This window comes from Chinchilla lanigera, unplaced genomic scaffold, assembly GCF_000276665.1.
Source record: "Chinchilla lanigera isolate Chin_1 unplaced genomic scaffold, ChiLan1.0 scaffold00041, whole genome shotgun sequence".
Lineage (NCBI taxonomy): Eukaryota > Metazoa > Chordata > Mammalia > Rodentia > Chinchillidae > Chinchilla > Chinchilla lanigera.
In genome coordinates, this window is record NW_004955442.1 from 19,109,165 (window position 1) to 19,222,626 (window position 113,462).

The 113,462-nt window shown below is 48.3% G+C and overlaps 3 protein-coding genes across 11 annotated transcripts; 2 read left to right on the top strand and 1 right to left on the bottom strand.

The window, feature by feature from the left end:
* Positions 1-3,104: 3,104 nt before the first annotated feature.
* Positions 3,105-70,578, top strand: Med15 (mediator complex subunit 15). Of its 7 annotated transcripts, none has more exons than XM_013517813.1 (18): positions 3,105-3,270; positions 26,506-26,593; positions 39,989-40,040; positions 42,138-42,167; positions 43,634-43,846; positions 52,541-52,782; positions 54,120-54,461; positions 56,266-56,373; positions 66,062-66,189; positions 66,268-66,395; positions 66,557-66,691; positions 66,771-66,834; positions 67,706-67,772; positions 67,969-68,079; positions 68,172-68,329; positions 68,418-68,427; positions 68,908-69,006; positions 69,523-69,663. In XM_013517813.1, the coding sequence occupies exons 1-18, from the start codon at positions 3,203-3,205 to the stop codon at positions 69,559-69,561; spliced, it is 2,082 nt and encodes a 693-aa protein (XP_013373267.1). In that variant the 5' UTR covers positions 3,105-3,202; the 3' UTR covers positions 69,562-69,663. The 7 variants fall into 7 exon arrangements, with proteins under 7 accessions (XP_013373267.1, XP_013373269.1, XP_005391862.1 ...); XM_013517815.1 differs by lacking the exon at positions 67,969-68,079 and adding an exon at positions 60,822-60,926 and having other exon boundaries at positions 3,106-3,270; positions 68,418-68,584; positions 69,523-70,578; XM_005391805.2 differs by having other exon boundaries at positions 3,106-3,270; positions 68,418-68,584; positions 69,523-70,578.
* Positions 70,579-75,629: 5,051 nt separating this feature from the next.
* Smpd4 (sphingomyelin phosphodiesterase 4, neutral membrane (neutral sphingomyelinase-3)) lies at positions 75,630-101,835 on the bottom strand. Of its 3 annotated transcripts, none has more exons than XM_005391811.1 (20): positions 101,732-101,835; positions 99,149-99,232; positions 97,569-97,643; positions 96,417-96,559; positions 96,198-96,273; positions 95,548-95,656; positions 95,392-95,444; positions 95,088-95,239; positions 93,022-93,154; positions 89,222-89,293; positions 85,223-85,309; positions 81,623-81,768; positions 80,932-81,022; positions 80,329-80,429; positions 79,462-79,625; positions 78,775-78,980; positions 78,026-78,259; positions 77,614-77,745; positions 77,369-77,497; positions 75,630-77,149 (listed from the first exon to the last, which is right to left on the bottom strand). In XM_005391811.1, exons 2-20 carry the CDS (start codon positions 99,185-99,187, stop codon positions 76,820-76,822), a joined length of 2,472 nt encoding a protein of 823 aa, XP_005391868.1. In that variant the 5' UTR covers positions 99,188-99,232; positions 101,732-101,835; the 3' UTR covers positions 75,630-76,819. The 3 variants fall into 3 exon arrangements, with proteins under 3 accessions (XP_005391868.1, XP_005391869.1, XP_005391870.1); XM_005391812.2 differs by lacking the exon at positions 101,732-101,835 and adding an exon at positions 101,490-101,680; XM_005391813.1 differs by lacking the exon at positions 85,223-85,309.
* Positions 101,836-102,374: 539 nt separating this feature from the next.
* On the top strand, positions 102,375-112,807 carry Mzt2b (mitotic spindle organizing protein 2B). Its single transcript, XM_005391816.2, has 4 exons — positions 102,375-102,572; positions 102,774-102,922; positions 103,660-103,839; positions 112,236-112,807. Exons 1-4 carry the CDS (start codon positions 102,430-102,432, stop codon positions 112,391-112,393), a joined length of 630 nt encoding a protein of 209 aa, XP_005391873.1. The 5' UTR covers positions 102,375-102,429; the 3' UTR covers positions 112,394-112,807.
* The last annotated feature ends 655 nt before the right edge of the window (positions 112,808-113,462 follow it).

The following is a 113,462-nucleotide window of genomic DNA, read 5'->3' on the forward strand; positions in this document are numbered from 1 at the left end:
CTCACTTTGTAGCCCAGGCTGGTCTGGAACTCACAACGATTCTCCTGCCTCAGCCTCCCTAGTGCTAGGACTACAGATGTGTGCCTCCATGCCCAGCTGAGATTGCAAATAATTGTTTTGTTTTGTTTTGTTTTGTTTGAGATAAGGTCACTAGGTAATCCAAGGTGGCCTCAAACTTGCAATCCTGCCTTTCACCTCTCAGAGCGCCAGGGATTATAGGCATATGCCCACAGGCCCTAAAATATCTATTGTTTCTTTCAGGAACTTATTGACAAGTTATTTAGCTGAAAAATAGCTCCTCAATTAACCCTCAAGAGAGGTTACTGTTGTATTTTAGAACAGGAAAACATCATTAAATATACAATCATAGCAACAAATACTGACAGGACTCTGGGACTTTGTCTTTTTGTCTGTGAATCTTTGTATCTGTTGCTGTTTTCCTCAAACCAAAGTGCATAAAGGGGAAGCTTGTCCTGGGGACATTATTAACACTCTCTTTTGAGTCAGACAAGATGTCCACCCTATTTATTCAAAATCCCTGGTGAGTTTAATTTGCCAAAAGGTTTGACAGCGAGGACTGGCTGTGATCCCAGTGCTTCCCATATGTCAATGAATACAACCTGTAGGGACAAGGATCTAACAAAAGATATGTGAGAAAAGCCAGGCATGGTGGAACCTGACTGTAACCACAGCAATCAAAGCCAGCCTGAACTATACAGTGAGATCCTATATAAAAAAAACGGGGTGGGGGTGGGATTTGAAAAGCCTGCCATGGTGGTGCTTGCCCAGTACTTAGAAGACTGAAGCAGGTGGACTGCAAATTTGAAGATAGTCTGGGCTACATAGCGAGACTCTCTTTTTTTTTTTTTACATGGTATGACTCTGTCTCAAAAAGCCAAAAAAAAAAAAAAAAATAGCTTCCTTCTTTTTTTTTTTTTGGGTACTGGGAATCGAACTCAGGACCTTGCACTTGCCAGGCAGGCACTTATGCCACTGAGCTATATCCCCAACCCTACATAGCAAGACTCTTTTGCAGATAAACAAGCATGTGAAGCCCATATAGAGTATAACATAAACCAGCAGTTACCATCTTCTAATGTACCACAGAGAAATATTTATTACTTATTTATTACTTTTTTTATTGTTTTTTTGAGACATTGTCTTGCTGTGTAGTCCAAGCTGGCCTTAAGCGCACCATGGAGCCCAGGCTAGCCTTGAATGTGTGGCAATCCTCCTGCCTCAGCCTCCCAAGTGCTGGGATGACAGGTGTACCACCACCTAGGCTATTTTCTTTTTTTTGCAATACTGGTTATTGAACTAGGCTTGATCCTATTGATCCTGTTGCCTCAGCTTCCTGAGTCCAAGGGTTACAGGGATATACCACCAAGCATGGCATAAATGTTTTTTTCTTATTATTTTTGGTGATTGGGCTAGAACTCAGAGCTTTATGCATGCTAGGCAATCATTCTACCACTGAGCTATAACCCCAGAAAATGTGCAAGACTGGTAAAAGTTGCACCTCCTTATGATACATAAATAGACTAGAAACTTCTGGACACTTTTTTTTTTTTTTTGGTCTCTTTGAGACAGGGTCTTCCTATGCAGTTCAGGCTGGCCTTGAGCTCACTTTGTAGCCCAGGTTGCTCTCAAACTCGCAAGGATCCTCCTACCTCAGCCTCCTGAGTGCTGGGATTACAGGCAGGCACTACCATGCCTGGCTTTGGACAGTTTAAAAGGGTATATTATACAGTATGTGAATTATATAATAATGAAAATGTACAAGAGAAGTACAGATTCTGGTTGGCTTGGGCTGAGCGGGTTGTGGGGACTCAAGACTTTCACAGGTAAAACCTGGAAAGTTCTGGGCAAACCAGGACACATTGACTAGCCTGGGTAGAGTTTCTTTTAAAAGCTGTTTTGGGTGAATAACAGCAAAAATGTTTGAAGATATGGACAGTTTTCACATCAGTGCATGACCCTGTTAGCAAGAGGGCCTCCGTTTGGGGAACCTGGTCACTCCCTCCGTCATTTCCTACCTAGTGTTAAAGGACAAAGGGTGTATACAGAGTTCTTAAAAGTAGTGTCAGACTCTGGAACCCTCTGTCCTGAGTCCAGCTCACTCACCACCACCCAGCAAGTCTGTCTAATGCCGGGCATGGTGCTGTAATCCCAGCACTCAGGAGGCTAACGTAGGATGATCGACGCAAGTTTGAAGCCAGCCTAAACTACATAGTTTAAGGGCAGCTTGGACTACATAGCGAGACCCTGTTTAAAAAAAAAAATTTTTTTTTTTTTGATGTCCAGCCTTCCCGCGACTATCTGGGCTGTGTTCTCCACGAAGTTGACAAGGTGGAAAGACAACAGAAAGGTCCATAAAAATAATAAACGTCGGTCGGGCGCGGTGGTGCACGCGTGTATTCCCAGCTACTCCGGAGGCAGGCTGAGGCAGGAGGATCACAAGTTTGAGGCCAGTCCTGGCAAGTTAGCAAGACCACGCCTCAAAATTAAAGAGCTAGGGCTGTAGCTCACTGGTAAGAGTGCTCCTTGGTTTGACCACCCCCCCGCCAGCACAGAAAAAAAAAAATTAATATCCACAACCCTTCCAAAGTACAATCGTGGGTGGGATCTGAGAGCTCCAAGGCTAACGGAAGAAGCGGTGTTGACAGTCTACCTGGTCACTTACGTGATGCGACGCCGGCAGGCAAGCAGGGCACTTTACCTCGCACACAGGGTGTGCTCATTTAAAACCCCAAAACCGAAAAAACATCTTTTCTCTAGCATCCCTGTAGACAACCGGCCACTTGACCCAGTTCCCTCCGGGACTAAATGAGACTAGCATACAGAAGGGTCGCAGGAAATGCAGGACAGTAGCAACTCCTGTCGCAGCTCCTGGAGCTCCACGCAGTCATCACTCTGCCCAGCCTTGCACATCTGGGATCCAGTGCTCTGGTGAGGAGCGCGAAGCTCTAGGAAGAGCCGGAACCTGGAAGCGGAGCCCCGCAAGAGCCGGAGGAGACCCGCCGGCGCGCGACCCGGGAACTCTATTTCCCACAGGGCCCGGCGCTAGACTCTACTTCCCACAATTCCTTTCTACTTCCGGTGCGGCCAAGGAACCGTGGAAGGCTTCCGGGTTTGGGCCTGGTTGTAGTAGAGGCGGCGGTGGCCGAGTGGGACGGGGAGCAGCTGGAGCTGGACTACCGGCATGGACGTTTCGGGGCAGGAGACTGACTGGCGGAGCGCCGCTTTCAGACAGAAGCTGGTCAGTCAAATGTGAGTAGGGGCCGGAGCGGATAGCGGGATGACCAGACCTCCCGTGCTCGCGCGGCGGGCGAGGCCAGGGATGGACCTGGAGTAGGACCCCCGGCGGGGAAACCCGGCAGGGTCTTGAGGGCGCCCCTGGCCCGCGTGAGTTCTAGGGCGTGGCCCTACCCGGCTGTCCCCTTCGTTGTCGGCGGACAGGGACTGCTTGTTAGCTTTCTTAGGGCCGAACTCTGGAAACCAAGGAGCACTAGCCTATGAGTCATCGTCCTGAGCTTTCTCATCCGTCATTTGTGTGCCTTGGGTGCCGACTTTCCCCGGCTTTGGTTCGCACGGAATACGGAGAGGGAAGGAAGCCATCCATAGTGGTTTCCTCTGGATGCTTTGTGGCACGTCAGGGTGAGAGAAAGCAATTGGAAGAGGGTTGATGGAAGATGAATGTGGGAGGTGTTTGGGCTCTGAACCGAAGGGACGGAAGATCTAACGGAGTGTGAGCTTGTCTAAGGGGTAGCGGGAAGCGGCTGTCAGGAAGCGATCGTGGATTCTGGAGGAGGGAGGGAAGACCTTGGATTGACGCCCCTCCCAACGGAACTCCAGCTTGTCCACTGCTTGTTTCATTTAGTAGTTTTTACTGAGCTTACTGTCCTATTGTGTTCGTCACCAAATTGCCTGAGATAGCCCCTGCCCTGCGCGATGACACTATAGGTTAATGAACAAACTCAATACGGTATTGCCAGTACTCTCAGATGTTGTGGGTGCGGGGGTGTGGGGGGCTTCCTGCAAAGAGAGCTTGAGCAGGCCAGGAGCAGCCTTGAGGAGTAGGAGTGTGAAGGACCAAATAGGTGATCAGAAAGTGAGAGCACTTACTGCATGAAGGACCTTCGTTGTAGGCTGAGTTCTGACGTTAGGGAGTAAGGAAGTTCAGGGATTATAATGGAATGAAGGTGAGCAGGTGCTAGCACGTCTCTAGTGGGTGTTGTACTAAGGAATTGAGCCTGTATTTGGCATGTGGCCTGCTTTGAGTTTGTGAAATGCCAGTGTTAGGAAGATCTTCGAGGTCCCTGGAGATGAATCAAGGGCTTCGAGACCAGTTAGGCCATTTGGGGATTTTTGAGCTGTTGGGGCTTAGGGAACTGTCCCTTTTCATCCTTATGTTTCCACTGCTAGATCTCTGCTTTATCATGTTACTTCCATAAAATCGTCGTGGGATGGCTGGGCAAAAGATTATAAAGGCCTGCTTTAGACCATGGTAGAAACTGAAAGAGGAAGACAGATTCTAGAGAAAGGGGAGAGTGCAGACAGTTCTTGATGACTAACTGGATGGAGGGGGTGGGGTGAAGCAGTGTGGAAGGAAGGAAGCTGGGCTGAATGCTGGGAAATCACAATGGAAGGAATAGAACGGTAACATTAGTGGCTCTGCGCACTGCCATGGAATAGCATCTAGACGACTCTGGATATTGCAGAATCAGTGAGCAGTGTTTTGTTGATATACTTGAGTTATCTCTAGGTGAAATCTTGAAGGATAACTCACCTGAGGACTCTTGCTAGGAAAGCCTCTAGGGCAAGGATTCCTCTTTGGGAAAGCCTGGTAATGGAGAACCAGAAGAATGTGTTGTTATCACAAGGCAGTGGGGAAAGGTTGGAAAAGTGTCATAGGGCTGGAGGGAAGATTGAAGAGTTTTGAGTATTTGAGGCTGACCAGGTATTTCATAATTCACCTTCCTTGTGTTTCCAGGAGAACTGAGTTCTTTTTCTTTTGCATTATTTTACTGTTGCTGTCATAGCAAATTGCCGCACATATTGCACCTTAAAACAACACAGATTTAGCCAGAGTGGTGGTGCATACCTGTAATTCCAGCATTTGGAAGGCTGAGGCAGGAGGATTCATGTGAGTTCGAGGCCAGCCTGGGCTACAAAGTGAGTTCAAGACCAGCCTGAACTGCATAGCAAGACCTTGTCTCAAAAAAAAAAAGTTTTGTTGCTCACTCATTTCTGTAGATCTGAGTTTCAGGTAAGCTTAATTGAGTTTCCTGTTTCAAGTCTTACACAGCTAAAATCAAGAGTTTGACACGATGCATTTTTTGCCAGAGGCTCTGGGATGTAATCTGTTCCCCGACCCATTAAGGTTGCTGGCCAGATTCAGTTCCTTGCACTGTAGAAAACTAAGCTTCCCTGTTTCTTGAATATTTGCTAAGGGTAATTTGGTCGTTTTTTTTTGTTGTTGTTCCTAGAGGTTATTTCCTTCTCATACTTCCTATGTGCTTCCTTTTAGCACCATCCAGTTCTTTTACCACATCTCTGACTTCAGCCAGAGAAAATTCTCTGCTTTTTTCTGCCCAGGTTACAATAGTGCTCACTCTGGTAACCCAAGATTATCTTTTTAAAGTGTGTATCCTTAATTGCACTTGCAAAGTTCTTTTGTCACATAATGTAGCATATTTACAGATTCCAGATATTCACAGTTTCCGGATATTAGAGGCTGCATCTTTTGGGGAGGGCAATCTCCTACCCCAACTGGATGAGTAGTTTCAAAGGTTTCCTTCTTTTTTTCTTTTTTTTTTTTTTAAGACAGAGTCTCGCTTTGCAGTTTAGGCTGGCCTTGAGCTCACTTTGTAGCCCAGGCTGGTCTTGAACTCACAATGATCCTCCTGCCTCTGCCTCTGCCTCTGCCTCTGCCTCCCGAATTCTGGGATTACAAGGGTGCAGCACCACGGCTGGCCAAGGTTCCCTTCTTAATGTGATGTGGGTGTTTTCAGTTCTCAGGTTCATCTGTTTTCTCTCTAGGTTTCACTTTCCTAGTGCCTTGGTTTATTGTGTTTACAGGGTTAAAAGAGAGAATTTGTAATTCTAACTTGAGCTGGTGTTTATGCTGTTGTTGGCCATTTTGGGAAGTGCTTTGAACCAAAGTGTTTTATAGTTGATGAGGAAATAAAGAATAGAGCTGGGGATGTAGCTCAGTGGTAAAATGCTTGCTAACATGCGCAGAGCCCTCTGTTTGATCTCCAACAAATAAATAATTTTTTAAACCAGGTGTGGCGGCACACGCCTGTAATCGCAGCACTTGGGAGGCTGAGGCAGGAGGACTCTTGCAAGTTTGAGACCAGCCTGGGCTACAAAGTGAGCTCAAGGCCATCCTGAACTGCATAGTGAGACCCTGTCTCAAAAAGACATAGCAGAGAACTAGAAGGTTTAAATTGAAAGTGTCTGTCAATTTGCTGTCTCCATCTGCCTCTTGAGGATCTACTGAGTCTAGGACACAAGGCCACAGACCATGGGATAATCTGGCCTTCCGACTCCCAGTAAGAAAATCTAATTTTGGGTTGGGCTGGTTAGGAGAACCCTAACTAGACAGCCTGTGGGGAGAATCTTTTTGTACTTCTTAGTTTTCCTCCACTCCATTTACCTGTCTAGGTCTTTCCTGGGCTGCCCCTGCCACTCACTATCTTCCTAGCAGGTCCTTCCTTCCCCAGTAGCACAGGTGAGGGTGATGTGTAGTGTGTAGCCCCCCCAGGCTCGTGCCACTGCCCATCAGTGACTTCTCTTAGTATTAAAATAAAATTCCAAGCAGTCCCATTCTCTTGCCCTGGCCTGGTTTATCTTGCACTTCCCACTCTGTTCTAGCCTCTCTGATCCTTCTACTGCTTAAATATTTCAAGCTTTTTTTTTGCTGGTACTGGGACTCAAACTCACGACCTTGCGCTTTCCAGGCAGGTGCTGTGCCGCTGAGCTAAGTCCCCATCCCCTGGTTCACTTTTTCTTTCTTTTTTTTTTCCTTTTAGGTGCCAAGAATTCAACTATACTTAGTCTTGCTCATGCTAAGCATGCCACTGAGGTATACTCTCAGCCCCCTGACCTTGCCTTTCTTCTTTTCCCCTTCCCTCCCCTCTCCACCCCTTCTCTCCCTTTTTCTCCCCTCTATCCCTTCTTCTTCTGTCTCCTCCCCTCCCTTCTCCTTCCCTCCAACGACTAAACATTAAACCCAGGGCCTCAGGAATGCCAGGCAAGTAAGTGTTCCAGCAGCACTGGACTATATCCCCAGTCCTTTTTTATTTTTTACTTTGAGACAGGCTCTCACTAAATTGGCTTTGAACTTGCAATCCTCTTGCCTTAGCCTTACAAGTCCCTGGGATAACAAGCATATGCTACCACACCCAGCTTGTTCTCTTTTTTTATTTTTTATTTTTGTTTTTTGAGATAGGGTCTCAAAATGTAGTTCAGACTGTCCTTGAATTCACTATGTAGCCCAGGCTGGCCTCAAACTTGTATTCCTCCTGCCTCAGCCTCCCAAGTGCTGAGATTACAGGGATGCGCCAGCACACCTGGCTGTTCTCTTTTTAAAACAATGTATTATCAAGTATATGAGCAGCTCCTCTTTAGATATCTGCTTCTATATTAAATACTCAGGAACTTCCATGCCCCCCTGCCTAAAGGGGGGTCACTCCTTTAGATACAGCTTATTTATTTATTTAGCTAGTTAGTTAGTTATTTGTGGTACTGGGGATTAAACCCAGGGCCTTCATATTGTATTGGGTTAATATTACCCTTAGTTATTGTGGACTAATCAGGTCCACAATCTCCCAAATGAGTGGACTGCGAAGGCTAAAAAGAAGAGACAAATGAAATGATTTCAGGGCTCCAGGAGGATCAGCCGAGATTCTTTCAGGGGCTAAGACCAAGATCTTCTCTGGATGGCTGGCCCATATTTATTTAGTTATCAGAACAAGGGAGGGAGAGCCATGTTAACTCCTGGAAGGTCTCCACCCAGGAGTGAGATGCCTGAGGCTACAGTCTTTACCTATTGAGGTTGGAGCCAGGTGTCTTTAGCTGTGGCTTTGTCTTGTCCTTTGAGGCTCCACCCACCATTACAGGCCTCAGTAGGGACCAGTGACTCACAGAGGTTAACTTACTATGAGTTTGCCGCCCATCTCCAGACAAGGGACCTAGGTTTTGGACAAAGTCACAAGTAAACATGGGAAGCCATCTATTAGTTAATTTAAGTCCTGCTCAGGGCTACTTTGTAATGGTCTCCATCAATACTACATCCCTAGCCCTTTTTTTATTTTGAGACAAGGTCTTGATAAGTTGCTAAGTTACTCAGGCTGGGCTCCAACTTGTGATCCTTCTTCCTCAGCCTCCCAAAGTGCTGGGATTACAAGCATGCATCATCATATCCAGCTTCTTTGATAGGTGTTAATTCATCCCTTTTTAGTTTCTCCTGGAACCGTTTTAGTTTCTCCTGGAACCGCAGTAGAATGCAGGAGAAAATATTTCCTTGAGGGCTGTGTGAGCCACTCTCAGTGGTGTTCTTTGCTTGAGCCAAGGTATTTTGTGAAGCTCTGGAACTCCTGCTTTTAAGCTTGTTAGCTGAGTGACCTGCTGCACTGTTTGACTGTTCTGGAACATTTTACTTATGTGAAGTGGTAGGAGTCCAATCTGTTTTACAGGGAAGGTGAGAAGAACAGAGAGAGACCTCTGAGTCTGAAATCTGTAAAGACGTTTGGTGACTCAGTGACGAGATCCCTGATACCTCCTCCTCTGCCCTTGGAGGGGTAGAGTATTTTGGAGTCTTGGATCATGAGATTGATATCCCAGCCCTGGTTTTGGGCTTGACACTGAAAGAAACCTGTAGGGGAAGGGTTGCTGGGAAACTGTTGGTAGGTTCAGATCAACTCTTTGTTGAACATTCATTTTCCTGTGGGGACTTAGAAGGGCCCTTAGAGCCCCTTGAGCCTGCTTTTATGAGGCTTGAGCCTTTCTTTTGGGATTGTTGGGTTAATGCTAGCAAGTCTGAGCTTCAGGCTTCTATAGGCTCCTGGAAAACAAACGTATATCTGTAATGACTAGTGCTATACCTAACAGAGTAAGTTCACAAAAAATATGTAATCAGTGAATGAGTGGGAGGACATCATCAGTCATTCTTTCCCAGTTCTTTTTATTTTTTGCTAATATCCTGTTCTTGAGATTGTTATCCCTCTCACCTCTAGTATAGCAGCAGATCACACATGTAGGAGTGGAATAAATAAATATTTTTTGGACTGAACAGAATGGAGAGAGAAAGAAACACAGGCAGGAAAAGGCATTCCCCTATCTGGACTCTGGAGAAGTGCTAACATGGAGGGGGAGATCATGTGAGACATATGGGCCTGGATGGTGAAGACCCCTGGGAAGTGTGAACTCTAAACTGAGTGTGGCAGCAAATGCCTATAATTCTAGTGGTCTGGGAGGCTGAGGGTCAAAAATTAAAGGCCAGCCTGGACACTTAGTGACTTGCCAAGATTGTCTCAAAAAATAAAAAATAATAAAATTAAAAGAGGATGTAACTAGTGCTAAGGTCTGGGTTTGATCCCCAGTACTAAGCTGGGTTGGGTAGGGAAGAAAGAGATGTGGAGCTGTAGGTCTCACACTTAGTTATGGAGAATTTGTTCTGGACCATAAGCAGAAAGTCAAGTGCTCTTTAGCCAGAAACAAAACAACGCAAAGAACAAAGAAAACAAACAGCAGAACAACAACTTTAAAGAGTCCTGGGGCTATCATGGATGGGGAAGGAGTGCCTTTAAACTTTCAACTCCAGATCCTTTCTATGGGTCACGTCATGGTTCCTCCTAAGGCAAAAGGTGGTGAGTTTTAGCTAGGCTTGTTCTGTGGCTTTTCGCACTTAGTTCTCCTAAGAGAATGGCTCTTGCCATTCTGGCCCTTATTTTTCAGCAGAGGCAGCTGAGTCTCATTGTCAGCTTTGTAGCCTGGTGGTGACTGAGTGTGTGCATTGGCTTTCACAGGTATCTGTGTATATCTTATTGCTAGAATATCTGCTCCCTGAGGTGAGGGACTCTGTCCTTCTGTTCACCTCCATAGCTCCAGTGTCTTGATAGGGCTGTTCCTGACGGGCAACTAGGAATGATGGTTAAGCTTCTGAGGAGATGTGAGCCCTTGGTCTTCTGCTTAGGAGTCTAGGACTTTCTGAACAGCTGCAGCAGCAGCTGACGTGCAGTGACAGCTGTGCCAAACTCTATGGTAGGGTTGGCATATGTTGACACTCGTGCTTAAGTGTCTTTAGATACACTTGTTTTCCCTTGTAAAATGAGGAAATTGAGACCTAGTTACTCTACATGTTACAGATGAAGGCTGGCTGGATTACAGCATGACAAGAGAGGCAAATTACCTATTAATCTTGGAGAGAGGGGTTATATCTATTTTGGGGGAATTGGGGAGGAGCAGCTCAAAATTAATACTAGCCAAGTGCATTGGGAGACCATGTAGGGGATCCTGCTGCTGATAGGCCTCCTGTTTATAATTTCAGCAACTCCTTATGAGTCTTTAAGCCCCAGAGACGAGAGAAAGTGCTAGCAAAAACGCCACATTGATGTTTAGCACCTACCACAGGTCACAGCCAGCTCTCAGGTCCACCACCTCCTTTTTGTGTTGGGATTGAATCCAGGGCCTTCACACTAAGCTACGTCTTCAGCCCTTTCATTCATTCATTCATTCATTCATTCATTCATTTGAAGCAGGATCTTACTAAGTTGCCCAGGCTGGGCTAGAATTTGCAGTCCTCCTGCCTCAGTGTCCCGAGTAGCTGGGATTATAGGCATAAGTTGCTATGTTTAACTCCCCCAAGTTGTTTTGATGTTCAGTATATTTTAGGAGCTGCCCTTTTTTTTTTTTTATTTTAAAGATAAAAGGAGGGAAACATTAACAGACATACAACATTTTACAACATCACAAGCACAGTACAGACAATACAGAGTTACAAAGGAGCTGCCCATTGTATGGATTCAACTATGAGTCCCTATATCTCTGGTCTGCTGCTGTGTGCCTCATGCTCACCTCATCCTGCATCTTACTGGACTGCCTCTTGCTCCTTAAATGAGTCTAGCTCCTTGTCCAGGCTACCCTACATCTGGTTTCTTTCCCTGCCTGAAAGACCCAGCCTTCCCTGGGCTGAACTATACTTTACTGCAGAGGAGACTGGACCTCCCTGCCATCCCCCTGCTCTACCCACACTCTAGGTAAAAAGGTACCAGTTTGCCCTTGGATTGTTTGAAGGCTTGTTTCCCACTATTCTGAATTCCCCAGTGCAGAAATAGCATGGATGTTTTTTGAGTCATGTAGATTTCTGTCAGGCCATGAGTGCTGTAGCATGCAGAGTTCTTGAGTCCATCTAGTATAGGTTTTTTGAGCACCATGTAGGTCTGTTCAGGTGCTGTGGTGATGGGGCTAACCTGCTGGATAGTTCATCTTTAATGGAGCCAGCAGCAATACCACATGAAGACACAGGCAAACCAACCAAATCACCTGATGACACATGAATCAGGACCATTTTTCTGGAGGGCCCTTTGGTAATAGTCTTTATCTCAGTAACCTTAAAATGTACATTTCCTTAGGCATTTCCTCCAAGGACATCTGGGAATGTTGTTAAAAGCCTAATGGTTATGAGGATGCTCATTGCTACCTCATCAGAAGAGTAGGACATTTGAAGCAAATCAGCAGGGGAGCTTGGTTAGCGTATTTGTAGCTGCAGATGATAGATTCTGTGCTGCTGGTGATAATGATTTGGGAACCTTGCATAATGTATAACTATCAGCAAAATCTGTTACCAGGCAGGATGTGTGGTTCAGACTTAAGTTTTCTTAAATAGCCATCTGTAGCTGGTTATGAGTGATTTTAATTTTCTTTGTTATTTTTTTTTTTCCCCTTTGAGACAGGGTCTTGCTATATACTTTAGGCTGGCCTTGAACTCACTATGTAGCCTAGGCTGGCCTCAAACTTGCAGCCATCCTCTTGCTTCAGCCTCTCAAGTGCTGGGATTACAGGCATGCAACACCACACCTGACCATTCTTTATAATTTTTAACACATACATGTACGCGTGTATTTCTGTCAAGAATGAACATATGTTCCTTTTGTAACTGTAAATGTTTTGACAAGATGAACCCTGTCCATACCTAAGGTGGTGGCTGCTGACTACTTGAAGTGAAAAGTCACTGTGTGCAGGGTAGGTGTGCTCCCTCACCTAGGTGCTCTATAGAACCTTAAAATGATTCCACCCCTTCCACCCTTGCAAAGGAGCTGGAAGCCCTTTTCGTTTTAGTCTGAAACTGTTCTTCCAGCTGACCCGGCACTAGAGCCCTGTGCCACACTGTGCCTCTCTGGACACTGTTGTGGTCAGCACCTGTGACTATTTTTCTCTTCTCTGTCTCCATTCTGTCCTGATGAACCCTGACAGCTCAGCCCAATGGTAGTTTCTTCTTCTTCAGAGTTTATAGAGCCCCCATTGGGTGCATGCTAACATGAAATTCATAAGTTATCTCTTTTTTGCTATTTTTACATTTGTGCAGTGCTGGCTTCTCCGATAGCCTACTAAGGTTTGGGCCATCAGTGCTATTTAAACTGTACTGCTTGTCATTTTGATCCTTTTTTTTTTTTCATTGAGACACTGATTTTGAGACAAAGGGGAGTACAGGTTATTTCTAGGTGTTCTATTTAATAAATAAAAAAAAATAACAACAAAAGGAATGGATAGGAGCTCAGTCATCTCCAAACTACGCCCTCATGAAGAAGGTACACACTTAGACTTCCACAATGAATCTCTTCACTAGGTGTGGAACTGTTAATAAAGGTCCCATATTGGATAAATTAAATATTTTGAGGTGGAATAACTCTGTTACTCAGGGGAGTAAGTTTTTGGAAAAGACACGTGACCTTTTCTCTAAGCCACAAGTTGCCTTACTTTGATCTTTTTTTTTTTTTTTTTTTTTTTTTTGAGAATGTTTCAAATATAGGGATAATTGCAAGGATACTAAAAGCCTATCACCATGTCCTTCTCCAGGATTCACCAGCTCACTGTCACTTATGCCATCTTCTTGGTGTTCCAGGAATGGCAGCCAGTGCTGACTTGCTTGCTAGAGCCTCCCACTTGGGGCCTTTTCCCTGTTAGCCTGTGGTCTCACAGGTTTCTCTTAGCTCCCTGCTTGGGAATCTGTACAAGGGGTGGGGACTGATGGAGAGTAAGGTGTGACAGGGTTGCAGGTAGCTTTTGAGCTGAATTACTTGTGTCCAGTCTGGCAGAGGGGTAACAGGAGCAATTAGGGGCATCTGGGCCAAGCTCTAGGGACAAGAAAAACTTCCACCTCTGGGGCCATTGCTTTCCCAGCTTTTATTCCCTTGTTCTTCTTTTATTGGTGGGCTTTAGGGGCAGGTAGACAGCGCTTGGTGTTTAAGAAATGACATCTCTGCTCCCTTTCTATCCTGTTTATCTTTCCAGCTTCTGTTCAGTCCTCTTCACCAAAGGTGATCTTTGAGGAAAGTATCTGCCTGTTGTGTGGCATGGAACCCCTGTTGTGAAGTAGAAAGAATTCAGACTTGGCCCTCAGAAGCCCTGGTGGGTCACCAGAGGCCTTCACATGCTGTCAGTGTGCTTTGATTTAGGCCACGGAGTACTCTCTGCAAAGTGCTCTGCGGTAGGGATTCAAATGAGAGGCCATTCAAGTCCCAACCAAAAGATGCAGCAGAATCCCGGGACTCACAACCCGACCGCTCACCTTTATTTCATATTGTATTTATGTATTGAAGTGTAGTGTCCCTGCTACAGTAAATGACACAAAGACTCCAGTCTTCTGCAGGTGACTGTTCACACTTCAGTGTCTTGATGCACTGCCCAGATCTGCACATTGGACAGGCTCAGTCTGCAGCAGACTCCTCCCTGTGCTTCACCAGGGCAAACCCAGCCCCATTCATCTGACTTCCCCAGCCAGGAAGACCTTTAATCTGTTTTTGGACTTCTTGTGACTAGGATCACACCACAAGATCCTGTGTCTGGCTTCTTCTATTCACTATCATGTCTGTAATTTATCCTCATGGCCAGCAGTTACTCAGACTCATGATGTGCTTTTTCACTGCACAACTCCAGATTACTTCTGTCTTAAAGGACATTTGGATTAGTTCCAGTTGTTGGCTGCAGGAAGGCAGTGCCAGGAATGGCTGTAGTCATCTCTTCAGTGGGTGTAAGCATTTAACTTTCTGAGCTGTGTATGCAGAAGTGGAGTTGGGAGAGCGGGGTTAGGGATGTTAGCACATTTTCCCCAGTGGTACATCCCCACAGCAATGTGGGAGAGAGTTCCACTTGTTAACATGTAGACCAGCACCTGATATTGTCAAGGCATGTGCCTTTATAACAAGTACTTTTGTTGGTTTTGAACACACACTCAAATTTGAGACTCCCTGGGTTCAGTGACAAGATTGGAAAGGATGGTTTAAGAGAGAAAGCCTGTAAGCAAAGGGATGGTAGGATTTGGTGACTGCGTGTGCATGGGTGCACATGTTGGTGGTTATGCATGCATGCATGAGCTTGCAGGAGGGAGGAGGGAGAAACAGGTATGCACCCCAGTAGAGGAGGAGAGCTAACTCAGTACTGATTGTGAGAGACTGGTATAAGGTGATGATGTGGGGAGTGGGCATGGTGCCAGCCCTTCCAAGGAGAAATGTCTAGCAGCCAAGGGTAGGTGTAGGGAGCCTAGAAGAGCAGTTCTGTCAAGGAGCACAGGAATGGGCTGTCCTAGAGGCCAGGGTAAAGCCGGTTTGCCCAGTTGGATGGGGCAGAGCAGAGGACCCAAGAGGAGGGTTATGGTGGGCAGAGCAAGTGTGGAGGACTAGTGGGGTGAGGGGATGGACGCCATTCAGCCAGACCACCAGCCTCCATGAAGCTGCCCAGCAGTCACAGCCAGTTTGGCCCTGTCGCTCCCGTTTCAGGCAGTATGTTCAGGACTGGGTGTAGTACTTCATTCCATTCCAGATAACATTGTAGAGGACTGAAAAACAGGAAGGTGTTTTCCATAATCTCTCTGCCCAGACATGGCTGTTACTGACATGTTGATATATTTCCTCCAGTCCTTTGTGTGCTTATAACGTCATATGAATGTCATTTAAATGTGTAGATACATAAGCACATGTACTTTTTAACTAGTACTAGGCTGTATCAGTATAGTTTTGAGTTGTAGCTTTCTCACAGTTCAGGCTATGTTCTCTCCCTAGGTGGGCTGTGGCTGGTACCTGCGTAACCCACAATACCCAAGCTCATAAGGGGCTTGGACTGTGCATAGCCATCCCATAGCTTCCAATAAGCATTTGACTTACAACTTTCTTGGAAAAAGTTCCAACATGGATTTTTTTTCAAACGTTTCCAGAAGTGGGATAATAGAATAATGCTCTCCCAAGTCTTTTGAAAGGTAGCAACGTGACCAGTGTTGTTTCACCTGGTTTCCCCCTTCTCTCTTGGTTTATTTAAAATCACATCTCAGGCACCATATGTTTTCAGCTGTGAGTGCTTAATTAAAGATATCCAAAAGGCACTGCTGTCCAACACCAAAAAACCATGTGAGATAAGTATTTTCAGAGGGCCTTGGGTGGGTAGAGCCATCCTTGCCATGTGTTTGGCAAGTGGGATGTGCTAGAGCTGAGGGATCCCCAGGCTCATACCAGGACTGGGATCATGGGGTCTCTCCAGCTCTTCTAGTTCTTTTGAGGTCAAGTTAACAGATTGTAGTAAATGTCAGAAGCTAGTATGGTGTTCTGAAGCAGCTCAGGTAAGAATATGTGTTTTGAAGCAGCAGCCTTTTCAAATTATTACTATTATTATTATTTTTTTTATTTTTATTTTTTTTTTTGAGACAGGGTTTTGCTGAGTCACTAAGTTACCCAGGTTGGACTTAAATGTGCAATCCTTATGCCTCAGCCTCCCAGGATGCTGGGATTACACATGTGTGCCACCATGCCCAGCTCCAGGCCTGCCTTCAGGTTATTAGTTTTTTGCTTGTTTTATATCCTTGGTACTGGGAATGAAACCCAGGGTCTTTCCACTTAGCTACATTCCCAGTTCTTTTTTTTTGTTTTATTTTTGTTTTTGTTTTTGTTTTTTTTCCAGTACCGGGAATCAAACTCACGACCTTGCACTTGCCAGGCAGGCACTGTGTTGCTGAGCTAAATCCCCAGCTCCCCCAGTTCTTCTTTATTTTTTATTTTGATTCAGAGTCTGGCTAAGTAGCTTACACTGAGCTTGAATTTATGATCTTCCTGCCTCAGTCTCCCAGGGTGCTGGGATTACAAGCATGCATCACCACACCTGGCTCAGTTTAGTTTTTTGATTGATCTTGTTCATCGAAATTCTTGGGAGCAGAAGGAGAGCTCAGTTGAGCAACTAAGAGGAATGTAAAGAGAACTGTGTCACTCACATCTTGGGTATTGGTATGATTAGAAAATCTTTTTCTGCAAGAACAAAATACTCATTCCAACATGTAGGTGGAGAGCTAAATTACAAAATAGATATTTTTAACTTGGGAGGAGAGAACTCACTTTTATGTGTCTTTAAAAAAAATCAAGGAAGCTGGCCATAGTGGCACATGCCTATAATCTCAGCACTCTGGGAGGCTGAAGAAAGAGGATCTCAAATTCAAGATCAACCTGGGAGGCCAGGGATATAGCTCAGCAGTACAAGCACCTACCTGGCAAGCACAAGGTACCAAAAAAAAAGATCAGGGATGGCTGTGCATAGTTCATTCCTAGTACCAAAAAAAAAAAGATTAGCCTGGGTAATTCATTGAGTTAGTGAGACCCTGTCTCAAAATTTTGAAACAGCTGGGGGTGTAGCTCAATGTGAAGACCCTGGGTTCAATCCTTATTGCTGCTGGAAAAAAAAGTCAAGGAACTGGAACACAGATGTTTGCTAACAATGGAAAGGAAGAAGTTGCAGTCTGTTTGGGATATAGTTTGGCAAACATGCATCCAGCTACCTGTGAGGTCCCGAGGCCAGGTGTTTGCTTTGGTTACTGTTGGTGATGAAACAAATGGTGTTTCATTTCCTTCTTCTGAATGAAACCTGAGAACTAAATAAACTGGCTGCAGGCTCTGAAGAAGGTGGAGGGCAGCAAAGGGTGTAGCACTCTAAAGACCGAGTGAATGCTAGAAGACAGAATGAGAACCATGCTTAGTTAGTGGAGGACTGGGGTTTTTTCCTATCTAGGATATGAGGAGGCCTTGGTGCTGTGTCCAGAAGGCATCTCTCAGGTGTGTGGGGGCCATATTGGACTTGTCTACCCTGAGGTCCTTACCAGTCCTTTTTTGTTGTTTTCTTTTATGGTACTGGAGGTCGAACTCAGGGCCTTCACACTGAGCTATCTTCTCAGCCCTTTTTAAAGTTTGAGACAGAGTCTCCAACTGCTAAGATGCATAGGCTGAGCTCGAACTTGTAATCGGCCTCAGCCTCCCAGACTGCGGGGCTTACAGGTGTGTGCCACCATGCTTGGCCCTGCTGACTTATTTTGAGACTGTGGGGCCATCTGGAGAACTGTGGAAAGAATGGGTGGTGGGCTTTGGGGATACTTTTCAGGGTCAAAATTGCTGGTAGAGCAATTGTCATCTGCTTTCTACGTCTCTCATGTTAGCCAAGACAGAAAGGTTTAGAAAGGTAAATCAGACTTTCCTTAATAATAACTGTTGTTCATTGAGTATTTCTCTGTGGCATACTTTCTTTTTTCTTAAGATCAAAAAGCTGTTTTAGTTTACATTTGCTCTGGTCAAACATCCCAAAGTTTGGGTACTCCAGCTGCAAACCACAAGGTCTCCTATGTGTATGGCACATTGTTTGTCATTTCATTTTTAATTGCTTTAGGTTCTACCAGAGTAATAGATGCACATAAGTTGCAAAAGTCAAGGAATAATAAAAGACTTTACAAGAAACTACAAAGGTTCCCTACTTACTCAGTCCTCCCAAGAAAAGCAACCATCTTTGACTGTTTCTTCTACCATATGCCTGTGGTTCTCAGTAGTGTGCATATGCTCCTACCTTGACTTATCATCATCACTTTTATGAGTTATATAAATTATCTATTGACTTTCTGTATAGCCCTTGTACACAATGCCATTATTTCTGGTCTACCTCCCTCATATTCCCAATATTTTACTCTTTGAGTAAATCAGTAATGAATGTTTATATTTATGCCTGCACAAACAGTACTCCTATCTGAGCATAGTGCCATACTCTAAATGATTTTTTTCCCTTTCTTTGCTTCTTTTTTCTTTTTTTTCCAATACTGGGGATTGAATCTAGGACCTTCGCACTGCTTTGCATCTCCAGTACCCCCCGCCCTTTTTTTTGAGGCAGGGTCTCATTGTGTAGTTCACCTGGCCTTGAACTTGCTCACGTAGCCCAGGCTGGCCTTGAAATCACAGGGATCCTCCTGCCTCAGCCTCCCGACTTCTGGGATTATAGGCGTGTGCCACCATGCCGGGCTCCAGCCCCTTTTATTTTTTATTTTGGGGCAGATTCTTGCTAACTTGCTAAATTGCCCAGGCTAGGTGGGCTTGAACTTGGTATCCTTTTGCTGTACTCTTCCAGGGTGCTGGAATTACAGGTACGTGCCACCATGCCTGGCCACTTTTTTTGTTTGCTTTTCTGTTTGTTTTTCTAGGGGAAAAAATGCCTTTTAAAAAACTGTTTGGTTTTCTGTATACCTGTTGCTAATTCTTCCTATATCTTTCAGTTGCATCTCAGCATAGTTATCCCCAGACTCTGTACTACTGGAGTCTGTGTCAGTTGTATCTCTTTTCTAGGACCTCCCTTCTGCAACCCTGCAGACAATGGCCACAGAGGTGATGAGGACAATTCTTGGTGGGCTCATCTCTCAAGATGCATGGCTCCAGACTGTTGTCCTCCTGCATCAAGTCTCTTGTTTCCTATATCCTTTGTCTCATTTGACAAGCATCCTGGAAAACGGCTTCTGGAAATTAGCTTCTGGGGACTATGCTGATTTGGGCACAATGATACTCCTCAGTAGAGCATAATTCCTTTTTTTGTTGTTCTGTGGTAGTGTTTTTGTTTTTGTTTTTATGAGACAGGGCTTCACTATGTAGTTCAAGCTGGCCTTGAACTCATGGCAGTTCTCCTGCCTCAGCCTCCTAAAAGCTGGGATTACAGACATGTACCACCACTCCCAGCTTGCCGTTTTTTTTGAGGCAGACTTGAACTGCTGGAAACTTGTAGAAAATCATCTTGCCTTAGCTCCTTAGTGCTAGGATTATAGGCATTCACTATCATGCTTTACTAACGTGCTTTTATTTCTCAAAACTCTCCCCTCTTTTCTTCTTTGTCAATCTAACTTTTCATTCCTGTTAAATGGATACAGTGTGATGGCTTATCTCTGTGGAAAATAGTTTCTACACTTTGGTCTTCCTGCTGAGTTCCTGTTACTCTCTTCTGGGTTTTTATGTGCCATGTTAGGGTGTCCAGGAACTCCTGGTTGGCTGCTCACTCTAAGCAAATGGGCACTCGGGCCACATGGTCTCTGAGCAGATGGGGCTTGTCTTTTAGGACCTGCTTTACCAGAGACTCACTGGGCTGCAAATTTTCTTGAGTCCTTCCTCCAGTGCATGGTCTCCTAGGTCCTGGGCTGCAAGGGTCTCCACAGTTAGTGTGGATCAGGCCACAGATGACCGCTCAGCCTACCCACTCAACATGCCTTTTCAACTGGGTGGATTAATCCCCCTCTCAACTTCATGCCTTTCCAGAGAGCAAACCTCCAGTGTCTTGTAGTGTGAGGTTGGTTACATACAATGTAAAGTGGGGAGTGGATGCAGGGAAAGCAGAGAAGGAAACTCGTGTTTGCCAGAGCCTCCACCTCAAATCCAGGACTGGACTTGAGCAGCGGGAAGCATGAAATATAAGGGACACTTGCCCTTCTCTCTCTCACAGGTAGCTGGTAAATATGTGACAGATACCTTTTTGATATGACAAAATTGGTTTTATTTTATAGGGCCTACTTCTGGTTACATGCCTAGGAAAACCTTCATCAGCCTGATATTCTATAACTTCTTCTGCTGTCTTTTGGTGCTTCATGATTTGGGTTTTAGGCACACGGTAAAGTATACCACATGCAAGCTGTGGGCTCCTATCTCAAGTGGGCAAACAGACTCATTTGTACATGTAGGCAGCAATTTGCCAGGAAGCCACTTAGGAGGGGCTGGCAGAAATTCCTCCTGCCCTACAAGAGGGCACTTGACTGATGATTCGCAAAAGTAGAAGAAACCTACAGAGGGTTCTGTTGGGCAGAACATAAATGTCACACAAATGGACGGGAAGAAGCCCTTTGTCCCCAGAAGTCAAGTGACTAAGCCTGAATTTTTCTGTGTTGGATACCTGCAGGAGACTAGAGGAGTGGCATTCTTAGGAATTTGTGAATCCTTTGGGAAAGAAGGTGAGCCATGGAAGGGGCGTGACAGCCTGGGTGGGGGAGCAGTGGTGAAGTGAGTGGGGTCACAGAGGCCTTAGTGAGAGGTGAGGGGGCCCTTGGGTGGGAACTGGGGACTGGGGACAGGGTGTGGAAGGGTAAGGGAGCAGGGACAGGGGGAGGCCAGTTAGTTCTTATCTTCAGCATACGTGAGGGAATACCCTTCCCACTGGAGCTGTGCTGCTGGCATCAACCGTGACAATATTGTCAAGTGTCGTCAGAGTTAGTTTCCCAGTGGGACCACAGCTGTGCCCAAGGGAGCCACAGACACTCACTGATCCTCCATCTCTTGGGAAGAGGGGACACTAACATCACTGTGTGGTGGTGATATGTTCAGATGCTGTCTTTTTTTGTTGCTTTTTCAAGACAGTCTTGGTATATAGTCCAGCCTGACCTTGAACAACTTACTATGTAGCCCAGGCTAGACCCAAACTCACAGGCAAGCCTCAGCCTCCCAAATGCTGGGATTATAGGCATGTGCCACCATGCCCAGCTTGAATGCTGTTTTATTGCTCAGTCAGGCAGGTTATTCTCTGATTTATTTATTTTTTTGGTGCTGGAAATCAAACTCAGGACCTTGTGCTTGCCAGGCAGGTGCTGTGCCACTGAACTATATCCCGCCCTCTGATTTATTTCTTTAATGTATCATTAGTGCTTCCTGTGTATCTAGTGCCTTAGAATATTAATTGTTGTCATCCTCAGAGTACTCTGAAGTGGCACTGTCATGGCCCTCCCTTTTGAGGGAGGACACAGCAATTCTTAGAGGTGCTCTGAGGGGCAGACTGTGCCAACCAGCCTCAGAGCACCCACATTAGCACACTTAGACTTTGATGTCCCTATATACTTTCCCAAGGCACTCGGTTTGACTTTTTTTTCTATCCTGGACTAGAATTAGATTCCCACTGTGGTGTTTTTTTCTCAGTGATATTGAGCATTGAACCCAGGGTCTCTCATTGAGCCTCATCCCCAGGCCTTTTTTACGTTTTTGAGACAGGGTCTCATTGTATTTCTTAGACTGGCTTTGAATTTGTGGGCTTCCTGCCTCAGCCTCCTGAGTAGCTGGGATTATAGGTGGGTAACACCATGCCCACTCCTGATAAATTGAGTTTTCAAGTTTGGGGGTGAGGGGGACAAGGAACCACAGACCCAAGCTGTACACAAGCTGAGCCAGTGCTAGACTTGTCTTTACACCCTTACACCTTGTGTGTACCTGGCTACAGCCATTTAGAGCACTTCTTCTGCCAGTGCCATCTTGAGGGCAGGGAGTGCCTCCTCAAGACCCACAGCTGGCAAGTGGCCAGACTGGAATTGAAGCCCAGGCCCTTCTTTCTCTGTATATCCTGCCAGGCCCAGCTAGCCTAACCCTCCACATACTCCATCACATGCCTTTCCCTGGTGACCCTGACCTCTACTGCCTGGAAGTGCTTGTTTAAGGCTTTGCTCCCCTAGTGCCTGCCACACTGACTTAATGGTCCATGAACATGCATGGTAGTACCATTCCTTTGGGTTTGTTTGTTTGTTTGTTTGTTTTTGAGACAGGGTCTTGCTATGTAGTTTATGCTGGCCTTGAGCTTACTGTGTAGCCCAGGCTGGCCTCCAACTCACAGCCATCCTCCTGTCTCAGCCTCCTGAGGGCTAGGATTGTAGGTGTGTGCTGGCACATCTGGTGGCAGTACCATTCCTGTGTTAAAAATAGCATGTTATCTTGTCCAGCACTGATGACTGCCTGTTGCATGCAGAGGTGAATGATGTCATTTTACTTTTGGGGTGTTTTTTAGTACAGTGGGGCTGACAGACAGGAATTTATGATTCATATGGAAGGTCCACAAGTGGCTCCAAAGTTTCTGTAAAGTAGATAGCTGGAATGCTAGGTGGGATCTAGGTGGGATCAAGCCGGAAAGCCCCAGCAGAGGTGATGGACTTTCAAGTAGCATAAAAAAACAGCCAGGTCACTGTCCCTAAGGCCCTGGCATGGGAGTAGGTGGCATGGCCAGTGCTTAAGTGGGCTACTGGGCAGGCCTTGCTCATAAGGAACAAGGTATAAGACCAGGTAGGTAGGACCATAGCAGCTGCTTCCTTCACTCGTGAGCAATAATGTGACTTGGAGAGTAGATGGAACAGGGAACTGGAGACAAAGGCCCATGGGGAGGGATTGCTGCAAGAGTTTGAACTTTAGGGAGTTGGAGGAGGCTGTGGAGAAGTGAAGGGGATTTCCAGGTATCCTGTATGGGGCCTTGGTGCAGAAATGAGGATATCAGGAGGTTTTCATGGTGTGTCATCTTCTGGCTGCTAAGGCAGTGCCTTTAAGATACACTATATTCCAGGGGCAGGTCTGGACAGTGAGGGCATCCTTGGACCCCCTGATAGGGGGAGTTCCAGTCCTGTAATGATAGATAAGCTCCTAGAAGGCCCCAGTCTAAACCAGATACCAGTAAAATCCTGGCCAGGGGGAGCAGATACAGTTACGACAACCGAGAGGAAGCTAGCCCATGGCCCAAGGAAGAGCTTTTTGGGCCCTAGTCACACACGGGGTATGTGCTCTGAGCTGTTGTCCATCCCTGCATCCACGTTGTCAGAGGGCTGGCTGGTTACATCAGGCGGGAGCTCCAAGGCCTCTATTGGCTGGTGCTAATGCCACTATGGCAGCCTAAGTCCCTATTGTTCTGCAAGCATATGGCTAATACTGGGCAGAGCTGTGGCAGAACAGCTATTTAGGGTCCAGACTTGTAAGCTGACAACAGTTTTCTCCCTAACATCTTCTGACCAGCAGGTCCTGGTCTTCCCAACACTGACCTTCATCTTTTATTGTATGGGGTCTACTTTCTGTTTAGGGACATTTCCTTTTATATAGTTTATCTTCAGTGGTGCCAAAGTCCAGCTACCTCTGAGTTACATCCCCAGCTCTTTTAACGTTTTTTTGAGATTGGATCTTGCTCAGTTGCCTAGGATAGGATCAAACTTGTGATCCTTTTGCCTCTATCTCCCAGAGTGCTGGGATTATAGGTTTATGCCCCTGTGCCTGGCTCTGTCTTCTATTTTATGGGCGTGATCTGTAAACTAGAAACAGGAAGAAAAACAGTTTTAAAAATAGGTTTTCAGGACTGAAAGGAGAGCTCAGGGCATCTTGTTTTACTCATCAGCCATTAAACATGAAAAGGCTCGCTGGGCGGGCTCTCTGGAAGGGATGTGGGAGTGACAGGGCATGAGCTGCCCTGCAGAGAACCCTGATGTCTGGTTGGAGGAGCTCCTTCCTCCTCAGTTCTGCTTGTCCCCTCACAGCAGCCCCTCCTTCACAACTCTTGGCAGAACTGGCAGCCTGTTTCTCCCAGTTCAGTTTCCTGCTGTTGAGGGGCATGTTCTAGCTTGTCAGGATAGGCCTATTTCTGGCTTCCAGCCAGGTCAGTGTTCCTCAAGTTCTGAGTCACTGACAGCTGGTACCTCTACCATCTATGTCATCTGTGACGTTACACTGGCAGAACAGAGCAGGGCTTGTTTTCCAGCACATTCAGTGGTATCTGGTGCACTGTGCCTGTGGCTAAGCAAGCGCCTTTCTTTGGCCAGGTTGTGGTTGTCCTGCCTCCTTCAAGCTATCACAGCTGTGTCCTGAGGTTCATCTGTGGCACAAGCCAGGTATTTTTGCAGTAGTGGAGACACTATACTGTATGGAACCTTCCAGTCTGATAACTAGCAAAAGTGGCTGGAGGCACCACTGTGGGAGGACTATTCTTAGAGCCTGGCTTAGCCCTCAGAGGTTACTGCTGTCCAGCACAGAGCTCATCAGTGCAACCACATCCCCTCTCAGTCTCCTCCGCACTCCTCTCTTACGTTTGTACCTGGTGTCCTGGCGGCATTGCAGTATCATGGCCTCCCCACTCCCCATTTAGTCAGCCTCTGTGCCATGCTACTTGGGTACAAATATGGTGTCTGCTGCTCTGCCTTGAGACCTCCTGTTAGTACGTACCTCTGTGGCCCTCAGCTCCTATTAGGTCGCTGTGTGGCTGGTTAGCCTTACAGTCCCCTTCTCACTCTGTTCTTAGAAGGTGGAAAGGGGCTGGGGATTTAGCTCAGTGGCACAGCACCTGCCTGGCAAGCGTGAGGTCGTGAGTTCAATTCCCGGTACCGGAAAAAAAACAAACAAAAGCAGGTGGAAAGAGGAACAGCAGGGCTTAGGGGCACAGGTAAGCCAGCCTTCTAAAAACAGGTCTGCTCTGTCACTTCTGTTGAAAATGCTCACTGGCTCCTTAGAGCTTACCAGGTAACATCTCCATCTCCAGGGTGGAGTACCTACCCCATGCCAGCCTCAGCATGTGTACATTGGATCTTTGCTGGCCTCCCACCTGTAGTGTGCCTGTGCCTTTCTTGCTTACAAGTCTGATCCTGTACTGTCTGTGGGCTGGTTCTTAAGTTCCTGTCCCATGTCATTTCTCTTTCTTCTGTTGTGGCCCCAGGGACCTTTCCCCATGTCTATCAGCTCCACCCCTGAGTGCCATGCAAGCAGGAACCTGTTGCTGCCTCCTTGCCAAAGTTTAGGCTTCAGAAAGCAGAAGGTAGTTAGGCACTCCAGCCATGCTTATTGGATAAAGGATCTAGCAGTGTGATGGGTCTTCTTCCTTTTTCTTTCCTTTTTGCAGTACTGGGGATCAAACCCAGGGGCATTGTATCACTGTGTTAGCCCTTTTTTATTTAGTGTTTTGAGACAGGATTTCACTAAGTTACCTGGGTTGGACTCAAACTTGCAGTGCTGCCTCATCCTCCCGAGTAGCAGGGGTTATAAGCCTGCACCACTGCACCTGTCTCTTTCTTTTATTTTAATTTTTTTTTTTAAGACAGCCTCACTATATAGTTCAGGCTAGCCTTGAACTTTTTATGTAGCCCATGCTGGCCTTGAACTTTGGCCATGTACCTGGCCTTTCTCTGAGTTCTTTAGAGGTCATAGGTGTGATACTTACAGTCCTATGTGCATTTTCTTGTACCCTTGGCTTGGTTGGCTTGTGTTTGGAGTGGTAAGAGTGCTTTCAAGCATCATTTGGGTTGGGTTTGTTTATTCTGCTCAGAGCCCTGACAGGCTTATGTGTTCATCAACAAGCCCAGTGCTGGAAGGACAGGCAGGGAGGAGACCCACTCTACAGGGAAGGAGGCAGGCTGTTGAACAGACCAGAGAAGCTAGTCTTGATGTGTTCCATCTTTTCTACTAACTATATACCTGTTCTTTCTGTGTGTATACATGTGCATGGGGGAGGGAGTATATATTACTACTCTGGGAGAGCTCATCCTAGCCTGTGTGTGTGGCTCTTTATCCTTTGGAGCAGCAGTACAATATAAAGCCTTTAGTAGGATTTTCTCTCTTATTATACCTGTGTTGGCAAATGTGTTTTTAAGATGTTTTTCCCATTTGTGTGATCTGTCTCTTGCTGTTCCCGGCTAGATGTTGAAGTTGGCGCTGGTCTCTTTGGTCCCATTAGGAGAATATGAATTATCTCACATAGGGCCCCTCGCCTTAGAAGAGACTGGGAGATGAGTTTTGTGCCCCCTTCCATTTCATAGTGGAAGAATCTGGAACTGAGGTCCTATTGTGGTCAGTGACAGAATTGTGTAGAGAACTAGGTCATTCAAAGGGCAGGAATTGGAGGCTGGCTGGCCCCCCAGTTGTCTAATACAAATTTGGTTTTGTGCTGGTTATAACCATTCTGTAGGGATGGACTCACCTAACCTCCTCATGCCAGGGGCTTCCTCTTTGTTTCATGGTGACCACTTTTCCTATTCCTTTCATCTCATGGCCCTGTTTTGTTACTACCTTGCTCTGCTGAGTGCCTCTCCCTTGATGCCTTTCTAGGATGTCAGCTGGTCGGCATGCTGGGGACATCTTGGTCCCATTAGGAGAATGGGATAGCTGCTCTTCATGGCCTATTGACTAGGGCCCCTGAAGAGCAGACCCTTTTGGGTGTGTAAATGTCTCTTCTCCTTTTGTGTTTCAGCGAGGATGCCATGAGGAAAGCTGGAGTGGCCCACAGTAAATCTAGCAAGGATATGGAGAGCCATGTGTTCCTGAAGGCCAAGACCCGGGTAAGGCCCTTTTGGGTGGAGCCCTGGCAGAGAGGCTCAGGGAAGGGAGTATTGCAGATTCTAAGAACCTTTTGTGTGGGTTTTGGAAGTAGGGTGATGATTTGTTCATTAACATGCATGCGATTGGCTTTTACTGAAGTACTCTATATCCTCTTCTGTGTCCATAGGACACTGGGTGGCACTAGGATAAAAGCCTAGCCTTCAAGCCTGGATGCTGCTGGCACCTTCCATCATCTGTGGCTAGCCCCAAAGGGTCCTGCAGGGACTCACTCAAACCCTGCTGCTCCTGTGGAAGGAGGAGCAGTCTAAGAACTGGTTCATTCCTTGTCTTCAGCTTCAATGAGGGCCTGGCTAAAACCCACAAGGCTTTGAGGCATGGGCACGGAACGGTTCCTGTCCCCTTTTGTGAAGTGAGCCAGAGAGTGGTTAAGACTGAGGCTTGGAACATCATCACAGATAGAGAAGGATTTCTGCTGTGTGCATTCTTGTCCTGGGCCAGGTTCATTTCCTGCAGTAGAAATGAAGCAGGGTGGCAGGAAAGAAATGTAGCAGAAGTGGGAAAAAATGAACGTATTTGTTGGCACATTGATGGGTAGGCAAGAGCTCCAAGAGCATATGTATGTACTGAGGTGGGGCAGGGTGAGCTCTGCTTTGTGGATTTGTGTGCTTAAAACAGTCTGTTTTCCTTTTAAGAACCTTATCAAGATTAAATTCATATATTATACAATTCATCCATTTAAAGTATACAGTTAGTTGTCTAGAGTATTCAAAAGTTGTATGGATTATTACTGCAAAGTAATTTTAGAAAATTTTCCAAAAGAAACTTGGTACTCATTAGGACTCACACCCTTCTCCCCCTAGCCATCAGCAACCACTTATCCACTTCCTGTTGCCATGGATTTGCCCACTATGAACTTTCCATGTAAATGCGTATAGGATCAGGTATGTAGCTCAGTGGCAGAGTGCCTTGGCTGTGTGAGACCCTAGGTTCAATCTCTAGCACTGTGGGGGCAGGGCGCAGTAAAAAAGCAGTCATACAATGTATGTTTTGTTTTTTGTTTGTTTTTTTGCAACTAGCTTCTTTTACTTAGTATAATGTTTTCAGGGTTTTTATATGAACCATATTGTAGCATGTATCTGATTCCTTTTTATTGCTAAATAATGTTCCATTTGTGGATGGATATATCACATTCTGTATATCCATTTATTAGTTAATGGGCATTTGGGTTGTTATCAATTTTTGGCTACTGTAAATAATGCTGCTATAAATACTTGTGTATAAGGTTTTTTGTGAACTTATGCTCTCATTTCTCAACTCAACGTAGGAGTGGAGTTGCTAGAATATATGGTAACTCTACATTTAAGAAATTTTTTTTCAGTGCTAGGGATTGAACCCAGGCCTTTGCACTGTGCTACATCCCCAGACATTTAAAATAAATATATATATATATATATATATATATATATATATATATATATATAATATGTACTTATAAAGATCCAGGCAGGGAGGCGGGGTCTAAGTTGCCCAGGTGAGCACAAACTTGCTGTCCTCCTGCCTCACTCTGCCAGAATGCTGGGCTTTAGGAAGGTACCACCATCCCAGCTACATTTAACCTTTTCAAGATCTGCCAGCCTGTTTTCCAAAGTAAATGTACTACTTGAAATGCACCAATAGGTTGTAGGTTCAGTTTCTCCCCAGTACTTGCTATTGTCTTTTACGTTATAGCCATCTCATTGCCCCTTTGATTTACATTCACTTGGTGATCGATGCTGTTGAGAATGTTTTCATTTGCTAATTATTAATTATTTGTACGTTTTCTTTAGAGAAATGTCTATTTCTATCCTATGCTTTCCCCCAACTCCTTCTTAGGAGTGGGGATTGAATCAATTGAGCTGCATCTCCAGCCCTTTTCTAAAAAAAGTTTTTTTTTTTTTTTTTTTGGTCTTTTTGAGACAGGATCTCACTGTGCAGTTCAGGCTGGTCTTGAACTCACTTTGTAGACTAGGCTGGCCGGGAATTTGCCGTGATCCTCCTGCCTCAGCCTCCTGAGTGCTGGGATTACAGGCGTGCATCACCACGACTGGCTTTAAATTTTTAATTTTGAGACAGTCTTGCTAAATCTTTTAAACTTCCCAGGTTGTGCTCAAACTTGCAGTTCTGCTAACTCAGTCTCCCAGAATGCTGGGAATACAGGCACACCTGGCTCTTTGCCCATTTGTATTTTTTATTTATTTGTTTCTTTTTGAAACAGCATTTCACTATGCAGTTCAGGCCGGCCTCAGACTCACTTTGTAACCCAGGCTGGTTTTGAACTCAATGCAATCCTCCTGCCTCAGCCTCCTAAATGCTAGGATTATAGACTGCTGGGATTACAGGGGTGTGCCACCATGCCTGGCCTCTGCCCATTTTTAGATTGGGTTGTTGGTCTGTTTATTGTTGGGTTTGAATAGTTCTTTGTGTTTTGGGATATAAGTCTGTTGTTAGATACATAATTTTTTTTTTTCTTTTTAAGACAGGGTCTCGCTATGCAGTTTGGACTGGCCTTGAGCTCACTTTGTAGCCCAGGGTGGTCTCAATTTTGCAGTGGTTCTCCTGCCTTAGCCTCTTAAGTGCTGGGATTACAAGTATGTACCACCACACCTGGCTAGATACATAATTTGCAAATATTTTGGGGATAGGATATTTTTATTGGTTTTGTTGGTTTGTGTTTTCTTAGAAGAGAATTTTGATAAAGGCTTATTTGAACTATTTCACCTTTTAAAATACAGATTTTATTGCCTCAGTATTATTATCTATTAATTCATAACAAAGAAACTCCAAACTTAATGGCTTGCTATATAACAAGTTAGGTTTTTTTTTCTTTTTTTTTGTACCAGGAATTGAACTCAGGACCTTGGCTCTTGCCAGGCAGGTGCTTGTGCCACTGAGTTACATCCCTGGCCCCTAGTATTGTTCTTGATTCTGTGGATCAGAAGTTGGGTCATTTGGAATTGCCTGGCCGGGCTATTCTGCTGGACTCACTTCTGACTTTTCTTGTAACAGCTTTCAGGGAGCAGCTGAGCTGAGGTCAATAAAGGCTCCATCATGTGGCTCAAGTCAGTTTTCCCAGAGTGGCGGCCACATGGTACCTTTCTTTAATGGCATAGGTCAGATTTCACTGCAACACTATGGTGGCTTCAACAGGAGGAAGTAAAAGCTGCCAGTCCTCAGTCAGATTCTAAAACATCATTTGGATACAGGAAATCTTAAGACCAATGCAAATTCATGGTAGAGGAAGTCACCTCTGCCTGTTGATGTGAGCAGCTGTCTGTGTATACAGGGACCATCATGGAGACTAGTTACCCTCAGGGACCCTACCAGCAGTTGAAGAATAAACATTTTTTCACAAAGGAGGTACCTAAGAGCACAGCAGCCCCTCCCCATCACTGTTTGCTCTGTCTTGGTCTCTGAATTACTACATATTGAATTATGCTGCATCTTAGTGAATTCACTTTATTTCCTTTTTTTTTTTTTTTTTTTTTTACTTCATTTCCTTTGATTAAGCTGGTTCTAAATCTCTAATTTCTAAAGGAAGACCTGACTAATTGGAAGAGAAGTATTCATGAGAGCAGTGTTGGGAAATTCCTATGTCATTTTTACAGACAGACATCACTGGACACTGTCATTTGACGTCCACCTTTTTACTTAGTGCTTAAAGTCCACATGGAGGCAGATGCAAATTAAGTGCCGTTGAGGACCTTAACACCAGGTGGGCCTGTGAGAGGACTCTTAAGGTCAGGCTGGCAGTTCAGAACCAGGCATAATGGTACACACCTACAATCGCAGCTGCTTGGGAGGCTGAGGAGAAGGATCACAAGTTCAAGCCCAGCATGGGAACTTAGCGAGACCCTGTCTCAACATAAAAATTTTAAAAAAGGGCTGATGATACATATAGCTCAGTGGTAGAGTACTTGCCTAGCATGTAACAGGCCTGTGTTTACTCCCCAGCCCTACAAAAAAACAAAAGAAAAAATAGCAGCCCAGGCACACTTGTACCTGCCCCTATTGCCTGAGACTCTTAGAACAGCTGTGGAAGAATTTAAAAGGAAGGACCTTGGAACAGGGAAGGGATAGGAGGAGTGGTGGGTTTTTTGTGTGTGTATCAGGACTCTAGGAGGCAGTGGGAGGTTGTGCATTGTATCAGTCTGTGCTTACTAGAGAAATGGATTTAATGAAAGATATATATATTTAAGAATTTACAAAATTGGCTTACAGTAGTTGCCCACAGAGTCAGGTATGGAAGAGTGCAAAAAGTCTATCCATGCATTGGAGAGCTGAAGGAACCAGTTGAGGGCCTGGAGCCCACTGTAGTGTGCCATGAGAGTCTGTATCAGGAGGCCGAAGGGTCTGCACTAGAAGGCTGAAGGTTCTGCACTGGAAGCCAGGAGAATGATATCCAAGGTGAAGTTGAAGACCAGCTTCTCCAAAGAAACAGAAGCAAGCCTTCCTTCTTCGTTCTCATACTATTCAGGCAACAAGCCTAATCAGGGTGGGTCTAAGTAAATCCCCTCATCCACACCCAGAACCATGTTGATCCAATTTAGTTGGACACTTCTTGCTCAAATTGACACAGTTAAGTATCACAAGGAGGGAGATGACCTTCCCTTGGTAGCTAGGGGGTGGGCTTACAGGTCCAAAGGTGCCATACTTAAGAGGAGTGGGGTACTAATGAGCACCTCAAGCTCTCTGGTACATATAATTTTGTACTCATCTAGAGGAATCACAAAATTACCAGGACTAGACATGTTATGATTAAGTTTGAGAATATCCCCTAAAAGGCTCATGTACTCAGAAAGGGCTTTTGGAAGGTGATAGAATCACGGGGGACAGGGAGAGAGAGTTGATTTGCTGTTAGGTAGTAGGGTCTGGTTGGAAGAGCAGGTCACCTGGGGGTGTTATCTGGAAGGGTGTCTCCCAGCTTCTCACTTCTCTCTGCTTCCTGGCTTCCACAATGTGAGCAGCAGTCCTCCTCCTAAGTCAGTGATGGCGAACCTTTTAGAGCTTTCAGTGATACAAACAGCCCACTGCAGCATATGCTACAGGTTCACCACCACTGTCCTAGGTCCCTCTACCATGTCATTTCACATTTTCTGTGTTTCAGCCTGCCGAACAATGAGCCAAAATAAACTTTTCCTCCTTTAAGTTGTGTCCTGTATTTTGTCCCAGGAATGAGGAAAGTGACTAAGGGCACATGTCTCCAGTGTGGCTGTTAAGTCCCCTAGTTAAAGTCTTCCCCATCCTGAGATTGGCTGGCTTCAGATCTCAAGACCAGATTCCATTTGTGGACACCAAAGTGATGTCTTCTTAAAGGTCATGTCCTAAGTATTTCACAAGTGTGAACCCATTTGATCACCTCTTAGTCTTTCCAGAAGAAGAATACTCTCGGGCGCAGCATGCTAATTGCCTTACCCAGAATGTCACTGGGCTGGTTAGAGGAGAGCTGGGCCCTGAGCCCAGGAGTCTTTTAGAGCCAACACTGTTTGTCAGGTCCCTTACTGATTCCCAAGTACCAGAGCAAAAGATATCCAGACACTTACTTTAATTCCTGAAGACCTTAGTTCCTATCGTTGGAATTCTCTGTCTAAAAGAGGCTGAGTGAAACAAATAAATATGCATGGGGTGGTGTGCTATAGTGTTGAAGGGCAGCTCTAGACACTGCAGCCAGTCTTCTGCAAGTTCAGGAAGATTTGGCATCCTCTGGATGAGAAGGTAGCCAGGGGTCCTCGCACCTCTGGCAGCACCCTTAGGGGCTTTGTGGAGAGATACGTTTTAGAACTGAGATTATTCCTGAACATTCCTTACTTGGTCTTTAAAAAATTAACCTTAAACAAATTTGTCATCTCTAGGGGATGGGGTTCTCTAGGGGATCCTCTACGGTTCCAGGGTCCTCCAAGAATACTAAAATCTGTAGATACTCAAGTCTGTCATATAAAATGGTGTAGTATTTTTGGTTTTTTGTTTTGTTTTGTTTTGGTACCAGGAATTGAACTTAGGACCTTGCACTTGCCAGCAGGCGCTTGTGCCACTGAGCTATATCCCCAGCACTTTGTTTGTTTTTGAGACAGGGCCTGATGAGTGGATGAAACAGAATGTATCCATATACTGAGACATTACTTGGCCATATAAGAAAGAAGTACAGAATTGGTAATGCTATGTCATAGATGAACCTTGAAAACTTTCTGAGCATGGTGGCACACACTGGACTGCTCAGTATGGGAATTAAAGGCTATCCTGTCTTTTTTTTTTCTCCCCACCCACAAAGGGCCACATATTTCATTTCTTTTTTTTTTGTTTTTTTGTTTTTTTGTTTTTTCTGTGGTACTGGGAATTGAACTTACAAACTTGCGCTTGCCAGGCAGGCACTGTGCCACTGAGCTAAATCCCCAGCCCCTCACACATTTCATTTCTATCAAATGTCCAGAACAGGCAAATCAGTTTAGGCACTGTCTTAAAGTACTATAATCTTTGAGGCTTTGATTTCTGGATCCGCGGCTCTGCCCTTGTGGTTATTCCTTTTTTTCTTTTGGTACTGGCGGTTGAATCCAGGACCTTCACACTGAGCTACAGCCCCAGCCTTTTTTTATATTTTAAGACAGGGTGTTACTAAGTTGACCAAACTAGACTCAAATTTGTAATCCACCTGCCTCAGCCTCCCAGAGTGCTAGGATCACAGGCATTGTCACCATGCCCAGTACTTGCTCACTCTCTCTCCTCTCCCACTGTCTCTGTCTCTGCCTCTATTTCCATGTGTGTGCCTGCTTGCCTGTCTATGTCTCTGTCGATCTCTGTCTGTCTCTCAACAGGATCTTACTTTGTTTCCCAGGGTGCCCTCAAACTTGAAATTTTCCTGTCTCAGCCTGCCACGTAGCTGGGATTACAGGTATGCACACTACACCCAGCTCATCTTTCCTTGTTCTTGAAGGGTAGCACATATTTGCTTTTGAATAGTTGTATGAGCCTGTTTCCTACCTGTAGAATTTTGGGAGTCCAACACCCTTTTGATTTTTGTCCAGTCAGTGAACCTTTCAGTCCAAGTTGGCATTGTTTCTCAAAAACCTTTCGGTCTCCTCATTTAATGACAGGCTCTGTGCCATTAGATGAGGTTTCTCCATAATCCTGTATAAGTTCTATAAAGTGAATGAGAAGATTCATAAATCTCATGCCTGATCTCTTTGGCATTAGCAAAGTTTGTCTAGCCACACCATTGGCCTTCTCTCTAGAACACATTTTATTTTTATTTCTTTTTTCTTTTTTTTTTTTTCCTTTTTGAGACAAGGTCTCACTATGTAATTCAGGCTGGTCTTGATCCCACTTTGTAGCCCAGGCTGGTCTCGAACTTGCAATCATCCTCCTGCCTCAGCCTCCTGAGTGCTGGGATTACAGGTATGCACCACCATGCCCAGCCATTTCTTTTGTTTTTTGGGGACAGAGTCTCACTGTGTAATTCAGGCTAGCCTTGAACTCACTGTGCAGCCCAGGCTGGCCTTGAACTCACAGCAATCCTGTCTCAGTCTCCTGAGTGCTAGGATTACAGATCTGCACCACCATGTAGACAATTACAACACATTTTCTTAACAAGGGATCTCTCAGTTACAGTATTTTGTTTACTTGCTTGTTTATTTTTTCCAATCTGAGTAACCTGAGAATTTCCCAAATCAAGTCCAGGTTCTCTTTGTATATTTAGTTCCCTCAATTTATCTGTTCGGCTCACATTTTACTATAAGCAACAGGAAGAAACCAGGCTGAACCTTTAGTACTTTGCTTGAAGATTGACTCAGCCAAATTCATGAATTCATTACTTATAACACCTCCACACAATAGACAGATCCTTCACTTTCTCTGAGGCAGTATCTGGTTAGCAGAGTCTTTACATTCTGCTTCTCCCGACAGCCTGTCAGGACAATCTTGGCCTTTTCTGCTGTGCTTCTCAACCTCCTTCTAGCCTGTCTTCACTGACCAGTTCCAGAGCCACTGTCACATTTTTAAACTCAGGGCTGCCTCCTGGTAACAAAATCTGTGTTCATTTCTTGTATTTTCTATAACAAATTAATACAGACTTGGCTGTTTAAAAGAACAGAAGCTTAGTCTCTCCTAGTTCTCAAGGCAGAAGTCTGAAATCAGTATCACTGGGCCTAAATTGCTATCCTAACTGTGCTGTGCTCCTGTGGAAGGCTCTCAAAGAGAATCTCCCTGTGTCTTCCAGCTTGTGGTGGCTGGTGGTATTTTTGTAGAGGGTCCAGTCTCCATCACAGGGTGCAATCTCTTTCTGCTCCATCTTTACATCACTTTGCCTGTTTTTTGAAAAAGAATCTTGCTATGTAGTTCAGGCTGGCTTTGAATTCTCTATGTAGCCCTGGCTGGCTTTGAACTCACAGCAGTCCTGCTGCCTCAGCCTCCCAAGTGCTGGGATTACAGGCATGTGCCACTATGCCTGGCTACCTTGCCTTCTTGAAGGTGGAATTTCCTTCTGCTTCCCTCTCAAGGACACACAAGATGCAGTTATGGTCTGCCAGGATAATCCAAGATACTTCTTTTCTTAAGACCCCTAATTTCAACACATCTCCAAAGACACTTTTCCTAAGTTAGGTAACATTTACAGAGTCCATGAAATCAGACCTGATGTATTATTAGGATCTATTATTTAGCCTACTACAAATGGAAATTTGACTGGTGGTTGTTTAGGGCCAAGGATGCTGTGAAGGAAATAAAGTTTACTTTTGGAATGATGAAAATATTCTAAAATTGATTGTAATAATGTACAACTCTGAATATATTAAAAACTATTGTTATACTTTAAATGGGTGGATTTTATGAACAGTGAATTATGTCAATAAACCTATTACATATTTTTTTTTAATGGAATCAGTTCTTGTGGACCCTCTGCATAGGCCCTGAAACTCTTGGGCTAATATCTGACTCCCACCCACCTGCCCTGCAGTTGGGGACTGCGAATGAGATTGAAAGTGCACGGAGTACTGCAGTCTTGTTAGCAAGAGTGCATCCAAGGCCTTCTCTCGGTATTTCTGAGTGTCTTCTTCCCACAAGGCCAGTGTTGTGTGGTTGGGGGTTTGAAGAGTGGCAGCCTGACTGTTCCCGTTAAAGCTCCCCATTATTATCTGATGGTTCCAGTGTTTAATTATGGATTGCAAAATAGTAATTGTCCTTAATGGTGACTCTTCTCTCATATTTATAACATGGAATTTTTCTGTCAATAAGCTTTTTCTCACTGGGCATGGTGGTACATACCTGTAATCCCAGCACTCTGAGAAGCTGAGACAGGAGGATCACAAGTGCAGCCCCAGATTGGGCAGCTTTGTGAGACCCTGTCTGAAAAATAAAAACACTTAAGAAGCTGGGCATGGTGATATACTCCCATAATCCTAGCACAAGAGTGGCCCAGGCAGGAGGATCTCCATGAATCTGAAGCCAGCCTAGACTACATAGTGAGCTTAAGGCCAACCTGAACTAAATAATGAGACCCTGCCTCAAAACAAAACAAAACAAAACAAGACCTGAGGATGTAGCTCCATGATATAAGTGCCCCCAGGACAAAAAAGATGAAGCTGCAAGTCAGGCATGGATGCACATGCCTGTAATCCAAAGTGTGAGCCCATCCTGGGCAATTTAGCAAGACCTAATTCAAAATAAAAAAGGGCTGAGGATATAGCTCAGTGACTTGGCCCTAGATCCGGCCTTCACTACCAATAAACAACAACAAAGGCAGCATTTTCTGTGCAAGAATGTTCTTGTCAGTCTTCCCAGTGCAAGGACTGCCTCAGAGGCTAGGGATGGATCTTCTTCCAGTAACATTTTAAACTCAGGGCTGTGTATCTGGTGCGTTGCAGTCTGTTTCATTGTGTACAAGGTCCCATCCACATGCCCAGTGGCAGTTCCTGAGGCCTTCCTATCACTCTTGGAGCTCCTTACATGACCTCTTTTTTATTTTGTTTTTTACATGACCTCCTTTAGTCTTCTGTAGCTTGCTGGCATTTAGGCCCCCAGATGGCTTGTTAATCTAAGGTCCTTTTTTCAGGGTGAAATGGCATGCAGAGTATGCAGTTGCGGGCACTGCTCTGCTTATTGCTTTTGGACCTTTTTTGTGAACAGATCTGAGAAATAACATGTGTTTGAAATAATAACAAAAAAGCCCCATAATTTCACACTGATGTTTCCAGTTCAAATTAACCTTACAGGGTTTTCTTTCATTTTAAACATAAATCTATTCTGTTACTATGAATATCTTGGTTTCTAATATCATTAGTGTAACTGCTTGCTTTTTCTCAGATATTGTCAGAATGAACAGCTTAATATTACCACTAATGACAAAATGTGGTCTAAAAGTTTAAGATTCCTTTATAGTCCTTTTTGTCCTTAAAATGTAGACCTTGCATTGAGAACATACAGTTTTGGTTCTTGGTTTCCTCTTTTTTTTTCTGCCAAAGGCCTCTCAAAATACTTTTTCCTGTATGATTCTGCCATCAACTTGATACCCAACTCATTTGTTTTGGTTGATTTTGAATTTTTAGAAATTGTATCTTTTTCTCTTGATTCTGTTCTATATTCTCAGTTGTAAAAATTTTACATATTTTCAAAGTGAAGGTAGGTAACAGGTTTGGAAAAGGCTCATTTCCAACCCAGATCCTGACACTTGTTTATCTGTGATTTTGGTTGTCTTTCCAATGTCTTATGTGGCGAATTAAGTAATTCTGACTTCCCACGTCTTACTCAAAAAGCAATGAGTAGTGCGGTGTGTGACAGGTAGTATTTTATAAGAACTGTGCATGTTCCCTTCTGCTTTTTCCTTCTTGGTGCTTACTCCATGATATTTTGTTACGCCTCTGAAGACTTGTACTGTATACATAAGCAAATGTTGAAAGTTGTGAAGTTTTTCTGTGTATTTTGTTTGTGTGTGTGCGTGTGGCGCCAGAGTTGAGACCCAGTACCTCATAAATGCTAAGTACCTGCTGTACACTCCTAGCCCCCCTTCCTTTTTAAAAATACTTTTCTTCTGATCCATGGATCAAGACTGTCAGTAGTATTTGCCTTACTGAGTTGTTGGGAGAATTAAAGGTATTAACACATCTGAAGTTTTTATAGCCGTGCTTGGCACTTTGTAACTGCCCAAGTATTGGCTGCTCTTATAGGGTTTGTTGTTCATGGTCTAGTAAGACCCAGTCTTGGGTACAGCTTGGACATTGAAGTTTTTGATAGTGAGCAGGGGAGGTGGAGCAAAGATAAAGACAGTTTCATGCTCCTCAGCCCTTGTTCTGAAACTGACCTGGCAGAGTTGGGGTACTTCGGAATGGAAAGAAATGCCATTATCTTTTCTCTATCTGGTCAGAGCCTGAGAATCCTCCCACCTGGAAATGTCAGTACACCAGCATTTCCAGACAATGAGCAGCCAGAGAGTGAAAGGCAGCCCAGCCCAGAGGTCAGATCCAGGGTCTCGTGCAGAAAGGAGCTGTTGTAGCAAACCCAGGGTCAACTCCTGTATGATCCTGGACAACCTGCCTTGGGAGAATGTAGAAAATGCATTTTACCTCCAAGAAGGCTCCTTGGCCACCAGGGTGACTGCTTCCTGTGCTCATTCTCACATCAGGCAACCCATCCATTCCACGTGGTTTGCAGAGCCAGACTACCTCAACGCCCGCCCCTGCTGTAGGCCAGAAATGGCAGCGGATATCCAGCATGGTGATATCTATATAGTACCAGGCACTGGGCTGGTAGTAGGTCCTACCTATGTACTGCCTCTGTGTGGAAGCAGCTTGAGAACTTGTTCCTTGAGCTCTCTTTAGCATATCTTCTGTCAATGTAAACATAGCTTATTCCTTGTGAAACCTCCTTCTTCCTATTCTGTGTTTCATGGTAGTAGAGAAAACGTCAGAAAAATTTTTACAGTATCACAGACCTACAAGATAAGTCCAAGGTGCTAATGACAGGTTAGGTATGGACTTAGCTAGTTCCAGGTTCTCTTTCCCTCCCTTTTGACTGACTTGTTTCCATTCCTGAGCTTTCTGTGGTCCCCCTGCACCTGCACTGCTCCTGACTCACCACACTGCTGTCCTTTAGGGACCAGACCTTATGGGGCAGCTGACTGTGGAGGGCCCCTTTACCTTCAGAACACTGTCTTTCCAACCAAAAATTGATGGAGTCATTGGAAATTGGGAGTGTTGGCAGAATCTCTCAGTGACCCTTTGTTCCGGCAGTTCCTCCCTACCCCTCTCTCTTTCCCTGTCCCTTTGACGGATCTCCCAGCTTTTCTTTCCTGGTCTTTTCCCCTTTCTGTTACCTTGCTCTGATTCCCCAAAATGAAAAACATAGTAGGGTGGAGTGTGGAGATGGGCAATAGGTATTAAAGATGTAGACAGTGCTCTTTAATTTCCACCCTCATCCAGTCCACAGTTGTTTTCTGTCCCAAACCACTGCTTGTCTTGTCTGTCTGCTGAGGGAGGGACTCAGCACCCTGGTGACTTGGGAGGACAGTTGTGCAAGCAGGGCAGGACGGCTTCCTTGCTAGAAGGGATGGGCATTTCTATGGAGGGGAAAGATGCTTCTCTGAAGTAAGAGTTAACTCAGGCATCACTTCCTTGGACATAGAACAGATTTACTGTGGTGATTTACCTACCTAAGAGTGAGTATCTTTGGGTGCAGAAAGGATGGTTGTTGGAAGGCAGGCCCTACTAGGTCCTTCCAGAAACATGGCATCCTGGACAGATGGCCTGAGCAAGCAGTGGCCTTCACTTGTCTCCTTTCGCTGTTGCTTCCCTGTCTTTTGCTGGTGCAGGTAGCAGAGGAACATAGATTCCCTGCAGGCACAGCCAGATGCGCCCCATGCAGATTTGTGTGCACATCACACATCACACAACAGCAGAGGAAAGGCAGGAACAGGCTGGGTGTGAAAAGTGAAAGCACGTCCATACCGATACCAAAGGCAACAGTGGCAGGCCTGTGTCTGCTTTGAATAGGCTTTCTGACCTCAGGCCAGCTCTTCAGCCCACTGTGAGAAGAGAGACTTAAAATGGCTCCCTGCTCTCTCAGCTGAGGGCTCTTTACATTAGGGTGGAGCAGCTGCCTTTTGAAGGCTCTCTGTGCCCGTATTGTGTCTTTGTTTCTTTGTACCTTTTACTGGCTGCAGAGTAGGGCACTGACAGCTCTTCTCTGAGAGATGGATTCCAGAGGAGGCCAAGCCTGGCTGAGCAGCTGCAGCCATCTCAGTCAGCCCCAGAGGCCAACAGGCTTGCAGGAAGAACCTCCGCTGGGTGGCCAGGCAGGGCAAAGGGGTGGGAGGGGGAGTCACATGCCTGTGCTGCTTCTCCATTTGGGATTAAACTACTTCCTGTTTTTACTTTTAGGACGAATATCTTTCCCTTGTGGCCAGGCTCATTATCCATTTTCGAGACATTCGTAAGTAAGATTTCACATTTCTGGGTTGTTATGACTGTGAGAGACCAGCTCTTCTGGTGTTCAGTAGAGGCTGCCCAGGTGGGCTGCAGGGCCAGAGTTGGAACATCAGTGTCTGCTGCCTGCTTCTGGGAAGTTCCTCACTGCAGGATACTTGGTTCCAGGTTCCTTATCCCCCACCCCACCCACAAACCTCAGCCTTGAAAATGCAGATTCTGACATGATGGGAATGTTGGCCTCAAAGTGACCAAAACTGGGCTGCTATTCTCACTTGTCCACTTGATCTCTTTTTTTTTTATAGGACTTTTGTTTTTTAACCTCCAGGCAGTTCTTAAATAAGCAGTTTACCCTGGAACAAACACTTCCCAATTGGTTTTGTGGCCCCAAGAAGGCCTGACCTAATGTGTGTTTCTGTGAAACTGTGTTTCTGAGGTTGTCTTCCTGAGTCCCTACTCCTTGCTCCTATTTGTCCTGAGGTTCCCCTCATTTTACATTGTGTCCTCTCTGATTCAGAATGTCCACTGTGGTTCTGTCAGTGTGGCCAGGCAGTGGCCCCAGCTCTTCAAAAATGCATTGTTGGGGCTGGGGGTTTAGCTCAGCAGCAAAGCGCCTGCCTGGCAAGTGCAAGGTCGTGAGTTCAGTTCCCGGTACCGGAGAAAAACAAAAAAAAAAAAAAAAAAAAAAAGTGCATTGTTAAGAGAACTTCAGAAGTGAGACATCATGGTGCCTTTGTGTGTTTCATGGAAGCACGTGGCCCTGAGTGCTCCTGGATGGCTAATAGCCTGTGAAGGAGACTGGAGCTGGTGACCACTTTGGGGTCCTGCCAACAACCCTCTTGCCTACCCATTTGTGTAATCAGTGAAGATGGGCTTCTCCTGACACAAGCTTGTCACCATTCCCTTGTGGCTTAGTGACACTTGGAATATGGATTGTAGAGGCAGCTACAGCTGCAATGTCAATTGCTGAGGGCAAAAAGAGACATTAAGAGCCTGAGGTCAGTATAGTTTGCTTCTTCCCACACTAACTTTTTACTAGAATGGGCAGTAAGATGGATTCATGAGATCTCATTGCTTTGGGGTGTAGAAAGACCTGGGAAGTGTGGGAGAAGAGGATCCAGGAATCTGGGAATCAAGCATCCAAATGTCCTGGTACACACACACACACACACACACACACACATACACACATACACACGAGCACAGCTGCGCTCGTCAGGACAGTACACACACACACACACACATACACACACACACACACCCTGCTGCGCTCATCAGGACAGTACACACACACACACACACACCCCTGCTGTGCTCCTCAGGACAGCACACACACACACACACACACACACACACACACACCTGCTGCACTCGTCAGGACAGTACACACACACACACACACACACACACACACCCTGCTGTGCTCGTCAGACAGTACACACACACACACACACACCCCCCTGCTGTGCTCATCAGGACAGTTGCCTGCTGACACACATGATCCTGAGGGTCTCATGGGCTCACATGGAGGGGCTATCAGGAGTCGCTGAGCCACTGACTATTTAGCAGTTCTTTCCCATGTGCTGGGGCCAGCTAGACCTGGTCTCCAGCCAGCCTCAGACGTCTTCTGTTTCCCCACCTAGGAAACCAGAGTGGGATGAAATGGAAGTGTTGTCAAGTTCTCGGCTCCATAATGGGTTCCTATTGCTCTTTTGTTTGAGGCCCAGAACCCAAGCTGAAATCCTGGACCTGGAAAGAAGGAAAAGTAGAGTAAACCTGGAGGCCTAGAACCCCACCTCAGGGTGCCTCAGCCTTGGAACAGTTCCCTGAGGCTCCAGGTGGACTCTTGCGAGGGTATTTGTCCTGTGTCCCCAGGGACCCTGTGTGTTCTGTGCTGCCAGGAACAGACATCTCCTCCCCTGGTTGCCAGAAGTACCAGTGGTTCCTTGGAGTTGAGGCTCTGAGATCTTTTACCTTGTTTTTAGGCAGAGTTAGTTCAGTCTTAGCAAATGACCTTTAGTCAAATGCCTTACAAAACTGTCTTTCCTGTGGAAACATGTTTATATAAAACTCTGTTTACTTTTTTTTTTCTGTTTGTATACAGATAACAAGAAATCTCAAGCTTCTGTCAGTGGTAAGAGTTTTTTCTTTTAAAATAAAGTTTTTCCCAACCTCAGACTGGGGGCAGCAAGTGTGTGTGTCAGGATTAACTTGTTGCTGGAGGAGAATGTTCAGGAGGTCTCCGGCAGGGTGGAGGCTAACCAGCTGTGTCCCAATCTCTGTTCCACCCTTCATCTTTCTACAGACTGAAGTCAGATGATGCCTCTTCATCCTGTTTCACCAGCAAAAAAATTATGCAAACTCACAAAGCTGTTACTCATTATCTAAAAATTTTGAGCTCTCTGGGAGAGAACTGTTACTGTATATTCAGTATAATGAACTCTAATAGCATGTCTTAGAAGATGTAAATTCAGTTCCTTAAGTTATAAAATTTCTTTGCAAAGTCAGAAGTTTTTCCATTTTAATTTCAAGGTTTTATCACATCAGGGGACTTCTGCCAGTTGAGCCCTGGTCTCTGCTGCCGAGGATGGGGTTGAGCCAGATTCAAGCTGGCCTTGATCTCCAGCCTTTCAGGAAGGGTGTGAGCTGACACTACAGTCTGTGTGTCTGTGTGTCCTGCCCTACACAGGGAGTGGTAAATGATGGGTGCCCCTGCCTGTGTAGGCCCCACCTCAACCTGTACAGTGATTCTTGACCTATGAGGGCTGGGAAGGTCAAGTACATGTGGAGAATGCTCTGTGGCATTGGAGTGTGGGGTCCTTGACGCTACTCAGTTTTGTGGAAAGGTGACCCAGCCGGACCACACCTATTTCCACATTACTGTTCACCATGAGTGCACACTCTTGTGATGATGGCATCAGGCGAGGCGGTCTGTGGTTGTGACATTGCTCACTGAGTGGAGTGTGCTTTCCCGAGGAACTTAGCAAGCCTAGTTTGCCCCTCAGCACTCTGTGAAACTCTCTTGTACATCTCAGCCTCTGGTGTACTGCTTCTGGCTGCACAACTGTGTTGGGGCGGCATCCTGCAGAGACTTGGCAGCAGAGGAGGGGCATTGGTATATCAGCCTGCTTATGCCCTCCTGGGGGACGTCTCCCTGACTTCTTCATCTCTGCTCTGACCACAGTGCTTCCACCTGCTAGAGAGATGGGCCCCTTTGTTCTTTGTTTCTGAAAGTTCCTACTGTGTGCTCACCCAGCATGGGGTCTTGGCAGCCACGTCATGGCTGCCATTTGCCTTTGAGGCCTCAGCCCATCTTTAGACTAACTGCCAGTGCCAGAGGAATCATTTCTTGCCCAGCGCTAGGACCCTGACCCAGCCCAGAGTACGGGCGGAGTGTGCTCCTTGCTCTCATGTGGCTCGTGTTCTGGCAGCATTGATCAACATACATATCCTGGCTCTGGGACTCTGGCTGTCAACTTTCAGGACTTCCTGGGGGTAAAGCATATAAATGAGAGGATGTCTGTGTCCTGTGAGCCTCACCTGTGAACCTGTCCGGCCCTGGGTACTTTGCTGAGATGCTGCTTGTTTATGTTCCCACAGACCCTATGAACGCGCTGCAGAGCCTGACCGGTGGACCTGCCGCAGGAGCAGCTGGAATTGGCATGCCTCCTCGGGGCCCAGGACAAGCCCTAGGTGGGATGGGTGGCATTAGTGCCATGGGGCAGCCAATGCCCCTCACTGCGCAGCCACCCCCTGGGACCTCTGGAATGACACCTCATGGCATGACTGTAGTGTCCACGGCAACTCCACAGAGTGAGTACCACACTTCCAAGAGAATTTGCCACTTACTTTCCCCCACCCCTGCTTTCTGATTACAACATTGCATTTTATTCCTTTGCTTATGACAATATTAGAAGCATGGAGAAGCACCAAATACCCCTGTCCTTTTGTCTCTCTGAGCTTAGTATGGAAAGAAAAAGCTCCATGCTCTTTTTGAGCTACCAGAAACCTTAAATGAAACTGGGCCTTTTTGTTTTTTCAGTCCTGGGGTTTGGACCCAGGAAATTCATACTGAGCTATATACCCAGCCCTTTTTACTTTTTATTTTGAGACAGTCTCTCCCAAAGTTGTCCCACCTGGGCTCAAACTTGTTATCCTCCTGGCTCAGCCTCCCAGGGTACTGGGATCACAGATGTGCACCACCATGCCTGGCAAAACTAGGCCCTCCTCTGAGCTCTAGGTGGGGGTGGGAGAGACTTGTAGGAGGTTGAGGAGGGCCTAGGCCAGCATCCAAGGGCTGTGTTGTATTTTATCATGGAAAGAGAAACTGTGTTTTAGGCAGTTCTTGGCTTCAGAGCAGGGCAGTGTCAGCGCCCCATGACCCTGTGGTCTGTACCAATCAATGCCTGGGGCTCTGTTTTCTGGTGCTGCTCTTGCCCCTTGGTCTGTTCTGGCTTGTGGCTCATAGCCACATCTTCACGGGGCTCTCTTTCCTTGAAGGAGGTGCTTTGTTCTCTGTAGATCATACCATTGCTCTCTGCATGTGGCTCCCTTGCCCAGGAATGAGAGTGGGACTGTGTCAGGTGTTCTAGTTGGACCAGAGCTACTGTCAGAGAGAATTAATGAACCTCTTCCTCCTCTTTCCAAGACCCATCTTGAATCTGATTCCCACGAATATTTATTCAGTATTTGTAATGTGCTGTACCCACTAGAAAGTGCTTCAGTACTTTTCCCTCCCTTTATGTAACTTTATTTTTTATATAGTTTGATAGACAGGAAGTTGTAGAAAAGCACAGTGTTCCCATGTGCCTTTTACCCAGCTGCCCCCAGTGATACTGTCTTATTTAGTATGTTTTCAAAAGCAAAATAGTATTGGGACAATAATGCCAACTCAGGTCAAAACTTTATTTTTGTTTTTATTTCTTTTTTTTTGTATCAGGAATCAAACTCAGGACCTTGAGCTTGCCAGGCAAGTGCTGTACCACTAAGCTATATCTCTGGCCCTGTTTTGATTTTTGAGACAGGGTCTCAATATGTAGTCCAGGCTGGCCTTGAACTCATGTTGATCCTCCTGCCATAGCCTCCCAAGTGCTCAGATTACAGGCATGAGTCACCATGCCCATCTAGACTTTATTTAGACTGAATATATATTTTTTATATGTATTCTCGGATGTGTGCATACAGGTATGTGTAGCTCTATGAGATTTCCCATGTGGTATCAATCAACCATCACCATAAACATCATGCAGAACCATTCCACCATTCTCACTAACTCTGTTTTATGTCTTTGAATTGACATCCTCCTTGAGCCTTGATGGTCACTCATCTGCCCTTCCTTTCTACAGTGTCACTTCACGATTCTTGTAGAAATGAAATCATTTCTTGTAGAAATGACTTTTGAGACTGGCTCTTTTACTCCTCACATCCCCTTGAGATCCATCCAAGTTGAACAAGTAGTTCATGCCATTAATTGCTGAGTGTTCCCTGGGATGGATCTTCCACAGTTTGCTTTCCACTCACCCTTGAAGGACTTTTGGGCTGTTTCCAATTTTATGTTGCTGTGGACATCTGTATACAAGTTTGGTGTTTGGGTACATTTTTGTCATAGGTCCCTCACAATAACCTTATGAAGCCAGATGTGGTAGCATATGAGTATAATCCCAGCACTCAAAAGGCCGAGGCAGGAGGATTGCCGTGAGTTTAAGGCCAGCCTAGGCTACATAATGAGTTGAAGGAGAAGAAGAAGAAGGAGAAGAACCACCCTGTAAAGAGGGCAGACTCACTCACTGCCCTTGCTTTGGCAGTGAGGTAGCTGTGGCAAGAACTGCAGTCTTACCTGGACCAGGAGCTGGAATGGAAAACCAGTGCCTTCTTCACCCCTACACCCTGACTTGTGTCAGGTTTCCTGTAGGAGCATCACCTTGCCCTTTGCAGTGGCTGTAGGGGGTCCTGCTTCCTACCTACTCTTGCACTGGAACCTTCCTCCATCTCCAGCCACTCCCACCCTTCTCATATTTCTGTCCCTCTCCCTCCCCCTCTTTCTATCTTTCTCTCTTTTTTGGAAACAGGGTCTTGCTATGCAGTTGAGGCTGCAGGTATGTAGGCCAGACTTGCCTTGAACTCAGATCAATCCTCCTGCCTTAGTCTCCCGAGGCGTGCACCACCATACCCAGCTCTTGCTGACTTTTTGCCATCTAACTCTTGACACGTAATGTCCTTATCCTTATACAGTCTCCACTTGGTCCTTCATCCTAATCTCCCCTCTTCTCTCCCATCAACACACCTGAGGCACAGAGTAGATTTATGCAGGGAAGCACAGAAGTTCTGGCTTCTTTTCCACTGCAGTATATTTTTCTGTAGTGGTTGATTTTTTTTTTTTTTTTTAAATATTAAGAAATGTTTTTTAAATATATGGGCTTAGAATCTCACTTCATTTGCCTTGTGATCCCACACCTAAGACTTGGTTTTCAAATCATTATTTGTGAGAAGTTCAGTGGTGAATCACCAGTATTCTCCTGCTCCTCCTCAGTCTGACCTTGATCCACATCCTGTTTTCACTTCACAGAACCTGGTCTACTCGATGGCACTAGTTAAAAGGTGAAGTGGCTTCTGTTATTCTGCATCCTGCTGCTGTCTCTGTCAGAGAACTTCCCTCCCTGCCCTCGACCCCTTGCCTCCCTGGTCTAAAATAGTGTATTGTCTCGTGGGATTTTGAGATCCCTTAACGCCTTTTGCAGACATCATTGCATAATTCTGGCTGATTTGGAACTTCAGTAGGTACCCGCTTGAAGGCAAACTATGGGTCTGAGATTTTGTAAGGGACTCTCAAAAGGCAGGCCAGTGGACACTGATAGACTCCAGGTGACCTGAATTAGACAGAAAGTACTGATTGTGTACATGGCTGGGGGCTGTGACAGGTTTGGAAGCAAGACTTTTCACTCTGTATGTTTATATTCCTCAAAAATTTTATATATGTGCATGTAAAACTGGCTTTAAAAATAATTCCTACATCTGGCTATGTGACAGACTGGTGCTGAGGGTTCTTCGTCTTTGTAGATATCCTAGAGCAGTGAGAGTGAACCTTTTAGAGCTTTCAGTGATACAAAGAGCCCACTGCTGCACATGTGCCATAGGTTTGTCACCAGTGTCCTAGAGCCTGGTTAGGCTGCTCTGCTGGCCTGCAGAAAGCTGAGCCCTGGCCTGCTGTCAAATGGAAAAGGCAAGCCTGGGATTTTTCTGTTCTTCCAGGATTTATATGGGAACTGGAGGCACCCCCTGGCTCTTCTGCAAGCTGGTGTAGGTTAGAGGAAAACGTCTCCAGTTTCTGGTTGTGAGAATTACACAAATCAAGGTCAGGTGGTAAACACACAATCAAAATTCACCTGGCATGAAGGAAATGCGACATCATGAAAGAGAACAACCTAATAAGTAGATATAGAGACACTTAAGGACCACACATACTGGCACTGATAAATATGGGCCATAATGTGGCACATGTCTGTAATCCCAGCACTGAGGGGGATTGAGCCAGGAGGATTGTAAATTTGAGTCCGACCTGGGCAATTTAGCAAGACACTGTGTCAAAATAAACATTTCTTTTTTTTTTGGGGCAGGGATCAAACTCAGGATCTTGTGCTTGACAGGCAGGCACTTATGCCACTGACCTATATCCCCAGCCCCACTGCGTCAAAATAAAATGCAGCTGGGCATGGTGGTACACACCTGGAATCCCAGTGCTCTGGGAACCTGAGGCAGGAGGATCGCTGAGTTCAAGGCCAGCCAGAACTATACACAGCAAGAGCCTGCCTCAAAAGCATCCTCATCATCCTCATCATTAAATTAAAAGGTTTGGGGATATACCTCAATGGTAGGGTACCTCTGAGTTTGATCGCTAGTACCAAAAATACACACACTGTCTTTTTCTTTCTCTTTCTTGCTCCCTCCCTGTCTCCCTTTCTCTCCATCTACCTTTCGCTCTCACTCTGGCTCTGTCTCGCTCTCGCTCTGTCTCATTCTGTCTCTCTGTCTAGCTATAGCAGTGGTGGTGAACATATGGCTTGAGTACTGCAGCAGTCTGTATCATTGAAAATTCTAAAGGGTTTGCCATCACTGGGGTATAGACTCCATGTGTATAAAGAAATAAAGGGTAGGAGTCTTAACTGAAAAAAACCATATCAAGAGTGACCAATGAATTTGAAAAAGAGCTAATGGAGCTTACAGAAATGAAAAATACAGTAATTGAAGGGAAAATGTGTGGGTAAGTGAACAGCAGATTTGATAGAACTGAAAAAAGAGTTTGTAAACTAAAGCTACATGTAAAGAAATTACCTAGTGTAACACAGAGAAAAGGACCTGGAATGAAAGGGCAAGAAATGAAAAAGGAACAATCTGAAGGTCTAACCATCTAATTACAGCTCCAGAGTCCCAAATGGAGAGAAGAGGAGAAAACAGTCTGAGAAGAGGTAACAGCTACAAAAAGCCCAGCTGACCCCTAGCAAGTTAAGGGCTTCTGTATCTTAACCTGCTGCTGTGGAAGTGCAGACAGTAAAGGCCCGAGGGATATCTTAGAAACAGGTCTCAGTGGACTCAGCAGTGGAGTCAGAAAGATAATGAAATGTTAAAGCAGTGCAAAAGGAGCTGCCGACCACTGGGTGCCTGTAAATCTTATCCAAGGCCACAGGAAGCAGGTTTTCAGATACACAAGGAAAGAGACTGTTCTTTTATTTGCTCACCATTTCCTCTTCTCAAGCTATCCTTTTGAGATGCAATGAATACAATGGGAGAAGTAGGAGGTTGTACATATGTGTAACTCTAAACCAGTGATTGTCAGCCATAGGGACATTTGACAATGCCTGGAGACATTTTTGGATGTCACAACTGAGGATGCCACTGGCACATAGTGGGTAGAGGGCAGAAATGCTGCTAAACATGTCTTTTTTTTTTTTTTTTTTTTTTTTTTTTTTTTTTTTTTTTTTTTTTTTTGGTTTTTCTCCGGTACCGGGAACCGAACTCACGACCTTGCGTATGCCAGGCAGGCGCTTTTGCCGCTGAGCTAAATCCCCAGCCCCTTAAACATGTTACATAGGATAGTTTTCTACAATATAGAATTAAGTTTCTGGCCCAGAGAGTCAGTGGCAACAAGATTGAGAACTCTTGCCGTAAACGAAAGTTACCTCTAAAATGATGTTCAGAGCTGACTTCCACACAGACTTGCCATGTTCCATGCATAATTTTGACTGTTACTTGTGGTATAAAAGCTTATTTAATTCTGGGTCCAGTGTGTGGAATAGGTAGTACTGTTCTTTCGTTTCTAACAGATGAAGAAACTGAGGCAATGAGCAGTAACAGAGTTGAGATTTACATCCAAGTGTTCTACCTTGTGATCATGGCACAGAACTTGTTTATCCTGACTCTTAACGTAATTTCTACTATGAAAGGCTCAGATAAATAAGTGGTGAAGTAAGTGGAAGTCAGGATGGGAATATGTCATGAATTGCAGGTCCGTCACCCACATGTAAAAACCTACTTTAAGTTATAGTAGTAAATTCAGTTAGGCATGATGGCATATACCTGTTCAGATAAACAGTGCAGAAGCACTCAAAAGGCAGAGGCAGGACAATCTTCAGTTGAAGGCTAGCCTGAGGCCTACACAGCAAGACCCTGTCACAAAAAACCAAAATAATAAGTAAATTTGAGAAAAAGATTAAAATATAGGTAAGATTTAGACTGCAAATTGAATGTATGCAATAAAATTGAAAATCAATTGCTTAAGCAGTAGAAATTTGTAAATTTTAAAGCAATGGGAAAAATGGAATAAGAACAAGTCACAAAATCCAAACAACATATAAAATCCAGTCCTATCATCCAATGGAAATGGAATTTTAAAAAAGAGAAAGAGCATAGAAAATGATAAATGAATAGAAATAAATTGAAAAATATAAGTAATCATAGTAAGTGTGAATGAACTAAGCTTTTCTGCTAAAATATAGGAAGTGTGAGATTGAATGGAAATGGAAGGAAACAGTACAACTATATTATCCTTCAAGAACACTCCTATAACTGGGCATGGTAGCCCATGCTTGAGCACTTGGGAAGCTGAGGCAGGAGGATTGTGAGTTTAAGGCCAGCCTGAACTGCATAGCAAGACCCCATCTCAAAAAAAGGGAACACTTCCATAGCTGGGTGTAGTGGTGTGTGGCTATAATCCTAGCACTCTTGGCGACTGAATCAGGATGATCACAAGTTTGAGCCCAATACTGGGTTCATCCTCAGTACTAGGTGGATAAGAAGCTTGTAAGATGCAAAAAGATAAGAAAATTAAAAAGGAACAAACAAACATGTATTGGGCAGTTATCTCAATCACTTCCTTTTTTTTTTTTTTTTTTGAGACAGCGTCTCACTGTGCAGTTCAGGCTGGGCTTGAGCTCACTTTGTAGCCCAGGCTGGCCTCAATCTTGCAGTGATCCTTCTGGCTCAGCCTCCTAAGTGCTGGGATTACAGGCATGTGCCACCTCGCCTGGCTTCAATTACTTCATAAAGATGTATTGAGCAGTTATCTCAGTTTTCTGCATTATTGCTAATTAAGCAGACAAAAATTGATACATTCAGAGGCAATTTGAACAGTCTAATGAACTTAATCTAAGCACAGGATGGAACAAATATGTTTACAAAAATAAACTATAAAACAAATTTCCACAATTTCAAAGTATTTTTGTCATTCACATGCTTTCTGACTGTTAAACAGAAGTCTGTAGCCAAAAAATAAATTTAGGAGTTCTAGAATGTAATCATTATGTACTATAAACATGTATAATAAAAACAAAAATTGAAAAACAAAATATGCTGTACAAACAAAAAAAGTTTTAACACCTACCCAAGATGGCTAAAATAAATCATGACAGTATCTGGTGGTGGTGGTAGAGAAACTGAACTGCTCACATGCTGCAAGTGGGAGTGTAAAATTGCACAGCCTCTTTAAAGTGTGCACCTCAGCCATCATACTCTTGGGCATTTATCCCAGAGAAATGAAAACATTCTATAAAATGTATACATAAATATTCATGGCTGTATTTGGAGTAGCCCAAATCTGCAATCACCTCAGATGTTCTGCATTGTGTGCATGATCAAAGATACATACATCCCGTGGAATACTACTTAGCAATAGGGGAAGCCATTTCTGTTATTACACCCTGTGTGATCTTTAGAGAAATATGCAGAAGGGGAAAAAATGTCACAAAAGGATTCATCCTGTATGGTTCTTATTATTATATTAACTTTTCCCCGTAGGTATTCTATATAATTTTGAAGTGACAAAACTTTAGAAATGGAAGATACCATAGTGGTGGCCAGGGCTTGAGGGGTGGGTTTGTTGGCAGGAACTGAGGGATCCTTGTATATTAGAACTGTTCAGTGACTTGCTCTGATGGTAGTCTAGTCCACCTAGGTGGTAAAATTACTATCTGTAAGAACTTAGTAAACACACCCATACAAATGAGGGCATATTCTCATTGTGATATTGTAATGTGGTATTACCGTGAAAACTGGGCCAAGCATAGAAGAGTTCTCTCTCTGTTTTTTTTTGTTTTGTTTTGGTTTGGTTTGGTTTTATGAGATAAGGTCTCACTATATAGTTTAAGCTGGCCTTGAACTCACTGTGTAGCTCAGGCTGGCTTCAAACTCACAGCAATCCTCTTGCCTCAGCTTCCCAAGTTCTGGGATTACAGTCATATGCCACCATGTCTAACTTTTGATATATAATTTTCATTAGTATATAGTCTACCCATTCAGATGAAAGCATATAATTGGCCATGCGGAAGAAGTTTTCGGTATATTCACGGAGTTGTGGTACCATCACCATAATCAAGTTTAGAACATTTTCATCACTCCAAAAGAAACCTACCTCAACACAGAAAATCATACTATTTATATAAGAATTATTCACAATAGCCAAGAAGTAAAAACAACCCAGATGTCAATCAGCTGGGAAAATTACACAGTAGAATATTATTTGGCAATAAAAATAATACCAGTAAAGTTGGTAACATTCTAAAACTTGGGTAAACTTTGTCACTATTTTGTGAAATAAGCCAGTCACAAAACACATTCTTGGGCCCATTCATATGCACATCAGAATCAACAAATCCACAGGTAAAAAGAAAGTACATTAGCACTTGCTTTTTGTCCATAGTAAAGACTTAGTGGGCTCTTAGCTCTTTCATAATCCCTTTATTTTAACTGTATCTGGTCCTATTCTCTTTCGTCACCAGAGAGTAATTCAAATTAAGTTCAAAATTGATGCAAATGCTACTTCCTATCCGATCTGTCTCTGGTAAATGAGAATTTTCAGATTCCTGCAGCGCCCTGGGCAGCATGCCCTCCTTGAACACCCTTCCCAGTCTATATAGCACCTGCAGCACGGAGGCCTTGGCTTGCTACTGCTTCCTTTGCTGTGCAGCCCTGGGGCAGCTCCAGGGATGGCATTGACCTAAATCTGAGTCTCTTCTCCAGCCCAGTTGCAGCTCCAGCAGGTGGCACTGCAGCAGCAACAGCAGCAGCAGCAGCAGTTCCAGCAGCAGCAGGCGGCACTACAGCAGCAGCAGCAACAGCAGCAGCAGCAGCAATTCCAGGCACAGCAGAATGCCATGCAGCAGCAGTTCCAGGCTGTGGTGCAGCAACAGCAACAGCTGCAGCAGCAGCAGCAACAACAGCAACAGCACCTCATTAAATTGCATCATCAAAACCAACAACAGGTACCGGGTTCCCTGTTCCAGCACTGGGGATCCCTCCTGAAGTCCTTGAGCCTGGGATAGGCATCATCCTTGGTGCTGGATGTGAGCCCTGAGCTGGCCAAGGGTCCTTTCTTTAAAAATTAATTTTATTGGTATACTTTTGATATAATGACCACATTCCTCATAGGGAATTTGTACTTGTACATAATATATCTTGACTGTTCTTTTTTCCCACTTAACTCCCCTTCCTTCAACTCTGCTTCCTCTTCTCATTTACTAAAGTGTTGTTCTCATTTTTTCCCCTCCTAGTCTCTCGCCCCCATCCCTTGTTCCTCTTCCCATTTGAACATTTTCTTCCTACTTCCAAAGGGTTCGTGATTGGTGCTGCCTGCCCTCCTCTGTTGGGTTCCCACAAAGGAGGACTGGCAAGAAAGATAGGCCTTGACTTCATAGGCCTGTGGTGCTCGTTATAAGAGGCCTTCTCCGTTGTGCTGCCTGGTTCAGGCCTGGTGCATGCTGTGAGGCATTAACTAAAGCAAGAAGGGAGACAGACACTTAAAGACTCAAGGATGCTTGAACTGTACTGTAGGTGGTTGGTTGGTTGGTTGTTTTTAGGACATAAACACACCCCTTATTTTGTCTCTTAGTGTCTGAGCACAGTATCAAGTGACCTCTAGGTGGTGTTTGTATAGCAGTGGCAATGTCACATTGGAATCCCTTCCAGTCAGAAGCTGTTTTGTTCTCCTGTGGTTTGCAGTCAGAATCTAGACATACCAGCATCTGTCCTCTCAGCAGGTATTAGTTGAGAGAGAAAAGCACCAGGGGGCTTTTGCACCTGCTGGCCCCCTTTGGATCTTGGAGGTTCCTCTCCCAGAGATGATTGCATCTTAGCCGCACTTGTCTTCCTCATTGTGAAAAGTAGACATTGGCCATCCTCGTGGAAGCTTGTACTGCTGACCACCTAAGGCACAAAACAGCAACATTGGAGAAGCTGCAGAAATCTGCACTAGCCTGAGTTTTTAGCCTACCTTCTTTGGAATTGCATCTACTGTTATTCCTTCCTAAACCTAGATATTCCCTTCAGCCATTCCAGGTGTGAATCAGCCCTCAGTGGCAAGGGAACAAACATACTTGCTGTGTCCTTGGTATCTAGAAGAGACCTGGAGTTGGCCTCAGGGGTCCAGATCCCTTTTCCTTGGGACATGCATCCCTCCCCATGTGAGAGGTCGAGCCAGACAGGCCTCCATGAAGGTGATATTGATGCCTCTGGGCTTTCTGGGGCTGAGGCTGGCCCTGGAAGGAGCTGGCACTTGAGAGACTTCTGGGTGGTCACTGAGTGCTGCTTATCTTATCCCTAGATACAGCAGCAGCAACAGCAGCTGCAGAGGATGGCACAGTTGCAGCTGCAGCAACAACAGCAGCAGCAGCAACAGCAGCAGCAACAGGCTTTGCAGGCCCAGCCACCAATACAACAGCCACCCTTGCAGCAGCCACAGCCTCCCCCCTCCCAGGCCCTGCCCCAGCAGCTGCCACAGATGCATCACCCACAGCACCACCAGCCTCCGCCACAGGCACAGCAGCCCCCAGTGGCTCAGAACCAACCATCACAACTCCCGCCACAGTCACAGAGCCAGCCTTTGGTGTCACAGGCTCAAGCCCTTCCTGGACAGATGTTGTATGCCCAACCGCAGCTGAAATTCGTAAGTATCCAAAGCCTGCAAGTGAGGCATATATGTCTCTTCTCATGGTGTTGCATGTGGCTAGTGGCTCTGTCAACCAGGCTCTGTCCTTTTCTTTATACACTGGAACTTGGGCAATCCTCATGTTGGCCCATCCATCTGGCCTTGTAGCACAGGCCAGTGGGGACTGTGTCTGAGACTACTTTTGCATCCCACCTGGAGGTGTCTCATCTTCCAAGCTGTGTGGCTAATTTCAGCAGTGTCTGTGGGCGCTTGAAGGTGGTAGATGATCAGCGGGGAGGATATGCTCGATCAGTTGGGTGTCCATGGTATTTTACTTACTGTTTGCAATTATATCCTGAATCAAGACCTTTTTGTTTATTTGTTTTGTTTCCTGCAGTACTGGGAATCAAACCCAAGACCTTCACACTGCACTACACCCCCAACTCTTTTTTACCTATAGTTTATTTTGTATTTTTTGATAAGTTGCCTAGGCTGGTCTTGAACTTGTGGTCCTCCTGCCTCAGCCTTGCAGAGTGGTGAGGTTACAGGTATGCACTGCCTTGCCTGGCTAAGATAGTTTTTAGAATTTTTACTTTCTTTGGTGCTGGTGATGGAACATAGGAACTTAGCTAGTGCATGCTAAGCGTATGGTCATCAGTGAGCTACATCTTCAGGTTGAAAAGCCTTGTCATTTCCATATTTTTGAGAGGGGTGTTCATGTCAAATACTCTGTTATTTTCAGTCTCATTGTACATCTCTGCAAAGTAAGTCCAGTTCACAACATTTACAGAACAGAGAGTGTTGTCACCAAGATGGTGATGACTATGACAGTTCCCTTGGTTTTGGGGGTTGGTTTTCTGTTTGTTTTGGTTTGGGTTTTTTGATTTTGGTTTTCTGAGACAGGGCCTCACTTTATGGTTCAGGCTGACCCTTAACTCACTAAGTAGGCCAGGCTGGCCTCAAGTTCATGGTGATCATCCTGCGTTAGCCTCCTGAGTGCTGGGATTACAGGCATGCACCACCATGCCTGGCTCAAATTCCCTTGATTTTTGTGACCTTTTCTATTTGTGATTCGTTGAGTGGTGTGGGGTTAGGAACTGCACCTGAGTTGAGTATCTGAAGTAAAGAGGAGACCCCCCCCCCACTACAGCAGGTTAGGAGGCTTGAGGGTCATAAGGAACAGATATAGTCACTCACAGGTCACTTGGGAGCCTGCCCATTGGGATCTAAACCTTTGTGTGATGGGCTATGTATGCCTTGTTGAGATTGGGTCTGGTGGCCTAGAGACATTGAGGAAGGAGCCACCTGTCAGGGTCTGATTGGGGCCTGCCTTGTCCCTGTGAAGATTTCTTCACATTTGGTCTTACATTATCGCTTTTCTTTCCTGGGTCTTTTACCTAAGCTCACCTTTCTAGCTGAGCTGCCAGCTGGTCAGTCCTGGTTTCTGTCCTTCTGGACCACCAGCATGTTCAGCCAGAGGATGAGCAGGCTAGCTATGCAATTGGCTTTAGAGGCCATCATTCTGCTTGCAGTGATAGTAGGTGTGGTGTGTGTCTAGAGATCTCAGTGGGAGGGTTGTGCTGCTTCTCATCAGAATTAGAGGAACTAGCACTCTACGCTAACTCAGAACCTGGCTGGTGTAAGACGTTTCTTATGACCTTATGGTATCAGTAACAGCCACTAACAGTTACCTCATAGTCTGTGGAATCATTATAATCTCATCTTCCATCTCTAGAAAGGCTCAGATGACTTAGTTCCCACAGAAGTGACGTGCTCTCTGCCCCAGGTGATTCCAAATTGCATTCTTTTTTCATCCCTTCAGGTCCGAGCTCCGATGGTGGTCCAGCAGCCGCAGGTACAGCCTCAGGTACAGCAGCAGCCAGCGGTGCAGACAGCACAAGCTGCCCAGATGGTGGCTTCTGGAGTCCAGGTAAAGGCCTTGGGAGTTGAGGGCTTCTCAAGTCACTAGATGGTGCATGTCCATCCACCTATAGAGTTCTATAGCAAGTGTCTGGCTTGGTTTAGGGGCCAAGTTGGTAAAGCACAGGGAATCCTCTCTCCCTTACCCTCCTCAGAATAACCAGCTCTGTTCAGTCATGATTGGGACCCTACCAGCTGCACATGTAGTATAGTTCCCACTTTACCCCTAGGAAGGTGGATATGGTGGGCATGGGAGGCAACTTCCCTGCAAGTAGGAAGAAGATGGGAATAGCAATGGATGCCTAGACGCGGGCAGGCATGTGCCACTCAGGAGTACAGGAGTGGGTGTCCTGGGGCTGCCGCTATGGGGAGGCGCAACTCACATGTCACTGTCCAGTTAACTCATGCCTATTCTCTCTAGGAATGATGGGATGCAGGAGGCCTTGCTTAGCCTTTCCTAGTGTCTGGGGATTGGACACCCAGAGTCCCTGACTTGGCTGATACACCCACCTCACCTTCACACTAGTGACTGTGCATGGAGATGTCTAACTAGGGCCTTGATTCTTCTTCTGTCCATATGGTGGTAGAAACGCTCCTACTGCTGAATTGGGAGATTGGCTTTAGAAGTAGTCAGAATGTGCTAGCTCATATGGGGAGGCTATTGTAGTTCTAGCATCAGCTGGTGCTGTGACCACACTTTGCTGTCCTCAGAAGGCCATCATCTGTGTTCCTATACTGGCTGGCTTACTTGGAAACCAGCTGAGCTGAGTTTGGGTCCACAGCTCTGTAGACTAGTCAGACACTATTTCACACTGGGGAGGAGGCTCAGAAGTGGTTCTTCCTGTCCCCACTGCATTGTTCAAATGCCTGGGACACTGCCTGAGGAGAAGCATGAGGGGAACTTGAGATCTTGGGCTGTAGCTAATCTAACCTAGCAGCTCCCTTGCGACTGCACCGAGTGATCTGGGCCTGGTGTTCCTGTACCACCCACTACTAAGTGAAATACACCGTAGACTTTTGTGGTTGGGGAGGCTGACCATCCGTATGAGGTTGGAACCTACCTCTGCCACCACCATGTGTCTCAGGTCACCTGGGGGCTCCCTCCTCTTGGCTGCCTGTATAGAGGAAGGATGTGGTTTGTGTTGAGTCAGCAACGTGGCCGCACATTAGTGACTGCTCTGAAAGCATAAGGTACTTTGCAACCTCATTCCAGGACCTGCTTTATAGAAACCTCTGTACCTCTGTTCTGGCCCAGTGAAAAAGGGACGGGTTCCTTTTCCATCTTTCACTGTTTGGAAAGCAAATGGCTGCACACTGGGCCATATGTGTGGCTCATGTGGGCCCGTTCTGCCAACTTGCTCATAGGCTGCTAGCTCAAGGCAGCATATACCCTATCATCACACCAGTGTCTCGTCCGTTGCCACAAGCAGGATGCTGACTGCATGTGCCCAGTCTCCCACACTGAGCCTGTGTGTAGGGCATGGTTCTTCCTGCTGGTGTGGAAATGTGACCAGCCATGCGCAGTTACATCTGGAGTACACACCTTAATGTTTTTCTCACCCCAGTGTTGAGTGTCAGTGGCAAGTAGAGGGTAGGCTTGGATCTTCTGTTTAGGTGGAACCAGTGGAAAGATTGCAAGATCTGTGGTAGCTAAGAAAGGTGGAGCATAGTCATCCCTTCAGTTTATTTCCAAGTTTGTTTGGTTTATTGAGGACTGCGCCTTCAGTATTTTAAGATGTGTCATCCACCTGCTGTGCAGTATGTACAGGTCCAGAAGCAATGGGGCCAAGCAGCTATGGATAGAAACCTCCAAAATTGAGTCAAAGTAAACCTTACCTCTATACTGTGTTTACCTCACATATTTTGACCTGATCTGCAGGGTGGTCTTTTAGGCACATCATCTGCTTGACCTGCACCGCCTTGCGTTGCTGTGCGGTGGGATGCCTGAGTGCTGGTAGCAGAGGGAGCCACATGGGTTCTCGAAGCCCAGGAACAAGTGGTATGCATCAGTGTCCTGCTCTTCAGCCCAGATGCGACACACAAAGATTCATTTCCTCACCTTCTGTGGGTTTTCTCGCAGTCTTAGATCTTGCCACTGTGCATGGTAGTCTAGACTGGTTGATCTACCTCATTGCGTTGTCCTAGCAGCAGCCAGGTACTAGGGTGTAGCTGGGTGACTTGAGTATGACACACCCTCCTAAGGGGGACATTTTTTAATTCATACCACAGTGGATAACATTAACAAGTATGGTAGTTCTAGAAGTGAAGAGACATGTAAGAAAAACAGCCCCGAGAGGGAGAAATGGTCTGGTGTCCTTTCTGGTTTTCTTTCATTGTCCCTACTATCCATAGGGATTTGTTTTGTGTGAACTTAGGGCCTCATGGATGCTAGGCAAGAACTCTACCGCTGAGCTACACTCCCAGCCCTTTTTGCTTTATTTGTGAGACAAGATCTCACTAAGTTGCCCAGGCTGACCTCCTGCCTCAGCCTCCCAGGTAGCTTGGATTATAAGTATACACTTCTGCTCTGGGTTTCCATAGGGTTCTATGTGTACTGCCTTCCATGTTAGCATAAAAGTGAAATGGTCTCCTGTGTGTTGGTCATTTTTGTGTTGCTATAACAAAATATTTGAGGTATATAATATATACAGGTAGGGTTTATTGGGCCCAGTTCTGGACTAATAAACCATGGGTGCTTGGCCCTGTTGCTTTTGAACCCATGGGCAAGGGGGCAAGGCGGTACATGCTGGCAGGAGCCCATGAGGAGCAAAGAGAAGCAGGAAGAGACTGGCATTCCCATCTCCTTTAAGGGCATGCCCCCACTGACCCAAAATCTACTAAGGTCTGCCTCTTTTTTTTTTCTAGGCCTCACTTCATAAAGGTTTCTACCATTTTCTAATAGTCCCAAGCTGGGTGTTAAACTTTTAAAATTTTTTGTAGTACTGGCTATTGAACCCAGGACCTCATGCATACTAGCAAAGCACTTTATCATTGAGCTACATCCTTAACCCATTCATTTTCTTTTTTTTTTTTTTGTACCGGGAATCGAACTCAGGACCTTGCACTTGCCAGGCAGGCACTAATGCCACTGAGCTACATCCCCGGCCCCATTCATTTTCTTTTAGCCAGAAATTTCAGTGAAAACAGAAACTACCTGCTGGTAATTCATTATCAAGTGATAGCATTTTGAAACTTTCTAACACATAGCTACCCAGAGAAGAATTCAGGGAAACCCAACCCCAGCTTAGGCTGTAGCCCTGGCTCTTCCTGCTTTGGTCACTGTCCAGAAAGGCTCAGAGGGAAAAAAAGAGGGGTCATTCTCTGGGGCTGGCAAAGGCTCACTCAGAGAGCAGTTGTATGTCAGCTTTGTCACATGCATGTCCATAGTAGGTGTCTGTTTTTGATGACAGTTCTCTGTAATCTATAAAATAAAAGCTAAGTTTTCATATACTAGAAGACTAAAAGGTTGAAAGACAAAAGCATAGGAATTGTTTCAAAGTGGATACACATTCTGCCTTGATTTTATAGAGGAGAAAGAGAAACTTCTTGTATCTTAGTAAATCCTGCTGGGCGATATTGCCCCTCGTTATACAAGTAAAAAAGCCAAGGCAAACTCTGGAGGATGTCTATGCCCAGCTTGGGCTACATAGTGAGCTTGAGGCCATCTTGAACTATACAAGGAGACCCTGTCTTAAAAATCAGACAGAAAAGTCAGGTGAACACAGCACAGGCCATAGGAACACCAGTATTGTCATATGAGCTATACCCCCAGCAAGAAGTATAAATTGACAAAGAGGGAGATCATGACTAGTGCTAGAATTCCCACCTCAGTGATCATCTTTGGTGTTTAGGGACTGACTTGACTCATGTCCCTGTGGAAGTGACCTTCCTCATAAGGGAGGAGGCTCATCAGGTGGATCCACACTCCTCCTGCCCACCTTTTCCCCAGTTTTTAGTTACAAAAGAAACTAGTTCCTCCATAGATGCCAGACCTAGCAGCCCCGGGGAAGCCTGGAGTAGTTCAGAGTGATTTGGGGCTCTGAGAGTGGTACTTCTGAGAAGGAATACTGCTGTGAACCGGCTTACCTGAATGTGGCTTCTGTGTTAGTAACAGTCAACTTTTCTCATAGCAAGCCTTGGTGGCCTGTCCCCTTTCCCAGTCGGTCCCAAGAACCTGGTCTTCCAGAACCTCTGCCTCGCAATCTGGCTCTGACTCTGTGGGCTGTAGGATTTTTGTTCGCAGCTCAGAAGTGTGTCCAGGACAACCAGTGCAGGAGTACAGCCAGGAGCACGGAAAGACACTGTGAACTTGAACATGACACTGTGCCTGTCCTCCTCCCAGGCCACTCGGAGCTGCCTGAGGCTCCTCCTTGTAGGGGCTCCACATATCCATTCTACCTGCTGTGTACTGTGTTTCTTGTCACCATCACCGTGTCTGTTGTCCCCATGTCCTCAAAGGTGATTGCTGAAGCCTTGGCCCAAGGTGAGATTTATGTAACAGCCCAGTTCCTACCTGTCTCCACTGCCGTCCTTCATCCTTTGGTTGGACAGCCCAGGCCACAGGTATTTATGGACCTGAGAGCCTTCGTTAAGCACATCTGTTATATTCAGTGACTTCCTTCACAGCGACTTTCAGTGTGCTGTACCAGGTATCACTTTTTAATCTGTTTAAGGCCAAGCCCAGCTGGTATTTCTTGAGAAGTGAATAAATGCCTTACCCCCATATCCACCCCAGTTTAAAATAGTCATCTTGCTGTCATTTTCATGGTGAAATAAAACAAGCCAAGCAAATAGCTTTGCTTCCTAGCGATATGTGGCTGCTCACATTTAAATTAATTAAAATTAAGTAAAACTGAAAGTTTAATTCCTTGTTTGTACCAGTTACAGTTTTGAGCTCAGTAGCCCCTGGTGAAATTACTTGCTCCCAATTGGACAATACAGATCACCAAAGATGGCTATTGTGGATGAAAGTTGTGTTGGCCCAGGACAGCTCCCTAGAGTTTACCAGGCAGCGTATAAAATTTACTACACAGATAGATCTTCCTAGGTAAATGTGAACTTCTATGTACATTACTTGTTTTTGTTTTTTTTTGTTTGTTTATTTATTTGTTTTTGAGACAGGGTCTCACTATGTAGCCCAGGCTGGCCTCGAACTCATAGCAGTCCTCCTACCTCAGCCTCCTGAGTGCCGGGATTAAGATGTGCACCACCACAACGAGCTACATTACATTTTTTAGGGAAGTGAACTGCTGGTTTCAAACCCGTTATGTGGAATATAGAATTATCCCACAGCATATTCATTTCACAAACAGTTGCTACATGAGTTCTGTGTGCCAAGCATTGCTGTCAGAGTCTGAGACAGAACGGTGCTAAGGTCTCCCATCATACAAACTTTCCGTTTTGGTAGGTTTGTTGTGAAAACCTTACATCTGCCAAAAGACCTTCAAAATTCCCCTCAGGGAATCCTAGCATCAGTCCCTGCCTTTCCCTGGGAGCCCATGAGCAGCTATGGTTCTCATCCTCACTGGAGCAGTCACATCACTGGCTTGGCTCCTGTTGGGTTCACAGTGAGGTGGCCTTGTGGGGGCAAATGACTTTAGCCACAACATGTAGGACTGATTTTTATGAAAACAAAGTCTCCAGCACTTTGAGGGTGTTATACAGGCCCGGCTTCAGAGTGGGTTCTCTGTGTGCAGAATCTTGTTGGTTCTCACTGATGGAGCTCCTCATTCAGGCTTCTAGCCCCTCTTATACACTGAGAAGGGCCACAGGCAGCTGGCCTGCTGAGGATCTAGATGTGCAGATGAAATTCTCACACTTTGGCCTCCCTTTCTTTTTTTTTTTTTTGGTTTTTCTCTGGTACCGGGAACCCAACTCACGACCTTGCGCTTGCCAGGCGGGCGCTTTGCCACTGAGCTAAATCCCCAGCCCCTTGGCCTCCCTTTCCCAGCCTCCTCACAGGCCCAGCATTGGTGGGCCTCCCACGCGGCCTGCTGCATACCCAGCTCTGAGTGACTTCTGAACAGAGGAGCCCTGCCCATGTCCAGGACCTTGGAGTCACCCTGGGCTGTGCACACCCTAGACATTCATCGGGCTCTAAAAACAATGCAGCTGCATTTGTGACAGTGACTTTGTAATTGAGACCCTTCCCAGAAAAGAGAACTTATCCCAAGAATGTCCTTAAAATCTGTTCAAGGGCTGGAGGTGTGGTCCTAGATTCCCAAACTAAAGACAAAATACAAGTTTAGCCGGAGCTGCTCCATTGCTTGTCTGGCCAGTGATCCTGGCTGGAGCCTGCACCCTACTTGAGGTTTCCAGTGCCTCAGCATGGAAACCTCAGCATATCCGGTAGCTGCTGTCTTCCTCCAGCTACCTGCTCTCATTCCTCAGCAGGACACAATTCAGCATCCATTCTGTCTATTTAGGTTTGGTGGTTTGTTTGTTTGTTTTCTTTTTGTGATAACAAATGGGCCCAAGAATATCATGCAGAAATTCAAGTATTCTTTTTTTTTTTTTTCTTTTTGAGACAGGGTCTCACTATGTAGTTCAAGTTGGCCTTGAGCTCACTTTGTAGCCCAGGCTGGTCCTGAACTCACAACGATCCTTCTGCAGCCTCCCGAGTGCTGGGATTACAGGCACGCACCACCACGCCCAACTGTCAGGTATTCTTTGGCCTCACCCCACATGCTTCTTTCCCCTCAGTACTGAGGGTTGATCCCAGGACCTTTGCAGTGAGCTACATCCCCACCCCTCAGCCCCTGACCCCCTTTTTTGAGACAGAGTCTTATAAATTGCCCAAGCTGGGCTCAGACTTGTGATCCTCCTGCCTTAGCCTCCCAGAGTGCTGAGATTGTAGACATGCACCACCACACCTGGCTTCTTGAGACTCCTATCTGTCCTGTTGTCCCATGAGTGCATCTTTGTAGTGTGATGGGGGTACATTATGGGCCCCAACAAGTATGACCAAGTAGGATTCTATGCTAGGCATGTAGCGGACACAGTGCCCAGCATAGGGGTGCAGTGGGGGCGACGTGGCATTTCTGTTGTAGTACTCCTTGGTGGGTGTAAGCAGATGGGATCTGTTCCCCTGCACTCCGGGAAGTAACTCCCAGGGGCCTGCTGAGTGCTGTCCAAAATTGAGGGACAATTCTGAGGTGTTGGACAGTGTGGGTAGTTCGGAGAGGGCTAGAGCTCATAGTGCCAGTCTGTCCTGAGGTTTGTTTATGGGACACAGCTCCCTGGACCAACATTTCTGTTCTGCTGCTCTTGAACTGTGGTCCCTTTATCCCTTCTACTTATACACCCACTCGCCCGCAATCTGCATCCATCCACGTTCTGGCTGGGCTGCTCTCTATAGCCCCATACCCTCCCCATGACTCTTGTGTCCAGTCCCTTTCCCAAGAAAGTACACTGTGCCATCATTCCTGAGACACTGGATTTGACTGTACCTGGGCTTCCTGGGTGACACACTAGCTCTGTGACCTTGAGCTGATCACCTCCCTTGAGCTCCCATGTTCCCACCTATGATGTGCAGGTGTGTGAGGCATGTGGAGGGCACTCAGGCTCTTCCCTGGGAGACGCATCATTCTCTTCTGGCTTTGCTAGCAGCTGTGACATATCCACACCTGTGCCGCTTGCAGTATGACAGTACATGGAATGCTTTTGCTGTTTCCCTCCATGCAGGGAGCTCATTCCTGACAAGATGCACTGCTATCTCCCACCCTGCTTCCTAAAGATTGGGTTTGTCCCCACCCTGTTGACCACCTCTGTAGGCCAGTTTGGAGATGGGTTTTTGAGGCTGCTCCTGTACAAGCATATCTAAGGTGACTTGGCCCTCAGGACTGACATCTGAAGTGCTCCCCAGGACCCTTATTTCCTGCTTTCTGAAGTGAAAGGGTGCCTCTGGTTTGTCTTACTGTCTGCTCACTGCCTCCCATCCCCTGGGGTCTGCCAGCTACCCTGGCCTGGGACAGCTGAATTGCTAAGAGGGACCCCCTGCGGGTACAGCAGTGGAAGTGCTGATGAGATTCAGGGGGCAGATGGTTGCCTGGGAAGGTCTGGAGGAGCCTCATATATGAACAGTGTGCTATGCTGGACCCTGGAGGGAGCTTAGGAGGAAGCATCCAGGCCACGTCGAGGCCTCCTTAGGGTGTGAGGAGAAGCATGACACTGAGGTCCAGGCTCCTCTGACACAGGGGAGAGGCCCTTGTGTTCCCTGAGAACGTGACCCTGGGCTGGGCCTGGGTGTTCTGTCTCCTCTGGAGGTTTACGCAGGTGGCTGCCCTCCACACTTCCTGGTGCCTGGAGACAGCCCCTGAGAACCCTGCCCTGCTCTCTCCCAGAGCAGAGGGTGTCAGCAGGGTGTGCCTGTGCCCTGCGGTCTGGTTGCTGAGGTGGAAACGAGCTGTGAGGCGGCCTTCCCACTGCGATATCCCCTGCCCAGCTGTGACTCCCTGCTGTCCCCCAGAGCAGCACTAGCTTTTAGGTCATGGACAAGGGATGACTGGTTTCTAAAAGGGACAGCTTCCATCAGGGACTGGGTGCAGCTGGAAAGTGGCAGCAGGCGGAGGCTCAGGATAGGAAAGGAGGGGTGGTGGGCACTTGAGAGGCAGGGCTGGGAGGGAACCAATGCAGAGCCAGTCTTGCCCTCTGGACTGAGGTGGGGTAAGCTGGGCCTGGGGATCCAGGGTCTTTGCTTTCTGCTCCTTGGCACCATCTGTGGTTCTCCATGTGGAACTTCTGGACCTGGGATTTCATTAGCACCTGGGCTGATTCTAGAACATGTATATGGGACATGCTAGTCACCCTAGACCCCCAGGACTCAGTGGCATGTCAGACCTGCAGGGGAAATGTGCTGTGTTTGTTCAGCTTGGCACTTTGCAGGCGTAGCCACACCTGTCCTGGTCTGACCTTGTGACATCAGTGAAGAGCTCCACTTGACTCCAGGCAAGGGTGTCACAGAGTTGTGGGAACAGTCCATTCCCTCTGTTACTGTCCCACTGGGCCAGCAGCTTTGGTTCAGGACCTCTGACCCAGCCATGTGGAAATCATCACAGTGTGGGTAGCACCCTGTACCTCAGTCCCTCTGCTGCCCTAGTGCGCACAGTGCCCTGGGCAGTACTGTGTGGCACAGTCAGTGAGAGCAGATAAACCAGCGTGCAGGAGGCAGGTGCCATTTCACTCTTCAAACTTGGTCCAGGCCATAGGTCCTAAAAGGGTCAAGCAGCTATGGTGGGTAGGTCCCTGGGCCCTGCCCTGCTGTCCCATAGGGTGGGCAGGAATCATTGGCTGGTAGGATCTGGACTTGTTCCCAATTTGAGAAGCTGAGAACCCAGAGTGTTTTTTACCCATTACTCCCAGGACCATAGCAGGAGAGCGGTGGGAGGGAGGTGTGGAGCCGTGACTGCCTAGGTACTGCGTGCGAGTGGCCCACAGAGCCATGTGGGAATGTGTGGCTGTGAGTTGGAACTCCAGTGTCCAGAGTGCTATGGAAGAGGCTCCAGGTGGGCCTGCAGCATAGTACGGATACATTCTCTGTATCCCAGGCGGGTGGGGTAATTGCCTGGGTGCATATCTGGAAAAAGACAAGGGAGTGGGTGAGGCTGTAAGGGACGACAGGCCTGTGGATATGGTGGTAGGTGGCATGGAGGCACATGGGAATGTGTGACGGTTAGTTGGCTGATCCTCTCCACTTCCAGGTCAGCCAGAGTGGCCTCACTATGCTGTCTTCACCATCACCTGGCCAGCAGGTGCAGACTCCACAGTCTATGCCCCCTCCCCCGCAGCCATCCCCACAGCCCAGCTCACAGCCCAACTCAAATGTCAGGTAAGGCTAGTCAGGAATAGTCCTCTAATCTGGTCCTCAAACTCTTGCTCAGACCTGCTTCCTCTCATTTGGCTACAGCTCCGGTCCTGCCCCATCCCCCAGCAGCTTCCTGCCTAGCCCCTCACCTCAGCCTTCCCAGAGCCCAGTGACAGCACGCACCCCACAGAACTTCAGCGTCCCCTCTCCTGGACCATTAAATACCCCTGGTAAGTGGGACCTGGGACTAGGGTGCCATGAGGCACCAGAAATCGCCTTCATGAGGCCTGAACTCATATAAAGGTACATATGCTCTGGGGCCTCTCGGAGCTTGAATGCCCTACCTAAAGCTTTGCAGAGATGAGCCAGCCTCACCCACTGTGTCCCACAGTGAACCCCAGCTCTGTCATGAGCCCGGCAGGCTCCAGCCAAGCTGAGGAGCAGCAGTACCTGGATAAGCTGAAGCAGCTATCTAAGTACATCGAGCCCCTGCGCCGCATGATCAACAAGATTGACAAGAATGAAGGTGTGGCAAGGGCCGGGGTGAGGGCAGGGGCCCTGTAGGTACCTAGGGCCTGGGTCTTAGTGTTGCCTCTCTGTCCCAGACAGGAAAAAGGACCTGAGTAAGATGAAGAGTCTTCTGGACATTCTGACTGATCCCTCAAAGCGGTGAGCTTTGCCTCAAGCCAGACAGTGCTGCACTGCAGTTCATAAAAGGTCCCCAGGGCTTGCTGACTGTAGGGATTTAGCAAAGGGCCCTGCCAGAGGTCCCAGAGGCTCCGTGTAGGTGTATGCTGGGACATGGAGTCCTGACTTGACTCCCCATTGCCCAGCCTTTGCCTGCTCCGGGCTGCCGCTGTGATCCTCACACTTCCACCCTGTGGCTTTCACAGCTTGGCTCAGTGAGCCACTAGCTAGGTCTCAGTTTGTAGTGAGCTCATCAGCCATGACAGGCCTGAGTCTGAGCTTCGTCTCTGCCTACCTTGCCAGTAACCTTGGCCAGGAGACTGTGCCTTGGTCACTGCATCTGTAGCAGGGCTGTGCGTGTTCCTCAGGAAATCGAAATGGTGGTGCCCAAGAAAAGTGTGTGGAAGGCAGTGGCCCACCAGCCACAGGCTGCCGTGAGCAAACAGGAACGTGTGCAGCTCCGCAGAACTGCACGTGAACGGGCCTTTCTCTTATGTCTCTCCCATCTTGCTGTTTCAGCTCACAGTACTCCTCCCCTTCCAGAAAGGTCTTGTCCTGCTTGTGTGGGTTGGATACAGGCACTGCTGCATGGGGCCTGTTGAACCTGGGTAGCCCTCCAGACCCTGCGGTTGGCCCTTCATTGGTGTTGTGGTGCCAAAGGCTGGCCCAAATGAGACCAAAGCTTTCTCAGCCTGACCTGGGAGCAGCTGACCAACTGGCTGGGCTTCCTGTGGAGGTTTCCAGTGGCCGAGGCCCAGGAGGCCAGGCAGGCAGTGGTTGGGATCAGCGGCTGAGTCACCAGCTTGCCCAGCTCCCAGCATAGAGGGACAACCCACATCCCCCCTCCCCTCAGATGTCCCCTGAAAACCCTGCAGAAGTGTGAGATCGCCCTGGAGAAACTCAAGAATGACATGGCGGTGGTGAGTGGAGCTGCAGGCACCTCTGGGGAGGCCAGGGCCCACCCCACTACACCCTGACACTTGGCTGAAAGGAGCCTTCATGCTCAGGGCAAGCAGGGCCTGGCCCGAGGGGCTCTGCCCAGGAGGCTTCTTTCAGCCTGGTGATTTGGAGAGTGGGGATGTAGGAGAAGTCACCCTCTGTCCTTGGTCCCTGTAGATGCCTCTGGCAGCCCAAAACCAAGCCCTGCCCTGGGAAGGATACCTGGGCGGGAATAAGGCTGCAGGGGTTAGAGCTGTGTCCAGTCTCAGTCAAGGTGGAGGCCATGCTGTGAGTAAGGGGTCAGCCTTGGGCTTTGGAAGACCTCCTCAGAGTAAGTGAAGCCTTGAGCCCAAGCTGTGACCCACTTGTCCTGTCTCCAGCCCACACCCCCACCACCAGTGCTATCGACCAAGCAGCAGGACCTATGCCAGCCCCTCCTGGATGCTGTCCTGGCCAACATCCGCTCGCCTGTCTTCAATCATTCCCTGTACCGCACATTTGTGCCGGCCATGACAGCCATCCACGGCCCTCCTATCACGTACGTACAGCCAGGGATGAGTCTCAAGGCGGGCGGCAGGCCAGAAGCTATATGTCCCTAGTGTGGTCACCACAGCTTCCTCCTCCAGGGCCCCAGTGGTGAGTACCCGGAAGCGCCGGTTTGAGGAGGATGAACGGCAAAGCATCCCCAATGTGCTGCAAGGGGAGGTGGCCAGATTAGACCCCAAATTCCTGGTGAACTTAGACCCTTCTCACTGCAGTAATAATGGCACCGTCCACCTGATATGCAAGCTGGGTGAGTGGCCAAGTAGGGTGGAGGTGGGGGTCTAAGGCTCTGCTGACCCTGCATTCACACAGCCCTCCCCACTGTCTGTCCCCACTTCTCAGCAGCATGGGCATGCTCCCAAGCCCTGAGCCCACACCTCAGCTCCCTCTCCCCTACAAGAAGAGGCTGCTGGCTCTGTGTTGGGAGCCCTCCAGGCTTTGTAGCAAGCCTTAGCAGAGCCTTTCAGGGTGTGAAGAGCCCTATTCCAGAGCAGGGCTGTGGGGCAAGCAGGTTGACATGTATATCAGGTCAGTGCTTGGGGCAGGTCCTAGGTGCAGCCTCATGTCTTACAGATGACAAGGACCTCCCAAGTGTGCCACCCCTGGAGCTCAGCGTGCCTGCTGACTACCCTGCCCAGAGCCCGCTGTGGATTGACCGGCAGTGGCAGTACGGTGGGTGAACTGAGAGATGATGGCTGGGGCTGGGGCAGGCTGGGGTCCACACTGAGCAGCCTCCATGTGTCTCCTCCCTCCCCAGCACCGTCAAGAGCAGGGTGCTCAGCGTTTACCTAGAGAAGGAAGAGTGCATACCCCTTGTTACGCCCTTCTCCTGTCTGTCCTGCAGCTGCATGGTAGCTATGTTCAGTGGGGGAGGGATGAGCAAACCCACAGCTCAGGGACACCTGGCTGCTCCCAGTGGCCATTGTGGAGCTCGCAAGGGTCACCCAGGGTCACCAGCAGGAGCCTGGTCTCATGCAACTCTAGCTTATGATGAGGCTCTAGAAAACCAGTCCACATTCCAGTTCTTCACTTAGGGCATGACGCGGAGAGGGGAGCCCTGCTGTGTAGTGAGTGCAGGCTAACGCAGGGACTGTCCCTTCGCACAGAGGTGCACGTGTGGGCCGGGTTCAGATGCGGCTGGCTGCCTCACTGAGGGCCTCCTGCTCACAGCCCGCTGCTCTGTTGCAGATGCCAACCCCTTTCTGCAGTCTGTACACCGGTGCATGACCTCCAGGCTGCTGCAGCTCCCCGACAAGCACTCGGTCACAGCCCTGCTCAACACCTGGGCACAGAGCATCCACCAGGCCTGCCTCTCGGCCGCCTAGCCAGGAACAACAGGGACAAACAATAGCCTCGTCCATTCTGTGGATCCACGCCTCATATTGGACCTTTCTAGGTGTTGGGTTCCTTAGAGAGCCTGGGGTTAGGTAGCTTTCCTGCTTTTCTCTTCTGCCTTGGGGTCTCCCCATACTTGTACAGTTCTGGGCCAGCTGGCTGTGAAGCTGACTACGCGGGGAAGGCACAGGGAGGGGCCTTCCTAGAGAAGATTCTCCGTTCAGCACCCTCCAGGGAATCAGACCCACAGGCCACGTTCCCTGTGGCTCCCTGCTCAGGCTCCAGGCTCCCTGTCCACTCTTCAGCAGCATGAGGGAGAACTCAGGGTCTCATCCAAGAATCTTGTGAATTAGCATACATTCTACTCGTTTCCATAGGAGGACGTGGAAGAGGACATAGGAAATCCTGACAACACAACTCTCTGATGAGTGTTGGGTTCAGGCCATGCTGCTTGCGGCATGTGAAACAGCCCAGAGGTGCTCTGGGACTTGCGTCCCAGGCTCCATTTCAGAGGGAAGGCCAGCCTCTGGGCAGCAAGGAGTCCCTGGTCACAGGTGGGAATCAGGCTGTGTGCTGTGAGGGACCAGGGGCGGGAGGGTCAAACGAGCCTGTCCCGGGTACACCTGTGTCCCTTTTGGCCAATGGTGCCAAGTTCCCACTGTGAGGGATGAAGACTGACCAGCTGGATACTGTCTTGGGACCAGGCATCCCTGGAACACCCTGTTCTGTGCATCACCCTAGAGAGTGTGGACACCCTGTGGGATGCAGCTACCCGGCATCTCTGTGCTGCGTGCCGCACCGAGCAGCAGCCAGCAGTCCTCTGGTGACAAGAACTTCCCTTTTTATATGTGCACTACCCTGTCCTATGTGGTTCATATAATAAATTTATTATTCCTGTGTTTGTCAGGAGTTCCTCCCGGCCTCCCTTCTCTACGTGTCTGGGGCCCACTGTCTTGTCAAGGCTGCTGCTGGTTTTGGGGACAGTGTCCACTGGCCCCAGACCTTAGCTACTCTCTGTATAGCATTCTGTTCCTCAGCCTGTGTCATACTCAGCTTCATGGCCAAATTCCCACTGAAGTAATGCTCAGGAAGTGGGGCAGTGGGGCCCGGAGCACCGTGCTGCTGGGTGGTGGTAGGCCCCAAACTGCCTTGAGGTGATGCACACAGCTGTTGAGTAAAGGGTAGCAGGGCCAGAACTCTCTGGAGAGAACGGTTCTCCCTTGGCCGTGGCCCTCCCAGGATGAAGGTAGCTCAGCCGGACTATTCATTAGCACCATTGGGTACCCCTAGCAGTGTCCAGCATGGGCAGAGCCTGGAAGGCAGCCAGGTCCCTTCAAGACCAGCAGGGAGCAGGGCGAGGAACAAATGGCTGGCAGGAGGCACCTGATAGCCAGTGGAGGAGGAGAGTTGGGACTTGGAGAAACAAGCTTTATTTGCAGCCTTCAGCAATTAGGATAATACTTCCCTCATAATGTGCTTTTGTGTAAATGTTGCCCAGCAAAATAGAAAGTAGTTTCTCAGTTCTGAGATGAAGTGCTTCATCTGTAATGGATTTCATCTCTGTTGGAATCAGCATGGCATCACAATAGTAGGGTTCAGGTGAAATGCGTGAAGCCCAGCCCAGCTGCAGCACACTGGTGCCAGTGCTGGCTCTGCCTCTCAGACCCAGTCCTCCTCCTCCCTGTGGGTGCCATGCCTAGGGACCTACCACTTCTTAGGCCCTTGTTGGAGACCTTGGGGAACCACATAGCATCCCAGTCTCCAGGGAAGGAAGCCCTACCAGGCTGGGAAAGGGATGCAGGATGCATTCTCTTGCCTCCTGGGGGTCAGCCCCGGGCCTCTGGTACCCTTCCTGAGGGATCTGAGGAACTGCAGCTGACAGGTGGGAGGAGAGGCGTGGTGGATAGTGGGAGGTTTGCAGAACTGGGCTGCATTCCACCCAAAGCCTCACCGGCAGGCTGCTGGTGTTCCGAAGCTTTTGTAGTCCTCACCACCTCACACTGCTGCACCATGGTGGGCTTGCACAGGTGTGGGCAGGCTTGCCCACTGGGCCACCCCTACTGTCTTTCCCCCAGCATGGTGGCCCCTGAATTAGAGATCTTGTCCTCATCTCTGAGAAGTCATCACGGCAGCCCAGAGGGGACATGCAGGAATGGTCTCCCCCACCCCTGCCCTTTCCTTCAGGCAGTGTCCATGCCAGTATGGACTCGTGGGGAAGAGGGCTGTCTGCTCTGCTTCCGTGAGGCTCAGCTCCCCGCTCCTGTTCACTGGGGTGCTTTGGGCACCAGGTGGGGGCGGGGGTTCCTGGGGCCAGCTATGGCCTCAAGGTGCACTGGGTTCCAGCCCCTCACCTATTCAGGGCTTCTCACTCCGGCTTGGTCTTGGGTGACCCCAGCACTACAGAGAAGCAGGACCCTGGCGTGCTGGTTGTATTCTCCAGAATGTGTGCTCCCAGCGTTCCCCAAAGTCAGGAAGAAAGGTCACCAGAGCTTGGTCCTGTGGCCAGGAGAAGCAGCTGCACCGAGTGGCTCCTCTGCGAAGTCCAACATCTAGTAGATGTCAGCTTTCAACTCTCGCTTCTTAGAGCCAGGTTGGGGTCTGGCCTTGCTTTGAAATTTGACTACAGGTCAGACCTAAGAGGGCCAGTCATTGCAGCCCTTAAAAGCCACTGCCCACATGCTGTGGGATCGGCCACCTGCACCCAAGAATCCCCTGCCTGTTTCCTCCTGTTGAAAGGGGAGATGAGAACAGCCTGCTGCAGGCTCCAGACCAACTACATGTGGCTGCTGGCTTCGTTTTTGGGTAGAATGAGAGGCCCAAGACCCAGTCGGCACAGGTTTATTCTCTGGCGCAGGCCCAGTGGCCATTGGCAGGGGAAAGGCTGCTCCTGGTGAGGATGCCCAACCTCCTGGGAGAGGCAGACTGGGAGCAGAGGCTCTGTGCTGGACTCAACAGAACACATCACAAGGCCTGTGGGCAGGGCCATCCCACCTGCATCCTGCCTTCTCAGGCTCAGCACAGGCTAATGACCACAAGCAGTCTGGAGGGGCTGCTGTGGATGGTGGCAACTTCCTGTTGGGTCCTGAGGGATCTCCGTGTTTCTTGCGCAGTTTCTGATTCATTACTAGCTTGGAGATCCATAAGCCAGCACATGCTTTCCTCGTCATTTTCAAAGCCACACCCCTCAGAGAGGCTGCTTGGGCTGCGCTGCCCCAGTCCTGGCTGATGCCCGTTGCTGATGGGGCCTGCCCATGGGCCCCTCTAGCTTTCTCCACAGGGCCTTTGTCTTGGGTGCCCTGGGTCAGAAATGCCTCTGGCTGTTCCCTGTCCTCTGCTACCACATCCCTGATGCCTGCAGGGTTCCCAGTCTGCCCAGCCAGGCTTAGGCTCCGGGGAATAGAGGTGATGACCCACCCTTCCAAGGACCCGGTGGCCATAGATAAGTGAACATGGACAATGTGATGATCACACAGTGCATTTACCCTCCACTCCCAGGCTGGCCAGGTCACACACCATACCACAATGACTGGGGTGAGCCTCAAGAGGGCATGGGGAAGGCCAGGCATGGTGGCACACGCCTGTAATCTCAGCACTCAGCTAAGGCAGGAGGGTCCCTGAGAGTTTGAGGCCAGCCTGGGCCACAAAATGAGTTCAAACCAGCCTAAACTGCATAGCGAAACCCAGTCTCAAAAAGAGAGAGTGGGGCTGGGGATATAGGTCAGTGGCACAGCACATGCCTGGCAAGCGCAAGGTCGTGAGTTCGATTCCCACTACTGGAAAAAAACCAAAAACAAAAAGACGAGAGAGCATGGGGAAGGGGGTCCTGACATGGCGGATGCCCAGTGACCAAATCTTTGGCACTTCAGCCAAACGTTACAGAAACCTGGGAGGGGGAAACTGAGGCACTGGCCCAGCAGGTCGGGGACAGACAGGATCTAGCTGAAGTGTGAGCTGCGAGTGAGGAACGGTCACATCACAGAGGGCTGCAAGTTTTGCACCAAGTTAGGCCCCATTGGGAAGACACTGGCTAAGGATGCTGCGGGCACAGGGGCCAGGCCGTGTCCACTTCTGCTCTGGTGTGTTTAGTGGGTGACAGTTCATTGAGTTATACACTTGCTCTTCGTGGGGTGTGAAAACCTTTCTTACCAATAAGGTGGCCTGACCATGTTCAGGGAGGAGGAGGCTGGTGAGATGAGCCCTCTAAAATGTGCTGCCGCCCACGACGCTGCCCCGTGTCCTCTTTGGATTTAATGCTGTATTTCTGGTTGTAGCCCCGCCAAGAGTTGGGGTCACGAGAAGGGGTGGGGCTGTCTCTGCTGGGACCCAGCGCCCAGCCCGCAGCCCAGATTCATCCTTGTTCTCGCGCGATGGCTTCTCCGGGACCTGGCCTGCTTCTGTGCCCAACCGAGCTGCGCAGGCTGTAGCGCCACCTGCTGGACGCCAGCGGCGCTGGGGCGATGTCCAGCGGCGCCTTCGGTCACTGAGCTGTGTGGCTGCTTCCCGGCATCCCGCTCCACTCCTGTCGTTCACTGCCGCCTCGCCTCCGCAAACTCGCTACCTGCGAGGGCTAAACCTGCCTAGTGCCGCGGTCGCCCTGGGAAAAAGGGTGCGGCGGGAGATTCAGGCGGGGCAGGGGCGGGAGACTGAGGCGGGGCCTGGGGTCATGGCCTACTAGGAGAGTGCGGATATAACGTGGGAACCATCTGCTTTTACAGTATGTCTTTATGTCACGTTTTTAATACTTCATTTTCTGAAAGAGATAGTTACTCAAAAATCAACTTTCAGGCAGGTTCAGTGGCAACAGGCCTGTATTTCCAGCTACCTGGGAGGGTGAGGCAGGAGGATCATCATTGGAGCCCAACCCTACGCAATTTAGCAAGAACTTGTGTCAAAAATTTTAAAAAAGAGCTAGGGAGGGCTGTAGCTCTGTAAAAAGATGCTAAGGTGGTTTTTTTTGTGTTTTTTTTTTTTTTGTCTTTTTGAGACAGAGTCTCACTATTCTGGCCTTGAACTCACTTTGTAGTCCAGGCTGGTCTCGAACCTGCAACGATCCTCCTGCCTCAGCCTCCCAAGTGCTGGGATTACAGGCATGAGCCACCATGCCCGGCAAAGATGCTAGGTTCATTCCCCACTATTGGGGCGTAAGAGGTGGGGTGAAGACATAGTAAGGAAAGTTCCTTTCAGTAGTGAGGGTTGAACTCAGGGCGTCATGGATACTAGGCAAGTGCTGTATCACTGAGCTACACACTCAGCCCTTTTAAAAACCAAGACAGGGTCGTCTTATGTTGCCCAAGCTAGACTTGAATTTATTATCCTCCTGCCTCAACCTCTCAAATAGGTGGGATGTCCCAACTGCCTGACTGGGCAGGTAGTTCTTGGAAGAGCTGCGTTTGCCCTGTGGGCTCTCTAGTCAGCCAGACCTCCACCAGGAAGCCCCAGGCTTAATGCCTCAATAAGGCAGAGGATGGAGTCTGGGGGGGTCCTGCACCTGAAAATTAAAGGGACTAAGGAGGAATACTTACTAGCCTGGAACTACAGGATGAGCAGCCCAAAGCTATGAATGCCCCTCAAGTTCTTGACTGGCTCTACAGGCACAGGCATCGGCAGGACCCAGAGGAAGACACCCCGAGCCGAGCTGGGAGGTACCTGTCTCCCTAAGGGTCTGCTGCTCTCCTCGGGGTCCAACACAAGCTTCAGGCAGCTGCAGATGTGCCAGGCACAGGGAGACCTACAGAGGGTGGAAGGAGCTGTCCCACTGACCTCCACCCTGGCCCACCATTTATCTGGGTTGGGCCAGGCACTGAAAGCTTTTGGGCCCCAAAGGGCGAGTGAACAGGCTCATGGCCCCTCGGGAGAGGGGTTGGAGGTCAGGACACCCAGCAGGTGTCTCAGCTTCCTGAGTGCTCAGGGACCCTGTGCAGGCGAACCTGCTGGACAGAGGCTGAGCCCAGATACCGACACAGAATCAACCATCGGTTTATTCAGATCCATGGTTAAGTTAGTTTTCAGTTTCATTTTTGATCATGGGCTCCAAAATGTATCCTGAGATTACATCAAAACACAAGGCTCAACATTTACAATTTGAAAACATGTTTTTTTCCTTTGGTACCGGGAATCAAACTCAGTACTTTGTGCTTGCCGGGCAGGCGCTGTGCTGCTGAGCTAAATCCCCGGTCCCTATTCTTTTAAAAAAAAAATCCCCCACACGCCAAAAACAAAGGCTTGGTTTAAAATCACCACCAAGACACTGCTGTGGTGGTACATCGTCTGCTGGACAAAGGTGAGACTGTGATTTATTTTTGACAATGAATGTGTAGCTGTCATACACCAGATTATCAAAAAGCTTATTAAAAAGTGTTACTGTCTCCGAGTACTTGGTTTATGGAGAAGCGAACACTGCTTTTGCCCACTTTGGTTGCAGACAGAAGACAGCAGGACTCTGCTACAGCCTGCTGACAACCAGCGCTTGCTCATGGTACAGGACTGCAGAGGCTTGGGGGCCAGAGGTAAAGTAGGGTGCTGTGCTCCGAGAGGGTCTCCATGGAATTCTAAAGTGGCACCTTCGGCCCAGCTTTGGACTTGCCGGGAGAACATAAAAGAGAACCAGTCTTCCTTTGCCAAACGTGATAGCAAACCTTGGCTTTAAAGTGAATCAGGAGAGCCATTATCTAGTTTTTCAGGAATTTCTTTTAGAAACTGATTCTTGCCTGGGGGGAGGCTAAGCTGCTACTGGGGAATCTCATGGGGGCAGATGTCACAACTTACTCTGCCCACTTCAAGGACAACCACAGGGGAGAGTCCAGGCCTGGAGCTGCTGCGGACACAGCAGCCTGAGCTTCACATGGCAAAATCTTCCAATGTTACAGAGGCCTCCAAGACTAGCTCAGTTGCTTATAGGGTCTTGGGCTGGCACAGTGAGTGGCTGCGGCCAGCTCTGGTTGGCACAGTGTGGCTCAAGAGCCCTCCGACCCTGCCCCTTCCCTGTCTCCCTTCTCATTTCAGTTTCTTCTGGAAGATTCCATGGTCACAGGAAAATAGTATGCAGAAATCCAAAGATGACCGCACTCTGGCTTAGAAGCAGCCTGCCAGGGCCTCTCGGGCCTGGTGCAGCAAATGCCAGCAGGCTGCTCTGGAGACAACGGCCACCCTGTCAAGGCTGGTGAAGCTTTCCCCGTTCCGTCAGCAGTGTCATGGCCATGGCATAGAGGAGGTAGCCCAGGACAAGAAGCAGAGCGCAGGGCAGGGGTCTGATGCTCAACAGAGAGCCCATGACGAAGGCCAGGAAGAACGAGAGCAGTGTCCGGTAGCTGCCCAGGAAGCGCAGGCTGAGCCGGGGTCCCCGGGCCTGGCTGGCTGCCTGCCTCCGCCCCACAGGGCTCAGCAGGTGCCTGTTGGCCAGTGTAGGCTCGATGAGGTGGTAGCGACAGAAGCTGCCAAGGAAGTCATCCCGAGAACACAGAGCAACCATCTGGTCTGCAAACTGAAGCACAAAAACTCAGACGGGACGGTGACAGCAAGTGCGAGAGGCCTCCAGGCAGGCAACATGCTCTCAGGCCATCCCAGGATTCAGGCAAGCCTCGCAGGCTCACTCTCCATCTGGACTCTGTCCACACTCACAGGAAAGAGGGTGGCGGGTGGGTTTGCTGCATCTCCTGGAACCATCCCACAAGTGGCCAGGCCCGCCCTACTGCCCACTCACCCTGCAATTGATGGCAGATGACAGCCGGAAAAGCGCTCGGACCAGAGTGGCGTTCTCGTAGCTCCGAATGGGCTGCAGCTCTAAATCCCCCTGATATTCAATTTCAAACCTCCGCAGCCCATTGATGATCTAGAAAGCCAGACCATGAGGACAACTCAGAGATACACCTTTGCCAACAGCCCAGAAGAGCCTTTCCTGTGTACTAGGACAAGATGCAAAGTCACAGGATGGTAGAGGCCTCTTACCTGGTAGCGGCCCAGGGCTGTGAGGATGAGCCCGTCCTCCCCCACGATGCAGTCTGGGAGCTGCTTCTTCCCATTTTCATCCTGAGTGGTCCCCAGGGCGAGTGTGAGCTGGGCCAGCTGGGCTTCACTAAGCTGTCAGAGAGAAACGTTTCTGCTTTCAATTCCTAGGTGAAAGATAAAGGTCTTTATCCCTTCAGCCTCTGACAATGAATGGTAATGAGGAGACCCAGACATGACGCCTTAGGTGCAGACCCATCTATGAGATGGTCCCCAGGGGGAGGAAGGGGGCCCCTGGGACAGAAGCCATGCTGGAGACTCGTACAGGCCCTGGGACTGGCCATGGGCTGGCTAAGGAGCTAATCTCTCACGGAGGGGACTGCACTGGCCATGGGACAGGCCCCAGGCCTCATACTCGGAATATCTGGCGCAGGTACTCCAGGGCCTTCTCCAGGTACTCGTCTGTCTTGCGGATACTGTCCTGGCCCATCTCGTCCAGGTCGTTGCCTGAGTAGCTGCTGTTTGGGTCTGTGGGGGAGAAGCCCAGCCATGACAGGAAGGACTGGCCAGAGGGCGTCTCCACACACTGGTCAGAGATGGACCTGGCTGTCTGCTTGGCTTGTGTGATGAGCTGAGCCAGGCGTAACACCTGTGAGGGAGACACAGTGACAAATGGCTTGGGTGGGGGGCAACCCCAGCACCTGGCCACACACAGGACAAGGCTGTGCTGTTATCAGACAGGGTGACCTGAGGGCGGGAGGTTACACGCAGACGGGTGAGGACCAGGAGGGGCAACTTAAGACTTATGGATGAACTTCTTGTTTTTGTTCTGTGTTCTGAGACAAGGTCCCACTGTGTAGCCCAGGCTGGCCTGGAACTGGTGCTCCTCCTTTTTTAGCCTCCTAAATGCTGGGATTTCAGGCATGCACCCCTACACCTAGCATATGGATGATCTCTTAAATGTGAAAAATTTCCAAACTCTGCCATTATTATCAGAAAACAAAACTAAACTAAACTAGTCTTTACTGGAAAAAGAGGGAGACACAGCAGTGTCTCCTCAACACACAACCTCCCTCCTCTTTTCTGGAACTCAGGCGCCTTCCAGCTCTGTCGGTTCCCACTTCTGCAGGGACCACAGGGCAGCCGGTGTCCCCAATCACTCACCAGGGTCCGGACCTCAGGCCCGAACATCGGGGTGTACTTGCAGTCCTGGCCCTCCAGGCTGTAGACATGGCTTTTCACCTTAAATGAGGCATCAGTAACAGCTGGTGGCCATGGTGACAAGAAGCTGCCAGTGACAGTAGGAGTTGTGAAGAGCCGGTGCTGGCGATGGGGGATGACGAGTTCTGGCTCCAGGAACAGCTGCTCACCTGGAAGGCAGTACTCGAGTCTGGCACCCACATCACGGGCCAGGCCAGAGTGCGGGTGCTCCTGGAAGGGCTCCGAAACGCTTCCCGTGGGCAGGGCCAGCAGCCCAAGGGCCAGCTCCTGATGCTCAGGGAGCTCCAGCCCACACCAAAAGGAAGCCAACAGTGACAACAGCATGCTGGGGACCATGACCATCTCCTGATCCACCCCATAAGACTCACTAGAGAAGCAATAGTTTTGAAAGAGCTGTACAGAGTTGGTGGTTCCACTCCCCTCCTGTCAGGCACACAGGGACCCCACATGGAGTCTGCAGCCAAAAGGAAGGCGGGGTGCAGCCAGGCTCAAAGACTCCCCGCAAACCAACCTTGTGCAGAGTCACCTGCAAGCCCATGAGGCACACAGCCTTCCCTGGGTCTTTATGTGCTGCTTCCTGCCAAAGACAGCCCTGGCTCCAATCCAGCTGGCCCAGGACTGATGACTTACCTTTTTGGATCATTTCAGCCAGGTTGGGCTGGGCAAATACTTTGGCCACTCGGAACACCATGAGCGCGTTTTTGGGGCTGACCAGGTCTGTGCGGAGCGCACGGTTCAGGAAGCCCACGAAGAGCTTGGTGTACACCAGCAGGTTCTCCTGGACGAAGGGTGCCCTGGGGACCGGGGTGCAGGTCAAGACCACCCACTAGTGGCTGGTGCCACACTGGTCCTAACCCCTAAAGCTCCTGGCTTCCTGGGGCTTCTGGACTCCCTGGACAAGACTTTATGAAGGTGTCAGGAGTGTCAACTCTAGAGGCCAGGGAGGAGAGCAGTGCAGAGGAGGCAGGACCCAGGCCCTCTGAAGACCATGATCTTCGAGGGTGGGGTGCTCTCCAAGAGATTTAAGGCCATCCTGCAAGGCTGGCCTGAAGCCTGATGGGCAGAGGGAAGAAACGGCGGAGGGGCGAGGAGAAGGCTTTGGTTCGGGAGAGGAGCATTCTGACGCGCTGGCAGAGGCCTGGGGTTAGAGGAGCAAGCTGGAGGTGACCAGGGTGCTGCTGCTGTGGTGGCAAAGAAGGAAGGCAGGTGGCTTACGGGCAGCCTGGAACACTGATCTGAGCCCGAAGAAGAAAGGCAAGGAAATAGGCAGAGGATCACCAAGGGGCCTTGGAAAATCCCTTCTGGAACAAAGCTCAGTACAGGATCGGCTGGCCTGTGTACCCACTGTCCAGGGCCTGGGAAAAGGACTCAGATGGCCACCAGAGTCAGAGTCAGAGTCAGGCCACCCAAGCACAGGCCCCCGGCTGTCCGCCCACTGCAGCAGCACACACTCATGGGAGCAGACGGAAGTGAGGGGCGGAAGGGCCAGGGCCTCACCATTTCTCTAACACACATCGGGACTGGGAGTCGTTGCTCTGCGCCTGCTTCTCAGATGCGTACCTCCATGGCTGCAGGTAGCTCAACCACATTTCCAGGACCTAGTAAGGGACACGTGTGTCCTGAAAGCCTGCTGGCTGTGGGGCCAGGGCCCTAGGCTTTCAGTCACATTCTTGGGTGGCCTAGCCTGGCCCCCGAAGGCCAGCTGAGGTAGAGAGGAACATAGCCTCAGCTGTGGACCACAGAAGGGTCCGGGGTCCCATCACGTTCTGGCCTCTGACTGATGCCAGTGGGATCAGCTCCTCCCACAACCCCCAAGAGGGCACAGCAGGAACTTGCGTAGCACAGTGTCATTTACCTCCCGTGGCAGCCCTTCACGGACCAGGCTCATGAGCGCGCCACGTGCAGTGGGGAGATGCCAGAAGACACCCTTCAAGGGCTGACAGACAGGGTGTGGCCAGGCTTTTCTGTTCCTTAGGGTCAGCTTTGGCAACTCTAACCAGCAGAACAATGGCCTTTCAAGACTTCCTTCCCTCCCCTCAAGGTAGCAGTCACTTCCCTCACCCAGAACAGAGGGCAAAAGGGAAGAGGGCCAGAACTTACCGCTCTGAAGGATGCATCCAAAGGCCAGTGGCCAAAGCAGTGCTGCAGGAAGAGGTAGAGCTTCTGCTGGACGAATCTCGGGACAGCGACCCTGCAGGGGTGTGGGTATAACAGGCTGCCACCAAGGAGCGCTGGGGACTCCCTTGGAGTTAAGATCTGTTTTTAGTCCCATTTTTCAGAGGAGGAAACCAAGGTTCAGAGAAGTCAGGGAGCATCCTAAGGACACACGGTCACAGGTCGCTGGGCCAGTATGATTCTTTCATACACCTCTCAGCTCTACACCAGTCACCTGGTCTGCTGGCCCGTGTCCTGAAGGTGGAATGCGGGGAGTAGCGGGGTACGGTGCCACCAGCACAACCTCCCTCTTCAGCCCTGACACTGGGAAGGAAGGGACAAGCCAGAGTTGCAAGACAGGGTCTCTCTCTGGCCATTGAAAAGGGCAGATGTGGAGAGGAAGCTTTAGGAACAGAGCAGTGGGGCAGCCCCTGCAGCTCTGGAGCTGCATGGGGTGAGACAGGCCCCTGTGAGGTCAGGCCTCCGCCACCTGCCTGGCTCAGCTGAGGCCTCCATGCTCTCAGCAGGAAGGGTTGCCTTGTCCCACTCCATGTCCTGGGTAAAAGTCACGGTGGGCAATGTGGTGGGAAGGAAGAGGAGCCCGGAAGCTGCAGAAGCCCTGCCAGCCCGCACCCACCGTTTAAACTCCTCCAAGGGGCTGGTGGCGTGGGAGTGGGCGGAGGGCGAGACCTGCTCAGGCTTTAGGCTGTTGGCAAAGGCATGCAGGTGCTTCAGCAACAAGCGGACTACTAACACGTGCTCCTCAGAGGGTGTGAACGACTCCTAAGGAGGGTAAAGAGGCTGTCAGGACCCAGGAAGTCTGACTGCATCCTGCCCCTTGGCTGGCCACTCTGCCACCCCGCAGGAGGCACGGGCCAGGAGTAGGGCCACCCCCCGGGATCCCACTGTGCCTAGCATTCAGCAGGTAAGTCTCATGTCACTTGCGGCAGTGAAGCGCATGGCCCAGCTCATGGCCAGCCTGCTGCCTGCCCTAGGGAGAGCCAGCTGAAAGACTCACTGCAAAGTGCTCTCCAATGCACCAAAAACCCCACTGCTGCAACGTACAGCCGTGAGCCCCAACACAGTCCTGCCTGTGCTGGCCTCAGGGGTCCCTACACCTGACCAGCCAGAGGACCAGGGACAGGGGCAACCCACTGGAGCTCTGGACCCGGGGTCGCCCGCCTGCTTCCTGGGTGTGTGCAGAAAGCTCTCAAGGCTCACCTGGTAGGGGTGGGAGCTTCTCCTTTCTCCCCAGTTCGCTCTCTGGCCACAACCCTGACTGCTCTCCTGCTTCCTCTCCTACTCACAGCCAGACAGGGGCCCCAGAAGAGTCCTCTCCTGCCAGTGGACCTGTGGTCGGCCAAAATCCTTCGGAGAAGTGCAACTTAACTTCTCACAATACAGAGGACCTCTGGGGCCAAAGCCTGTGAGTGAGGAAAGCTTTTCTGCCTGCAGCAGGGCTCCCCCAGCTATTCAGCATTCAAATGAAGGCGGGCTCAGTGGCGCCCTGGACTGGACTGGGGCGGGGTAACATCTGAAGGCGGAACCCCACACCCATCCTCAGCCCTCTGGGTTTCAAACAACTTGCAATGCTGTTCCGGCATGGGCCCCAGCCCTGAGGCATTGTCCACTCAGGCCTCTGTCATGAAAATGCCCCCACATATCCAGGTCACACCCTCGCTGGCTTAATCTCAAGATGGAACTATGGGGGGAGGCTACGTTCTTCTGCTTATTTTCAATTTTAGTCTCTGCAGCGAAATTTGTATTGTTTTCAAGAAAAAAGTATAAAATATAATGATATACTCTGTCTTCTGTAAAACTCATGCTGAAGTTTAATCTTCATTACAAGATACAAGCACCAAGCAAGACCTTTCACAAGCACCTAGGGCTATGCCTTCACAAATGGACCGATCCAATCATGCAACTAATGAATTAATGGGTCATCTGGAGAGTGGGTCAGCTCTGAAAGCCAGTTTGGCCAGGTCTCCCTCATGCTCCCTTCCTTCTGCCATGTGATGATGCCCTGTGCCACTTCAGGACTCTGAGCTGTAAGACAATCACCAGACGGAGCCCTAGATCAGTGATGGCGAACCTTTTAGAACTCTCATGATACAAACAGCCTGCTGCAGCAATGGGTGCCATTGGTTTACCAACACTGCAGACCTTGGGCCAGAGCTGCAAGCCAAAATAAACCTCTTTTCTTTGTACCTTACCAGCCTGTGGTACTGTGTTACTAGCAACAGAAATGAACTAAGGCACAATAGTAGCATTAATACTAACTAAAAGACCAGAGGAACATCAATGCCAGCTTCTAACACACACACACACACACACCACACACCACACACACAAACTCTGGAGCCTTCTCCTTCTCTATAGCCTCACTCCTGGCCAGTGACCTTGACCCTGGCCTGGGATCCTGGGCTATGATGTCATCCTTTTAGGTCAGGAAAAGCAACAGCACCCTCATAGGAACTGGCAGCCCAACTTCCCCTGCTAGGCACTTAGCATACCCCATCTTTCTTTTTAGAACTCTCATGATACAAACAGCCTGCTGCAGCAATGGGTGCCATTGGTTTACCACCACTGCAGACCTTGGGCCAGAGCTGCAAGCCAAAATAAACCTCTTTTCTTTGTACCTTACCAGCCTGTGGTACTGTAGCCCTTCTTAGGGGCCAGATGCTGGTCTCCTACTTCTGGCAACCACACGGCACCATGTCAGGCTACCTTTATGCTATGTTTGCTAAGCCAAACTTCTCTCCCCACTGTCTCTTCCTAAGCCAAACGCCCACGCAGAAGCTGGGGCCACAGTTGCACTTGGCCTCCTCTATCCAGGGCCTCGAGTATGCTAGGCAAAGACTGCCACTGAGCCACACCCCCCCCGCCCCCCCATCCCTACCACCGGCTCACTTCTTAAAGAGATGTCCCACAGGTGGTGGCACAGCACTTGCCTACTATGTACAAGGCCCTGGATTCAATCTCCAGCACTGACAAAAAAAAAATTTTAAGGAGATGTCCCCAAAGCCCTCAGCATTTTCCGCTGGGCCCAGCCTCTCAAGGACTCTTAGTTCTCCTGCTATTGAGCCTGAATGGCGGCTGAATCTAGGCTCAGCCAAGCTTGCTGAGCACCTGGTCCTCCCAGGGGGCTTGTCCTCCCTCCTCAGCACAGCAGCTTCTTCTGAGCAGGACTCCACTGTGAGCTGAATTTCCCATCCCATCCCACACCATGAGTTCCTCTCTTGGCTCAAATTCAAACATAACTGTTGTGTGTTCCTTTTGCAGCCAGGATAAAATGGACAGAGCTGTGAGCTCAGCCCCATATTCCCACCTTTCCTCACAAATCTGCTAACTCCACTGTCCCTGAAACACTCAAGTCTCTCTTAAAAAAAAAAAAAAACAAAAAAACACAAAGCAAGCCTGAACTCATTTTCACTGACTTCAAATCCATCCACACACTTGTTGCTACTACCTACGCAGACAACAGTCTCCACAACGTCACCGCCTGCTCTCACTTGCCTCCAAGAGTCTACAAGTGGCTGGAGTTCAACACAAGGTCAGGCCTGGCTGGGCTGACAGCCTCGTCAGCTGTAGGGTTGAGCTCTAAGTTCTCCTTACCCACACTGCTGTACATGCAGACTTAGGGTACCTGCAGCCTCCAGGCGGGCTGGTGGCTCTGAATAGGGCAGAACCCACACAACCCAGACGTCCCTAGGCCTCTGCATCTTTGCCAGTTTCCGGGCACCATGGCCTTGCCACTGCAAAGCTCCAATACCTGTGAATGGAGACTCCTCCCCTGGCTGGACCTTGACCAAGCAGATTCCGTAAACCCGACAGCCAGCCAGGGCTATATGCCTCACTCCATCTATGGCTACACATGCCAAAAATCAGGCTAGTTGTAAAGTTGGGATTTAGGCCAGGCTGAAGGCTGACCCCTGCCTTCCCTGAACCTATAGACTACACTCTGGTCAGAACTATTTTTTTTTTTTTTTTGTCTTTTTTGAGCCAGTCTTGCTATGCAGTTTAGGCTGGGCTTGAGCTCACTTTGTAGCCCAGGCTGGTCTTGAACTCCTGCCTCAGCCTCCCAAGTGCTGGGACTACAGGTGTGCACCACCATGCCCAACAGAGCTAGTCTCTTAATCCCCTGCAGCGGGCCTCAGCCAGACCCTCACTCTGCCATTGCGCTGACAGGCACGCTGTGCTCCCACTGTGGGCGGGGGAGGGGAGGAAACTCCAGTACTTGATAGGCGTGGAGGGCCTGGAGGCTGGGTTGGGCAGGGCTGTGGAGGGCGCTGGAGACACTGAGTCGGTAGTGCAGAACCTCCAGCTGAGACAACACACAGAGAGAAGCCAAGAAGAGGCAGGAGGGCAGAGGACAAGACAAGGTGGGGAAGGGGAGACATGGGACAGGACGGGGGCAGGGGAAGTGGGAGAAAAGGAAACAATGAGAAGGAACCCAGAGGAGGAAGGAGAAAAAAACAAAAAACAAAAACAAAAACAAAAGCACGTCAGTGACAATCCAAACAATCACAGCCCCAGCAGCCTGGGGCCAGCAAAGCTCCACCCCGCTTGGTGGCCCAAACCTGGGACTCAAACCACAGGCAAATCTGCTGTCAGGCCCATGTTGGGCGCCCTCCTCAGCCTCGTAGGCTGAGACCCAAGTGGATCCTTCAGATCATGGGGGAAGCCCATTCATGTTGCCGGGGCTGACAGCCTCTTCAGCTCTGAGGTTGACCCAATTCTGTCATCCCACCACCTCCTAGACCACACCATGTGGTGCCTGCCCCCTACCGCCCAGGACTCTAACTGGAATATGCTGCAGGTCATCAAGGCACAGAAGGGCTCAAGGCTCAGGGAAGAAATTTGGGGGGAGCCAGTTTCAGGGTTCTCTGCCCCCAACAGAAAGTATACAGTCGGCCCTCTGCATCGATGGGTTCCACATCCACGGGTCTGATCAACCAGACCAAAACATGGCAGTGGTGGTGAGAAGTGCACCTGTACGGAACATGTACAGGCTATCTTTCTCTTTTTCCTATTTGTTTATTTATTCTTTCATTCATCAGTACTGGGGATTGAACCCAGGGGCTCTAATGTGCTAGGCAAGTGCTCTACCATGAGCAATAGCTCTAGCCCCAATTTTTCTTGCAATTGTTTCCTTAATAATATTACTGTATAACTATTTACGATATTTATAGTAGATCAGGTATTGTAAATGATCTAGAAATGATTTAGTGTACATGGGAGGACATGCACAGGTTATACACAAATCCCGCGTCATTTTATATAAAGGGTAAGATCTGTGGATTTTGGAATCCATGAGGGTCCTGGAACAAGTACCCCCAAGTACTGAGGGACAACTGTAACTTACTGGAGTTTCCTTGGTTGTCTTGAGAAGAAATTTACCAACTTGGGAGGTACTACATATGATATGATCAATTCTTATTTGTCCAAATCATAATCAATGTCCCTTCCATAAGTGGTTCTCTCTCAGAACTGGGGACAAGATGGGTTGCCAAAGTCTGGATCCCGTGGGCAGCACAGACTGAGCCCACCAGGGTCACCCTCTGCCCCACACACCCCATACTCTCCCACACTCTGAAAACAGCCGAAGTTGTACTCATCAGTTATAACTACGGGAAGACAGCCTTTCCTACCTCACTAGGCCTCTGCCTTAAAAATACCCAGGGCTCCCAAGGGAAAGAGCCCCCGCATACCCACAGTCAGCAGGACTGAGGCTGGGACAGGCCCGGACAGCCGGGGTAACAGCAGAGCTGGCAATGCCCACCCCAGGACTCTCTACCCTACCTCCCTGCAGCACTGCCGCTGCCTTCCAGCCAAGCACAGCCCAGAGGCCCCCAGCACACTTCTTCCCCAGGCAGCACGCCCCCAGGGCTCCACACAGGTGAGATGCACTTGCCAGGCGCTGAAGTGACTCACAAGGAGGCAGGAGCATAGCAGGATGGCAAAGTCCTCTCCCAGCCTTCCTCTCAGCCAGACCCCAGGCTCAGGGAGGAACCAAAAAGCAAGGTCTCAGCGCAGTCCCTGTGCCTTCCAGGGCTATATGCCTCACTCCACCTATGGCTACACATCCCAAAAATCAGGCTAGTTGTAAAGGTGGGGATTTAGAGAACACAGGGCTGGCACCATGGCCACTTCCAGGGCTGTAGCCATCACTGCCTCCAGCTAGTAGGTAGTGAACACATGCCCTGGACCCACAGTGGGACTTCAGGTGCTGCATTTCCATCATTTGGAAAGCAAGGCTAGGCAGGGACTGGCAAGGATCTGTGTGAGGTGGGCATAGCGCAGGCCCCAATAAACAGCAAAAGGCCGATAAACAGTAAAAGGCCCCCTAAACAGAGGGGAAAACTGCAGCTGTTTTCCTCAGTGCCCATCCACTCAGGTTTCTTGGATTGTGTTTTGTTCTCTGCCTCACTAGGAGGAAGCAAAGGGCAGAGCCTCTTGGATGCCCAGTCCCCTCAAAGCCAGTCATTCTGGTAGGTCTCATTCCCCTAAGGTCTGACAAAGAGGAAGCAAATGGGACAAAGGCTAAGCCGCCTCTACTAGATCCTGTGAAGACACAGGTGACCACCCAGAAAGGTCTTTCTGGTTGGCCCTTGAAAGTGGTGTGAGTGCCATTCACTCAGAAGACACCGTGACAGACAAAATAGTGCAGCACAGCGGCCCCCGCCTCCGCACAGCCAAGACACATGCACGGGGCTGAGCACCTAGGAAAGAAGCTGGGCCTGAGAACAAACCCAGGGGAAAGCAGCCCAGCCCCCAGGCCACCGCTCATCAGCCAGAAACATGCAGTGAGTCTGCACAGGAAGCAGGCAGGGCATGGCAGGCTCTCGGTGGCTCAGCCAGGATGGACAGTGTCGTGGGCCTTTCCCCATTTCCCTCCTCCTAGATGATGCCGAGGATGAAGTTCTGGAGCACCCTGTGCTTAACAGTGCGAGCCAAATCCCATCCTCCACACCGGCAGCACTGGGGTCTTACAACTGGCTGCAGAGACTGCAGTAGGAGGAGGAGCAGAACAGTAGTCTCTCCTCAGAACTGGAGTTCAGTTACAGGACCCCTCTCAACTTTTACTTTTTAATTTTTTCCCCACTACTGGGTGAACCAAGGGCCTTTGCACTAAGTTGAATCCTCAGCCCTTTTTATGTATATATATATTTTAAATTTTGAGACAGCTTTGCTGAATTGCTTAGCCTGGACTCCCATTTGTGATCCCCCATCTCAGTCTCTCAAGAGTGTTGGAATTACAGGCACGCACCACCACAGATGGCTCCTTTCTTATGCTGAGACAGAGTCTTGCTAAAATGCTAAGCTGTCCAGGCTGGGCTCAAATTTTCAATCCTTCCACCTCAACCTCCCAGACTGCTGGGATTACAAGCATGTGCCACCATGCCAGCTACCTCTAGACTCTCCATTCTTGAGGAAGCCCTCCAGAATTTTGCCTGGCACTGACAAAGTCAAAGCGATGCACAGAAGCCACAGACAGCAGACCGAGTTGGTGACAGTGCCTTGGGCACTGGACCAGGCATGTGTGTTTCAAGTTGACTCTTAAGTGTCCATGGGCAACTCAATAACTGGACAGAACCATTTCACCCTGAGGAACTTAGTGCCTGGCCCTGGGACAGCAATGCCAGGAGGTGCCAGGAACTCTGCCATGTCCATGCTTTTGCAAACAAGTGCCTTGCCCAGGAAAAGAGGCAGGGGAAAGGCCAAGGAAGAGGAAGGGAAGGAAAAGGAGGAAGGAGAGAAGGAGGAAAAAGACCAGGGTACATGCAGAAGAGTAGAAGGTCCCACCCAACACAAAAGTGGTTGCTTCTGATGCTCTTGAGGAGGTAAGGACAGGACGGGCAGGCACAGGATATCAAGTTCACCACAGTGGCAGGTGTCCACTCAGGGTCACGAAGATATTGCTGATGGTGACGGAGAAACTGGGAAGTGTCTCCCAGAGGCCTCTGCAGTTTCCCCTACCTCCACAGCAAGAGCACCAGAATCTCTGCTGTTGCCCTGCCACAAGGGAACCCTGAAAGCTCCACAGGGAAGACCCAGAAAGGATACACCTCCAGGCCCTAAGGGCCCACCCTTTGTAGTATAAGACCCTCATACTGCAGAACAGTACCCACCTGGCATTAGGTGTCTGAATGAGGGGTGGATGTAACTTAAGACTGAGAACAAGAAATGGCAAATTGACCAGAGCCAGTAACAGGAAACACAACTGGAAACATACCTTGGCATGAGGGGACTGCATTTTCTGGTACATCTCCAAAGAATAATGGTGAAGCCACATTTCAACAAAAACCTACAAAAGAGCATTAGCTGATCAAAATGTTTAACAATAGTGTCAAGACCAGTCCATGGGGAAAGGAGTGTCTCCAATAAGTAGTACAGGGAAAGTAGCGTATCAATATACAAAAGAATGAAGTTGGAGCTGGGCATGATGGTGCATGCCTGTAATCCCAGTACTTGGGAGGCTGTGGCAGGAGGATCTTTGCGAGTTTGAGACCAGCCTGGGCTACAAAGTGAGCTCAAGGCCAGCCTGAACTGCATAGTGAGACCCTGTCTCAAAAAGACAAAATAAAAAGATGATCAAGAATGAAACCGGAACCTTATCTTGCACCATATAAAAAAGTTAACTCAGTTGGGTGTGGCAGCACACCCCTGTAATCTCAGCACTTTGACTGAAACAAGAGTATCACCAAGAGTCTGAGGCCAGCCTGGCTGAGGTGAGTTCAAGGCTAACCTGGACTATATAGCAAGACCCGGTCAAAAATACGAAACAAAACGAAACAAAACAACTAACTCAAGGTGGACCAGCAACCTGAATGTAAGCTAAAATCATGAAACTCAGAAGAAAACAAAGAGGAAAGCTTCACTACATCAACAATTCAAACAATTTCTCTGACATGACACCAAAGCACAGGCAATGAAATGACAATGGGATTTCATCAAAAGACTTGCTTTTTTTTTTTTTTTGGTGGCAGTACTGGGGATTGAATCCAAGGGCTTCACACTGAGCTACATCCCTAGCCCATTTTAAAATTTTTATTTTGACACATGGTCTCCCTAACTTGCTCAGTTGCCTGGGCTGGGCTTGAACCTGCGATCCTCTTGCTTCAGCCTCCTACACTGCCAGGATTCCAGGCAAGCACTACCATGATCAGCTAAAAGTCACTATTGATAGAGTAAGAATATAACCCACAGAATGGGAAAAAATACTTCCAAACCATGTACCTGAAAAGGAATTTATTCAGACTATGTAGAGAATATCTAAAACAACAAAAAAATTAAACAATCTGATTTTAAAATATGCAAAGGAACTGGGCATGGTGACACACACTTGTAATCCCAGCTCTTGGGAGGCTAAAGCAGGAGGATCACAGTGAGTTCCAGGCCAGCATGGGCTATAGTAACTTTCAGACCAGGCCACAGTGAGTTTAAGACAAGCCTGAATTACAAAGCAAGACCCTGTCTCATTCTCTAAAGATACACAAATGGCCAATTAAGCACATGAAAAGAGGCTGAACATCACTAACCACTAGGGAAATACAAACCAAAACAAGGAGACACCACTTCACAGGTCTTGGAGTAGCTATTATCAAAAAAGCAGAAAATGCTGGGGGAGGGTAGCACATTGGTGTAGCGCCTGCCTGGCAATCCGGAGTGCCTTCCCATGAGAACACAGGGCTGGCACCATGGCCACTTCCAGGGCTGTAGCCCCAGTACCACCCCCCCCAAAAAAAAGCAGAAAATAACAAGGCATATTATGGATATGAAGAAACTAGAACCCTGTGTCCTCCTGATGAGAATAAAATGTTGAAATTGTCAAAAGCTGTTCGGGGGCCAGGGATATAGCTCAGTGGCACAACACCTGCCTGGCAAGCGCAAGGTCCTGAGTTTGATTCCCGGTATCAAACAAAAACAAAAACTGTACGGTGGTACTTCAAAAAAAATTAAACACAGAGCCAAGCACTGTGGGTCCCAGCCACGGTTGAAGCAAGAGGGTCACTGCAAGGTCAAGGCCAACCTGGGCTACACAGTGAGTTCAAGGCCAGCCTGAACTACAAAATGAAACCTGTCACAAAACAAAATATCAAGCCAGCCTCGGCAACTTAGAGACCATGTCTCAAAATAAAAAATGAGCTGGGGATGTAGCAAAAGCCCTGGGTTCAATCCCCAGTACTGCAAGAGGAAAAGAAACTAAATATGGCAGGCTGTGGCAGGAGGACAGCAAATTCAAATCCAACCTGGGCAAATTAGTGGGGACGCTGTCTCAAAATACAGATAAAAGAACTGGGGATAGAATTCAGTTGTAGAACGCTTGCCTACCATGTACAAGACAAAACAAAAACAGAATCACCATGTGATCCAGCAATTCCATTCCTGGGTATATACTCAAAAGTTCTCAAAGCTGATACTGGAGATATTTATATACTCCTGGCCATAGCAGCCTTATTCCCAAGAGCTAAAAAGTAGAAGCAAGCCGGGTGTGGTGGCTCACACCTGTAATCCTAGCACTCGGGAGGCTGAGGCAGGAGGATCGCTGTGAGCTTGAGGCCAACCTGGGCTACAAAGTGAGTTCAAGGCCAGCCTGAACTGCATAGCGAGACCCCGTCTCAAAAAGACCAAAAAAGAAAAAAAGACCAAAAAAGAAAAGAAAAAAAAAAAAAAGACAAAAGCTGTGTAATCTAGATAAATACTCTAGACATGAAGTACCTAGAGTGGTCAAATTCTTAAGAAACAGAAGACAGAATAGTGGTTTCAGGGGCCTGAGAAGAGGGGGACATGGAGTTACTTAAGGGGTACAGTTTCAATTTCTAAAGATAACAGAGCATTTTGGTGGTTAGCATAGCAGTGTGAACGTAGTTAACACTACTGGACAGTTCACTCAGAAATGGTTAAAATGGTAAAACTTACATTATATGTACTTTACAATAATTAACGTTTTTTTATTTAAAAAAGCTCCTTCAGTGTTCTGGTCCAGGAAACAGAACCCTTCAACTCTGTCCTGTTAGTGTGCGTCTCAGTCATCTGCCCACCTCATGGCTGGCACAGCCCACAGCCCACATCAGCTTGGGCCATCTGTACCACCATAGCTTCCTCTTATCATCGATGATGTTTCCTACCATTTCAACCCCTTGGTGCTATTGCAAAAATGGGCTGGGACTATAGCTCAGCAGCACAACACCTATCTGGCAAGTGCGAGGTCATGAGTTCAATTCCTGGTACCAAACAAACAAACCACAAAAAACCTGGAAGCTTCTAAAAGCAGTGCACCACTCACACTAGTTACATTCATGTAAGTTAGGAGACCAAATCATATCCTCTCTATGTTTCAGGCTGTCAAAAATAATGCTGTGGGCACACACACGGGCACACAGTGGCACGCACCTATAATCTCAGCACTTGGGAGGCCGAGGGAGGATTGCTGCAAGTTTGGGGTCAGCCTAGACTGCACAATGAGCTCAAGGCCAGTGTGAACTACAAAGTGAGACCCTACCTCAAAAAAACACAAAACAACCACAACAAAAAGAGAGCAATGCCGTGGCTACCAAGTCAGCCTCCGAACCTACACCAAAACCAATTTGCTGTAGTGCACAGAGGGGCAGGACTGCTAAGGAAGTGGGCCAGCCAAGATCCTTACTGGTAGAGCACTGCTTAGTGAGCCTGATGCCCTGGGTTCAGTGGGGCGTGTGTGCACGCACAGATTTCTTGTCTATTTTCTGTATGTCATACACTCTCAGAGTGATGGGATTTGAGAACTATCCTCATGCTTCAGGACTCCACTCCACATGCTGGAAGATGGCTGAACATTTTGGGGTTATTTTGTTTCTTCTTTTAAATATTTATATATTTATTAGTTTTAATTTTTATTAGCACATGTTTGCAGGACATAACTATCACATTCACTGTGGGAAGTTGGTACATGTACATCACACATTTTAATTCTTTTTACTTCCCTTTCTCCACTTCCTTGCCCCTGAGCAGTTAGTTTTGAAATGGAGGCAGAGACCACCCTCACTGGCTCACCTGGAGAAGAGTTTCTGACCTCCAGATCTCCTGGGAGGTAGGGTCTGCATTCACAGATGTCTGATGAGAGATATGTCGCTTCAGGAGGCTGGTGTGGTGGAGGCCATAGGAGGCAAAGGGCATGGCCGGAGTCCTGATGGTAACATAAAAAGAGGTCTCAGTTACGGACTTCTGCTTGCCAAGTCAGGGACAATCCTGCTACCAGTATGATGATGTGGGTAACCAATCACAACATGTTGAATCCTACAATGTGGGCTGGACCAGCATCTGCACCTATCAGACCTCCAGGTGCAGACTGATATACTTGAATAAATAAACAGGGAACAGTGGTCCTTAACATTTAACAAGTGCAGAAGAGAAAGTTAAAAAACAACATTGGGCAATTGCTCTATGAAGAACTGATTTGGCCAAGAATTAACAGAGGATGCTAACATGAGTGGTAATTACATACTCTCAACATATCTTCCCACTAAATCATCAGTATTAATTTAGGCACAAAGTATAAATTTAACTTTATAGCAGAAAAACCTGGCTGATCTTCTTGGCCCAGGGACCAAGCTTTTGTCATCAGTAAAGGGGCACGGGGATAACACAGGTCTCCTGACTGTACGTTTGAGAAGGACCTGGTGTCACCACTGCATTGTTCCTGCCCAGAGTCCAAGCTGGGCCTAGTCATGAGCAGACAAATAACAGAGAGCCCACATAAAAGAACATCTACAGCCAACCCGTGCACTTAATGGGTCAAAGCTGGGAAAGACAGAAAGATTGAGGGCACCCGAGAGACCACTGCACACAGTGAGTGAGCTGGACCCCTGCCAGACAACAGATGTGAGTAGGACAGCTGGCAGTGAGCCTTACAAATGGCCTGAGGATTAGGTGGTGGCCTGGTAGCAGTACTTGTTTCCTGGTGTGGACATAAACACCAAGGTCGTGGAGGAGAATGTGCCGGCTTCAAGGAAATGCACTCTGGAATACAGAGCGGTCCTGGGTTGGCACATCTGTAACTTGCTCAAACAGCCCCCTCTAGGGGGATGTAAAATACTGTACAGTGGAAGAGAGGATAAGAAACACAGCAAAGTGTCAACATGTCAGAAGTCTGGGTGAAAGGACTATGAGAGTTCTTTATGTTATGCATAGTATCTTTCCAAGAAAGATACTCTGAAGTATCTTTCCAGAACTCTGAAGTTATTTCAAAATAAAAAGTTAAAACAAATGAAAAAAACAGAAAACCAAGCCTAGAAAACTGCTTGGTAGCTACATTCTGCCTTGTAGAGGGCGTAAATAAACCCTGTCTCCAAGTCTTCCTTCCCAGGTGCAATATCACCACCATGCCAGGGTCACCAGCCACCGTTACCACCTAGCAGCTTCTCCTCCTTCCTAGACCCGCAATGCACTCTGAGAGCACTGGATCACACATAAGTGTGGGTGAAGGCACGGCCCCATATGCACATGCCAGCAGGTGTGGGCTGGACCAGCATCTGCATCCTCAGGAAAGGAGTAGTCCAGGGAAGAGTGGGAAGGGGCAGAAAAGCCAGGGCAGGAGGGGTTCCAGGGAGGAGTTGGCCAAGAGACCCCAGCCAAAAGGCCCACCAAGCCTTCACGGAACCAGCTAGAGACTCCCAATTCACCCTCAGACTGAGGTGCCAGTGTGAGGCTGAGCCTGTGTGGCCTAGTACAAAGGCTTGCCTCCTTAGCTACCCCCCAAGCCCACACAGGCTAATCCTTCTACCCCTGCTGTGAAGGATGGGGTGGAGCATCCTGCTCACTACCTCAGTGGGTCGTAGACGCCACCAGCAGTGAGGACTGCTGTAAGTAGAGCACAAGTCTGTTGTGCATGTTGTCAATAAAGCCAGAGACCTGACAGCCTCAGTGATAGCCAGATACCACCAGACACTAAAACACAAGATGATCTGGTTGCGCTGGGACAGCTGGTGTTAGGAAATGAGGCATAAGAAAAACTGGGGAGTCTTGGAAAAGGGGTGATACCACTGTCCCTACGGGTGATGCCTATGACCAGGCAACTCCCTTATAGAAGAGCCAGGTCTTAATGACCAAGACAGCCTTACCTGGGAGCTGGTGACGGGCTGGTTCCACCAGGACTGGAGGAAAGTGGAGGGGGCACGCTGCCTTCAGTGGGCAGGAACCATGACAGGTACCTGTCCACCAGGGTGAAATAGGCACAGTCTGAAGTACGGACACGGAGGGACACGGGGAGTGGCTGGAAAACCAAACTCATCATTAGTGTGGGCTCTGGGGAGCACCCTGGCTTCCTCAGGAATGAGTAACCACAGGGACGCTCCAGGCCAAGCCCCAACCCGCCACAGCAGGATGTGGTAAAGGAAGCTTCACTCAGAGGCATCCTTTCCGTACCTTCTGAGTGATGAGGCTCAAGGCAAAGAAGAATATGTAATACTCAAACGGATCTGTTGGCAGGGTCAAGGAGTAAACACAGGATTCATGGGCCACCTCCAGTGACATGTGCTGACCGCTCACAGCCTCCCCACCTTGCAGGCTACCAAAGGATACTGAGGGCCAAGTGCAGGCCAAGGCCCCCGCTGGGGGGAAACTGAACCTTGTTGTGGTACAGAGGGCTGTCAGGGAGGATGCGCTCCTGGATGGATGCCTTCACAGGGCCCTGTGGAGACAAGAATGTAGGCTTCTGGGCAGGCGCCAGCACGGTGCCTTCTAGGCAGTGCAACTCTTTGGGAAGGCTGCTGAGGAAGAGGTGAGCATGTAGAACCTGCCTGCGGAAACAGTGCCCTTCCTCTGGCACTTGGGATAATAGGCTTTGCTTAGAATTTTTCTTGTCATCCTCACAAAAATCCAAACAGGAAGGAGAGCAGTGGAATGTGCTTTTGGGCCCCATCTCCTTTGTCTCTCATATGTACCGGGCAAGTCACTCCTCAATTTGCCCCTGAAAGACTGGAGATTCAGAAGAGCAAAGGAGCCAGTCACATCACCTGCCTGCCACCCAAGTCAGCTGCACACCATAGTGCCTTCTCTATCAGCAGAGTCTGTAATGACCTCTGAAAAGCTGCTACTGCAAGTTCTACTTTGGGATGCCTTCTGGGTCCTGCCTGCTGCCTAGGGTCACCAACCCTCTCAGCCCCTGCCTGCTTACTACCTTAGCCACTTTTTAGCCTCAACCACCACTCTTACCACCACAGTTTACTTACAGGTAAGTAGGAGACAGGAAAGTCAAACTTATAGTCTTCAGCTTGAAGTTTATAAACCAACTTCATCATTGGGCCACTGTACATAAAATTAAACAAAAACAGCACAAATGAACTGCAAACTATCTCACTCTGATTTCTTCTTAATTTAGTAAGTAGAATGATTTAAAAACAAGATCACAAGGAAGTATCTAGCCCTTCATAGGCACCAAACCTACCTACCCAGGATCTAGAAATTCCATTACAATGCCGTATTCCACAGGGTTCACACGGCCCTGCAGGCATCGGAGGTTCCAGCCAACGAGGACACCATCCAAACTGCCGAAGATGCTCTCTACCAGCAATGGGAAGATGCTGTGCAGCTCCTGAAACAGTGCAGGGAGGCTGGGGGCAGACTTGTCAAGGACCAGTGCCCACTCCCATCCCAGCTGCTATTCTGCATTATGCACTGCCCACCTCTCTCTGAAAAGGTCACTCCCAGGTAGAGACCCACAGGACCACCTGTGTCCCATAGGAATGCTGGTGTAGTGGTGAAAAGCACTTCTGAGTTCTTCCACTGGGGATACTGGACAAACCAAGCAGCACCACTTTATATGTGGGCTGGTTAAATAAGCCAGCCTGAGGCTGAGGCAGGAGGATCTCTGTGAGTTAGAGACCAGCCTGTGCTACAAAGTGAGTGCAAGGCCAGCCTGAACTGCATAGCAAGACCATGTCTCAAAAAAGACAAAAAAAAAAAAAAAAAAAGACAGCCTATGATTAAAAATGTAGTTAAAAAATTTGCTGGGTGTGATGACATATGCCTATAATCCCAACACTTGGAGGGTGAGGCAAGGAGGACTACCATGAGTTTAAGGATAACCTCAGCTACACAGCAAGACCTTGTCTCTAAAACAAAACAAAACAAAACAAAACAAAACAAACAAAATAAAAAATAGAGGGGCGGGGGATTTAGCTCAGTGGCACAGTGCCTGCCTGACAAGCGCAAGGTCATGAGTTTGATTCCTGGTACCAGAAAAAAAAAAAAAAAAGAGTGCAAAAAAAAAACCCAACAAACTTTTGATCTAAAGAGAGCTATTAAAAAGGTCAAGATTGTTCATTCTCAGTGAAGTCTCTGAAACAAAATTTCAACTTACTGTCACTTGGTATAAACCTATTATATAGGCTGATTTCCTGGGCTTGACAAGTGTAGTTGTAAATTAAATACATATTTTAAAAATATTTACCTGAGGGTTTTTCTACCTTGGCACTGTTGACATCTCAGGCTAGACACTTTTTGTGATGCAGGGGATTATCTGTGCATTAATCCCTGGCCTCTATCCTTTAGAAGTATATACAGTAAATGTGCATATGGCATGCCCCAAAGAGATGTCATACCTTTGCTGGAAAATCTTCAATGACTTTTACCAAGTCTTGGCACCTCTGTGCAAAGGGCTTATTTATAGAGTCGGCCTAGGAGACAAAGTGAAAAAAAAATCACAAACATGTATGCTCTACACCTTCTGCAGGCATTCTGGGTTGAATCAAAATGGTTATTCAAGCAACAGATATGAGTCAGACACACAATCACTAATCTCGTTCCCCAGCACCACATGCATCAGGTTCTACATGTGTTAGTGGCCCCAAGGATGCTACTAAAAGGGAAAAGCTATAGTTCTACCCTCTCTAGACTAGTCCTTCTCAGGCTTGCTTCTAAGCACTGTCCTCAGGCAATCAGAGAACTGTGCAATATCAGAATGAAACAGACTTCCACCAACCCATAAGCAGGGATTCAGCGCTAGGGTCAGCCTCACAACCAGCAGAGAACTCCTGCTGTATAAGTTATCTCTTGTAGTCTACGAGTACTGAGTCTGTACACATGAATCAGAACTTCCCACCTCACCAACTGTGACTACACTATCATGATCATTAATGAGAATGCCCAACAAATCAAAGATTACAGCAGAAGCATTCTTTTCTCTTAATCAGTGGAGAGGAGGGGAGGAAAAGGAAGGATAGGGGAAAGGAAGGGGGAAAGGGAAAGGACGGGGAGTGGGGAGAGGGAAAGGAGGGCGAGGAGAGGAGAGCCTTTAAAAAAATAAGGTAGCCTGAAATTATACATGGCCTCATCCAAGTCAACAGTAATCATGAAGGCAGCAGAAAAACCAGCAAACATTTAGGACAAGAACTGAGAAAATCTACCTGAAGTCATGTGTTGTGGAAAAAGTACCCTGACTACATAGAGAAGAGAATTCTGTGTAAACAGGTTAAGATCAGGTGGAGAGGCCCCAGTGTTAACAAGAGGGCTTTCCCAAGGATGTCTAACACCTTGTCCACCTCCAAATACAAGTAGATATTACAGAGCCTGAGTCAGAGATGGAGACCTCAGCTCTTCAAGCGATGGGTCAAATCTGTTGGCTCTAGTGATGTATACAAAGTAAAATTGTCATTCCTAATGTTGACAAAAAGCAATCCCAGAGAACTAAAATTAGAAATCTTTATCATCGCTACCTCCTCCATACCTCATTTTTCAGCATCATGTGTACTACTTAAAATACAATCCCAGCTGCCCCCAGCACAGCAGTCCCCCTCCATTTTTCACTGATAATAGTTATCAGAACACTTCATATGTGCATAAGGACTTGTGGATCGTCAACATTCTGACAGATGTCTTTCTCACATACTTCTCCCCACTACTCTGGGAAGAATGAAAATGGCATCTGAATTAACTCATTCTGTAGATGAGAAAACTAGAGCTCAGAGGTTGAATAAACCCAAAGTCCTACACTAATAGGAAGGCCAATTCATGCTTAATCATTGTAACTCTGAGTCTTGTGCTATCTCTACTGCATGCTAATAGAGACAAAGCACTAAAAAACAACCACTAGAAAGTTCTCTGAATCAGTGGAAAGAACTGTTAAGTCCCTCAGCTATACAACTATTGTCACACTGACACTTCAAAGGCAACTGATATTTACCAGTACAGAGCTGGGCTGTTGTAGGTGAGGGAACGCCATAGTAGCCTTTCTTGGAGAGTCAAAAATGGTCGTGTTAGGAAATCACTGTGGAAAAACAAGGATGAACTATCAGTATCTGCCACACAACAAAATATTATGGAGTTTCACAATACCCAGGAGAATCATAACTCAATACACTGCACTGTCAATTCCATGCTTTATAGAAATGTCGTTCTCACACAGTCCATGGGCCAGCTTTGGAGCTGGTGCCTTTGATAACTCTTATACAGCTCTTACTACATGCCAGGACTGGTTTTGAGGGCTTTCTACACATTTCCTCATTTGATCCTCTGTGATATGCAGAATTCGAAAGATAGCCTCCTCCATTCCTATCCCTTGGTTATTCAATCAAACAATACTTTATATATGCAACTCAAGTCCCAAGTCAGTGGACTTTAAGATTAAGAACAATCTCCAGCTGATAGTGCTATATCTCCAAGGAACTGGATTGTGTCAGCAACCTCAATAAACTTAGAAGCAGATTCTTCCCTAGAGTGGGCAAATAGGAGCAAAGCCACCAACACATTGATTTTTGACTTATAATACCCTAAGCAGAGAATCAAGCTTGAGTCTGCCTGGACTTCTGACTATACATCTGGGAGATAACAAATGGGTGCTGTTTTTTGTTTGTTTTGGAGGACTGAATCCAGGGCCTTCATACTGAATTACATCCCCAGTCCTCTTTATTTTGAGACATTTCTCACTAAGTCATGAAGTTGCCCAGGTCAGGCATGAACTTTCAGTTCTCCTGCCACCCTAACTGTGTGCGTTATGGTTTGTGTCTAGATGTTCTCCTAAGCCTCATGCAGTCATGGGGCGGGCTTCTAGAGATTTTGATTGACTCATGGTCCAAAGCTGGGATTATGGGGAGCCTGCATACAATATAAGGGACGGAAAGAGGCTAGCTCTTGCTGATCCTCCCTTTTTGCTCTTGCTGCTTTTGTTGTTTTCTGCAGCCATGAACTGTTGCCCTCTGCCATGTGCCACTCTGCCTTGGAGCCAGCCAAGTATGGACTGAAATGTCCACAAACTGTGAGCTAAAAAAACCTTTCCTTCTTTAACTTTGGGTGTCAAGTATTGTGTCCCAGCAAGGACAGAAATGTAACCAAGACAGTGGGGTATTTTAAGGCGCTAAGCTTGTTAAACAAAAATAGAAAATACATCATCCTACCCTTATGAGGTCAGTACAGATGAGGAAACAGAGAGAATGGGGCTAGCTCACTTGCCCTACCCAGCCAGTAAATAGCGAACCAAAATTGAAATAAGTAAGTCTCCTCACAAACCTCTCACAAACAGGTGGGTAAAGCACATTACCTACGCTCTATGCAATGAAAGCAGAAAAGCCAAGGGAACCTTTGAACAGGTCGTTAGAAAATTTCCAGATTGGTACATCTCTGCCCAACCTGTGCAGAAACTAGAAACAGCCAGAGTTGGGCGGAACAGAGAGGAAGCCTGCAGAGTTCTGTCAATGGGATAGTGAGGGCTTTCCTGGCACAGCTTTACCGAGCACACAAGCGAAGACAGTGAGGTGGCAAGCGGCAGTGTACATGGAGGGAGAGACGCTGGCCATAAGGAAGCCCTGAAGGCAGTTGGGAGGAGACGCAAGTCTTCGCCATTTCAAAGAGGAACACCTCCCCAATTTTTAAAATTCTTAACTTTAGCTGTCGACTTCAGTGTTAAGGAACACTTCAAATGCCTCAGTACTGACCTACTTGGTCAAGGGAACACCACACAAATCCCAAATTACCAAAGCAGCATAAAACGTCACACTGTTTGATAAGGGCAATGCTTAGAGATGAAGTGAAAGCATCTCTTGCTCAGATGAAGCTTCAACGCCAGCAGCTGCAAGAATGAGGTCTAGGCCAGTCAAACTCAGGTCTTTCCCTGAAGAGGGCTGTGACTCCAAACACACGGTTTTTGACCCTGTCGCGGTCACGCTCCCCTCATCACACCCCTCTGCATGCTGTGTACGGACAGTTCGCTTCACCCCACCCCAACATCCACTTTAGGAGCTGCTTCGGACCCGATTTTGGGATTTCTTCTGATAGTGCCGGTCCTATGCCAACGTCAATCAGGCCAAGCGTATCGCCCGACTGCCAAGACCTTGTGGCGGCTGAAAAGCAGCAGCATCTCCTATGGAGTAAAGCGTTGAGACTCCCCTATTAAAGAGCAGGGACTGAGGCTGAGCGATGTCCAGCCACACAGGAGGAAAGGCACGAGTCGGTACCGCTCATCGAGCCTAAGGTTCACCTTTAACCCAAGGTTCTCGTTCCCTCTACTCGTTGGGCAAATGTTAACCGACCTCATCCCGAGACGAGGCGTGCGGGCTGCGGGAGAAGGTGCCACAGGTCAGACCCCGGGACGGTGGTAATAAGGTCTTAGACGGAGCCCTCTCCTTTCCCCACCTCGCCGGCCCAGACCAGTGGAGTGGCCGGTGCCCGGGCCGAAACCCTGGGCTCGCGGGGAAAGGAAGGCGGCCTCGGCGGGGGCACGAGGAAGCCGCAGGAGCGCGGAACCGTCCCGCGCGTGGCTTCAGCCACTCACCTGTGGAACTTTTAGCACCGCAACCCTAGGACTGGAAGACGCCATTCAGCCGCAGGGCGTCAAACTGTCGTCATCAAACTGCGCGCGACGCCACACCCCTCCCCCGACCCGGCGGGAAAATTGCCTCTATCGCTTCCATCGGCTACCTCAAAAAGCGCGTGCGCAAAGCGAAAGCCCGCCCCATTGGAGGGGCGCTGTTGAAAGCGCATGCGCAGAGGTGGCTCTGAACCCCTGTGGCCTGAATTTAACGCATTTTATTATTTTTTAAACACATTTCAGCCACAGCAGGGAATGCTCCTGGCTTGAACAGAGGCCGTTTATTAGGCCCGCCAGCCGCACTTCCCTAGTGGGGAACCTGTACGGTACTCTACTTTGATTGTCCTTCCTTTATTAAGTGCCCACTATATGCCAGTCTCTTTCCTATGTGCAGCTACCTAAGGAAGCATGACAGTCTACTGTAGTAGGGAAGGTCGATCGGCAAGAAGCGGACCTCTGTGCTCTCCTACGTCATTCCCCATGCCTGACACACTGCCTAACCCCTAGTAAGCACTCTGAAAGTCTATCTGTAAAGATCGAATGACCAGGTAGGCTTCTCGGTTGGCCCTGCAGGGAGAGGGACGGCCAGGAGAGGGCGCTGCGGGGGCGCACGGCGGCGGGGAGGGCGGGGCCAGGCGCACGCTTGCCAGCTGTTGGCCGCGATGGCGGCGGCTGGCGGCGGGCTGGAGGCGGCTACGCTGCAGAAGCTTGCCCTGCGGCGGAAGAAGGTGCTGAGCGCCGAGGAGATGGAGCTGTACGAGCTGGCACAGGCAGCGGGCGTCGCCATCGACCCCGACGTGTTCAAGTGAGCGAGTGCGGGTGGGGGCCTCGCGCTCTTCTGTGCTCCAGGCCCCCTCTCGCCCGGACCCGCTGGTCTGGGAGGCCCGCCTTCCCCGCACGCGCCTTGTCAGGGTTTTTCGGATGGCCCCGCGGGTCCGTCCCTGCTGGGGCAGGCCCTGCCCCACCGCGGGGCGGGCTCACTGAGCACGGCGTTTGTTCTCACCAGGATCCTGGTGGACCTGCTGAATCTGAACGTGGCGCCCCTCGCCGTTTTCCAGATGCTCAAGTCTATGTGCGCCGGGCAGAAGTTGGCGAGCGATCCCCAGGACCCTGCAGCTGTGTCTCTGCCCTCGTCCAGCGTACCCGAGACTCGAGGTCAGAGCTGGGCCCCGTGCTCCCAGCCGCATGTGGCGAGGGTGGCTGGGCACAGCGTCAGCTTGGCCCTGAATGGCCAGGCTTAATCCTGTCATCCCAGGATTTACAGGGTCAGGTTCCAAGCATTCTTGGGAGTGCACTTGCAGTTGCAGATCGAGGGGTCTCAACAGGGAGCTGGGGTGGTCCAAGCAGGATAGGGTTCTACTGCCCCAGTTTCCTCTACCTTTTCACTCATACCTTCATTCCACAGAAATAAAGGGGGCTTTGGTACCTGACCTCCTGGCATTTTTGGCCTCCGGGGAAGTGTTTAGAGAATAGTGCAGGCACCCCTTTCCTGTGTCAACCTGTGCCCAGGTTCTGGCCAGCTGGGCCTCCCTTGGAGAATTGCAGATGTTGGTGAGGAGAGTGTCATGGTAGAGCCTCTGGTGGCTGCTCCAACTCCTCATCCCTGTGTGTTGCTTCTGCCCAGGGTGGCTATCTGGAACCTTCTGAAATGTAGCAGAACCTCCCAGGCAAATGGAAATAAGACCTGGGCCGGGTCCCTTGCCTGGAAACACACACCCACACAGGCATCCTGAAGAGGGGCAGAGGGCATGCCAGGGCCCCTGTGAGGAGATGTGCCAGGGTCCTGGGAACCCTCATGTCCTGGTCAGAAAGACCCTGGGCAATGACGTCTAGGCCTCCTCACTGACCCAGCCTCTGTCTGCTGTCTTTGTGTCTCTTTCTCTGACCTCCAGAGGCCTCCTTTCTCTCTGCCAGGAACAGTACCCCCCCTGCAAGGTCCTCCTTTTCCTCAGCCCTGCGGCCTGCGGCCTCTCCAGTTCTGCTCCACAGCCCAGCTGCCATGCTCTCGCCTCTCTCTCCGGGGCCCCCTGCTTCCCTCCGGTTCTCTTGCTGCCTGTTCTCTCCTTTCACAGGTTGCGTTTATTGTCTTATCTCTGGGGGTTTTGGTGTGCTCTCTTGTGTCTGTGGAAACTGCCAATTGCCCCACAAGACCAGACCAGCTTTGCGCTGCAGGAGCAGGACCATGTGGGCCATCTCGTCCACACACTTTAGAACCAGGTCACACTTTCTGGCTTTGTTCATTAAAGACAGTATTTCTACAACATGCAGGCAGGCTAATGTCAAGGAGGGGACCCACACCTCTGCGTTTGGGAGGCTAACTAGTGGGTAAACCCTCAGGAGGACAGCAAGCTGAGGGCTGGGGAACAGACAGCAGGGGGTGCTGTTGGGAACATAGCCTCAGTTGTGAGAAGCGCTTCAGCCTCTTAGGTGTGCTTGCCTACCTGGGTGGTGGGCCTAGAGGATAGAATGGTTGCCATGCCTCCCCCCAGCCTCCGTGGTGGCACATGAGAATGATGTGTGCTTGTTCCACAAGTCACACTTGCAAATTGAGTCCCCTTTCCTGCTTCACTCCCAGGTTGTGGCACCTTCCATGTGTCACGAGGTGTGGTGAGGCTGGGGGCTCAGGACTGCGGGAGCTCAGGTGCCCCCTCTTCCAAGCCCTTCCTCTACTGCCCACCTCAGGGCAGTGTCCTGGAGGGGAGGGTGGACTAGATGAACTGAGAGTGGGCACATGGGAAGAGGTGTGGCCTGCCCAGTCACGGGAGGCTTCTGCATCACCAGAGCAGTAAGGGTTAAGCAGGGTAGGAACAAGAGGGGCCAGGGCAGGGCCCCTGCATCCCTGCCAGACGGTGTAGGTAGAGGGGGTGCTGAGTGAGGCCAGGCAGAGGTGCAGGGCAGTGGTGTGTATTGTGGCCAGGCCACTAGCAGGTGGGGGATGGAGAAAGTGGGGAGTCAGGAGGTACATGGAAGCAGAGGGCTTAGGAGGGACATAGAATGAACGAATGGAGGCTCCAAGGGAACTGAGGAAGACTCAAGCGTGAGCACTAGAATGGTCCCACAGAGTTGTTGGCTGTCAGAGGCTCAGTTCTACAAAAGTGTATCCCAGGCCCTGGTCCTGGGAGGACACCTAGGCTGTGGGGCGATGTCCAGGGTCGGGGAGCAGGGCAGAGGCAGGCCTATACACTGTCTTAGGGAGCTTCAGTTGAGAAGCTCCTGGATAAGGTACAGAAAGATCTCTGAGGCCTGTCTGTTACAGCATTCATCCACACAGGCCATCCCATAAATGACAAGAGCCAGGGTGGAGAAAATAACGGGAATAGTCAAAGTGATGGTGTTGTGGGAATGTGATAGGTGTTCAGGACCCCTGGAGTTGCTGACCATGGGTTTCCCACAGGACTCAAGTGTGAGGTTGCTCTAGGCCATCGGCCTGAGCCTTGTTCAAGCTTGAGACTGTAAGTTACAGCAAGCACAAAAAGTGGGCCATCTAGGTGACCTGAAGGGACTTATGCCCAGCAGAGAAAAAAAAACCTCAGAAGCACAGTGAGAGTCTATAGTCATTCACTGAGGAAAAATTAAGTTCTTTTGAGTATTCTTTGATTAGGTTAAAGGAAGTACATTTTGAAGATGTCCTCCAGACATGTAAGATGAAGTTAGGTGTATACAAAGTAGGAGTGTCATGCAGCTATGCTGTCCAATAAGGGAGCCATGAGCTATGTATGGCCAGTATAGTTGAGGGACACTGAATGTGTAAATACACACTAGACATTGAAAAACTGAAACAAAAATGAATGCAATAGCTTAGGAATATATGTTGGTTACATACTGAATTGATAAAATCATCATCCTTCAGTATGTGAGGGTTTGGTTCTAGGACACACTCACACCCCCCACCATGAGTAGCAAAATCCACAAGTGTCAAATTCCTTATATGAAATGATATGGTATTTGCTTAGAACTTGTGCACATCCTCCCATATACATTTTAAGATGTAAATTATCTAATCCCAGCATTTGGGAGGCTGAGGCAGGGGGATCGCTGTGAGTTTGAGGCCAGCCTTGGCTACAAAGTGAGCTCAAGGCCAGCCTGAACTGCATAAGGAGACCCTGTCTCAAAAAGATAATAATAATAATAATAATAATAGGTAAATTACCTAACATAACTTTAAAGTTACTTTTAGGTTTGGTTTGGTTTGGTTTTGTTTGCTGGTACCGGGAATCGAACTCACGACTTTGTGCTTGCCCGGCAGGCACTGTGCCACAGAGCTAAATCCCCAGCCCCAGGTTATTTTTCTTTAGAGTACTGAGGATAAAACCTAGAACTTATACATGCTACCACTAAGCCACACTCCCAGCCTGTGTTGATTTTTCTTAGAGATAGGATCTCATTTATGTTGCCCAGGCTGGTCCTAAATTCCTGAACTCGTGATGCTCCTACCTCAGCCTCCTGAGTAGTTTGGACAACAGGTGTGAGCCAGTGCACATAGTTTTCCTGTGTAATTTCTACAATACTTACAGTTTTTACTCTAATGTAAGTGCTGTGATTTGGTAAGTAGTTGTCCTGTCGTTTAAGGAACATTGACCAGAGAAGCAGTCTGCATGTTCTGTACAGGTGCATTTTTTTTCAAGTGTTTTTTGATCCATGGTTGGTGAACCTGTAGATGTCAAACCCACAGACACGGAAGGCTGACAATATATGGGGTATCTTGGGTTAATCAGAATATGTGATTGAAGTAATTTCCTATTTCTTTTTAGTGTGACTACTAGAAAATTGTAAATTATATATGTGGTTTGGATCCTATTCCTGTTGGAAGTGCTGCTGCAGCACTTCCATGATGGCACTTTCTTCACAGGCCAAGGAAGGGTTGTGTGTGTGTATTTTGTGTGTAAGAGCACACACGTATGCATGCGTGTACAGGGAAGGGGTTGCTGTGCACATCCACATGAAAGAACACCTTTCAGGAAGTGTAGGCTGAGTTAAGTACTCAGGAGGGTATCCATCCTGCATTTTTGTCTTTGCCGCTAGGCCTGTGTGTGTCCTTCAAGTATTAATTAGCCACTGTCACTGTGTGGCCAGAGGGCAGCAGTACTAGCTGGTGGCAGCACAGATCCTCTGGGGCTGCCCTGGCTGCCCACCCTTCCTGGTCACCAGACCCTGCCCCCAGCCTTGGGGGGGTGGCTGTGTGCTTTGCTTGAGGAGCTGATTGGTCCCGTCCAGGGCAATTTGCATGCGTGGGAAGGTTTAGGGTGGTTTGCCGTGCTCCTGCCATCCAATGTGCTGCAGACCTGATGCCACCTCACCCTGCCTGCAGCGGACCCCCTGGAGAAGAATCTGTCAGGTTTTCCTACAGGCTCCATAATTCTCAAGCTCTCCTTGTCCCCTTCTGTTTTTATCCTCCTGACACTAATGTTTGCTGGCCCATGTCCCTAGGAGATGGTGAGTCCACCATAAAAGAAGAAAGTCCACACTCCAGGACCAATAGAAGGGATGAGAGAAGCAGGGCACACTGGGGATTTATTTTTTTTGTTTTTGTTTAGACAGGATCTTGTTATGTAACCCAGGCTAACCTTGGAACTCCTAGGCCCAAAGGATCCTCCTGCCTTAGTCTCTTGAGTAGCTAGGACTATGTGTGTATGCCACACATAGGTATACTAGGGTTCTTTATAAATCCTCACTCCCCACCAGCTCTGCCTCACCAGCCAGCCAAGTGTACAGGGCATGGTGAGTTGAGGCTCACAAAGGTCACTCCAAAGGTAAATAACCGGTGGTTCCTGCCTCACACACTCCCTGGCTTTTGGACTCCCCAAATCATGACAGGTGGCTGATAGGCTAGTACATTTTAGGGCTTTGCTGCTTCATGTGTTCACAAAATGCTGAGGGGTCACCAGGTGGTTTCAGGGTAAAGAGCACTCGTTTTTTGAAGAGACCTAAGCCAGGATGTTTCGCATATTCATTGATGTGTGTGTGTCTTTGGCATGTAAGAGGGCGTTCTTGGGACTGGGCCTGGGAGCATCAGTTGCCATGGCCCTCCTACCCCATCTGACCCTTAAGCCCTGCTACAAGGGAGCTGGGCTTGACAAAGCTAGGCTTGCCATATTGAGATGCAGCTTGAGCCTCCCCATCAAGTCGCTGCAGACCGTTCTCCTTGGGCCTGCAGCCACACTCTTGACCTCCTTCTCGATGCATAACATGAGCAAGCCTGAAGTGACAGTGTCCCAGCTGACAGTGGAAGCATGTGATTCCTGAAAGGTTCCAAGAATGATATAGAGGCTGTGGGTATAGCTCAGTGGCACACCACCTGCCTGGCAAGCGCAAGGTTCTGAGTTTGATTCCCAGTACAAAAAAAACCCAAACAAACAAAAAACCCAACCAAGAATGATACAGAACTGGATAAACAGGCTTGTTTTGTTATTAGATTCTTCAAGTGCTGAGGATGATAGCCAGGGCCTCACACTTGCAAGACAAGTGAGCTGCCACAGAGCTACATCCCCAGCCTTAGATTGTTTTCTTAATGTCGTCTATGGCTCAGAGTTACATTGTTGATTTACGTTGGGTTTAGGAGCCCTGTCAAGTTTTTGTTCTGTTTTTGCAGTACTGGGGATTGAACCCCGGTCCTTCACTCTGAGCTACATCCTCAGCCCTTTTTTTAGTTTTTTGAGACGGGGTCTCACTAAGTTGCTAGGCTGGGCTAGAACATGTTATCCTTGTGCCTCAGCTTCCTGGAGTGCTAGAATTATAGGCATGTACTGGCAGCCTTGTCAGATTTAAAGATGAAAGCACGTCATCTCAGTTTCCACAGGGGTCTAGCCAGTGTCCTGAGCAGAAGAAAGGAAACCCGGGTGTGTGGCAGGCTGAAGCAAAGCTGGCTTTAGTCAAGCCCACTTGTAAGATCTGCCCTGCCACTTGCAGAGCAGGGGCTGTGAGCCAGGCAGGACTCACACCTGAGCCATCAAGAAATGCCCCTCCCCGTGAGCAGGTGGGCACAAGGACTGGGTCACTGCTGTGGGCAGCAGGTATGCTCACATACCTGGCCCAGACTTCAGAGGGACTGCGGCCTCTAGGACACCAGCATGTTGAGGGAGATGCTGCAGAATGGTAGGACATGTCCACCTGTCAGAGATGGGAGCCATACCCACTAGTCATTGTTGGGGACCAGGATCATGGCTGTTTGTACCAAAGGAAATGTGTGTCCACTCCTTTCTGCTTTGTGGTATTCATGAATCACTGGTAGTCTGAGTGGGCCCAGTATCACCCCACCACATGCTCCTGTCCACCCTGCTCTTCAGCTATGGCAGACCATTACTATGTCTTTTTATTTTTTTCTGTTTTGAGGCAGGGTCTCACTTTGTAGTCCAGGCTGGCCTTGAACTCACTATGTAGCCAAGACTGGCCTCTTAATTCTGGTGATCCTCCTGCCTTAACCTCACAAGTGCTGGGATTCCAGGCATGCACCACCACGCCCAGCCATTACTGTCTTTTCTAAATCTATCATATACAACACTTGAATGTGAAGCCCAGGTAGGTGAGGCAAGGGATTTTTCCTCCTTTCCTGGGGATTGAGCCCAGGGTCTTTGGGCTGAGCTGTAATCTCCAGCTTGTTTTTGATACACAGTCTCATTAAGTTGCCCCAACAGGCCTTGACTTGTGATCTCCTGCCTCAGCCTCCCCAGATGGTGGGATTGTGGATGTGCATCACCACACCTGGTAAGGCAGCACAGAATTGAAGGTGGGGGTGAACTACTAGCATTCTGAACATGGCACCATGTTAATCCTCCCCACCCCACCTAGCAGCAAAGAGCCCAGAAATTATTCTCCCATAAATCCTCTTGAAGGCCATCCTGTCCCTGCAAGAATCTGGGAAATGGTGAGCCTAGAATGTAAGCTGTAAGAACCCCCAGAGGAGCCACGGTTGCCAGTGACTCAGGTACAGGAGCCTCGACTCACTTGCTGGATGTGACAGACGGTGAAATGGAAATGATCTCTGTCAGGCTGTAGGACATAGTTTTGTATCTTTGCTTCAAGAACATAAAATTCCTTTTGCAGGCTGTCTGATTAAAATTGATGAAGAGGCCAGGGAAGAACTGGTGTCAAAGGGCCAAAGCCAAAGCTGGAGTTGCCCCCAAAGCAGCAGCAGGCGAGTTCCTGTAAGGGATGGCCCCACACCATCCTGGGGAGAGGCCAGCTGGGATTCCTAAGTATTTTTAGAGAACTTACAGAGGAGGGCTGTAGTATGTCCTGGAGACAGACTGAAGCGGTTACCTAGGCCTGTCCATGGGAGGGAGGGGGTCAGCATATATTTATATGAAGTGCAAGGGACCTGGCTTTGACCAGGGCTAGTTTCCAAGTGGTTAGCAACGTATTTGAGCTTTTGATATTTCAGGCACCAACCTAAATAAGTTGATCAGTGTCTCAGAATGCTTAAGGTCTGCAGGAGAAAACATGCAGCTGGCTAGGCCACAGAAAAGTCAAGGCATTATTTCTTAGGACAAAGAAAAAACAGGGTAGGGACTTGGAGAACCCTGTACCATTGGTCAGGGAGGGGACACATGCTCTGGTAAGAGCTTTCAGGGCAGACTAAGCCAGGCTTGACAGGAGACCAGCTGTCCATGTGGGAGGAACTGAACCCATGGGCAAGCCTGCTCCTGGACGTGTGTTGTTGCTGTAGGGTCCTCTGTCTTACAGATGCTGTCACCACCCTTGGCTTTGCCCAAGTGTGGCTGCAGATCCTTCTGGCTATCTTCATAAGAAAGATAAGAGTAAGCAAAAAAAAAAAAAAAGTTACATGTACAGGTACAAATTCTGATCACTATGTATATCTAAAATGTACCAATAAAATCAGGATTGAAAAATAAATAAACTGTCCACTGGCAAGAAAGACACTTTTGCAGCTACAACATGAACTAGTTTTAAAAATGTCATGTTTATTGAGCACTTACTATGGATCCTACACTGTACTGAAGATTTTATATGTAGATAATCTTTAATCCAACAATCTAAACGTAAAACGTTATTGTTATCTGGATAATGCAGCAAAGAAGACAGACAGAGATATGCTTGTCCAGTGTCTAGACTTGTAGCCATGTATAAAGCCGCTCTCAAAAGTAAATCAGTAAGTGCCTGCCTGGCAAAGATGAGGCTCTGAGTTCGATTCCTGGTACCAAAAAAATAAATCAGTAAGCCCTGATTTATCCCATTTGCTGAGTTCCACAGTATAAATATTCCTACTGTGGCTAATCAGTGTCTGATTTTGGAGTTAGAAGGGCTGTGCAGAGGTGGCGCTCAGGTGGGGGTATGAGCCAAGTGTAGCATCCTGTGCTCTGAATCACCCAACCACACCATCCAGCTTGCAGTCCTTTCTACTGTTCTCCTGTTTAAAGAGGACAGATGTTCCTCTTCCTGAAGGGATGTCATCCTACAGCAGCTAAAAAGTAGGAGAGAAGGCAGGAGTCCAGAGATAGAAAAGGGGTTGAGGAATACAAGTCACAGAAAGCATGCTTATTCTCTGCCGGGTCCCAAATATTAACCAGTCAGGAGATGAAAGGAAGGAACAACTCAGATATTTAAAGTGACTTAAGTTCATTCTCAGAGATGGGAAAATTATAACTCAGAACCACCCACTTCCCAATGATTCTAGGCCTCATGTTGCTGTTTCCATTGCTGTCTGCATTCCTGGTCCACCCTTCCAACCCCCACCTTCCAACTTTATCCTTCCTTTTGGTGCCTAGAATGAACACCTTAAGTTAATGCAAATTGGAAGCTTATAGGGGTTGTTTGGAATCAACTTTTTTTCCAGTGCTGGGGACTGACCCCAGGACCTTGTACATGCTAAGCAAGGGGAAAAAAAAAAAAAGTATAGATCAATGACTATATGAACCAGTGGGTTTAATCAGGGTGACTGTCTGGTAGACAGTTTCTGCTGGAACCCAATTGTGGAATTAGTAGCTAAACCCAAGAGCACAAGGCTTGAGCATTGTGTTCGAAGGGTGCTCTAGGAAACAAGGGGAAAATCTATTCAGAAAGAGCTGTCAAAATCATAACCCTGGCTGTAGTCCTTAATGAGTGCTCTACTTTCTGGCAGAGTCTAATGGAGGCAGTGGTGACAGCTGGGTCAGTGTTAACATGCAGTGGGGGAGAGACAGTGAGTTCCTTCTGCCATCTGCTGGGGGACAGGCAGATTCCATGTGCTGTTCAGGGCAGCAGACCCACTAGGGAACCATAGTGTTTGTCCTTTCAGAGCATTCCAGCTCTGGCTCTGAGACACCTAGAAAGCGTCCTGCACACTTTCAAGGGCTTTCTCTGAAATACACTAATTTAGGCAGTTCAGGACCCCTAGGCTGATACGGGGTTGTTGGCTGTAACAGCTTACACACTAACACATGTAAATGTTGTTTAAGGGACCAAATATTGTAGGCATGTTGCAGTAAGAGAGCTTGCCCAGGTTCCTAACACTCATGTGGTTCTGTCTTCTCAGGGAGGAATAGAGGCGGCCCTGCTCTCGGTGGAGTACCCACACTGGCGGAACGCAGCAGCCGGGAAGGATCGAGCCAGAGGATGCCCCGCCAGCCCAGTGCTACCAGGCTGCCCAAGGGGGGCGGGCCTGGGAAGAGCACCTCTCGCAGCAGCACATAGCGGGGGCAGAGACTGCTTTGCCCGCTTTCTGGGCACCATCATTCTCTCAACAGAGGCTGCATGCTGTTTCCTTCTGTTAAACCTTTCCAAAAAGTGGATGGTCGGGATTAGACATTCTCTATCAGTTTTTAGATGTATTAAAGTACAAAGACTGCTGGGCACTGAGGCATGTGCCTATTATTCCAGCTGCTCAGGAGGCTAAGGCAGGACTGCGAATTTGAGGCCAGCCTGGGTAACTGAGCAAGACCTTGTCTCAGAAAATAAAAAGAGATAGGGAAGTAGCTGATAGAGTATGGAAACTAGCTGATAGTACGGAACTAGCTGATAGAGCACTTGCTTAGCACGTGTGAGGCCTTGGGTTCAACTCTACTACTGTAAAAAGAGCAAAGCATAAAGATTTATAATTTATAATGAGTACTGTATACTGGTCCTGGTTCTGTTTAGCCAAAACAAGGGGCCAAAACCAGTAACTGCCTTCTTGAGCCTGGTTTCAGGGCATGAGAGAATATATACACCGCCGGATCTTTTAGAAACAGGTGAAAAAGACTGCCTTGAAGTGAAAAGTGTGGTGTTCCCTGCCGTGACTGTTTGGAGCATTGGTGGCCACAGATGGCAGTGGGTGAGCATGGAGGGAGAACAGTGTCTCCAAATGACCATGCACAGGGAGGTCGGGGGAGATGTACTGTGACCCTCTGTGGGTCACGAGATCCCTTTCCAGGCTGAAGCAGGAGGATCACAAGTTCAAGCCCAGTCTGACAACTTAATGTAAGACCCTATCTCAAAATAAAGAATTAGCTGTATGTGGTAGTGCACACCTGTAACTCCAGTCTTTGGGAGGCTGAGGCAAGAGGATTTTTGCACGTTCGAGACCAGCCCGGGCTAGAAAGTGAGCTCAAGCCCAGCCTAAAGTGCATAGTGAGACCAAAAAAAAAAGGCTGGGAAGCCAGACAGGGTGACACAAACATGTAATCCCGGCACTTGGGAGGTATAGGCGGAAGGATCACTGTGAGGTTAAGGCTGGCCTGAACTATATGGCAAGGCCTTAAGCTGGGTGTGGTGGCATGTGTCT

What these genes read in the sequence shown, in the direction of transcription:
- Med15 (XM_005391805.2), top strand. Translation starts at nt 3,203, where the DNA reads ATGGACGTTTCGGGGCAGGAGACTGACTGGCGGAGCGCCGCTTTCAGA. An exon ending in TGGACCATTAAATACCCCTG is followed by an intron (nt 66,396 to 66,556) that starts GTAAGTGGGACC and finishes TGTGTCCCACAG; the next exon opens with TGAACCCCAGCTCTGTCATG. An exon ending in ATCCACGGCCCTCCTATCAC is followed by an intron (nt 68,330 to 68,417) that starts GTACGTACAGCC and finishes TTCCTCCTCCAG; the next exon opens with GGCCCCAGTGGTGAGTACCC.
- Smpd4 (XM_005391811.1), bottom strand. Translation starts at nt 99,187, where the DNA reads ATGGCGTTCCCTCACCTACAACAGCCCAGCTCTGTACTG. An exon ending in AGCCCGTCACCAGCTCCCAG is followed by an intron (nt 93,155 to 95,087) that starts GTAAGGCTGTCT and finishes TGTTACCATCAG; the next exon opens with GACTCCGGCCATGCCCTTTG. An exon ending in TGCAGTCCCCTCATGCCAAG is followed by an intron (nt 85,310 to 89,221) that starts GTATGTTTCCAG and finishes GTGTTGTCTCAG; the next exon opens with CTGGAGGTTCTGCACTACCG.
- Mzt2b (XM_005391816.2), top strand. Translation starts at nt 102,430, where the DNA reads ATGGCGGCGGCTGGCGGCGGGCTGGAGGCGGCTACGCTGCAGAAGCTT. An exon ending in ATCGACCCCGACGTGTTCAA is followed by an intron (nt 102,573 to 102,773) that starts GTGAGCGAGTGC and finishes TGTTCTCACCAG; the next exon opens with GATCCTGGTGGACCTGCTGA. An exon ending in CCTGTTCTCTCCTTTCACAG is followed by an intron (nt 103,840 to 112,235) that starts GTTGCGTTTATT and finishes CTGTCTTCTCAG; the next exon opens with GGAGGAATAGAGGCGGCCCT.